The following is a 121,896-nucleotide window of genomic DNA, read 5'->3' as shown; positions in this document are numbered from 1 at the left end:
CTCCTCTAGGCTGTCCTAGAGCGCCGGGACCGACCCAAAAAGGCCTTCGCGGTCTGCGCATGCGGACTCGGCGGCCGGCCGCGGCGGTTTGGAGCTCTCTGACAGCTCCACGGCCGGCGGACGCAGCCTCGTTTCGTGCTTCCACGTTATCCTATCAGCGACGGGGCGGGGCGGCGGCCTCCGCAGCCTATCAGCGCGAACCACGACCCCGGCGAGCCCAGTAGGAGAGCGGCCGGGAAGAAGGCGATTGGACGGCGGCGGCGCCCCGGGGAGTAGCGTCGCCCGGGCCCCGCCCACCGCTGCCTTCCTCCGCTGGCCGCCGGCCGCCCCTTAGGCCCGAGCGAGAGCGGACGGCGAGCGGGCGCAGCTGCCGCTTGAGCGCCGGCGGGGGCTGGTGGGCCCCGCACCCTTGCTCCTCCTTAGCGCCCGCGCCCTCGGACATGGTGGCCCCCGGCTCTGTGACCAGCCGGCTGGGCTCGGTGTTCCCCTTCCTGCTGGTCCTGGTGGACCTGCAGTACGAAGGTGAGTCCTGTGCTGCCCTGGCCGGAGCCGGGCCCCCGGCGCTTCCCCTCTTGAGCCCGGGCGCGAGCCTCGGGGCGGCCGGGCCGTGCAGTGGGAGCCGGGGACTCCGGGGCTCGGCTGGGCCTGAGCCCGCCCCTGGGCGGGGGCCGGCGCTGGGTTCCGGGTTTGTCCGGGGCAGAGGTGCCTGGAGGGTTTGGAGTCAGGAGCGGGAGCGAAGGGGTCCGGGGCAGCGGGGCCCCGGGCAGCGACTTCTGGGGCGTCCTGGGACGCGGAGATTTGGGCAGCCGTCGGGTCCTGGCCTCGCTCGGGACCTTCGCTTGGCGCCTTGGGGACCCTGTTGGTCAGTGGTGCTGGGAGGAGGCGGTAAAGGTGGCCAAAGGGGAGGCATCTTTCGCCCTGGAGTTCCGGGGGAGGCGGGGATGTCCGGCTGGGTGAGCCGGAGGGGACAGTTGCCTGTTAAAAGTGGGTGACCATCCTGTTACTCTACTCTGCGTCGTGTATGGAAGTTGTTAGGTTGGTGCGTTAAGGAGCCGGGGCTGGATCTCAAGCGCCGGAAAGGCCAGGCAATTAAGTTTGTGGTTTTACAACTCCCAGCACGGTGTCATTCAACTTAGAGCTGGCTTTCCTCTTCCGAGTTCTCTGAAAACAAGGTCCCCTTCAAAAAGTACGAACGCGTAAACTTCGCTCCAGACCTACAGATTGGAATGTTGGCTCCCCTAACAGGATAGCAGAAATAGAGGGCTGTCCCGTCTTAGATGTCAGCGGGAGGAGTGAGAATTAAAGCTGAAAATGCCAGTTGAACGAATGCTCCTAGCTTGGTTTCTGTGTGAAATATTCGAGGATAATGACACATCACATGCACTGATCTATTTTCATCCCTTCGAAAACGGTTAGTAGTCAAGGAGGTCAAATTAAACATTTTAATATGAGACTTGATGTTAGGTTTGGAGGGAGGCGCTGAGGTTGGGAATGGTTTCTTGTAAAATCCACTAAAAATTCTCAACTTTTTTTTAAAAAAAGTAATCCTGTCCAATTTTTAGTTCTCATTCATGGCAGTGGTTTTTTTTTGTTTTTGTTTTTTTTTGGTTTTCCTGGGGACCATATTTTTTTTTGAACCAAAATCAGAACGTGTCGTGTGATAATGTTGGGACAAAGATGTTGACAGTGAGGCTGCCCCAGAAAGTCTAGGGAATTGGAATTTGAATGCCTGGACCACTTTAATACGGGTCATATATTCCAGTTCTCCTGCATTTTTTTAGTGCTACCTTCCCCCCAAGTGTAGCATTTGTGTCCGGTTACCATTAATGATTTCTTTCGACCACTTAAGAGAAAGTTGCCTATGAAAATACCAATTTTTTTTAAAGTTACAAAGGTGCACATTTTTGTATGGTTTGCTTTCCCCACTAACATTTGGACTACCTTTTTTATAATTGCTGTTCTGTTTATGATTCTGGAGGACTTTAACCCTTCACTTCTCTCCTGTGGTATTTTTCATGAGAAAAACCTCATTAGAAAGCTTTTCTGTAGAGGAGACATTTTTCTGTATAGGGAAGAAAGGTGGTAGGAAGAAAGGAAGATCTTAAATTTAGTGAAGGTGTGCTATGTGCCAGGCACCTTTCTGTAAGCTGTCTTGTTCATGGAGGTATCTGATATTATTCCTGCTTTACAGATGAGGGAACTGAGGCTTCAAGGGTTTAACTTGTTTAAGGTCACATAGCTGTTAACTTTAAGGGCCATAAGCTGAACTCAAGTTATTTGACTCTAAAGTTCATCTTGTGTGCAGGCTGGAGACAGAAGTGGTTGACACCATCCTGTGGGCCCAAGAATTTGTAAGTGGTAGCAGCTGAGAAAAATCAGCCTTTTTTAATTTTTTTGCCACCAGCAGTAATGAAGAGGAAGGTGGTTTCCTGGCATGTTTAACACAGTGGTTCTCAAATTTGAGTGTGCATCAAAATTTCACCTGCAGGGCTTTTTAAAACCGAGTGCTGGGCCCCACTCCCAGAGTTTCTGATTCAGTAGATCTGGGTGGGACATGAAATTTTGCATTTCTAAAAAGAAACCGCTAGTGAGAATCACTGATGCAATAAGTTACATAGAGGAATGAAATTACATGTTTGTTACGTACTAGACACTCCGTTTGGTGATGAGGATATGACGATAAGAAAGAACCTCTGACTTGCATTAGCAGACTGTTAGCTCCTGTTTTCCCAAATAACTTCTATGTCTGAGTTCAGTAACCTCACAGTCCTCCAGGAGGCATTCAGGTCCGCATGATTTCACTACTCAGCCTGAGGCTTGGAGAGAGAAGAAAGAATGGAGAATGGGAGTGAGAAGAATAAATGTGACACAAAGAGTTGCATAGGATGGAGAGTGTCGCCAGTAATTAGTTAGCCTATTTTTTTCTAATTTAAAAATGTTTGTCTAATTTAGGAACACAGCCTGGGAACCAAACCTTCTTTTATATCTTTTTCTTCGTTAACATGCTGGCTGGACCCAGTTTTTCTTTATTTCACTGACCTGACCTGACTAAATCATATATTTGACCATAGGGAAAAGAATAGTTGAAAATCCTTAAGTATAAAAGATAGTGATAATTTTTTTTTTTTTTGGAGGAAGATTGGCCCTGACCTAACATCCATGCCCATCTTCCTCCACTTTATATGTGGGACACCTACCACAGCATGGCTTGCCAAGCAGTATGAGGTTTGCGCCCGGGATCCCAACTGGGGAACCCCAGACCACCAGCGCAGAACGTGCGAACCTAAGCGCTATGCCACCAGGCTGGCCCCAGTGATACTTTTTATATGAACCTAACCTACTAAAAGTATGTTTTGTCTCCTGTAGGATTTTCTTGACATTATTTAAATATAGAAAGAATAAATAAAGTAGGGAAAATGAGTGACTTTCAGTAATTTATATAAACTAAATATTCTAGCAGATGGTCAGATACCTTCTGGAATTATTTTAAATTATTTTTAATGAGGTCATAGTTGGCAGTAGTGTCAAAGTTCCAATTCACTTGACTAGTTGGCGTTTGCTGAGTGGGTGCCTGGAAATGCAGTAGTTTCATTCTATGGGACAGGGGGAGTTTTCTGAGATGGGATGCCCTGTAGTAAGTAGGCTCTGTTTTCCCATATGAAGTGAATTAATTGTGGTTAAGTTTAATTTCTTTTTGCCATAGTTTTCCTTTGATTATTGAGCAGTTAATCTTTGTTTATATGGAAATATCATGGGAACCCAGTCACCTGCTCTTTAGAACTGAAACATTTCAACTATAGATTTGTTTTTCTTTCAAGATCTTTAGAAAGCTGCTTTCAAAAAAAAAATCTGATGAGTTTGTGTCATGTGGAGTTCTGGAATATGGGGAAGACTCATTTAATCATTCAGCAGAGGCTTATGCTGTAGTGCTCTTGGGTAAGGTATGCATGGTATAGAACTCACGGTTTTTTCGTTGAGTTTACAGACCACTTGAGGGTATAAGTCATGCTTTGTGAATCATCCATGTCCTCTTCCCTCCTTTCTCAGTTTAGATTTGGTGGTCCATTTTGTAGTCATTCCATTGCAAACACTCTTTAGTCTCCTTGTTCCTGTATTCTTTTGTTTTATTCACTTGGCAAAATTTGACAGTGATTAAATCCAACTTGGCCAACGTGTTTGTTGTACCTCAGAGGTGAACATGGATGGAGAAAAATGGAGATAACCTTGCCAACTGGTCTCGTTTTAAACATATAACCTCAATTTCAAATGCACACTCAATACTGCCAATGTTCCTATAATTCCCTAGTATGTCTGTTCTTGAAAATCAGTATTTTAGATCTTTTCCTCTTTCCTAAATCTCCAATTTAAACCCCCTCTCCTCTCCTCCTTTACCTTATTCCTTTAGATCTTGTCTTTATTGAGAAAATGAAAGCTATCAGCAGTTTCTTCTTTCTACCAGTAAATTCACTAGCCTACCTATATCTGTACCCACTCTACTACTTTTCTTATATTAAAATGGATAAAGCATCTCTATTCCTGGAAAAATCCAATTCCTATACTTATGCCCTGGATTCCGTTTTCTCGCATCTTCTGAAAATATTGCTCCTGCAGTTATCATTTCTTTCATGTGTCATCACTTTCTTCCTCTGCTGGATCATTGACATCAGCACTTCAATGTGCTCTAGTGTTTCCATCTTAAACTGTGCTTTGATGTTATATGTCTCTTCAGCGACTGAACTGTATCTTTGCTTCTCTGGACAGCAGAATTTTAAAGAATTGTTGGCAGTCTCTATTTCCTTATCTTCTGTTCTCTCCTCAACACATGACTCCACTAATACTGCGAAGCTTTGCTTATCTGACTCCTATTTACTTATACCTCTTTTCATCTTAATTTTCCCCTCGCTGGGCTCCTACCACATCAACTTTTGCTTCAGATGCCAAGCTCATTTCTGACTAAGGGTCTTTATTCTTGGTGTTCTCACAGTCTGGAAAGGTCTTCTCTGAGACCTTTCAGAGAGGCCTGCCCTGATACAGTGTAAAAAGCACTCTCTCCTTTAGTTAATACTCTCCCTTTACCTTCTCTGTCAGAATTATCTCCCTTATTTTTATTGTCTATCTGTTCCCTCTAGAATATAAGCTTTATGGAAAGAGCTCTTATCTCTGTACCTAAAACATGTTGACATGAAGTAGATGTGCAGTAAATATTTTTTAAATGGATGAATGAAGTTGATTATTTGGTTTGTTTTTTGCAAGGACTTTCCTAAACTATCCAGGTTGAAACTGCTTGAGCAAGGAATCCTATATCAACATTTATGCCTTCACAGTTAATTGAAGCAAAGACAGTTAATTAATATCCGTTGAAATTGAGCAAACATAGTTATAGAATAGATTTTATTTTCCTAGTTCATTCAGGAAGATTTTAGTGCAGACATTGTTCAGATGTCCTTGTTCAGATGTACTTAACTGCTTGGGCTTTTCTTCCTTTCAGTTTGGATGTGTAGACTAAACCACTTTTTAGGTCAGCGCGATTGGAGAGAGATGCTTAGGGTTTCCAGCTCAGTGTATTTTTATTGAAACCATTTTGTGATTGGTCCTCAATTGACTATGGAATTGCTAAGATAATGAAATTCCAGCTGTCTTTCTGCAGCCTGATTCTACTGTTTTCTGTGTTTCTGCCGTGAGACTTCTTTCAGACTCTGCCCCATCCTGCTTGGATGTTGGATTCAGGTCGGATATTTTATAGACAGTACTTTGTCTTTTTTCCCTCCTGCTCCTTTGTAGAATGATCTTAGGGTTTTCTTTCTCCCTCACATTCTAAGTGCTCCAACCTGCATAACCACCCCGGGCTTGCTACTGGCTCTGTCATCTGGCCTTGGCTTGAACCTTAGTATCTTTGACCACTAGTTCTTGCCTTTTTCAGGCTTGTTTTTCCAGTCTTGATTTTTACTCTCACCACATCATACTTTGAAACCCTCAACTTTAAGTTTCTTAAAATTCTTTATTTTTTGCTTTCCAAAATATGACAGATTCTAATACTAACTATAATGAAAGACTTAACTTCCTCACCTTTTTTCTTGCCCTTCCTGAATATTTTGCTGACCTATGATTATGCTTGTCTAAGGAGAGACCTATTGTTTAATGCTGATTAGGAAATGGCGTGATGTTTACTCAGAAAATAGGAGAACCTCTTGGTGTCACTGCCTCCCAGGATGTGGCAAAGGAATAAAAATTATCCATAGCTCAAAATAGAGTTGAGATATTGCAAAAACAGCCACAATTTACAAATAATTTTTTTTAAATATTATTGTCATTATGAATCTTTGGTAGTATCAGTTTGATTTGATAGTTGTTATTATGTATGTCAGATTCTGTTATTCTCTTGAATTACAATATGTTTAAGTAAGAAGGAAAATAGTTACACTCATTCAATAAATACTGAGTGCTCACTTTGTACAAGGTACTGAACTGGGTGATATAAAGAAGAAAAGAGAGTTTCTCCTGTCAAACTTGCTTCTGATCTAGGTTAGGGAGCCCGGAGGTGTGAGAGGCAGGTAAACTCTAAGGTCAATATATTGAGACCGTGGTTTTGCAAAGTGAAGTTGTGTACTTGAGAGTGTGGGGATGCCAGGTATAGGAGGAGCACAGAAGGGGCTTTTTGCCACCCTCTCACTGAAGTAGTTAGGGAAAGTTTCACAAAGGAGCCAGCATTTGAGGGCAGCATCCTGATGGAGGAGTAGAATTTTCCAGGTGAGCAAGTGGAGATGGCCTTTTCATGGAACAGCAAGTGCAAAGGGATGCAGCATAAGAACATAGTTATGTTCAGGGAAGTCCAATGAGTTGATTAGGTTATAGGAGTATGAAGTAAGAGGTGGAGGAGTGAGGGATGATGAGACTGGACACACACTGTGGGACCTGATCATGAAGGATCTTGTTTGCCTTTATATCTGGAGGGATTCGGATTGAATCTAGCCAGCCATATGAAAATACTACAGAATTTTTATTAGGAGTGCATTTTGGAAGAATTGCTCTGGGAGCAGCATGGGGCTGGATTTGGAGGAAGGTAAGGGAAGATTCCAGGTAGGAGGCACACTGTCTCTTGCCGGGAGAAAAGGGGCTGTGCAACCAACCCTTCCTTACATTGTGGTGTGTTCTGTTGCGGAAATGTGACCAAGGTGCGCCAAAGAAAATTTTCAAAGAGGAGATGGTATTACATAATAGAGATCTAAGTTTTATTCAGAAGGGACTGAGAGATGCTGGATACCTTTTTTAATCCTAGAAGGCAAGAGAAATTTAGTTTGAAGAGTAACTCAACCTTTGGGATGACAGTATGACTTAACTTTTTTGGGGGGGGAGGGGAAGTACCAAATTAGTTTATTTGAAGGAATGCTACAAATGAAAGAACTTAAATGGATGTCTTGGTACAACTTAGAGAAAAGGTAAAGGTAGTCCCATCATGCATGCCCTGCCTTGGTGACCAGGGAACTCAGCTCTGTGGCTATGGGAAGCTAGCCTAAGGCTTAGCTCTTGTCACTGTCTTCCCAGTGTATGATTGTCAAAGAGTTACTCTCCCGTGCCAGTTCCTGGGGCCCCCATCTTGTGCAAACTGGTTATGTGATCACCCAGTTCTTTGATGGATTTCACCTGCTTGTTCAGGTAATGCATCTCAGTGAAGTCACGCAAGTGGGAGTTGTTTTTGTCAGTGACCAGTTGTACCGTAGTGACTGATTCATGCATTTTCCCAAGTGTAACACACACTTCATAGCATTCAGCTGGCTTTCCTGATCATCACACATCATGTTTAACTGGCTCTCCCAGGCATCAGTTTGGTTTCTTGACAACCTGAAGAATTCGGGATTCGGCCACCTCCTTCTACAGCTTCTTCATCAATTTCTCAGGATACTGGTGAAGAAAATATTTGGGAAAATTCTTCACAGCCGCACCATCAGGGTCAAATTAGTAAGACATGCACAGGTAGACATAGGAGACGTAGAGCTCCAAGTTAGTCTGGGAGTTGATGGTGGCCTCCAAGCCCTGGGGGTAGTTCTGGCACACCTGCTAGTGGGACGCACTAATTGTGGCAGGTTGTTGAGAAGGGGCCATTGGAGGGTGCTGTGAGGAGGTGGCGGAGGGAGGGCCGGTCAGGTGAAGGACAAGGGCAGAGTTCTGTCCAAGCACTGTGGAGCAGGAAACCTCGAGGACTCTCAGTGAAGAATGTCTGGCCTGACATAGCAGTTCAAAGAACTTTGCAAATGCATTCTTCCCTTCCGCTGGACTTCAGGTTCAACCTGTGAGGTTGGAAACAATTGTGGCTAAAATGTTACATTAAATGATGGGTTGAGTGAGTGGAACATCCAAGAATTAGTAACTGTGGAAAGCTTAGCTTGGCTTATGTGGGGAAAAGGATGGTGTGCTGTGCTGAAAAGAAAGCTGGGCTGTGGAATTGCATCTTGTTTTGACAGTTACTGTGAGTCTTCAGGCAGGATGGATAACTTCTTTGAGCCTCAGTTTCCTGAGTTATAAAAGTATGAAAGATGTTTACTTTCTAGGGTTGTTGTGAAAATGAAGTGAAATAAAGACAGTGAAAGTATCCAGCACATAGTAGGTTCTTAATTCTTCTGTGTAACATCTTTCTTGTTAAACATTTTCATGGTTAGATGAGGAAAGCACTTTGACTAATGGTTTATCTTCTGCCTGAATTTCTTCCCTCCTCAGGCACTCTGGAATCCTCTATTCAGTACATTGGTCTGATCTCCCCTTTGAGAAAATGTAATAGGGAAATGTTTGAAATCTTCATGCTATTTTGAAGACTCTCCCCCACTCCCCACATTTTGAGAGCACACAGATATCCATCAACATGCTCCTATAATTAACTGTGTTTACTGGGATAGGCTGGGTTGTTCCATAGCCCAGTCACAGCACTTCCACCATTCCTATTTGATCCCACATTCATTCTCTAGTCTAATTTTACAACAGTTTCTGTACACATTTCTCTCTCCAAGAGTGATGCGCAATATTTTACACTAGGAACTGTAAATGTTTATGGATGTATAGTTTATATAAGAAATTATCCTTAAAAAATCAAAATGAATTTAACTCTTTAACTGTTTTAATTTCCCCATCTCTAATCCCTGAAGAGGATTTAATATAAAACTTTATTATGGAAAATTTCACACATTTACAAAAGTGGAGATTGTACTCATCTCTCAGGTTTAACAGTTACCAACTAATGACTGATCTTATTTCATCCATACCCGTGGATTACTTTGAAACATATCACACATGCCATCATTTCATTCATAAATATTTTAGTAACGTATCACACATGCCATCATTTCATTCTTAAATATTTTAGTATCTATAAAACATAAGGACTGTTTTAAATTTTAGATTCTGTATCACCTATATTCCCTGCAATATCTGATATTATGATGCTGTACCTTTAAACTATAGTTTAACAAAAAGATTTGAGGCAAGTTTATTTTTCTTTTCTTTCCTGACTTAATTGGCTACTTCACAGTAAAATATGATATGTCTATAGTGTTTACAATTATTCTTTAAGAGTTTTCAATTGCAAGTGATTATTTAATCGGCAACATCTTTAACAAAATACATTCCTCACTCTAGTTTGTTAAATTTTTATCTAAGTAGTACATGAATACATTCTTACTGGAAAAAGTTTAACAATACAGAAATACATATTATATCTTCTTTTTAAAGCATACATGAAATTGTAATATACCTACTGTAATGCAGCTCCCTATCCTTAGTTCTTTCCACCACAGTTCTTTCCATTCTTGCCTTCCTCCAGTCTGTTTTCCACACTGCAGCCAAAGTGATCTTTTTAAAATGTAAATCAGATAGTCAGTTCCTTGCTAAAACCCATTCTAATGACCTCCCTTTGCACTTAGAATAAAATCTAAGTTTCTTACCATGATCTGCGAGGCCCAATGTGATCTGTCTTGCCTACATCCTTTATCCATCTTAACATGCTGGAGCCACCTTTTGATTCCTTGAAGTTGAACGTGGTCATACCCAAGCCCTGTGCACTTTTGTGGTCATATTTTGGCATGCTGGAGGCTTCTTGTTATTCAGGATGCCCTCTCTCCCCTTCATGTTTTAACTCAAAGACTAATTTTGTTTCCTTAATTCTCTTATTTGGTGTTAGTTTTTTAAGGATTGATTTTATGATCTTTGCATTTCAGAATTGCTCATTGCCAGTCTTTGAATGCTGATTGTGGGAGAAAGCTGATAGCCTGACTGGAGGCTGGGAAATCCCCAGCGTCCCTTCCTTTTCCTTGTATCAGACTTTGGAGCACACAGAGAACTGCAGCCACCTCACAGCACACTTCCCCTGGGAGGGTGTTTGGATGTGATTTTGCCCATCAATCCAGTCCAGCCCTTTTTATTGTTTGAGAATTTATCTAAAAATTTTTTTTTCTTTTTTGTGAGAAAGATTGACCCTGACCTAACACCTGTGTCCAATCTTCCTCTTTCTGCTTGAGGAAGATTGTCACTGAGCTAACATCTGTGCCAATCTTCCTCCACTTTGTATGTGGGATGCCACCACAGTGTGACCCGATGACTGGTGTCTGGGTCCGCACCTGGCATCTGAACCTGCCAACCAAGGGCTGCTGAAGCAGAGAGCATGAACCTAACCACTATGCCACTGGGCTGGCCCCTAAAATTTCTGTTTTTTTGATGGCCCTCTTCTTAAAACACTTTTTTCCCCCCAGCAAGGTTATGCGTTTATCTCTTTAAATAGCTTCTATCATTTCTAAGATTTGACCACGTTGGCAGGTAGGCCCATGTGCTTAGTTGGCTGTCTTGATGTAGTAGTCTCTGTGGTTTACTTTCTTCAAAACATTATTTTTTGATGTAAGAGGTAATTTTTATCAGCCAGTTTTCTCTTCACTGAAGGGATTTAAATTTTTAAAAAACTTGATTTTGGAAAATCTTAAAAACATACCAAAGTAGAGAGAATAATATCATATTCCACTGTGTACTGTCACTCAGCTTCAAAAATGATCAACACTTGCCAATCTTGTTTCATCTATACTTGCATCCTCTGCTGCAAGATTATTTTGAATTCACTCGAGTGCTTCCTATTATATATTCTGTGAATGCTTCAGTATGTGGCAGAGACTCCAGTGGAATACTAGGAGGCAGCCTGGCTCTCTCCAGTCAGTGATGAGAACCCTTCTGGCTAGGGCGTTCTCATAAATGGCTGAAGCCCCATAGGGGATCCTCACTGCCTCACTTACTCATCTCTGTTATGGCCACAGTTTCATACATAATATATATTCAGTAACATTTGTTAAATGAAACAAATTAGCTTCCATAATCTTCATTACAAAAAGCAGGGTATATTTTTGGATATGGTATGTCATTGCATGGAACTACAGGTGACCCTCACTATGTGAATATAATCAGTTTCCAAATCTCTATTGTATAATGAGTTTTCACAGAGCAGGAGCCTATGTCCTCATTTTAAAGGGGAAAAAATAAAGTGCTTTCCTAGCCCACTGAAAACCCCAAACTAAGTTCTCCAAATGTTACCCACACACTCTTGAATAGGCTAGACATCTTCACATTGTTGTCTAAAACAAACAGGGCTCTGCAGGACCCTAAGTTTTTGAAACGATCAAGTTAGAGTTTCGTCCTTCCCTCGCTCCTTTTTCTCCCTTCCTTCCTAGTATAGAGGGTTCCAAAAGACAGACAAGGTAATGAGACACTACACAGAAACTGCAGACTAGGAATATGAAAAGCTGAAAAAGCTACTTTGTTTAATAGGGCAAATAGCAAGATAAAGTGAATTTCATTCAGCTTTTTGCTATAGTAGATGAAATAAGGAATTCAGTTGCTTTTGATGCCTGAAATGGCAGGCAACTGCTTCAATCGTTGCTCTGGGTATCCTCCTGGACTCCTGCTTTTTCTTCACTTAACCCCCACATCCAGTCAACATAAGCTGTGTGCAGTCTTTCTCCTTATATTTCTCTAAGCAGCCTATTTTTTTCTGTTTCCACTCCTCCTCCTCCACAGTTAAGTCACCATCATGTCATCTGGATTATTGTAACAGATACCTTATTGGTTTCTTCTCCTTCTGGCTGTTTACTAGAATCACCTAGCAGTAAAAGTGACCCACTTCAGAATAATTAAATCGTGATGGAGAGGAGAGCCAGCTAAAATACTGGACTTTAATTTCTCTGAAAGTCTCATTAATTCTCTGATTTCTTGGGATTTAAATATGATGCTCTTTGTGTTTAGAATGTTGGTTTCCCTCTTCAGCCTTTTCACATACGTGGTATCCTTTCCATTTTTCCTGAGACCTCAGGAATCCCCCTCCCTCCAGTGCTGACCACTAGAACTTTCTTTGATGATGAGAAATGTTCTGTACCATCCATGCTGTTCCATACAGTAGCCACTAGCTATCTAGCAGTTAAACTGCCTATAGTGACTAAGAAATTGAATTTTAAATTTTATTTAAACAATAGGTGTTAGGTGCCTTAACTTGTGCCCTTAAAGCACTGTGTGTATTCCTCCCATCATAACACTTATTATATTGTATATTTTACCAACTGTTCCAAAATGTTTATTATTAAAATTTTGAAAAGCTGAAACATCTTTTTAGTGTACACTCTGATACCCATCACCTAGATTTTACCATTAATGTAATTACTGTACTTGATTTTAACATATATCCATCTGGGCATTTCTCTATCCATTAATTCTTTTTTTAAAATGCATTTGAAAATAATATCAGTATACATGCCCCTAAATACTTTAACATGCATATCATCAGTAGCTTTTTTTGGATGTACATTTATATACAATAAAATGTCCATATTTTAAGTATATATTTGCTGAGTTTTGGTAACTACATATAATTGTGTAACCCACACCTCTGTCAAGATTAGAACATTATTAGCATCCCAGAAAGTTCCTTCCTGCTGCTTCGCAGTCCTTTCTCCCACCCTTCCAAGTGATGACTGTTCTGATTTCTTTTTCCTGCAATGTCCCTTTAACACCCTGAAAAGCTTAACATCACATTCACTGTAAAAGAGAAATGCCTTGGCTGCTTAGCTTCCATATGTACCCTTCTACGCACATTTGAACTCCAGTACAGCAAAACAACTCTGTTTTTTATCTAAGAAGATACAGCTATTCTTCTTATAAATAGTGAAGAAATTTTCATCTGTACACCAATTGAGAAGACACAGTTCCCGCAGTCATTGTGTCCCTTACTGGCTGTATTAATTACTGCTCTTATTCCATCACTGTCCCACTCAGTATTCAGTTATATAAAGACTAAATCATTAATTCCAACAACTTGTGTATAAAATAAAAATGGGAATTAGAGAAAATATGATTAGTATAGTTGTTTTTCATTATTCATGGTAGTTATGTTCCATAATGTCATTGTGAACACTGAATTAGCAAATATTGAACTATTGCTCCTAGGAGGAAATACAGGGTTAAGATCCTGCAAGTCCTCAGGTCACTATATTTTTGTTAACAGATCAAAACATAACCTTGTTTTATGTATGTTTCTGTTTAAAAATATCTCACTTAATATATCGTTGATTTATTAACATTGAACTCATGGCCAACAGCAGTATCGTTCATGCTTGAATGAAGCTTATCTAACACATATATTTTCTCTGAAAGGCACATCACAGCCTGTTATCCTTAGGAACACGAGACAGCACTATACTCAGGAGCCATTGTAAACAGTGAAATCACCAACAAAAAGCACAAAAATGTGAAAAACGTGACACTAAGTATACTGTGGAAGGACACTTGTTTATAATGTGAGAGCACAAACAAGAAGGCAGAGCATCACATTGTTTGACTTCAGCTGGGACTGTGCACTTTGAGTGACTCAAGTGTTTTGCCATTCTGCACTTGCACATGTCTGCAAATAACTGCCAACGCGCTCTGAGAATTAATTCGAGGATTACAAATGAATTGTAGGGGGTTACAAATGAATTTTAGTGAGTGGGCAAGTTCACAAATACAGAATCTGTGAATTGTGAGGATTGACTATATGTACAAATAAACCCATGTATAATAAACAAAGAGAAACTATGCAAAGCTACTGCAGTCCTTGTGTCTATAATTGATCATGAGGTTGTAGTTGATATATATGGCTTCCTTTTTCAGTTACCTGATCCATACTTCTCCTGACCTCAGCTAGAACCTCAGCTGCTCGCACTTCTTTACCTAATGGCGTGACCCAAACTTTCATTCTTGAAGGGTCTAGTGCTTAATTGTTCTGTTTTTTGGTTGATGTAGTTTTTCATTAAGCTTTAGTATTGGGCATGGAGTTACTAAGACCCTAGAGAATCCTCTAGGTTCCAGATGTAGCCCTCTTTGCCACCATTGTATTAGCAGCAACCCTTGGTTCTCCTTACTAATTGAGATCAGTTTCTCCAGCCAGTAGATTAACCTTTTTTGTTTTTTTTGGCCCTTTGGTTTCAGTGGCATAAGGAGTATAAAAGGGTGAGGTGGCAGTCTCACCTTTAAAATCACTGGAACCATTGTTGTGTCCTCTTATAGAAGCATTTCCCCTTTGGGGCCTAAGATCTCCGAACAGTCAGAGCTCAAGTTGCCAAGACTGGAAGCAAACATTTTGTAAGTGGGTTATTAGGTGTAATAATGAGAGGAACCACTCCCACTTCTACTTCTTGATTCCTGGACCCATGTATTCTGGCTGTTGGGGAGATAGCACCATATCATAGTCTGTCGTAACCTGCAGCCTGTAAAATAATTTTTCAGGTTTTTGTCTCCCAGCTGATGCTGCCATTCCACTTTTCAAATGGGCCTGCTGCTTCTGGGTGATGGAGTATGTGGTAAGACCAGTTAATTCCATGAGCATGAGCACATTGCTATACTTCCTTTGCTGTAAAATGAGTTTCTTGATTAGATACAAAGCTGTATGGGATGCCATGATGGTGAATAATGCATCCTGTGAATCTGTCAATGGTAGTGCTTGCAGAAGCGTTACAGGCAAATCCATATCCTAAATATGTGAAGATGATCCATTATGGACAAGAACAAGTATAATTAGTCTGCCACCAGGTAGCTGGCTGGTACCCCCCCACCCGCCTGCACTCCATGGTGCCATATTGGGAACTTAAGGTTGGTCTCTGGTGTTGGCAGATTAGGCACTCAACAGTAGCTTCAGTCAGATCAGCTTTGGTAAGAAGTAGTTTGTGTTTTTGAGCCCATTCATAGTTTCCACTTTGTTCATGGGTCCTTTGCACAAACACTGACGTAGTGGTGAAGGAAGTTGACTGACATCCACAGAACATCATTTTATCCACCTGATGATTAAGAGTCTCCTCAGTAGCAGATGCCTTTGACAGTTGATGTGCCCACCTAGTTTGTGATGGTTAAGTGCTGCTACTTAGTCTTCTGCTACGCCAGGATCCCATCATCTCCATTGAAACCAGAAAGCCCATCTCAGTGGTGACATCCCCTATAGTCATACCTGTCCTGCAAAGGGAAGTGACCACAGAGCTTTGAAAAGGTTGCGGGTAGTCCCTCACTAATATATTCCTCAACACCTTAGTAAAGGAGGAGTGTCTCCTGGGCCCTCTCATGGAACATAGGTGGGAGGTTGGTGTGTAGGTCACACAGGAGAAGTTCAACAACATTCCTCTCTCTCTAAGCCTTTGGATAAGCCTTCTTATCAAGCTAGGGAAACTCTGGATTCTCAGCCTTCTTAAATATAGGCCATTTTTGAGTCCAAGTTTCAGTCAGCCAATCAAGTAAGTTGTTAGAGCCACTTCCAGCTGCATGAGCTAATATGTTAAATCTGGGATCTCTAGTATAGGAGTTGGCAAATCTTTCCTAAAGGGTCAGATAGTAAATATTTTAGGTTTTGTGGGCAATTTGGTTTTTGTCAGAGCTACTTAACTTTGCTATTGTAGCGTGAAAGCAGCCATGGACAATATGTAGTGAATGGGCATGGTAGTGTTCTAGTAAAATTGCATTTATAAAAACAGTTTGCTAACCTCTGCTCTGGTAAGTGGGCACATATCAATGAATTAGACCAGATTTAGTGTTCTAGTCCACTCTCCTTGGTCTAATGCCTTTAAAATCCGTTCCCACACACATCCCTAGTTTATCAGCAAAGTCTTGCAATTTTTTGGTCTGCAAGCTATTTTTTGGGCTCATAGTCTCTACCTGTCTAGTGACAACAGGAATGGTTAGGGTGGCTCAGAAGGACTTAGAGGTTCAAAGTTGGTCAGTTTCATCTGGGTCCAGCCAGTTCTTCATTCTAAGTTTTAGGATCCCATTCTTTACTAATTCATACCCTAAATTTCATGGAAGAAACTTGGTGAGACTATGAATTCAACTATTGTTTTAATTCCACAACTCTCAAAATTAAATTTTGTGTGTGTGTTTTTTTCCAGCTAAATCAGCTTTGTGGCCACGAAAAAAAAGAGGTTGTTTTAGGGCTACCAAGGAAACTCTCAGACTGTGGCTTGAGCTGAGAAACCTGAGCTTGTTATTTTCTCTCTGTAAGTGCACTAGTGTGCTCAGAAGAATTCACTGCACATCACAGTCCTTATTTTTATCATTACTGCCCTTACAGTCGAGTGCAGCACCCACTTGGGTTTCCAAGGCATGTGCTTCGGTTAGCCCTTCATTACTGTCACCCACAAGTTGTATCTTGATTATTGTGATTCCAGTACCTGCCATGGGTTACTAACATCTTATTTCTCATTGACAAGGAGCTCAGCACTGCACTTAGTCTCAAGGGCATGACCAAACCAACCCTCAAATCCTGTCTTTGTGGATCTGTCTCCTGGGACCACTCCCAATACCAATTGTGGATAAGTCAGGGTCCATTCAGGAGACAGAAACTACCCAGTAATTTAAAAAGGGGAAGTTTAATATAAAGAATTGTTAGGATAAGAGAGTAACTAGGAAGATGTAAAGAAAACTCTAAAGGATATTCTAAGGCTGAGAGACATTCCCCAAGGAAGGGCCAACTTGGAGGGGAGACGGCCTCCTCAATGCTAGAGTTAAGACCTCACTGGAGAAGGTATAGTTGCAGCCCAAGTTTGCTGGTAGAGAAGTTTGCTGAGTTGTCAGGGCCAGAGCTGTTCACGGTACCTGGGCAGCAGGAAACAGCCCTCTTAGGTGTTGGTGAGCCCAGGCTGAATGGCCTGTGTGCGAGGGGAGTTTGGGTGCTGTTGTGAGTGTGAAGCCTGGAGTGCATGGTGTCTTCTTTGGGAGATGGTGTCTGACAAGGCTGCCAGGTGGCTGAGGGACTAGATCCCTGGGTCTATGGCTGGGGCAGGGCACCACTGGATGTCCTGCTCAAACATGCCATGCAACAGAAGCTGCATGGCAGACCAGGCAGCAGGAGCCAGAAAAAAGTAAAGGCAGCAGCGGGAACCAGAAGGTGTCCTTCTTGCAGTGCCCCTTCAGTACCCTTTCCTGACAGAGTGTAACATTGTGCTCAGCGTAAGGAAGAAACGCTTAGAAACTCCAGTCCATTTTTACAACCAAGTACTGAAGAATGAATTCAGGGCAGAGAGGCAACCTGCTGATAATTGACCTGGTCAGTCAGATCATGTTATTCTACTCACAACTCCTCAGTAGTTCCCCATTTTACCCAGAGTAAAACCAAAGCTGTACATTGTCAGGACCTCGTCTTACACTGCTGTCCCCTTTGTTGACTTTGTGGTAGCCATCCTGGCCTCTCTGCTGTTTCTGGAGCAGAGCTGGCATTCTCTTGACTTAGGGCCCTCCCACTAGCTGGTCCTTCTTCCTGGAAAGCTCTTTTCCTAGATGTCTGCATGGTGGGTTCCTCACTTCCTTCTGGTAAGTCTTTGCTCTATGTCAACTTCTCGGTGAGGCCCGCCTTTGACCACCTTAGGTAGTACTGAAATCCCTGGCACTCATGACCCTTCTCACATGGCTCTATTTTTTCCATAGTACTTTACCTAAAATACCGTGTAATTTATTTCTTATGTCTGTCTTCTCCCACCATAATGTCAGGTGCCATGAGGGCAGAGCCTTTTGTCTATTTTGCTCACTTATCCCAAATACCTGGAACAGTGCTAGGTGCATTGTAGCTGCTCAGTAAGTACTTGAATGTTACATGGATGCTTTAATATTCATTAAAGTGAGATTCTAGTTTAACAAAGCAATTCTAATTTTGTTGTTCAACATATTTTTACTACTACTGTGTTGTGCAATTTCCTTTATATTTTGTAGACTGGTTACATTCTTTTTTTTTTGAGGAAGATTAGCTCTGAGCTAACATCTGCTGCCAATCCTCTTTTTGCTGAGGAAGACTGGCCCTGAGCTAACATCCGTGCCCATCTTCCTCTACTTTATATGTGGGACGCCTACCATAGCATGGCTTGCCAAGCGGTGCCATGTCCACACCTGAGATCCGAACTGGCCAACCCCAGGCCACCAAAGCGGAACGTGCACACTTAACCGCTATGCCACCTGGCTGGCCCCTGGTTACATTCTTTTGACTGATTAGGTCCATACAGGTATATTTTTGAGCTGCTTATATTCTGTAAAATGAAGCACTATTTATGCTTTTTTGTTGTGTTCTCTCGGTCACTTTTCAGCTTCTGTGACTTTTCTCATCTGAGTAGATGACTGAGGCAGATAACTATATTCTTAACATGTTTTCCTTTAGAATTAAATCTTGGTTCATGGAAAGTTACCTTATTTTTTTTTGTTTTCAGGTGCTGAATGTGGAGTCAATGCAGATGTTGAGAAACATCTTGAATTGGGCAAGAAATTACTTGCAGCTGGGCAGCTAGCTGATGCTTTATCTCAGTTTCATGCTGCAGTAGGTTTGTATCTTGGAACCAAAACAGTCAATGGCCATCTTAGTGAATTCTAATTAATAGCTCTTTTTTTGGATAACATTTAAAATAAACACCATTTAATGTTTAAAGAAAACATTTAAAAATATTTACAGGATTCTGGGTGAACTAGATTAATAAAATAAATGTGTGACACTTGAATGCATGCGTATCTAACGTGAGAGGATTTTCCAAGTAACTGAGACTCACTACTGTAAGAACCAAGAATAATTCAAGAGAATTTTAACAGGAAACTTTTCTCAATGTGTTATATGGTTTTCTGCCTTCAACAGATTTCGCTGACTACAGTTTAATTTTCTTGATGACTTGAGACAATCAGTATAGTAATTACTTTACTTTGAGGCCCTTGGGGAATCCTGCAGTTCATTGCCTCCTCAGGGCTGGTCAAACTCCCACCACTCCTTAGGCTCTTACTTTTTACTGCTTGCTTGTGTCTGTCTGTGACATCAGTCATCTTTGCAGCTTTTAGTCTATTGGGACTGTGAGACGCGAGATGACCAGAAAAAATAGGTTCTACGTGAGGGCTTAAAGGGTTTTCTTATGAGTCACTACACACACTTTTGTGATGGGACTTTTTGACGTTGACATTCCTGAGTCCTTTTTATTTACTTATACATTCCCACCTTTATTTGGGATGGTTAAGAGTGACAAGTCAACCTGAGATTAATGAAGTGGAGTATTTTTCATAAGATACAATTCTGCTCACCAGAAGAATTATTCTATTGTTGTAATTTATGTATAACTAAAATGTAGTTAGGTTTTGGCTTGGCAACATTTTCCTTCAAAATAGGAATATTTGTGACGATTAGGTGGGAATAATATGTATAATAATTTATTTGAAAATAGGATTCAATCCATACATGTAAGGTATATAGAAATAAATATAATTACCATGTCTGAAAATTAAGACTTTTCTAGAAACAGATTTGATATGTTAATAGGGTTTTCTTAACTATGTGGAGTTTCTATTAGGAAGTTTTTTACATTTCAATGATTAGCTCACCTTGGGAAGTGGCAGTTAATTGGGACAAGAATTTGTACAAGTTACTTTTCACTAGAAACTATATGTTATATGACCATGTCATTACTAAGTCCATACTTTTTCTGGTGATTCAAACGTCCTTAGTGCTGCCGTATGGTTATTAAAACTTTCAGTTGTCTTAGATAAAACATATCTTAAAAAATATATTGGGGGCTGGCCTCGTGGCGTAGTGGTTAAGTTTGCACACTCCACTTCAGTGGCCTGGGGTTTGCAGGTTCTGATCCTGGATGCGGACCTAGCACTGCTCGTCCAACCATGCTGTGGCAGCATCCCACAAAAATAATAGAGGAAGATTGCCACAGATGTTAGCTCAGTGACAATCTTCCTCAGGCAAAAAGAGGAAAATTTGCAATAGATGTTAGCTCAGAGCCAATCTTCCTCCTCACCAAAAAAAAAAAAAAAAAAAGAAAAAACAAATTGATTCTTTTCTACTACCACAAGAATATTTTCAGAAACGTATGCCTTCTACCTGTTTTATATTTTATTATTTGCTGTCTTTAATTTCACATTTAAGAGAAACATTAAGGACTATGGCATATTGTTAAAGTGGTTTAAAATGACTGCCTATTTTTCTTTAGCTTCACTGCCTTACTGGAAATCTTGAGATGGCTCTTCCCCAAAATAGCCAATAAAATATTATTGTCTTCACAGACAGATGTAAATTAGTAAAGCTAAAACATAGTAGTTTGTGAAATTCAGTAAAGGGAGAAAGTGAAACACTTCTAGTGCATTCAGAATTCAGATAGCAATGTTCATAATTTGGTGAATAGCAGTGATTCTCAAATGGTGCACATATGGTAATTTCTGAGGAAGACCTATGTAGTTTGAGACATTGATCATTTTAGTGTATCTAAAATACAGATTATTCATAAGTAACTGTAGAAAATAAAGTTGAGATGGTATATGATGAGAATATGTAGTACGCAGCGATTGGGGTGCTGTGCTGTCACGGCCTATTGAATCTCTGACGAGACGTGTTGCACAGAAAGGAACTGTAGATCCTCTGTTTCAGCTGTCTCCTTTACCACATCAGATTTTTAGTATGGCCATGATTACTGCTTCAGGAAACCCGGTGAGTTAGTGAGAGCCTCTCACTGACAGCGAGTTAGTCCAGGTCTCCTGACTTCTAGACTAACCAGTTATGCACTTACTGCTGAAGGTCATGGAGCTGTACTCCTGTAAAATGTTCACTAACTTTTGTGGTCATATATCATCCATATTTTAATACATTGCTTTAAACTGACTGTATAAAAAGTTCATTAAGTGTTTATTTATTCATTAAAATGTTTATGCTTCTCAACTTGTAAATTTTATAATGTACTTTATTTCTTTAACTTCTCCTGTGTTAGGAATTGATGTTAAAGTTTGTAACAGAATTTGGCTAGAAGCATTGTGAGTATCAATGAATGCTACAGGTGACATTATTTATGGTTGTGGCATATTTTCTTCCATTTTTTTTTATTGAGTTAATGATAGGTTACAATCTTGTGAAATTTCAGTTGTACATTAATGTTTGTCATTCGTGTTGTAGGTGCACCACTTCACCCTTTGTGCCCACCCCCCACCTCACCTTTCCCCTGGTAGCCACTAATCTGTTCTCTTTGTCTACATTTTCAAATTCCTCATATGAGTGGAGTCATACAGAGATTGTCCTTCTCTAACTGGCTTATTTCACTTAACATAATTCCCCCAAGGTCCATCCATGTTGTTGAAATGGGACGATTTTGTTCTGTTTTACAGCTGAGTAGTATTCCATTGTATATATATATATATATATATATATATATATATATATATATATATACCACATCTTCTTTATCCAATCATCTGTTGATGGGCACTTAGGTTGCTTCCATGTCTTGGCTATTGTAAATAATGCTGCAGTAAACATTGAGGTGCATAGGACTTTTGGAATTGCTGACTTCAAGCTCTTTGGATAGATACCCAGTAGTGGAATAGCTTGGTCGTATGGTAGTTCTATTTTTAATTTTTTGAGGAATCTCCATACTGTTTTCCATAGTGGCTGCACCAGTTTGCATTCCCACCAGCAGTGTATGAGGGTTCCTTTTTCTCCACAACCTCTCCAACATTTGTTACTATTAGTTTTAGATATTTTTGTCATTCTAATGGGTGTAAGATGATATCTTAGTGTAGTTTTGATTTGCATTTCCCTGATGATCAGCGATGATGAACATCTTTTCATGTGCCTATTGGCCATCCGTATATCTTCTTTGGAGAAATGTCTGTTCATGTCTCCAGCCCATTTTTTGATCGAGTTGTTTGATTTTTTGTTGTTGAGTTGTGTGAGTTCTTTGTATATTATGGATATTAAGCCTAAGTCAGATATATGACTTGCAAATATTTTTTCCCAGTTAGTGGGTTGTTTTCTTGTTTCAATCCTGTTTTCATTTGCCTTGAAGAAGCTCTTTAGTGAGATGAAGTCCCATTTGTTTATTCTTCTGTTGTTTCCCTTGTCTGAGAAGACATCGTGTCCGAAAAGATCCTTTTAATACTGATGTCAAAGAGTATACTGCCTACGTTTTCTTCCAGAAGCCTTATGGTTTCAGGTCTCGCCTTTAGGTCTTTAATCCATTTTGAGTTTATTTTGGTGAATGGTGAGAAAGAATGGTCAATTTTCATTCTTTTACATATGGCTTTCCAGTTTTCCCAGCACCATTTGCTGAAAAGACTTTCTTTTCTCCATTGTATGCCCTCAGCTCCTTTGTCAAAGATAAGCTGTCCATAGATGTGTGGTTTTATTTCTGGGCTTTCAATTCTGTTCCATTGATCTGTGCACCTGTTTTTGTACCAGTACCATGCTGTTTTGATTACTGTAGCTTTGTAGTATGTTTTGAAGTCAGGGATTGTGATGCCTCCCATTTTGTTCTTTTTTCTCAGGATTGCTTTAGCAATTTGGGGTCTTTTGTTGCCCCATATGAATTTTAGGATTCTGTGTGCTAATTCTGTAAAGAATGTCATTGGGATTCTGATTGGGATAGCACTGAACCTGTAGATTGCTTTAGGTAGAATGGACATTTTAACTATGTTTATTCTTCCAATCCATGTACATGGAATGTCTTTCCATCTCCTTATGTTGTCATCCAATTCTCTCAGAAAGGCCTTGTAATTTTCATTGTATAGGTATTTCACTTCCTTAGTTAAATTCACGCTGAGCTGTTTTATTCTTTTTGTAGCGATTGTGAATGGTATTGTGTTCTTGAGTTCTTTTTCTGTGAGCTCGTTATTAGAATATAGAAATGCTACTGATTTTTTTTTTTTTAAAGATCTTATTTTTTCCTTTTTCTCCCCCAAGCCCCCCGGTACATAGTTGTGTATTCTTCGTTGTGGGTTCTTCTAGCTGTGGCATGTGGGACGCCGCCTCAGCGTGGTCTGATGAGCAGTGCCATGTCTGCGCCCAGGATTCGAACTAACGAAACACTGGGCCACCTGCTGCGGAGTGCGCGAACTTAACCACTCGGACACGGGGCCAGCCCCAGAAATGCTACTGATTTATGCACATTGATTTTATACCCTGCAACTTTGCTGTAGTTGTTGATTACTTCTGAGAGTTTTCCAATGGATTCTTTAGGGTTTTCTATATATAAGATCATGTCGTTTGCAAACAGCGAGAATTTCACTTCTTCCCTCCCTATTTGGATTCCTTTTATTCCTTTTTCTTGCCTGATTGCTCTGGCCAGGACCTCCAGTACTATGTTAAATAAGAGTGGTGATAGAGGGCATCCTTGTCTCGTTCCTGTTTTCAGGGGGATGGCGTTCAGTTTTTGCCCATTGAGTATGATGTTGGCTGTGGGTTTGTCATATATGACCTTTATTATGTTGAGGTAGTTCCCTTCTATGCCCATTTTGTTCAGAGTTTTTATCATAAATGGCTGTTGGGTCTTGTCAAATGCTTTCTCTGCATCTATTGAGATGATCATGTGGTTTTTATTCCTCAGTTTGTTGATGTGGTGTATCATGTTGATTGGTGTGCGGCTGTTGAACCATCCCTGTGTCCCTGGTATGAATCCCACCTGATCATGATGTCTGATCCTTTTGATGAATTGCTGAATTATGGTTGCCAAAATTTTGTTTAGAATTTTTGCATCTATGTTCATCAGTGATATTGGCCTGTAGTTCTCTTTTTTCGTGGTGTCCTTGTCAGGCTTTGGTATCAGCATGATGTTGGACTTGTAGAATGTGTTAGGAAGTGTTCCATCCTCCATAATTTTTTGGAATAGCTTGAAAAGGATAGATATTAAATCCTCTCTGAAAGTTTGGTAGAATTCCCCAGGAAACCCATCTGGTCCTGGGGTTTCATTCTTTAGGATGTTTTTGATTGCTGTTTCAATCTCTTTGCTTGTGATTGGTCTGTTCAAATGGTCTGCTTCTTCTTGAGTGAGCTTTGGGAGATTGTAGGAGTCCAAGAATTTATCCATTTCCTCTAGGTTATCCATTTTGTTGGCATATAATTTTTTGTAGTATTCTCTTATAATCCGTTGTACTTCTGTGTAGTCTGTTGTTATTTCTCCTCTTTCATTTCTGATTTTGTTTATTTGAGCTTTCTCCCTTTTTTTCTTTGTAAGTCAGGCTAGGGGTTTGTCAATTTTACTTATCTTCTCAAAGAACCAGCTCTTTGTTTCAATGATCCTTTCTACTGCCTTTTTAGTTTCAATAGCATTTATTTCTGCTCTGATTTTTATTATTTCTCTCCTGCTGACTTAGGGCTTTGTTTGTTCTTCTTTCTCTAATTCAGTTAGGTGTAGTTTAAGATTGCTTATTTGGGATTTTTCTTGTTTGTTAAGATGTGTCTGTATTGCGATGAATTTTCCTCTTAGTGCAGCTTTTGCTGTATCCCATATGAGTTGGTATGGCATATTATCATTTTCATTTGTTTCCAGGTATTTTTTGATTTCTTCTTTAATTTCTTCAATGATCCATTGCTTGTTCAGTAGCGTATTGTTTAGTCTCCACATCCTTGTCCCTTTCTCAGCTTTTTGCTTGTAATTAATTTCTAGCCTTATAGCATTATGATTGGAGAAGATGCTTGTTATTATTTCAATTTTTTTAAATTTGTAGAGTCTTGCCTTGTTTCCCAACACATGGTCTATCCTTGAGAATGTTCCATGCGCACTGGAGAAGAATGTGTATTCTGCTGTTTTTGGATGAAGTGTTCTATATATGTCTATTAAGTCAAATTGTTTTAGATTTTTGTTTAGCTCCACTATTTCCTTGTTGATTTTCTGTCTGGATGATCTGTCCATTGATGTGAGTGGGGTGTTGAGGTCCCCTAATATTATTGTGTTGTTTTTAACATCTTTCTTTAGGTCTGTTAATAGTTGCTTTATGAACTTTGGTGCTCCTATGTTGGGTGCATAGATATTTATAAGCATTATTTCTTCTTGATGAAGTGTCCCTTTGATCATTATATATTGTCCCTCTGTGTCTCTCTTTACCTGCCTTATTTTGAAATCCGTTTTGTCTGATATAAGTATTGCAACACCTGCTTTCTTTTGCTTGATATTAACTTGAAGTATTGTCTTCAACCCCTTAACTCTGAGCCTGTGTTTGTCCTTGGGGTTGAGGTGTGTTTCCTGGAGGCAACAAATTGTTGGATCTTGTTCTTTAATCCGTTTTGCCACTCTGTGTCTTTTTATTGGAGAGTTCAATCCGTTTACATTGAGGGTGATTATTGATGCATGTGGGCTTAATACTGTTGTTCTGTCGCTCGTTATCTGGTTTTCCTGCGTTACCTTTAGCCTACCCATTGACTTCTGCAATTTCTTATGCTGGGTTTCTTAGATTTTTCCTTATTCATGTTTTGTGGCTCTGTTCTGTTTTTTAGTTCAGTGGCTACCCTGAAGTTTGTATTTAGAATCTCATGTATAATATAGTCTATTCTCTGGTGGTCTCTTACTTACTTGGCCTAGGCTGATTTAGTCCCTTTGCTCTTCCCTTTGTAAATTATTATTTTCATCTCTTATTCCAACTCGTGTTATGAGTTTGTAGTTTGAGTGATAAGATCGTCTTTGCTTTGGTGGTTTCCTTACCTTTATCCTAATGCTATAGTTGAATATTTGCTATCCTATTCTGGTTCTATCTATCTGTCTCCCTACTCTGTGGTTTGTGACCCCTTTCTCCCTTTTTTTTATTTTTTCAGGTATGAAAGCCTTCTTGAGGATTTCTTGTAGTGGAGGACTTTTGGTTACAAATTCCCTTAACTTTTGTTTTTCTGGAAAAGATTTAATTTCTCCTTCATATCTGAAGGATATTTTTGCCAGATAGAGTATTCTTGGCTGAAGATTTTAATATCTTTTAAAGCTTTGAATATGTCACTCCATTCTCTCCTAGCTTGTAAGGTTTCTGTAGAGAAATCCGCTGAAAGTCTGATAGGAGTTCCTTTGTAGGTTATTTTCTTCTGTCTTGCTGCCCTGAGTATTCTTTCTTTGTCTTTCATTTTTGCCATTTTTACTACTATATGCCTTGCAGTAGGTCTTTTTACATTGAGAAATCTATGAGATCTGAAAGCTTCCTCCACACACATTTCTCCCTCAATCCCTAGATTTGGGAAGTTCTCTTGTATAATTTCATTAAGCACACTTTCTGCTCCATTTTCCTTTTCCACGCTCTCTGGTATTCCGATAATTCTTAAATTCGTTCTCCTCATTGAATCCGCTATTTCTCTGATATTTTCCTCATTCTTTCTAAGCCTTAGTTCTCTTTCTTCCTCTGTCTGGAGCTATTCAGCCTATCTTCGATTATGCTAATTTGCTCCTCTGTGGTGTCTACATGGGCATTCAGAGAATCCGTATTCTGTTTTATCTGGTCCACTGTATTTCTCATCTCTAGTATTTCTAATTGATTCTTTATAATTTCAATTTCTTTTGTGAAGTAACTCCAGATCTCATTGAGTTGTTTCTCTATGTTTCCCTCTACCTCATTGAGTTTTTTGATGATAGCTACTCTGAACTCATTTTCACTTGGTTTACCTATTTCCAAGTCCTCAGGACTTAATTTTGCGTTTTTATTGTTTTCCTTCTGGTCTGGAGCTTTTATAAATTGCTGAATGGTAGAGGAGCCCTTTTTGTGCATGATGGTAGTATTCGTTTGCAGTTACAGCCTGTCACCACTAGATGGGGGTTGAGAGCCGCATATCCTGAGCCCTCCATGTTCAGCCAAGATGGCGGCGCCCAGCGCAGGTTGCGGGAGGAGGGGCACTTTCTCTCGCATTCTGATCTGGATTTCGATCAGCTCTCATTCTCTGGTCTCCCCGGGGCCTGGCTTGATGGAGTCCCCACACATGGAAGCTTTCCCCCATCAGTGGGTTTCCACTGCACCAGCCCGCGGAGTCCTGGATGGTCCCCTGGTCACGTGGCCTCTCCCCTGCTCCTTCCCTCACTGTCGGCAGCGATCCCAGTCTCTAGGGGAGGGAGTGAAGTTCTCTCTTACCCCATTCCAGCTCCTCCGAGGCGAGCTGCAGCCTCTCCGTCCTGTTGTTTTGCTCTGTAGCTCTCTGATGGTCTCGGCATTAGGGGTTATTGGTTGAAAATCAGTTTTTCCATTTCTTTGGTTGTATTTTGGAGGGGAGAGAGTCCTGGGTCAGCTCACCCTGCCATTTTGCTCCACCCCCTCTCTTTTCTTCCATTTTTATTTTTGAAAAAGTACTTGATATAGTTTCAAAATTACTCAAGCACAGTATGTTTTATGATTACCTTTTTACACAGTGTAAGGTTTATGTATTTAAACTCAATAGCAGCAAAAATAATTATTTTTATGTTGTAGTGTAGATCTATCAGTGATATGGTTTGAAATTTTTTTCTTTCTGGCATGTAAATATTTTTTGGCAGGAGTTTTAAGACTTGGAACTGATTGGAAAATATTATAGATCTATTGGAAACAGTGTGATTTAAGGAAGAGTGTTGGCACTTTCCAAATAGTCTTCTGAAATAGTTGCATCTTTTTCAGTGTTATGAAATAGTCAGACACTGTTTTGTTTAGAGATTTGTCATCAGAGAAAACTGCAGTGCACGTGTGAAGATGCCCCACCTCTCATTCCTGCAGCATGGTCTTATGGGGATAATGAGCCCTAGGGGGTATCTGGCATAAATGTATGTCTAAAGTGGTGGATTAAATGGTGGACTTGTCTGAAATGATTGGTTTCTCCATTTGCTTGGTAAGAAAACCAGTATCACACTTACATAGTTTTGCTAAATTGAAAAGTAAAATCCATGTCTACATTTATTTGTTGTTAAAACATATTGGGTGCTTTCTCATCACATTTGAACCTCACTTGTGAAATGAGGATGGACATTACTATCCACATGTAGACAGAAGGAAACAAAGAGGTCTCCAGTGGCTTTCCAAAGGTCACATTCCAGTTCAGGAGATTGTGAACTTCTTAAAGATGGGTGCTATCTTATTATTATTGTTATTATTATTATTTTAACCTTTGGTAGGTGCTCAGTAAAAGTTTGAATGAATGAAGGGGTAGGCTTGGATTAGCTGGGAGCAAGAATAAAAATTTTTTTTGTATTTAGGCAGGGATTGGTGGTCTTTCTGCTTCCCACCTCCACTGTTTACAGCATCATTTGTAGTTAACTTTCTGATGTATTTTCTCCGGACAGTGGTTGTATTTTCTTTATTAGGGCTAATTTTCTTATATTTGAATTGTTTGATAGTTTTAGGATTAGACCGTAAGTCCGTCTCCCATGTTCAAATTTCTAATAAACTAGTATAACAATTTGAATGACTTGTTTTCACATGAATCTAGTATTTCTCTATGTAGGCTTGCAGGCAATTTAAATAATGAACTGTATTGTATATTGAATGCCAGCCCTAGTGGTCTAGTGGTTAAGATTCAGTGCTCTCACTGCTGTGGCCCAGGTTAGTTTCTCACTCAGGGAACCACACCACCTGTCTGTGAGTTGTCTGTACTATGGTGACTGTGTGTTGCTGTGATGCTGAAAGGTATGCCACCAGGATTTCAAATACCAGGGGGGTCACCCATGGTGGACAGGTTTCAGGAGAGCTTCCAGACAAAGGCAGACTAGGAAGAAGGACCGGGTCACCCACTTCCAAAAAATTTCCTATGAAAACCTTATGAATAGCAGTGGAGCATTGTCTGATACAGTGCCAGAAGGTGAGAGGATGGCACAAAAAGCCAGGGCAGGGTTCCACTCTGCTGTACACAGGGTTGCTAGGAGTCAGAGTCTACTGCACTAACAACAATTGTATATTTAATGGATAACAGGAAAAGTGATTATTTTCAAGGTCAGTAAATCTTGTATTTTGAGAAACTAAGCATGAATTTCTTAAACCAGTCTTTGTTCAGTTGCTACTTCATGCACAATGATATAGGAATGGGTGCTAGTTCTAGGAACTGTTGGTATTTTAAGATGAAGAGCCCTGGAAGGCTATTTTGATTTGCCATTTTGGGTGACCCTATACCGCTAAGCAAGTAAGCAAATTGATTCTTGATTCATATGTTGACCACTGTCATCTGATTTCTTAATTTTTAAAGGTTGATTGTTATAAATTGGGGTCTTAATCCCATTTCATATCTTAAAAATACCTGAAAACTGGATAGTAAAATAAGTGAAAGTGAACACCTCAAATATTTTATATAGACTTTTTTTATATGTTTGTAATCACATTCTTAATACAAAAGCTAAGTCATACATAATCCTCTTCGGAAGTTTTTCTGCGTGAACTGAAATGGTCAGGTTTTTTTCCAAGTAGAATTCCAATGCAATGTTTACTGAAGGTACTTTCTTGATAAAATACCCAAAGCTGGCACTAAACAGTCTTCTTTTCTTGAAAGAACTTCATACAGAGTTCAAAATAAACATCATCTGTTTTTGAAAATGCCATTGCTAATCATGTGGGAGAATGATCTGAATATCCTGGTGAGGCATGTCTGTTTAAGAGCCATATCTTGCTGACTTTGTTGGGTCCCTTGCTTGTCCCAGGCAGGTCTCAGTGTTGGCATTGGCCTGAAGTGTCCTTTGCAGTTATCAGGAGTTTGTTTTAATTTCCTTTTGCTTGGGTACCTGTGGACCAGGTGCTATGGAGACACAAAAAGGAATTCACTCATGGAATTTATTTTCTCTAGACTGAGGCATGTGTATAAATAATTGATATCAGGAGGTATTGATAAGTGTTAGGTGCAGTAAGAGATATGTATTATAGAATGTTTTGGAAATTGAGGTAATGGAAGGTTTATTTTCACATGTAATCAAATAAGTCACTTGTGGTGTAAACTCCAGACCTTAAATCATATTGTTTTCAGTATTTCTTATTCTCTGCTTAGTGTAATTAAATTTGGAGAACTTAAGGTTTGTTTTTTTTTTAAATGAATATAAAAGTAACTCACGTTCATTGTGAAACATTTTGGAATACATGGACAGTATAAAGAAGAAAGTCCAATCTCTCTGCCCAGATGACTGTTGTTGATGTGTAGCGAATTTCCTTCTGCTTTTAGGGACAGTCACTTAAGTTTTAGTAATCCTTAGGTAGCCAGTCATTCTTACAGCCAGTTTTGCTGACCAGACCTATATATTTTTAATTTATTGCACATTCTAAATCAAATATAAACTAAACCCAAAAATATTCTATATCAAGTATGCTCTAAATATAGTTACTCTGTTTCTTAGTCCTTCTTCAAGCCAATTACAATATTTTGCAGGAAAAACCCTATATACAGGCCACTGACTTTGCTCTTCTTTCCTCACTTTCCAAGGGAAATTGGTCAGGAAAGAAATTTCAGTGATGCTTAGCTGGGATCATATATGGATTTTGTTTTTGTTTTAGATTTAAGAAAAAATGTTTTTTTAATTGTTAAAATGCCCAATTTTCTTATTTTTTCAAAATAGTCCTTTTTTTCTGACTGCCTCATTCTTTTACTTTTTTATTGTAGTAAAATATACGTAACAAAATTTATCATTTTTAAGTTTATAGTTCAGTGGCATTAAGTGCGTTCACATTGTTGTGCAGCCGTCCTTACCATCCACCTCCAGAACTTTTTCATCATGCCAGACTGAAACTCTGTACCCATTAAACAGTTGTTTCCCATTTCTGATGCCCCTCCCTTCTCACCCCTGGCAAGCACCATTCTAATTTCTGTCTCTGTAAATTTCATTATTCTAGCTACCTCATAGGAATGGAATCACACGATATTTGTCTTTTTGTGTCTGGCTTATTTCACTTAGGATAATGTCTTCAGGGTTCATCCATGTTGTAGCATGTATCATAATTTCATTCCTTGTTAAGGCTGAATATTATTCCATTCTATGTATACACCACATTTTGTTTATCCATTCATCCATCGATGGACATTTGGGTTGTTTCCACCTTTGGGCTATTGTGAGTAGTGCTGCTATGAACATGGGTGTACAAATATCTGCTTGAACTCTGCTTTCAATTCTTTTAGGTATATACCCAGAAGTGGAATTGGTGGTTCATATGGTAATTCTATGTTTAATTTTTGAGGAATCACCATACTGTTTTCCACAGCAGCTGCACCGTTTTACATTCCCTATGACAGTTCACAAGGGTTCCTGTGTCTCCACATCCTCACCAATACTTATTTCCCCCTGCCTCCCTCCCTCCTTCCCCTTTTCCCTCCCTCCCTTTCTTCCTTTTTCTTTCTTCCTCCCTCCCTCCCTCCCTTCCATCCTAAGGGATATGAAGTGCTGTCTTACTGTGGTTTTGATCTGCATTCCTCTAATGATTAGTGATGTTGAGCATCTGTTCACGTGCTTATTGGCCATTTGTATGTCCTCTTTCATCGATAGTTTTATAGCGTATTTGCTCCTCCTGCCCCACCTTCCTCCAGCAGTACTTCAGGTAGTTTTCAGTGCCATTAACAAGTGCTCAAAACTATCATTTTAAATGATTATATACTATCCTGCCATATAGATTTTCATATTGTAATGTTTTTAAATGATGAGACCTTTAGGGGTAGAACTTTTAGGGAGTTTAGTTGTAAATCTTAAAATGATGACATCTGTGTACATATATATTTATTTTTTTAAGATATGTGGTTGGATTTGGTCAAGATCATTTTTAAGATTCTTGATACACACATGTTTTTTCAAAATTGCTTTCTAGAGGGATTAACTGACGGTACAAGATTTGCTTGTAATTGAATTCACTCTTCTCACTTTGTAGGTGCTGAGCAGAGTGGAATTAGTTCAAAAAGCTAACTCATCCATCTGCTTTCCTTCTTTCAAATGTTAACTTCTCTAGTCTCACTCTCATTTTCATTTTCCTCCTTTGTCCTATGGTTTGTGACTTTATTTCTTCACTGCCATTTTAGTTGGAGTTTGTGAGGGAGCAGAGATTGCACATTCAATATATTAGTTTAATTGGAAGTCTATAATTTCCTAAAATTCTGTGAATAAGTGCGTAGTCCATGTTCACAATCAGTGTTTCACTTAAGAAAATTTCAGCAAAGACTGAATTGCATACTTATATAAGTTATGAGTTGAATATAGTTAATATTCTAGACTGGAGGTTCGCAAACTTTTTCTCTGAAGGACCAGATAATAATTTATGCTTTTTGGCCAGTCTCTGTTGCATATTTTTCTATTTTTTTGACATCTCTTTAAGAATGTAAAAAATATTCTGAACTTGAAGTCTGTGTGTTAGATTTGGTTCAAAGTCTACAGTTTGCCGACCCCTATTCTGGAATTATTTGCAGTGATCTTGCTAGGCAACATGACCCATTATTAAGGAAGAAATTCTTTTCTTAATGCTTTTCTTAATAGAATTGCAAACTCTGATAATGTTCAGGTGATTTGGTGTTTAGAGTAAATTACTGAGAGCTAATATTTATTTTAATTTTCAGATGGTGACCCTGATAACTATATTGCTTACTATCGGAGAGCTACCGTCTTTCTAGCTATGGGCAAATCAAAAGCAGCACTTCCTGATTTAACTAAAGTGATTGAATTGAAGATGGATTTCACTGCAGTAAGTTCATCTAAACTTTTTTTAAAGGGGAGTTTCAGGGAACTTAGAAGAGGTAATTTGTTTCTTGAGGTGAGGACTGGCGTGCTAGGCATAGCTAGAAGATATAGAAAGCCACTGTGATGTAGTGGACTGGGCAACAGGAGAAATTGAAAGTCCCTGGAATCAAAGGTCTGTGTGAAACAGGAACAGTAGATGCAGTAGGTGATTTTTAGAAGCTTGGCAGTGATGTTAGCTTTGTGGTTTAGAAAGACATCTGTGTGGATTGATGGAGTGTAGGGCAAGATGTGAGGGTGAGAAAGTTGATTAAGAGACTGTTGAGTTAAGAGGCTATCTGGTGACTGGTGACAGTTTCAATTACCAGTCAGCTGTAGTAGGAAGAATAAAGAAGACAGGATAACTCAATAAAGCCAGTGGTTTGTGGTGAGGGTACAAAATGCTGAATTAGACAGAGTCCTCCCCTGAACCAACACCCAAACTTCAGAGGGAGAGGAGTTTACAGTCTAATGAGATATCCTGATGATTGGCAGGTCACTGTAATGGCTTAAAATAATAGGACCAATGAGATGGTTTCAAAATTAATTTGGTAACTTATTTATTGTTTATAGTCTGCCATATTCCAAAAAGGATTTGAGATAACTGATGAGATATGAGTGAATGTTTAGTTTGAAATATTACTATTATTTTTTTTATTTTTTGAGGAAGATTGGCCCTGAGCTAACATCCATGCCCAACTTCCTCTACTTTATATGTGGGACGCCTACCATGGCATGGCTTGATAAGCTGTGTGTAGGTCCACACCTGGGATCTGAACCTGCGAACCCTGGGCTGCCGAAACAGAATGTGCAAACTTAACCACTGTGCCTTTTGGCTGGCCCCAGAAATATTACTATTGTTTTTAGATAGAATTCCCAAGTATCAAATTTTTCTTTAATCTATTACTTTACCAAACTAAGCACAACCTTTCACAAAGGTTACGTGGCTCCTTTTTCTTGTATTATAGTAGCTATTAGCTAGTTGAAGTGACTTTACTCTTTCTTTCTAACAGAGGATTAGGGAAATTATATGTACCATAAAAGTAATATATAAGTTTTAGTGGACTATTGATGTGATTTCTGTCTTATGGTAGATGTTTGTCATCAGAGAGTTGATAGTCTTGGAAGAGATGGGATTATGCACATTAGAAGAAGGAGAATATCGGAGATGATGGGGAGAAAATGATGCATGTTAAAAGGGAAGAGCATTATTATTCTGGTTATGGTGGAGTAAATATTTGCATTGAGAGTTAATAAAAAAAAAAACCACAACTATTTCCAGAGCTTGGATTGGTAAAGTCCCAAATTACACACTTTTACAGTAATGACAAAAAAGTTATTATGATGGCAAAAGTATATTTTTTTAAATTGAGATATAATTCACATACCATCAAATTTACTTTTTTGTTACAAATTATACACTGAAGTATATCAGGTGTACACTGAAGTGTACAATTCACTGGTTTTTAGTATATTCACAAGGTTGTGCAAGCATCATTGCTATCTAGTTCCAGAACATTTTTATCACCCCCAAAAGAAACCCTGTACTCATTAACAGTCACTCCCCATTTCTGTCTAGCCCTTGACAACCACTTATCTGTTTCTATGGATTTGCCTATTTGGGATATTTCTTATAAATGAGATCATACAACATATCCCCTTGTGTATCTGGCTTCTTTCACTTAGCATAATGTTTTCAAGGTTTATCCATGTTGTAGCATGCATCAGAATTTCATTTCTTTTTATGGCTGAATAATGTTCTATGTATGGGTATATCACATTTGTTTATTTATTAGTTGATGGAAATTTTTTTTTATGACATTTTGACTATTGCTGTGAACATTCATGAACAAGTTTTTGTGTCGACACATTTTCAATTTTTTGGGTATAGCAACAGTCTTTTTAAGAAAGCATGTTTTAACAAAAATTAAAAACATTCATTGGTTCCAGGAATTATTCTCAGAGTGCCCAGTCAAATGGGCATTGGAAAAATAAATATTTCATTAATACTTCATTAGCTTATTTACTTTTATTCTTTGTGTGTAAAGAAAATTGAAAATGCATAGTTCTCAGGACATCTGTTTTTTTTTCTAGGCAAGGTTACAGAGAGGTCACTTACTACTCAAACAAGGAAAACTCGATGAAGCAGAAGACGATTTTAAAAAAGTGGTATGTTAAGTTCAATTTGTATTTGGCTCTATGAAGATGTTATTTTGAGTGAACATATTGGACTTATGTTTTATAATAAGACATTTAATAATAATTTTATAGCTAAAAGGGAGAATTGTTTGATTTGTATTTATGAGAATCACAGATCCCAGGGCCAGTCCTGTAGCTGAGTGGTTAAGTTCGTGTGCTCCGCTGCGGCGGCCCAGGGTTTCACCAGTTCAGATCCTGGGCGCAGACATGGCACCACTCGTCAGGCCACATTGAGGCGGCGTCCCGTATGCCACAACTAGAAGGACCTACAACTAGGATATACAACTATGTACCGGGGGGATTTAGGGAGATAAAGCAGGAAAAAAAAAGATTGGCAACAGTTCTTAGCTCAGGTGCTGATCTTTAAAAAAAAAAAAACACTCACAGATCTTGTATTAATATTTAGTGACTGCATCAAAGAATCGCTGTAACAGAGGGAAGGTAAAGTGTATGGAATAGATACATAATCCTAACTCAGTTCATGTAGCTCATGTGTTCTGCTTTCTTCTCCGTGAGAATCTAGAGATGTCAGCTGAGCTATTCTAAAAGTCCTGTAAGTGACTTGGGAAATGCTTTATTTGATTTGAAAGGAATAATGAAACAGATTCTTAAAAGGAAATGTTGCTGTTGCCCATATGGCTACTTTACAAAGTAAAAAATGTTTTGGATTTGTTGGAAAGATGTTATAGATTACATGTAATTGAAGGGGGTATGTCCTAAAAAATGGTTTGGAGAGAGACAGCTAGCTAATGTCTTTATGCCCTCATTGGGCTTGTTTTAAGACCTGCATTTTTGTTCTACATGGATTTGTTTCTGGAAGAAAATATTTGCAACCACATATGTGATAAAGTATCTAGAATACATAAAGAACTCCCAAAACACAATAGTAAAAAAGCAAACATCCAATAGAATATGGGCAGAAGACATCAACAGACATTTCACTGAAAAGGCTTTACAGATGGCAAATATGCACATGAAAAGATCATTAGCCATTAAGGAAATCTAAATTACAACAACAAGGAGCTATCACTACACATCTCTCAAAATGGCTAAAATAAAAAAGTCACAATACGATGTAGACAAACATAAAATGGCCCATTCACTCTGGAAAGCAATTTGGTAGTTTCTTTTTTTTTCACTGAGGTAGATTTGCCCTTAGCTAACACCCATTGCCAATGCCAATCTTCCTCTTTTTGTACGTGAGCCTCCGCCACAGCATGGCCCCTGACAGAGGAGTGGTGTAGGTCCAGACCCGAGAACCAAACCAGGCCACCAAAGCAGAGCACACTGAACTTAACCAATAGTCCACTGGGGCAATATGATAGAATAATATTCATTAACAAGAATTGTTTATGTATAGTGTTGATTTATAGACCTAGACATACAAAATAAAGTCAATTAAAAGACAATATAAAAATTGTGTGTAAAAGTTGTTTACAACTAGAGAAAACTTTTACGTGTGCTAAAATTAGTCTAAGTGGCAGTTATTTAAAGTTTATAGCTGTTTTCCCTTTTGCAAGGTTGTATACAACAAGTTTTGAAGAAAAAAGAAAAGCTTTGGAACAGAGACAGGAAGCTTGGCTTTTAGAACTGACTTTGTACTTCAGCCATGATTTACATAGCACTCCGGATGTGCGGGGCATGTTGCTAAGTGATTTCCAGGGATTATTTCACTTAATCATTGTTCAGATGTGAGGCAGAAAGGGAAGAGGGAGGGGTGAGGCTTAAAAGATGTCAGCAATAAAATGGAATCTGACTTATATAAGGGAAAGAGGAATTTAGCATGACTTCTAGGATTTGGCTTAAATAATAAAGAAGAGCCATTTATTGAAGACGATTGGGGGGGTGCGGTGGTAGTGGCAGTGGGTTGGAGATAGGAAATGGAATTCTGTTGACCTTGTTATTGAGATGCCATTTAGAATGTCCCATGGGATAGATGTCAAATAGGCAGTTGCAGTCTGATGTCAGTGTATGCATAAGAGGGAATGGTGAAGAATGTAGGCTCTGGAAATGACTTTGAGCCATAGTTGCCTGTTGTATAAAATGGAGATCATCTGAAATGTCCTTTAGGATTTTAGGATTTGCTTAGAATAGTGCCTGGAGCATAGAAAGCTCTCAATAAATAAAGCTCTCAAATAAATTGATCATCACCATCATCCAAAGCATGGGCTTTGGAGATAGAGACCTTAGTTTGAACTTAAGCAAGACTTCTGGCAAGTTATATAATCATTCAATTTCTTTATCTGTAAATTGAAGACAGTAAAACTGTCTCATGGGTAATAGTATTAAGTGAAAAAAAAATAGGTATGCAAAGTAGGCTTTAACTGTTCTTTCTGCTCTTCAGCAGTTTTCACTTTAGTTGGAAGAAATAAGCCCTAAATATGTAAAAAATAACAGTGCAGAGGCATTTGTAAGAAGTGACATATGAGCTGTCTAAATAACAAGATAGCTCATTAAGATTGAGAATGACATATGACCAGAAGTTGGGAGACCCACCTCACTTTGTCTCCTGATTAACTGTGTGTTGTTGAGCAGATTACTTACCATTTGTGAGACTCAGTATTTTCTTTTATAAAGTGAGAGTTGATTGGGCAAGATGATTTCTTAGCTTACTTCCATTGTTAAGAGTTTCTTAAGTGATTTAAACATGTAGAGAAAGGCGATTACTACCATAATATAGAACAATTAGGGAAGCTTGGAGGAGAGGAGACTTGAGAAATGGGTTGGTTTGATTAAAACTGCTTGATGGAACAAGAGAGTCTTTTGGAATCTTAGAGAGATTTTTTTGTGTGTGTTACAATTAGGAGAAATTAGCTATATTCTCACATTTCCCTGCTTCATTTCTGGTAGGTTTTATTTATGAATTTAACAAATATTTGAGTTCATCCTCTGCCAGGTTCAATGAACATTCTTGTCTGTTTTGTTTTCCTTGCTCACACTGAATCTCTTCAGGGCAGCAGTTCTCAGGATTGGTCTCTGGATCCCACTTACTGTTAAATATTGAGGACTCTAAGGAGCTTTTGTTTATCAATGTTTATGGTATTAGAAATTAATTTTAGAAATTAAATATTAATTTAAAAGTAGTAATAAACCCACTATGTGTAAATATAAATAGCTTTGTTTTTGCATGAAAAACAACTATATTTTCAAAAACAAAAAATTTGGTAATGAGTGGTATTATTTTACATTTTTGCAAATCTCTTTGATATCTGACTTACTTGAAGACAACTGGATTCCCAGATCTGATTTATATATTGGTCGAAGCATTATTGGAGGAAATGTGTCTCACACATATAAGCGGTTGGAAAAGGAAGACTATTTTAATAGTCTTTTTAGATAATTGTGGATATTCTTTGGTGTTACACAAAGACTGCACTAGTGGTTATAGGTTAGTTGCAGTGTGGGCTCTGAAATCTTATCAGTGAACTTTTAGTACTTTGTTATAATGAAACCCATTGGTTTATCTTGCACTTTGAATGGATTCTTTATATTTTATACATATATGCTTTTGTCCCCACAGACCCCTGAAAGAATATTAAGGACTCCCAGGGGTCCCTGGATCAGACTCTGAGAATCACTGCTGTAGGGTATATACCTGAGAGGATAATTGCTACTTTGAAAGTTATGGGCATTTTTAATCTGGCTGAACAGTTTGGCACTGTCCCTTTAAGTGGTTATCCAAATTTATGTTCCCACCAGCAGCATAGGAGAGTTCCACGTGTTCCACATCTTCAACAACACTTGATATGAACAGTGTAACTTTTGCTAACCTGGTTGATGTAAGAAATGCAACTACATACATCTATGGTGTATGTTTCTGTTAGATTCTATTCTCTAACTATTTCTTCTCTGTCAATCCACCCTTCTTTTCCCTCCCCCAATTCATTTAGATTTTTCTTCCTTATTCTGTTCTTTCTACACTATTACACATACTATGTCTTTTTCTCTTAGTCATTACCTCAGGAATTTCAACGTGCATGCTTAATAACATTTGAAGGTAATCAATATCTTTAGCTTCCTCCAGAATAATACAGGGACCTTAGAATGCGTTGACTCAATCACCCTCCTCCTGACTTGGATACTATTGTTTTTCAAAAATGGGTCTTTCTAGTAACCAAAAGAGCATGGTACTGGCACAAAAACAGACACACAGATCAATGGAACAGAATCTAGAGCCCAGAAATAAACTCACACATCTGTGGACAGCTAATTTTCAACAAGGGAGCCAAGAACATACAATGGAGGAAGAGTCTCTTCAATAAATGGTGTTGGGAAAACTGGACAGCCACATGCAAAAGAATGAAAGTAGACCATTATCTTAGAGCATACACAAAAATTAACTCAAAATGGATGAAAGACTTGAATGTAAGACCTGAAACCATGAATCTTCTAGAAAACATAGGCAATATGCTCTTTGACATTGTCTTAGCAGCAGTTTTTCAAATACCATGTCTGACCAGGCAAGGGAAACAATAGAAAAAATTTAAAAATGGGACTACATCAAACTAAAAAGCTTCTGCACAGCAAAGGAAATCATCAACAAAATGAAAAGACAACCTAACAATTGGGAGAAGATATTTGCAAACCATATATCAGGTAAAGGGTTAATAGCCAAAATATACAAAGAACTCATGCATCTCAACAACAAAAAAACCAACAACCCAACTAAAAAGTGGGCGAAAGATCTGAAAAGTGATTTCTCCAAAGAAGATATACAGACGGCCAACAGATGCGTGAAAAGATGTTCAACATCATTAACTATCAGAGAAATGCAAATCAAAACTACAATGAGATATCACCTCACTCCTGTCAGAATGGCTATAATTAACAAGACAGGAAACAATAAGTGTTGGAGAGGATGCGGGGAGAAGGGAACCCTCATACACTGCTGGTGGGAGTGCAAACTGGTGCAGCCACTATGGAAAACAGTATGGAGTTTCCTCAGAAAATTAAGAATAGATCAACCATATGATCCAGCTATTCCACTGCTGGGTATTTATCCAAAGAACTTGAAAACACAAAGGCATAAAGATAGTTGCACCCCTATGTTCATTGCAGCATTATACACAATAGCCAAGACTTGGAAGCAACCTAGGTGCTCATCAAGGGGTGAATGGATAAAGAAGATGTGGTATATTTAAACAATGGAATACTACCCAGCCATAAGAAACAATGAAATCCAGCCATTTGTGACAACATGGAAGGACTTTGAGGGTATTATGCTAAGTGAAATAAGTTAGAGGGAGAAAGTCAAATACCATATGATCTCACTCATAAGCAGAAGATAGAAACAACGACAAACAAACACATAGCAATAGACATTGGATTAGTGGTTACCAGAGTGGGTGGGGAGAGGGAAGAGGGCGAAAGGGGTGATGAGGCACACGTGTGTGGTGATGGATTGTAATTAGTCTTTGGGTGGTGAACATGATGTAATCTACACAGAATTTGAAATACATTACAGTGTAGACCTGAAATCCATATAATGTTATAATCCAATGTTACTGCAATAAAAAGAAAATTTGGTCTTTCTTCTTTTTGCTGTTCAATTTAGTATTATTTTTTGTATGGTTCCCTTGTTAGATTGCAGAAGGAATTTATGAAGGCAAATTCTAGAAGTCACTGGAGAATGTTACCATATACCTCAAATATTACATATTTTTTGTTATTAAATAATATCAAATGAAAAATTTAAATTTGTGCTTCTCCCAAAACCATATTTAAATATAATAGGATTAGAAAGATTAATTTCTTGAGACAAGCAATTCAGTGAATGTATTTTATTCCAAAGTCTAATTTTATTTTGACCTAAGAGGAGTCAAACCGAGGTTTTATTATTCCAGGACCTTAATTGCTGTAACTTTAACAGAGGGTATCCAGTTTAAGTTGGCTAATATGTAATGCAATGGGAAATAAATTGAACATCTTTTTAAACTGTGTATTACATCTTTTACATTCTGTCCTCGTCTTGAATTTATTTATTATAGAGATGTCACAAAAGGAGGTTGGAATTTTTATTAGCCTTTTTTGGAGTACTTGCTGTATGTTACATAAAGTCTGTTTTTAATTTCTCAGTGACTGCTACTCAAGGTGTAGGTATTAATATCCTCCTTTTGTTGGTGAAGAAAATGCAGATAACATGTAGACAGTAATAAAGTTAGGATTTGGGCTTGGTTTTTTTTTTTTTTTCCTATTTAGACTTTATTTTAAAACATTAATACAAAATCTATGTGGAAATATTCACAACCTGGCCATTGAGAAATGGTAAAACTACTGTATTAGTTATCTGTTGCTGCATAACAAATTACTCAAAGTTAGCAGCTTAAAGCCACACACATTCGTGATCTCAGTTCATGGGGTCAGGAATCTGGGCAGGCTTAGCAAGGTCCTTTGCTCCTGGGTCTCTCACAGGCTATAGTCAAAGTGTCAGATAGGGCTGCAATATTATCTGAAGGCTCAGTTGGTGAAGGAACTGCTTCCAAACTCACTTGGTTGTTGGCAGGCTTTAGTTTCTCTTGAGCTGTCAACACTGAGGGCTCTGTTTTTTTCTGAGCTTTTAATCAGAGGCTTCCCTTGTTTTTTCTTAAGTGGGCCTCTCCAAAAAATACCTCACAGCATGGCAGCTTGCTTCATCAGAGTGAGCAATGAGAAGGCAAGAGAGAGAGAGAGAGAGTACTAGCAAGATGGAAGTCACAGTGTTTTGTACCTAATTAAGGAAGTGACATCCTATCACCTTTGTCATTCTGTTTGTTAAAAGGAGTTACCAGCTATCTTAGACTCTGGGGGAGGGGATCACACAAAGGCATGAATTCCAGGTGAGGATCACCTGGGGCCATCTTAGAAGTCTGCCCACCTTAACTACCAACCCACTGTTTTCATTTGAGGTCCCTGAAATAGGGGTGTATTTAGATTAGGTTAGAGGGCAGTTCACCTCTTTCAACAAGCCCCTATCCCATAGCTATTATGAGTTTTTATCCAGAAGCTCAGTGACCATTTAAATAGTCAGAAGAAATAAATAAAATATTGTCGTAGGGAGACATTTGGCAGAAAGGGTCAGAAATACAGAACACTAAAGAAGAGAAGGAGATCAGGAAAAATGAAAAAAGGAGGGAGGGAAATATCAGCAGGAATCTCTGCATGTAAATATCCTGGAACATGGGAAGGCAATTGGGAGGAGGCGGCAACCTTGTGGTAAGAGTGAAAGTCTTCATCTCACTTCATCTTCTTTAAAACTCTCCAGGGTTGTACATAAATCCTTAGTTTGTTTCTCAAACTCTTTTCTTAGCTCCTTGAAAGAATCTCCTCCCTCTCCTTATCCTTCCCCCTCCTCCCACCACTCCCTCCTCGCCCCAAAAAGGCCCAGATGACCTGAGCTCATTCCCTCTTTCCCATTCCTGTTGCTGGAGTACTGAGTGAGGCTGAGCCCTCCATCCTCAACCTTGAGATTTAGTGCTTTCTCCTCATTTCCAACAAGAGAAATTTTGTGGAAGATACTAAAGTTTGGGAGAGGAAAGAGGAAAAACACAAATTCCGTCCAGAAGAGGTAGTCTCTAATGCATTCTAATACATCCTATCCAAAAGGGAGCAGTACATATAGGGAACAAGTTGTCAGTAAACTTCTACTTTTACTCAAAGTGGCAGGGCACATACATTTATACTTTTCCAGTGTGGTCTATCAGAAGTATTCAGGACCACCCTGAGGATGATGAAACAGACACAGGCAAACATGCCAAGGCCCTAAAGCAGTTCCTTTCAACTTGGATAATTCAGTCATGCAGGGAAAATCCTCCCCCTAGACCGAGCTGAGGTTACCAATTCCTAGTTACCTATGAATACCTGGAGTCCTGTCCAGTCCTTCAAAAGCTAAGGGTTAAACAGACAAAATAGAATACCTGAAGTTCCTGAAAACCAAATGGTGAAATACAGAGCCTCTACCAAGAAATAATATTCTTAAGGTTTCTTAACCTTAAGTTAAGGTTTGGAGTGTTCTCTCCTACCAGGTGGCTAGTGGGGGTGTTTTTAAAAAATGAATCGACTAAAAGGGGAAGCAGTATGATCAGTCAATTGAAGGAGAGACATTTCTAGAAATAACCTACCATTGTCTGCACCTCACCCCAAATTGGAACTCATCAACTACAATTCTCATTGTAGTAAGAATATTAGATTTCAGAAATTGTTACATATAAATAGTAATCTTTAAAAAGTTCCCCCCAAATTTAGTAGCTTTTTAATGTAGGCACTCAGTTTTTCTGAGCTTAAGCTTAAGATTTTCCATCTGGAAGAAGAGATTGTTAAGAGCCGCTGTGCATGAGGCTGGACTGGGAGCAGGGATGAGCTGGGAGCAGACAAGGGGGGATTTTATTGGGGTGACAGAAATGGTCTAAAACTGGTGATCACTGTAGACTTGGTAAATTTATTAAACATCATGGAATTGTATACTCAAAATGAGTGAATTTTGTGGTATATAAATTATACCTTGATAAAATTGTTAAAAAAAAGAGACAACTTGTAAACCTCTTAAAACCATGTCCTAAGCCTTTTAATAAGGTATTAATTACTCTTATTTTTTCATGTAAATTCTTCCTTTCTTATTAACCTTAACCCCTCTGGTACCAAATCTTTTTCTATCATATAATCTCTAAAAAAACCCTGCTCTCTCCTTCAGTTTCCCTATGTTTTTGATAAAATTATTTTATACTTAAAAATAAGTACTTAGGAAATATAACTAGAAGGCAAAATATATAAAACTCAAGTAATTCTGCAGAGCTCTATGTAAGAAAGTGAGAGAGGTGCTTTCCTGTCTTCGTTCTTCTCTACCCTCTCGCTTTCCTAAATATAACTCAGGTCTTTTGACTGTAGCTCCACTGCTCGCTCTTATGCACCGTATTGGTGGAAATAAAGAGCCTTTGCCGCTGCCTCCCACGGTGATTAGCACCAGGGAGCAAGTCTGTGGACAGCCAGCGTCTCTGTCCTTTTCCCCCACTGAACTGAAGTATTTGCAATGGTCAGATTGTTGTGTATATTATGGGTATTAGATTTAAGAGATTAAAAATGCTGTTTAATTTCTTATTATTGTTATAGCTCAAATCAAATCCGAGTGAAAATGAAGAAAAGGAAGCCCAGGCTCAACTTATAAAATCTGATGAAATGCAGCGTTTGCGTTCACAAGCACTTGATGCTTTTGAAAGCTCGGATTATACTGCTGCTATAACCTTCCTTGATAAGATTTTAGAGGTAAGTTTGTTAGATATTGCGGCTAACAAGCCTAACACTGCTTCTTACTATAAGGCATGTTTATACACTTCGACCTGTTATATACCACAAAAACCTAGATGGGATAAAATCAGATTGGCCCTTGTGCTTTCAGCCCTTCATTGAGAGATGGTGTCTATGTACGTAGAACACAATTTGGAACTGAAGTTTTCAGTAAATGTAGTGAATGTGCTGTGGAGTGGGAGTTACCTATTTTTAGACGTTGCTTGCTTTGCTACTTTTGTTTGATTTTGCAGTTTTTTAGGGGAAGAAAACTCTAGAGGTTAGATAATGAGGTAATAGATGAAAGACTTGGTTGAAGGTAAGGAAAAATAATGTTTGGGAGGAAAGAGGAGTGTTTAGAGGGAGAAGCTCCTAGGGAAGAAGGCAGATGAAGTTTATAGGATCCAGAGAGCTCTAGATAGGGGAAACCAAAGTCTAGAGTTTCCTTGCCTCTGAAGGACTTAACAACAAATGGTTTCAGAAGGAAGTCTACTAAAATATTGAAATGGAAGCCGGCATAATTCATATTTATCATTTTCACAGTGCTTTGATGTACAGTTTCATTTCATCTTGGCAGGAAACTTGTGATGTATGTAGAATGGGCACCACTTTGATAATTTTATAGAGGAGATCATGTGATATAGTCCAGTGGAATTCACGTGTTTTTTTTGTTAATGCTTTATTAAGGAAGTATAAGTATAAGGTTATAATTTTTACCTTCTAGTAGTTAGAGAATTTGTTTTGACCTAGCTTATTGCCTATGATATTTAGTTTATGTACAGTGTTGATTTTGATATCCTAACATAAGTGAAAAGTTGACATGACTTCAGAACAGCTCTAAGAAGTATGTAAAAATACTACTACAGGTCTTATTGGTGAGCTTTTGGGTTTATATTTTGAAGAATACTAGTGTGTTTACTACACATTGTCAACTTTGATAAAATAGAAAAGGTGAAACCTCCACCTTCTCACATTGTTTTTCTCTTTATTTTCGTGATGTGAGGATTTAACTTGAAGAAGGTGACATTTTATAAGAGAATTTCATTGGTTATTAGTAGAATAAAAATATTTTGTGAATTTAGAGACTAGATTTTAGTTTTTGAGATTAGAAATGAGAATTGTTTAGGTACACAAATCTGATTAGTAAATATTCTCTTCAAAATTAAATATGCTTCACCGGGAACCGTCTTCTAAAGTAAATGCTATCTTTTCTTATTTTCAGAGTTTTAGAATTATATAATTGAAGGGGGTAGGAAAAAGGCCTTGTTAGTATGTATATCCCTTACCACGTTAGAATTTATTTAAGGTATCCTTGGAGAAATTATTTTGTCACATCTAAATTGTATCAGACTTTTTAACACTATTCACAATATAGAAGTCATCACATTAATTGAGGATGTTTTATGTTGATAAATATGTAGTAAAATATGTGGGATGCAAGTATGAATGTGCGTAATTTACTGTTTCTTTCTTAAAGTCTAGTTCTTTTGTTTCTCAAGGTTTGTGTTTGGGATGCAGAACTACGGGAGCTTCGAGCTGAATGTTTTATAAAAGAAGGGGAGCCTAGGAAAGCGATAAGTGACTTAAAAGCTGCATCAAAATTGAAGAATGATAACACTGAGGCTTTTTATAAAATCAGCACACTGTATTATCAACTAGGAGACCATGAACTGTCCCTCAGGTCAGTTCTAGTGACATACACATCTCATCATCTTTTTATTGTTAGCAGTAAGATAATCTCATTTTCTTTTTAATTTTAAATTAATAAAATTATGGTTAAGGCTGTTTTTATACTTCATATATTTTGTATCTCTAAATAATTCTGTTTCCACATAATTTATTTTCATGAAGTATGCTTATTAAAATAAATAGGAGGGCTATTATATTTGTAGAAGAAAAATGGAGTGTTCAATGTATAACTCTCTTTAAGTCATTTGAATTTGAATTAATAAGTATGTGCATAGTACAATGCCATATATAAAAGTGTATGGTAAATTATTGTCAGTATGTTTTGTTTGTTACAAACAAAAAACACCTTTCATGTGATTTCTGTAGTTAGTATGGAAAAACCATTTATTAATTATTTTGACTTGGAGTATTTTCCTCTTTTTAATACATGAGCAGTGAAGTTCGTGAATGTCTTAAACTTGACCAGGATCATAAAAGGTGTTTTGCACACTATAAACAAGTAAAGAAACTTAATAAGCTGATTGAGTCAGCTGAAGAGCTCATCAGAGATGGCAGGTAAGAGTATGCTTGTCTAGAATATGCTTGCTTTCGCTTGTGTGTTTTGTGGACGCAAAAGAAAAATTGAACTGCTTTCTCTTTTAGTCCTTAGCCGTTGAAGGTGGAGTATCTTAGATGGTACGGGGTCTTAGCAAAACTACCACAATTGTACATTTTTTGAATAAGGCAGGTATAAATGATGCTAACTGCATAGTGTGCAGCAGATTTATTTATATTTCACCAAATATTCATTGAGTTTCTCCTGTATCAGGCACTGCTATGTACTAGGGCTGCAGACATAAATATGACTATAGTTTTCGGTCTTAAGAAGCTTATAGTTTAGTGTAGGAGACAGGCATGTAAATTGATTATTAAAAGATAATGTTTTATCTAGAGTGATAGAGATGCATACAGATTTTCTCGCAGTATAGGATTCTGGGTTAACAGTTCGTTATGGCATCTGAAAAATATCATGCCACTTCTATCTGGCCTCTTTGGTTTCTGATGAGAAATCTGTTGTTATTCTAATTATTTTTTACCCCTTAAGATATTTTCCTCTGACTGCTTTCAAGATCTTTTCCTTGTCTTTTGATCTTAAAAGTTTGATTATGTTGTATCTTGCCATGGATTTCTTTGCGTTTATCATATTTGGAGTTCACTTAGCTTCTAGAATATGTAGGTTTATGTCTCTTGTCAAATTTGGGAAGTTTCCGGCCATTATTTCTTGGAGTACTTTTTCAGCCCTGCCTCTCTCAGCTTTCCTTGTTAGACTCTGGTTAACATAAATGTTAGCTCTTTTGTTATAGCCCCACAGCTCCCTGAGGCTCTGTTCGTTTTTTTTTCAACTTTATTTCTCATTGTTGTTTGGATTTGGTAATTTCTGTTGTTCCAATTCACTGATTTTTTTCTCTGTCCCCTGTGTTCTGCTGTTGAGCACATTCAGTGAGCTTTTTATTTCACTTTTTATATTTTTCAGTTTTTATCTTGTGTTTCTTCACTGAGACTTTCTCTTTCTTTGCCGAGGCATTCGAGTTCTTCATTGGCTTTAAGCATGTTTGTCATTGCTGCTTTTTGCATGGCTGCTTTAAAATCTCTGTCAGATAATTCTTTTTTTTTTTTTTTTTTTTGAGGAAGACTAGTCTTGGGCTAACTGCTGCTGATCCTCCTCTTTTTGCTGAGAAAGACTGGCCCTGAGCTAACATCTGTGCCCATCTTCCTCTACTTTATATGTGGGATGCCTACCACAGCATGGCTTACCAAGTGGTGCCATGTCCACATCTGGGATCCGAACTGGCAAACCCGGGCCACTGAAGCAGAACATGGGCGCTTAACAGCTGCGCCACCGGACCGGCCCCTCTGTCAGATAATTCTAACGTATCTGTCTTCTTGGTGTTGGAATTTATTGTCTTTTCTCATTGTTTGAGATCTTCCTAATTCTTGGTATGATGAGTGGTTTTTATTTGAAACCTGGACATTTTCATTTTATAAAACTCTGGTTTTTATTTAAATCTTCTCTTTTGCTGGGTTTTCTAACACTGTTTCCAGCAAAGCAAGGGCGGGCACCATCCTGTTGCTGCCAGGTGGAGGTAGAAATTTCTCACTTGGCCTTCCTTGCTACTCGAGGGGTGGGGCTTCTTACTATGCTTGGTGCAGGTGGGATTTGGGGGACTCATTTCTGGCTGTGGATGGAAGACCTGGCTCGCTACTTGGCCTTCTCTGCCACTAACCCTGGCAGGCGTGTGGGCACGCCTCGTTACAGCCCCACCAGAGAAGAAGTCTAGGTTCTCCACTCGACTGCTGGCTTTGGTGGAGTGGAGCCATAATTTTCTCTGTGGCGTTTGGCTAGAGTAGAGCTGTTATTGTCAGAAAGCTTTCTGTCTTTCTAGCCCACTCTTTCTAGGCCTTTTATCTTAGGAGAGCAGGCTCTTGCTCGTTTTTTGTCTGCACCCATTGGCATTTCTGGGTTGCTGGCTTCTTTAGCTCCACGTCTGAGGTATCTGATGCAAAAAGAAACCCAGGGAACTTACCACACCAAGTTTTTCCTCAGGCCCCTGGGTCTCTAGCTGATCTTCCTTCTTCTCTCCCCTTTTCTGAGTCTTTTATTTTAACAAATATATGATGTCGAGGGTATTTAGACAGATATCTGGCTGGAGGAATTGGGGAAAGTACTATTTCACCTTCCCCAAAGCTAGGTTTTTTTTTTTTAGTGAAGTGCAGTATTTTCTAATTGAACCTTTTATTTCAAGCTAATTATAGTTTCACATATAGTTGTAAGAAATAAAGCAAGGTCTTGCATACTCTGTGCAGTTTCCTACAATTGGACCATCTTGGAAAACTATAGGACAATATTTCCACCAGGATTTTGACATTGATAGCCAGCTTTTGTTTGAAGTGTTGTATTTAAACCTGTGTTTGAACGCGTCAGTGGTTGAATGTGAAGACTGCAGCACTTAAGGAATGATGTGCCCAATGGCATGGAAATCATCTTCTAGGTCGCCGTTACTGAGCAAAGTAACAGTGGATAACACGGCTACGGCTTTTCACCAGTTTAAAGCAAAATACTGACACAGCTTTATTATTCTTAGAAAGCTGGTAAAGTTGGGAATTTAAGCAGTTTCCTTCTGCAAGGAACCATGTTGTACTTAGTTGTGAATATTGACATTCATTATATAAAATAATAACTCCATTATTTCATCAAAGTGTGTAGTGGCAAGAAGTAAAACCTGATCTGTTTTGCTAAAAGTGCTCTGTGTAAGTCAGACTTTAATAAGGTGTTTTACTCAGTTTTAAAATTATGAGTGTTTTTCTGTAAGGAAATTCATCATTTGGTTTGATTGATACTCACAGGTATGCTTTGATTTATCCATATACATTTTCTTGGTCATGTGTTTTATCTCCTAACTCTTAACTGCAGAGACTACTTTCCTTGGTACTCTAGATAATAAGGTAAAAGCAGTGTCTGAAGGCATGTGCTTATTCAGGTGAATTGATTAAGCAACATAGAGTGAAGAGTAGAGGGTCCTCTCCTTACCTCTGGAGGTAGAATTTCATTGTTACTTATCATGATTTGCTCATTTAATAGATACACAGAGGCGACCAGCAAATATGAATCTGTCATGAAAACAGAGCCAAGTGTTTCTGAATACACAATTCGTTCAAAAGAAAGAATTTGCCACTGCTTTTCTAAGGTAATAGTTGACTTGTTCCCAGAAATGTAAAAACTTAACATATGGAATAACAACAATAAATCCTTTTCTCACATTTACTTTTAGGATGAGAAGCCTGTTGAAGCTATTCGAGTGTGTTCTGAAGTTTTACAGATGGAACCTGACAACGTGAATGCTCTGAAAGATCGAGCAGAGGCCTATTTAATAGAAGAAATGTATGATGAAGGTAAATCTTTGAGGACTTTGATGTGCAACATCTAAAAGTTGAAGTGTATGAAATTAGCACATGTTTAACATACTTTTGTGTTGAACAAGTTTACCAGAGTACCTGGAAATGTTGGCAGTTTTAGAAAAATGGCAGAGAACCTGAAAATTACTCTTCCTTAGTGAAACTTGAAAGGTTTTCCGTATGAAGAAAGAGTTGTGCTGTTGAAACTAGTTCAGAGAATATAAAAATAAAAATTTTAACTTTCTTTGTTGTAGACAAGTTAGAAAAGATAAATAACAAAATAGAAAATTTAAATTGTAGATCTCATATCATTTAGAGATAATCACTATTCATTTTGGATTTATATCTTTCAGACTTTTGTCTATGCATATATACATATATTTTATTCTATATATGTATATATATTCTCTGCCTGTGGATGGTATACATATTATACGTATGTGTACATATATATGTCATACATGCCTAACTATAAAAGGATCACCTGTGACCTCTGAGCTGTTCAGTGGTTAGCATAGCTGCCCACCCTGCTTTGTTCAAGTTGACGTATCAGAGTTTTCTGCTAGATGTTGTAAGGACCTTGAATAAAGGCAGTACCCTATTTTTGGAAGATAACTAAGGCATATACCGTAATAGCCAGTTTTTGAAAAATAGAATCCTTTCATATATATTGTTTTGTGACAAAATGCAATGAACATTTAAATGAGATGGTTTTTAAAAGAAGTGAGCCTTATAGTCCTTATTGCAAAGTTTTTGTTTCTAATCAGGTAAAACATTTTAAATTGAAAACACTAAGAGTATTTTTCTGGTGAAACTTGGTTTGTGGTACTCTTTTTTTTTTTCAGTTAAGTGCTGATATTTATTTAATAAAAAAGTATGCAGCTATTAAAATAATGTTAAATTTTAATGCCATGCAAAAGTAATCCTATTGATAAGTGGTAATTGTGGATAAAATTTTAAATGCAGCGAGGATGCATCTGCAACAATGATAAAACCTATACTAAGAAGGATGTAACTATACTTATAATTAAGAAGGGTTTGTGGTACCTGTTTTCAAGGCAAACTGATCAATCACTTTTTCCCCGAGTTGAAAAGGATGTTGCTCCTAAGCAGTTTCCTGGGAGTGATGACAATTCTGGTTGCTACTGTTTGTGGGACATTTTTATAGTATAGTCCTCAAGGTCTGATTGAGGCTTGAAATGTATGCAATCAAAATGATAAATTTTAATATTCATAAGAATGCTTCAATAAGGCAGGTAATATCCATAGAAGAAGCCTTTAGCATATTTGTTCTTTTCACTTCTGAGCTCTGTATCTACTCAGTGAGGGGGCTGCACTCTAGGATTTTGCATTCTGGTTAGGTTTTGAAACTCTTCAGCAATGGTACTTTGTCATCTGTATGTAAACCCTCAGCTCTAACTGAAATTAGAGACACTGCACAAGAATATGAAAAGCTTAGCTGTTAGAAAAGTGTTAAATCTTGTAGGCTACTAAATATAATTTGAAAGATGCCTTTGTAACTTGAATGTTAACCTGATTTATTTTTAGGGAAACTTGACAGCTTAATTCTTAAAGAAAAAGATGTCTACTACTAATTTAATAGAATAGATCTGTCTTTGAAGCCTGTTTTTTCCTTTAAAATTTTATTTTATTTTTTATTGGAGTGTAATTGACATACAGTATTCTATTAGTTTCAGGTGTGCGTCTTAGTGATTCGGTATTTATAAACATTACAAAATGATCAGCACAATAAGTCTAGTTACCATCTGTCACCATACAAAGTTATTATAATATTATTGACTATATTCCCTGTGCTATACATTACATCCGCATGACCTATTTATTTTATAACTGGAGGTTTGTACCTCTTAACCCCTTCACCTATTTTGCCCACCCTCCACCCCCGCCTCTCTCTGGTAACCACCAGTTTGTTTCCTGTATCTCTGAGGGTTTTTTTGTTTTGTTTATTTGTTTTGTTTTTTAGATTCCACATATAAGTGAGATCATATGGTATTTGTCTTTCTCTGTCTGACTTATTTCACTCAGCATAATACCTTCTAGGTCTGTCATCTGTGTTATCACAAATGACAAGATTTCATTCTTTTTTTCATTCTTTTTTGTGTGTGTATGTTTGTTCTTTATCCCTTTATCTATTGATGGACACTCAGGTTGGCTGTTGTGAATAATGGTGAAGTGAACATAGGGGTGCATATATCTCTTTGAATTAGTGTTTTCATTTTTTTTGGATAAATACTCAGAAGTGGAATAGTTAGATCATATGGTACTTCTATTTTTAATTTTTTGAGGAACCGCCATACTGTCCATAGTGGCTGCACTAATTTACATTCCCACCAACAGTATACAAGGGTTCCCTTTTCTCCACACCCTCACCAACATTTATTTTTTGTCTTTTTGATAATAGCCATTCTGATAGGTGGAGGCAAAAATATACAGTGGGGGAAGACAGTCTCTTCAATAAGTGGTGTTGGGAAAACTGGACAGTCACATGCCAAAGAATGAAACTGAACTACTATCTTATACCATATACAAAAATAAATTTAAAATGGATAAAAGACTTAAATGTAAGACCTGAAACCATAAAACTCTTAGAAGAAAACATAGGTAGTCAGCTCTTTGACATTGGTCTTAGCAATATTTGTTTGGACCAATCTCCTCAGGCAAGGACAAGAAAAGCAAAAATAACAAATGGGATTACATCCCATTACATCAAACCAAAATACTTTTGCACAGTGAAGGAAACCATCAACAAAATGAAAAGGTAACATACTGAATGGGAGAAGATATTAAATTGTACATCTGATAAGGGATTAATAGCCAAAATATTTGAAGAACTTATACAAGTTAATATAAAAGGAAACAACCAACCTGATTAAAAAGTGGGCAGAGGACTTGAATAGACATTTTTTCAAAGAAGACATATAGGTGGCCAATAGGCACATGAACAGATGCTCAGCATCACTAATCATCAGGGAAATGCAAATCAAAACCACAATGAAATAAAAATTTCTTTTAAATAGGAGTTTATTCTTTGTCTCTTGGGGGGGGTTTAGATTATGCACTAGGGAATCTTTCTGATTTATGGTTTTACAAGAGTAAAATGGTCATTTGAGTCATAAGTATGGAAATTAAGCATGGAGAGAGAGAGAATAGGTTGCTAGGTCTCTAAATTTGGGGGAGTAGGGAGAAAAGCCTGTATAGTTGGAACTTAAAGGTATTATTTGACTTGTTTGGATTTGAATCAGAGGTTTACCAAATGATGTCAATGAATAATAATCTTCCTTAACTAGGTTAAATAAAAATATGTTGAAGTCCTAAGTTAAAATATGAAGGCTTTCCATATTCTGTTCGCTGGTATTACCTATTTTTAAATCAGCAATTTAAAATGAGGGTAGGTATATAATGAATGAAGAAAGAATAGGGTTAGGGTAGTGAGTAATAGAACATGGAAATTTATTAATTTTGAGCTTGTGATAGAGTTATCAGGAAAGATATTAGGGGATTTCACTCACTAGAACATGAGTGTACAGATACTTCTTCAAGACCCTCCTTTCAGGTTTTCTGGGTATATACCCAGAGGTGAAATTGCTGGATGATATGTACTTTTTAATCTTTTGAGGAACTGCCATACTGCTTTCCATAGTGGTTGCACCGTTTGCATTCCCACCAGCCTGTATCTGTGGTGTCTACTCCAGTGCTTTGAATACAGTTGGTGATATTTCTCAACTGTTGATAGAGAAATTATAGTACAAAATTAAATTTTATAATCTGCTAGGAAATGGAATTCTCTTTGTCTTTTACTGTTAGTACTGTTATCTCTTTTCCACTATAAAAATTTCAACAAAACACATGTATAGAGCACATTGATGTATCAGATTCAGTTAGAGTGCAGGCCACGTTATGTCCCTGTGCAGAATTAAACATAGTTTGTCTCCTCTCTTTTTAAATCAGCCTAAAATATATTGGTTAGGCTTACCCTCAGAGTCCAGTGTTAGAGTGTGCTCTCCTTTAGGAAGTTTAACTTTAAATTGTTCTGCTCTCTTTTGTGTCAGAAATAGCTCACAGTTCTCTTACACTTCTGTGCTAATAATGGGCCTGTATTATAAGGGTTTTTGAATAAAACTTTCCCTTTGTTGTCTAAGGTTGAATATATATAAAACATAGTAGTAGAAAACTTTTAATTTTCATTGTCTATTATTCTGACAGTCTCATAGCAGATAAATATTCTCCTCAACATTTTATTAGGAGAAATTTCAAATATAGGGAGAAGTTTAAAGAATTTTACAGTGAACACTCATGTCTTCACCATCTAGATTCTAAAATTAACGTTTTTATTATGTTTTATCACATTTACTATCTCTCTATCCTTCCGTCAGTTCATCTTTCTTAGATGAATTAAAAAAAGTTGTAGACTTTGGTTTACTTTTCCCCAGATACTTCAACTTACAGGTCATTAACTAGAATTTGTTTACTGTCTTCCTTTTTTTTTCTTTTTTTGGGGGGAGGTGATTTTAGGCATAATGAAATGCACAAATCTTAGGGATACCTGCCCCGTGTTCTGATACCCGTACAGCCTTTTAACGAGAAAAGTTATTCATGACACTTGTTAAAGACCTTAAGGAAGACTTTATTCCAGGGGGGACTGTCACGATAGGTACAGGGACACTGCAGTGGGGTCTTGGAGTGAGAGAGAGAGAGAGAGAGACTGGGCTCAACTCTGACTCCAACAAGGACAGGTGGGGATTTATAACCAGGATGCAGGGTGGGGGTCAGTGGATGGAAAATTACTAAGAGGCAACATCAGGGAAAAGGCGGATTCTTGCTAGGTGGACTCAATTGAATTCTTGCTGAAGGCAGGCCAGGGTAGGGGATGAGGAGTTCAATCAGATATAAGATTCAAAGTTGGTCAGGTACCAAGGGTGGGAGATTTTAGCTAAACTGACTGAGCAGGATTCTTGCTTAAACTGGATTCTACAGGGACAGAGAGGGAAGCCCAAGGTTGTGCCTTAGTCAGAAAGAGGACTCACTTGGAGGAGGCTGACTAAAGTTTTGGTCAAAAGAGACGGTCTTTGTCAAACTCCAACTACTATCAAGATAGGGAATGTTATGTTACCCTTTTGTCCCTTACCAGTCAGTCCCCATCCTACCCCCAGCAGGCAGCCATTGTTCTGATTTTCTCCATCGTAGATTAGTTTGACCAGTTCTGCATCTTCATATCTGCAGAACCATATGTGTGTCCTCTTTTGTATCAGGCTTCCTTCATTCAGCATGTTTTTGAGATTTATTTATTTTGTTACATACATTGGTAGTTCATTCCTTTTTACTCCTGAAGAGGAGAAATTGGCAAACTTTTCTATAAAGGGCCGGAGGGTAAAAATTATAGGCTCTGTGTGCCATGCAGTCTCTGTTGCTACTGCTCAGCTCTGCCACTGCAGTGCAAGAGCGGCCACGGACAACACGCAAACACACAGATATGACTGTGCTCCCATGAAACTTGATTTTAAAACAGATAGTGGGCTGGAAGCACTTTTATTTTTCTACTATAAAAGAAGGGAGAGCATTCATTATTTCACCATTAATCTTATCCTTGAAGAGTGTTCTGTTTTATGTCTATACCACGCTTTGTTTATCCATGCTCATATTAAATGGATACCTGGACGGATTTTAGTTAGCATGAAAAAAGTTGCCATGAACATTATTCTGCAAGGCTTTTTTTAGACATATGTTTTCATTTATCTTGTGTAAATGTCTAGGAGTGGAATTGCTAAGACATAGGGTAAGGTGTATGCTTAGTTTTAAAAGAAACTGCTAGATACTTTTCTAAAAAGTAATTTACATTTTACACTCCCACAAATAAAGTATGAGTTCCAGTTGCTGTGCATCCTTGCGAATGTGTAGTGTTGTCAGTTTTTAACATTTTATACCTTTTGGTGTGTGTTAGTGGTGTCTCATTGTGGCTCTAATATGTGTTTCTTTGATGACTATGGTTGTTGAATACTTTTTCATGTGCTGCTTGTATATTCAAATATCTTCCGTTGTGAAGTGTTCACATCTTTACCCATTTGATAAAACTTTTCTTTTTGTTATTGAGTTGTAGAAGTTATGTATATATTTGTGTTTTTCTCCTTTGTTTTGTTATTGTGATAAATTACATTGATATTTCTAAAGCTAAATCAACCTCGAATTATTGAAATAAACCATTCTTGGACATGATGTATGATCCTTTTTAGATATTGCTGGATTTGGTTTGTTAATGTTTTAAGAAGTGTGCATCTATGTTCATGAGGGATATTGCTCTGTAACTTCTTTTTTGTAATATGGTTGTCAGATTTTAGTGTTAAGGTTGTGCTGGACTCTGAGAAATTGTTCCCTTTTCTTTTATTTTCTGGAAGAGTTAAGGTTGGTGTTATTTCTTCTTTAAAGTATGAGAGAATTCACTAGTGAAACCGTCTTGGTCCTGGAGTTTTCTTAGTAGGAAGGTTTTTGCTGACAAATTAAGTTGTCTTTAATCAATATAGGGCTATTCCTATTTTCTGTTTCCTGCCGTGTTAGTTTTTCTAAGTTGTGTCTTTCAAGGAATTTGTTCCTCTACATTGCTGAATTTGTTGGTATAAAGTTTCTAATATTATCTTATTATTCTTTTAACGTCTGTAATTTCTGAAGTGATGATTCCTCATTCATATAGTGATAATTTGTATTTTTTTTTTTTCCTGTTGGTCAGTGCAGTTAGAGTTTGGTCATATTTGTTGGTCTTTTGAAGGAAACAACTTATGGATTTGTTAATGTTTTCTATGATTTTTCTTTATTATTTCATTGATTTCTTCTCTTTATTTCCTTCCTTTGACTGACTTTGGGTTTACTTAGTGCTTTCCCAGCTTCTTAAGGTTGAACTATCATTGATTTTAGGCCTTTTTTTTTTTAACATAAGCATTTCAAGCTGAACTTCTCACATTATTTCATTTTATCTTTGGTTTGAAATGTATTTTAATTTACCTTCTGATTTCTTTGATGCATGGATTGTTTAGATGTGTTTTAATTTTCAAATATTTGGTGGTTTCATAGGTACCTTATTATTGATTTCTAATTTAATTCCTTTGTGCTCAGAGAACACACTCTGTATAATTTCCTTCCTTTTAAATTTATTTAGATTTGTTTCCTTTTAAATTTATGTAGACTTGTTTTGTAGTGCAGCATGGGATCTATCTTGCTGAATGTTCTTTGTGCACTTGAAAATAATGTATATTTTGCAATTGTTGGGTGTAATGTTTTTGTTAGTTTCCCATCAGTTGCTGAGAGGGGAGAGTTATTAAGATTGTGGAAATTGCAAACTTTCCTCTTTCCCTTTAATATTGTTTGTTTTTCCTTCATGCATTTGAAGCTGCGCTATTAGTAGCCTACACGTGTATGACTGTTAAATTCTATGGGTGAACTCCTCCTCCTCCTATCAATTCCAGAAGGGAGTACTGCAGTATTCTCAGAAAATGCAGAGGAAAAGTGACTTTCAACTCAGACTTTTATATATAGAAAACTATCAATTATGGTAGTTTTTTGGTAATTATCTGGAAGGTTTCCTTTTTCAGTGTTGTGGAATCTCCATGGAAAGCTTGCTGCTTTATTGGGAGGTGACTTTTTGACAACTTTCTCCATGAAAATTGTTCTGTTTAGGTTTTCTGTCTCTTTTGGGCTCAGTTTGAGTTACTCTCTTGAGTTTTCAAGTTTATTTGTACAGAGTTTAGCAAAGAAGTCTCATTATTTTAATTTCTTCTGTCATTATGGTTATTTCTTATTTCTTATTTTTTGTATTTGAGCTTGCTTCCTTTTCTTGATTGGAAGTATTTATTGATTTTTGCCAAGAAATAAGCTCAACTTGTTCTATTCTTTTTCTATTTCATTAATTTCTGTTTTTGTCTTACAAGTCACCTTGTTTTTCTAACTTTGAATCACATGATTGATTAATTCATTTTTCTCCTTTAATTTTTATTGAACCATTATGGCTATGAATTGCCCTCTCAGGACTGCTTGAGCTATGTCCTATAGGTTCTGAAACATAGTGTTTTCATTATTATTTTCTAGATCATTTGCAATTTTTATTTTTATATTCCTTCTTTGTCTTAAGAGTTGGAAAGTTTAAAAATTTCTAGGTGGGAAAGGCATTTTATTTTTTGATTTATTATTAATTTCTAGTGTTATAACATTGTGATCAAAGAATGTTTTTACTTCTTCCATTTTTTGGAATTTATAAGAGTTTTCTTTTTGACCTGAAATAGCTGACTTCATGAGTCACAGGGACTTGAAAGTAGGTGTACTCTCTTGTTTCTGGGATAGAATTTGGCATATCAGTTAGATCTACCTTATATTGTGGTCTTCCTTTTCTTGCCTTCTTTTTGTCTACAGAGGTAAAAGTTTCCCTCCACTAGCGTGTTTGTCTCTCCTAATATCTCTTATAATTTCTGCTTTATAAATGTTGCTGTTCTTTCACTTGATGCACAGATATTCATTGTATCTTCATTATTTCTAGCTTTTAACATTATGTCCCCCCTTTTTTTTCTGTTTAATGTTTTAGACCTAAATTCTAGTGATCTGATGTTGAGGTTGTCAACTGTATTTGAATTTGCCTGGGGAAACTTTGACCACACTTTTATCGTTAGCTCTTTGGAATCACTTTGTTTCAGGTGTGTCTCTCGCATAGAGTTGGGTTTTGCTTTGTGATCCAATATGAAATTCTTGTAAATGGTTGAGTTAAGCACATTTACACTTATTGGTAAGATGGATATGTTTGGTCTGAGTTCTGTCATTGTTTTGCTGAGAATTTTTGTTATTTGGCCTGTATTATTTTGTGTACTGTTTTGATATTGAAGGTTTGCATTTTTCTTCTTGGTTGTTTCTACAGTTTTATTAACTTAGCCCTCTTTCTTTGGGCAATATCTATTAGTTTCCTATAGTGAGGAACAATATTAGTGTGTTTCTTCTGCTTCTTCCCTTTTCCTCTATCATTTAATAGCTGTTAATGAAATTCTCTTTAGTATTTACCTTTGACTTATCAGTGGGTGATGTTTTCTGATTGTTTCAGCTGTAAATGGTAGGAATTAATGAACTTTCTCATCTTCTCTCCCCATTCTTCTCCTATATTTTTGTTATCTGTATCCCTTCTGTATTGTCAGGGCATACATTTTACTCTATCATAGTAATTCCCTGGTTTATTTTAGTCTCAGTTCTACATTAAATATCTTCAGTATGTGCCATCCCTCCTTTGGCTGTGGTTTCTCTAGCCTTCTCTTGGCGAGTTGATCCTATTGTAGTAGTTTCCTTGAGGGGCTCCTGAGAAATTTTTTTTTCTGATTTCTTCTATGTTTAAAGCTGTTTGTACCTTTTACACTTAAAAGATGGCTTGGCTAGATAATAAAATCCTCTGCTCACACTTTTCCTGTATATCTTGTAGTTATTGTTCCATTCTCTTCTGCCACTGAATATTGCTATGGAAAATCTGGGGCCAGGCTTTTTGTTTTTGGTCTGGCTGCCCAGAGAGCCCTTATCTTTCAAGTGTGTTAATTATACTAGGATATATGTTAATGTTTACCATTCTCATCCAGTTTGCCTTGGCCCCTAGTATGCCCTTTCAATATATAGATTCACCTTTTATTTCAGGAAAATTTTCTTAAATTTAATCTGAATTGTTTTGTTCTGTTCTATGGGTTTGGTTTTCTGCTTCAAAGATCCAGTTATGTAGAGGTTGTGTTCGCTTTGCTTGTCATCTGTAGCTGTAATTTTTTTGAACTATTTTCCATTTCATTTTGTTAGGTCCTTAATTTTTCCCATATGCTTTTCCCTTGTGCTCCTTCTCATTTCTTCTTCAGTTCTATGATAGTTTTGATTTGTTCTTATTTTTCTTGAGTTCTGACTCTTCGCATTTTTATCTCTTCCTTGTCTGTCTCTTGGCTGAGTTCATTCTGCTTTGTGATTACTCTTAATAGAGGTGATTGGCTTAAGTTTTAAAAATTGATGCCATAATGTTTGCTCAGAATTTTCATGTATTCTTTGGCTGTACTGTTCTGATGCATGTTCATCAGGTAAGTTTTGGTTCTCTTTTCCTTTTTTAATTTAAAAATTAAATATCTTTGAATTGATGCTGTGCTATTTTTTAAAAAAATTCGTTACTCATCATAAAATGACTGGCATTACCCTGCCCGAGCTCTTTGTGGGAAAGTCCCTTGGGGGAGGGTGTGTATAAGGGGGCGCTTGGGACAGGGCAGCCTTCTGTACTTAACACTTGCAATACTCTCTGCTTCCCTGTTTCCACAGACACTCTGCTTCCTGCTAAAATGGCCTTTCTGTATAGCCCTGCCCTCTCTGCTTCTCTGAACCCAGCCGTGTCCAGGAGGTCGTCTGCTGCCAGCCCTGCTGCCCCTCTGCCCACTTCCTTTGCTACACCAAAGGGGTATATCTTTTGCACTTCAGGGTGAGCCCCTCACCTTCAGAGCACGCAGTTGCTCGTGTTTCCTGAGACGTGCTGCCCAGGGCTATTGCTACCCTCACTTACCATATTCTCCCCTTCTTCCCGCCTTCTCCCCAGTAAGGCCTCTGCTTTAGCTCCACTATGTCTGCTCTAGATTTCAGGGTTCTTCTAATATGCAAAGGATACAGGTTGTCACTCACTTCAGGGTGAGCCCATACTCACAGAAAGCATATTTTGCTGGCATCTTCTGTGATCTTTTGCCATTGGGCTTTCTCATTTGTTTCCCTCTCTCATCGTGGAATCATGGCTGATGTTACATAATTTTAGCAGCCCTTCCACAGATTCCTTGAATTGTTTTGCTGAAAATGAAACCTCGCCCTCCATTTTCGTTGTTTGTTTTGTATGATACTCAGGAGGAGAAAGCTGGTGTTCCAGGGGGCGTATTTATAGTGGAGGTCTAGTGTACTCTTTAAAAGGATCTCTAAAGTCCCTGTATTGAGAGCAGACTTTTAGGGGAATAAGGGTGGAAGTTGGGAGCAGCTGTTATGAAGCTATTATAGCTTTCAGGTGCATTAATGATGGACTGCGTCACAGTGGTAGCTGTGGGAATGGTGAGAAGTGGTTAAATTCTGGATGGATTTTGAAGGGAAGCCATTTGGGATTTGCTTATGGATGACCAAGAGCAGGGAGTCATTTGCAGCTGTGCATATCTGTCTTTCAAATGCTTCTCTGTATTACGGAGCTCACAGCTGGCTTTAAGTGGATAGGACCTATTCACAGGAAGACTTCCCCTGTGGCACTTCCCATCTTGCCCAGTTATCAAAATGAGCAGGACTTTACTCCTTTTGTGTCTCAGGTGGAGTCCTTTGCTGTATTTAAATTCTGGTGGGTGGAACTGATTTCCTTTTGTTGCAGGTCTGTTGTAAAAGCCTTGAGTGCTCTTGAGCTCAGGTCTGCTTCTCTTCCTGGTCCGAGCAGCCACATCAGGGGCCCTCCACATGCCCATCTTCCATCCTGCTCAGAGGTGGTTCTTGGGCCCTGCTTGGGGTTAATGTGCTGTAGCCAGTTGCTCCACATACTGGGAAGCCTGCCCAGCCATTCCTTAGTCATCTCACGAACTATCCTGATGATTGCCTTAAAGCATGTTCTCTGCTTGCTCAACTGAGGATCCTTGGCCAAAAAGAAGTCTTCCAAATCTGCTAAGGCCTCTTTCAGTGTGTACTTGGATTGTGGTTCTCTCTACTTAGGTTTATTCATTATTATTATCCCATTTGCTTTCTTACAGAAATTTATCAAAATTTTTGGTCTGCTGTTGTTTCAGTGCTGCCATGGTTACATTATTTTTGTCATTTCAATAGGACAGTGTGGCAGAGGGCAGACGAACTCCTGTGCTTCCTGTCTGCCATCTTGATCTGATTGTTCGTGTTACTCCTTAAGAATTCAAGGAGGGGAATACGGAAGAAAAAGGATTTGGGAAGGATAAGATCTTTTAGATTCAGAGGTTAGAAAATGAATTGGCTAACATGTAATATACTATTCATTCAGGGCCTTAGTATTTCTGGCTTATTACACTTTTCCTGGCTGCTCAGTTATGGTATAGTATAATTGAGTGTCACTTACTTTTTTTGAAGAGTCCCCCTCAGAAAGCAGAATCTGAGAAAATAGAATTAAAAATGATCTATCTAGTTTATGTCCATGGAAAGTCTTACGTCATCCATATTTAGTTTCTAATTAGTGACCTACCTGTAATCATGTGATTTTAGGAAACCTATAATTTTATATTTTTCCTATATTGGGAAAAATGTGTCTAAGTTTTAATAAAAGATAGGATATAGAAGACTGCTTTAGGGAAGATACTCTGAATATTTAAGAATGAAAAGATATTTTAAATGTTGAGTTTACATAAGTAGCCAAATTAAGTATATTGAAACATTTTCCGCTTGTATTAAATTCCTTCAAAGTATATGTCCTTACTAGGTTGTGACGTCAAGTGCTATGGGGATTAACTGCAAAGGTAAACCTCACTACTGTTTATAATGGTTTTCTGTTTGTATACTAAATTGGAAAGGTATTTTGTGATGTCACTGTGGTTGGGTGACAGTAATATTTAATGTTTCATATTAATATTTAATTAATGCATTGAGGCAGGAATTAAGATAAAAGCTTGAAGTGCCCCCTGCCCACAGGCCAAAGGTAGCACTGGTTCATTTTTCTGTGTAGTGCAGGCTAACTAAATTTGTCAATCTTATTCTACTATCTTTCTCATTTTAATCTGCCAAGGTGCCTTCCTAAACCCCTTCCAGGATTAGCTGTTGCTAAGATGAATGCTCAGGCATGTTATCCAGAGAGATGTCCTTTCCCACAGTGAAATGCATTTCCATACAAACTAGAATTTGAACCCAGCAATCCACTATTTTGAGTTGTCTGTCCAGGGAGAACACTGAGAAAAATTTGTGTTGGGGTGCCTCAAGACCACCCCCAGATTTGGTGATTCAGGGGGAGGACACATGGGACTCAGCTTATAGTTGTACTTAGGGCTAAGACTTGTTCTAGTGAATGGATACAAAACAAGACCAGTAAAGGGAAAAGGTGCAGGGGGAAAATCTGGAGAAACCAGGTGGAAGATTCCAAGAGTCTCTGTCTGTGATATCATCCAGGACAAACTTAATTCCTCAACACACGTGAAGTTTTGGCTACTAGGGAAGCTTGTTAGAGACCCAGTGCCCAGGGTTTTTACTGGGGCCTGGTTAGGCAGACACCTTCCACCTAGCTCATACTGAAATTCCAGACTCCTGGAAGGAAAGAAGATTCTTAGCGTAAAACCACATTGTTTGTACAGATTCGGCACGGTGAGCCATTCTTATCAGGGAAGGTGGGAACACTCCTGAAATCCAATCTTCCAGACACCAGCAAGGGGCCAACCTTGCAAGCAGGCCTTTCTACGGATAACAGGCTCAGGCCGGTTGTTTTGCCTCTTTTCTGCATGACATTTGATATCCAGAGGCCTTTTATTTTCTAAATATTCAAAATAATCTAAAATAAAAGATGTAATGTAGATGCTCATCAGACTTCCCATACCAGGCCTCTGTGTGTTTTCTGTTTTCGTTGACACTTTAAAAAGATTAGGTTTGTGACAGTTTGTGTTGAAACCTGTGGGTGATTTAGTCATTCTGACGGCTGGTGGTTCCTCTTGCTCCCTTTCTAAGCCTCTAATTCTTCTGAACTGTGGACTTGTAGCTGACCATGCAGATTTCTTTGCCACTGTCTTATTTTCCTCTGTAACACTCACCTTAATCTTAGCGATGGAAGATTGCTTTGTAATAAAATGCTAGTATTAAAATATCTCAAAGGTGTGGGAAGGTGGGCAAGTAAACAAAGAGCGGTGAATTTTATTGAATGGGAATAATAAGCTACCTACATTCAGCCTTAATTATGCCTTTTAGAAGTTTGTGAACAAAATTATTAAGGTTATATCACTTCTTAGGCTCTTAGCAGTAACGGCAAAAGAGTGAAGGGGCTGGGGATGATGACTTTAGTATCAAATGTGCAGGATAGTAAAAGTCAAATTATAATTCCTCTTAACCGTATTTTCTTAAACATATTTTGACAGCTATTCAGGATTACGAAACTGCTCAGGAACACAATGAAAACGATCAGCAGATTCGGGAAGGTCTAGAGAAAGCACAAAGACTATTGAAACAGTCACAGAAACGAGATTATTATAAAATCTTGGGAGTAAAAAGGTGAATTATTCAAAATTTGCATGGTTATTTTTAACCAACTCTGTTTTAAAGCTAATCATTGCTTTTTTCCTCTCTGATTTATTTCCTTTCCTTCTGTAATTTCAGTCATAGATTAAACCCTAACGATCTTTAATATCATAAAGCTATTTTGAGTATGTTACAGATAAATTTCTTTGATAGAGACTAGTAATACAGCAATGGGGAATTAGTAATTGGTGACAAAGATATGACACCGTAGCACGAATAGGTGCTAGGCCTCGATTTTTAAAGACGTTAGGTAAAGTGGTGAGCTTTTTTTTCGGTGGGGATAGAAGGGAGAGAGAGAATGAAGAAAAGAAAACTTCTTTAGGCCTCAAAATAAAGTGGCACTTTTGGAATTATCTTGCAGGCACTGGGAGGTACCTAATTTACTCAACATGTGCTTTTTATATAAGACCTAACTTCCCTGAACAAGGGAACCATCGGTCTTTCAATCAAAAGTCTGAAACTTTGTTCTCATTCTGTAGCTAATCCAGAAGCAAAATAGAAGGTGGGGTTCCAAGAGGCAAAGTATCTTTTTTAATGCTAAAAATTAAATCATGGTAGCTTGGAAATTTAGAAAGTTTAAAAATGAGTCTATGTGACTTTTTTTAAGGGAAAATTGTAAAAATCAGGAGTGCTTTAATTTGTACCCAGTAAGATTCTAATCTTAGTGAACACGTATCTCGGAAGCCTGACCAGCTTTAATGATCCTCCAGAACAGTACGTCAGATGTTCAGTCTGTGACGCCACTGGCACTGTGAGGAAGACCAGGTTGCTAGTTTGCCAGTGGGATCTTAACTGTCTCTTTTAGTTTTTTGTGGCAGTGTGATGGACACTTCTTAACTAATGATAATTAATTTTACCACCCCTCAGAAATGCCAAAAAGCAAGAAATCATTAAAGCATACCGAAAATTAGCGCTGCAGTGGCACCCAGATAACTTCCAGAACGAAGAAGAAAAGAAAAAAGCAGAGAAAAAGTTCATTGACATAGCAGCTGCCAAAGAAGTCCTCTCTGATCCAGGTATGCTCTGCCTTTAACGCTTGTGTTCTCTGGAGAGAGTGGGACAGGCGACTGGCGACGTACTCGCTCTGTTCCTGTGCCCACCTAAGAGGCAGTGTGAGCAGTAGGGGTGGAGGCGCGGTGGGCGGGCTCAGGACTGACAGGCACAGCAGTGGAGTGGCCTCCTGGACTGTGCAATAGGGGACCCCCCTCCCCTCAGGTCTGAGGAGCCTTAGCTCTGTTCAGATTTAATGGCGAAGCCCTAGGGAGCTCACCAGGCGCTTCAGGGGTTGATGAGGTTGTGCCTTCACTGTCGGGGTTAGGATGGTGCCATGGCTGTTTGATCAGAAGAGCGTGACTTTTGGAGGTCTCTTTCTCTGCAATTATTCACTTTCTCCAGAGAAGAATTTCATTGAATACCCACTTTCAACTCTGAACCTCACCCCCTTCTGCTGTGACTGGGGTTTCTCGAGTGTTTCTCCTGAGACCAAACCTCTGATCTGGGTGGGAATGGGAGAGCTTTGTTTTGAGTACTGGGCACACTGCTGCCTCTCCCTTAGTCAATACTGGGTCTTAATTTGCTGGTTTCTTTTTTAGAAATGAGGAAGAAGTTTGATGATGGAGAAGATCCCTTGGATGCAGAGACTCAGCAAGGAGGCGGCGGCAACCCTTTCCACAGAAGCTGGAACTCGTGGCAAGGGTTCAACCCCTTCAGCTCAGGTGGACCTTTTAGGTTTAAATTCCACTTCAATTAAACCAGCTGTTTTTCTGCTCTTCTTTTTTTTTTTTTAACGATTAAAAACAACGAAACCTTGTTCTGGGATCCTAATGAAAAAAAATTTCAAATCTTTCAGTTTGCCCATGACCAAAGAGTTGTTTTGATAGGAAAAATCTGTTCTTATCCATTTTAGACTGGAGGGTGTTGGGTTTGCGAGGGCAGGGAGGTGAGGATGTGCTGTGTCTGGCAAAGCGGCCGCGTCTATGCTGGAGTGTCTGCAACAGTGGTCTGAGGCCGGCTCACCTGTGCAAGCGCTCATGGAGGAAGTCGTCTTTTCCTCACAGCCTTGCATAGTGTCGGTTCCTACACATGGCAGAAGTTGCTGTAACTTCTTGAGAACAGGTTGTGTTTCAGAATTCTTAAAGAGAATATTGACATTTAGAGCTGTTTATTCTTAGGGACAACTTTGCTTACATTTTGGTCAGTCCAGTCACTTGCAATGATCTGTTAAATTTGAGCCTCCTTTAATCCACATGTATTGCCATCTCTACTAGCTCGAACATGGCTGTCACTGAAGGAGGGGCTGGGCCCATCTTCTAGAAAACCTGCCACCAACTGGTGGTCGATGTGGCCAAGTTTAGACTTTGGATTGATGTTAAGCATATATTTTATGTTTTTTTGTTCAGTACCTGCAAGACAATACTGAAAACTACTGAAACAGAATTAACTGTAAAAGCCTATGGCCCTTTTGTTTAATATGAAACACAACAAATTAACTGAAAAATAATATGTAAAATACGTTCAGATAATATAGCAGGGGTACTATTTAGCATAATATTGCTGAAGTGCAGAATGAAATACTTTAACAACTGAAGTTGTGAGCTAAACAATTTCCTGTAACAGGATTTGCTTAGCAACGTAAAGTTGCTCAGTCAACATAAAGAAACAGAATGCCATGTTTCCCACTTTTAATAAATACAGTGGGCACTTCTCTTCCATCCTGGCTGACCCTCTTGGAGTGTAGTGACTCCCACTGGGCCGTCTGAAGTGGGCCTTTGACAGCAGACCTGCCCCTCCACCAGACCTTGATGCCTCTGCGTGTTCCTCCTGCCTAGAAGAAAGCCCAGGTGTGGATCCGGTCAGCGCAGGCTGCATTCCCCTCAGGAGGGCAGCTCCTCTTGGGGCACCTTCTCACCTTGGAAGAATTGAACCCTTCAGTCCTTGTATACTGGATCATTTTTTCCCTAAGAAATAAGTGTTAATCAAGAACATTAAATATTTATGGAACTAATGATGCTGCATTTAAAATCTAAGAGAATTAATTTAGATAAGAATTACCTTTATTCTGGAAAGGCTTTTGTTTTTTCCCTCAGAGCATTTTGAAGCATTTTAAGCAGGGTCTAATAATATATTGTTTTTATGAAATCAAGTATTTTCATTTAGTTGTGGGAGGCATCCTGATCACTAATGTCCACAACAGCCAAGCACAAATCGTTTTCTTCTACAGTCATCCTGAAACGTATGTGGAAAAAATTTTTTTAAACTGAGAGACAAAAATCACATAGTTGAATAAAACACAAGTGCTTTTTGCATTTATTTAGGAGTCTATTTCTTACCAATAAACTTAACTGCATTTTGAAAACTAGTGAACAGCTTGTAGATTTCATTTTGTTTTAATGTCTCAAAATTCAAACCAGTGTGAAAATTTCCAAGGCAAATGCATTTTGGTTTATTCTTTAATCTCAGTAATCTTACTACTTCATTAGTTATATCAGCAATATTTTTTTCCAGTCTGGTTCTTTCGTATGTGATGTCACTGTGACCTCTGAAATCTAGCAATGGCCTCTACCTACTTTCAAAAGAAAAATTTTCACACAGAACCAGAACAAAGGAAATATCAAATCAGTTGCCCTTCCATTCAGAGAAGACGAAAAGTTGCCAACAACAAGGAGCCAGAGGGAGTCAGGCTGGCTGAGGGCGGGGCCCGAGGGACGTGTGTCCCCGCGCCTGTTACCCTCACTGCCTGCCAGCCTGCTGCCCAGAGGGTTGGTTGCATTTTTTTCCCCACTTGTAATGACCTTAATTAATTGTATTTCTTAAGTCTTGCTGTGGTTTTAGTTTAGTCACTGTAACTGAAATGTGCAGAGTTACTTGCTTGTTTTCAGCGGAGAGAGAGGAGAAGCTATGGTGCCACCTGCCAAAGCCACTGAGACAAATTCATTCTCTGGAATCTGTTGTTTTGCTGATTAATGAAGAAGATAACGACCTTTAAGTTCCAGCCTTGAGAGGTGTAGCAGTCTTCTGGTACCCACCTCAGTGGACAATCAATTCATGCTTTCTTTGACAGTGACTGAGAAGAACTCTGGGCGTATGAAGGGAAAGTCTTCCTCCTGCCAGCTTGATGGAGGAGAGCGTTATGCAATGAAGAGCGTCTGCCTGAAAAAGCATTTGACTTGTTTTTGGGCTACTTCCACTTACCACTCTCCAGTTTCTGTTTTTGGGGACTGCAGTTGCCCGGTAACCTTTGCGGCTCTTTCTGGAAAAGTAAAATCAGAGGGGTACCTAGCCTTAGCTGTATTATGTTCCCTTCCTAAACTCCTCCCTTTGCTGGTGAGCTCCAGAAGGGCAGCGTCGCTGGTCTGTACACTGTGGACACTGCTCACAGCAGTGAGTTTTATACACATCAGCCTATACACGTGAAAAAGTTCTAAAAACACAATAAATTAATTTATTGCCCACTTCTGAAAGGTTATGCTTTCTTACCATGAATAAGTGAAAACTTGAAAACAACTTCTATAGTTTACTAATGTGAACTTGATGTAACATAATGCTAATTTTAAAATATCTCTTTAGTCAGTATTAAAAGTTTATTTTAAATATCAATATGAAAACAGAACTTTTTGGGACTCTGATAACGGAATGTAAAAGCCCAGAAGTTTTTTTTTGCTGAGGAAGATTAGTCCTGAGCTAACATCTGTGCCAGTCTTCCTCCAGTTTGTATGTGGGATGCTGCCACAGCATGGCTGATGAGTGGTGTAGGTCTGTGCCTGGGATCCGAACCCGCAAACCTGGGCCACTGAAGCAGAGCACTCAACCACTACACCACAGCGCCAGCCCCACCCACAGTTTTTTTAAAGAGAAAAATACTACTGATAACCATGTAGGAAAAAAAAAGCTAACAGAATCACAATTTGAAATTGGCACCATTTTCTATTCATGGTAGAAAAGGAAAGATTCCACCTTTAAAGGCATGAAATTGGTCAGAAGTTGTGACATTTATCATGAAAAAAATGCCTAAGATGCTTATGTTAAAAATGGCTCCTCAGTCAGGTCTGTGGTAGAGCCGACTGTCTTAAAGGTATAGGGCACTGGTGATGGGCCTTGCAGAAAGTTTTCACTGAGTACCACATCCATGGTAAAACCTAGAGAAATTCATGCAACTTTGTTGAATGTAATTGACTTTTCCATATTTATAAAGGAAGAAGGCAAATGTTAATTTGTCAACAAACAGTATCCTTATTCTAAGATCATTCCCTTTTTGTTAGCAGCAGAGTTTATTCTGTAATTGAAAATGACGTTAATAGGTGGGGATAATTTTTTTTTATGGATGATCTCATTTGTTGAATGATTTAAGAGTACAATTAGCCACTGCGTGGCTCTGTGTATGTATAGTACCAGGTCTTGTTGCACTCGTCTTAGTTGAACCTCTCACCTGCAGTGGAAAGCAGAGGTGGAGGAGGTAAAAATTGGAGACGTTTGATGTTAAAATATTACTCCTACCTTAAGGCTATAGTTGGTTTTTAATGAGACAAAACTAAGGAAGTTAATCCATCTCAATTTAGTGTTTTAAGTAAAAACTCAAAATTAATTGAAATGGCTCTTAGACATGTCTACAAATATGGGTACTATTTTTATGCCCGTGTATTTTCACATTTAATAAAAATATTTATGGTCAAATCAGTACCTTTTTGCTTTCGATTCATTTTTAGTCACTTGCAGAAGTCTATATCCAACTTCACACATAATCAGTGACTGGGGAGACAAGGGCTCCTTTATGAGCTCAAGCCAGAGCACAAAAAGCAGAAATGGCTAAAATCTCAACCCCAAAAGTCCTAGGACAGCAAGGCCTTAAAGTAGACAGTTCTTCAATTTCAATACTACTAAAATCTAATATTTAAACTGGCTTTTTGGGGAGCCTTTCCCATTTATTCCATCATTTCTGTTAGGTCCTAAGCGGAGGAGGGAACGCTGCTGCCTATATCTCATTCATTCTTCTCAATTACATATTCTGCATATGCTAAAATTGAAGGACAGCTAAGAATACTTACACAGAACTTTCCAAGAAACTGCAAAGTTTCCAAATGGTTAATAATCAGTTCATGATATTTTGCAATACATGAGCAATCAGCCTTAGTTTAAAGACAGTGGAAATGTCTGCACAGGCTGCCAGAGCAGGGGAGGATGCGAAGATCCAGATTCTCCTCCGAGACCCCCAGGGGTCAGGACTTGGCAAGCACTAATTCCCTCTCCCTCCCAGCTCCTTCCCCAATTGTGTCTGATGACGTATAAAAAACAAATCCAGTCATTTTAATCTTAGGGCGTACAGGTCACACCCCAGGGACCCTAAACTCTGCAAACCTTTATCTGCTAAATAAATCCTCCTTGAGAACAGATAGTCAACACAAGCTTAACATGCAAATTTATCTGTCACTGCCTTACACTAGGATTCAGTTACTAACAAGGAGGTGTCCAGGTGACAACTGTGAGGCTGCAGAGCCTTGTTTTGAATACATTTCCAACCTTCATTCACTAAGGGGTCAGTCTGCCAGAAGTCCCTTTTGATTTAGATAATCCCAGGGACTGAGCAGCCGGATTTCAAAGGGCCTCTGGGAAAGTTAGTTTCAAGGTCTTTCTGAGGAAATTGCTGAAAAGCAGGAAGGAGAAACCACTGCTTGCAACTTTTCTTAATGGATTTAAATTGTTCTAAGTCTTTTTGGTATTTCCATATTTCCTTGTTATTACAGGAGATTTCTACAGTTATATGCTTGAGCACAGTTTATCATTTGTATGTAACTAGGTAAAGGATTTTCTTCCTTAGACTGGTTTCCCTAAATGGATGTGATTTTTCTCTCTGGTGTGAAAGATGCTTTGAAGATAGCAAAGGATAACTCTTCTAACAATTACCATTTCACTGTATTGGGTTTTTCTTAGGATTTTATGAATACTCCTTCATATAGTCCACCTGTTAGGATGTTCTCTTTCCTGCAATGTTTATGCCTTTGTTACCTCAAGTTACTAAAACCTCATGAAGGTGGAAAGACTTCCTTCTACAATTGTACAAGCTTAGTGCAAACAAAATCACCTCTCTCCTACTGGATGCACTCTGCTAGGTCAACATGCAGGGAGGGGCCTGTGGAATGTGACCTTTGACCAAGGAAGTTTCTTAGGGATGCTGTGCAATGAAGAAAAAGGGCATCATCAAATCCCAAATAAGGCTATTTGTCCTTATCCAAGAGCTTTTACCCAATAAAGTAGTGATGTTATGAATAAATATAACTATTAGGAACAATGTAGGCATAAAGATATTCACTGAGCCATTGTGGATTAACATTGATGGACGTTAAAGCCCATCAAATCACCAAAGGGTCAAATCACCAAAGCTCCTCACATGGTTTACAAACTCACCTGCACGACCGTGGGCAGCCCGGCTCCAACCTCATTGCCTCCTCCTCGTCCTCAAATGAACAAAACTACCTCCATGCTGTTCTTTCTTTGCTTGCCTAGCGTGGACTCCAACTTGAGGTTTTATCCTCAATGTCACTTCTTTAGGCCTTTCCGGACAGTTCTCTTCATAGCATTTTCATTGGGATATTTAATGCCATTTATACTGGTTTAGTAACTTCAAAAGGACAGCCTGGCCCATAGTAGGTACTTAAATATTTGTTGGATTTGTTCAGGTTGCAGAGACCTATATTATTGGCCTTATTCAAGGGCATCGTTTTCTGGTGAAAGGAGACGTGAGTACACAGAGGACAAGGCTCCGGAGCAGTGGCGGGTTCACAGCGCGTGCTGGGACAGCATCGGAGTAAGATGCTCTTAGACCAGACACCCCACTGTATGAGTAGTGACAGTTACTTCAAAACTCATCTTACTCAGCAAGGCTGTGCCATAATTATTCCTTCTCTACCTTTCCGCCAAATTTTGAATTAAACATAAGTTTGATCTGGAGCCTTTGTCATTCAAACGTTTTGGTTTTGGAGCAGTCTTTTAAAATGAGTACTTTTTCTTCCCTCAATCCTAATCAAAACCTTTAATTTTAAAGTGAAATCATCTCAGGTGGGATACAAACCTCATGTAGTTGGGCAGGTCCATATGACTGAAGTAAACTTCTTAAATTCAAGTAATTAGGAACTGTAGGGGACAAGATTATTTTCCAAATCTGAAGTCTTTAAACAAAGATGTTAACAGTAAGTTCTTAATCAAGAGGCTTCACTCCAGAATTTCTCAGAAAACAGAAGTTTGTATTTGATAAGCTGGGCTAATCAGCCTGAGAATGGGGAGGAGCTGCCATTCACTGCACCGCGTCTAGACTGGCTGTTCGGGTGGCTGTAGGAGGGGCTTGCACACAAACCATGCGTGCTTAAGTCACAAAGTGGCCTGTCAGTTGAACTTTGATCATCAAAGACCCGGACCTTTGTGCCTCCCCTCCCTTACTTTGCCACAGAAGGCAAGACTTTAACAAACTGACCGGTTCTGTGGAAGTGAGTGGCCCCCCTAAGTCTACCAAGTTAAGTAACAGAAGCCGGCAAGACAGTTAACTCAGACTTCATGGTACTGAGCCTGGATCCATGTGCACCTTTCATTTAACCTCTGGACCCAGGGATCTGAGACACATGTTGGAGTCTTTCATGAATGACCGGTCTTGTTTTGTTCTAGTGGGAAGTTAAATGTCACTAACTTCTTTGCTGCTATATCTCCGAGAAGACAACTCTTAGCCATGCTTTAGTCACTGAAGGATATTCTGACTTGACGTATACCTCCTGCCTCTAAAACTATTCTGCGAGGTCCCTGGAGCCTCTTTTGGGCAGTGGCAGCTTTCCATCTGGTTGTTTCTCAGGTGCTGGAGTTGGGACCTGGCACGTTGAAGCAACCATTTCTTTGGGTAGGCTCGCACTCCGGTCAAACTACATTTTTCCTATTAAAGAAAAGCCTGATTTTATCTGTAGCTCTAGGCTGACATGACCCGTGGTGCTTCCTGGAAGTAGTCTACTCTCTCAAGGAGCAACACTGTTCTCTGGATCTGAGGATAACTGGGGCCAAAGGATGGGCACTTCCAAAGTCTGGCCTTTTGTATCTCGGCATCCGAGGGCTATGAAGACTTTGGGTTGTCTTCAATCTCATTTATGGCTTTCTTTATATCTAAAACTTACATGTCTTTACATGGTTAAAGCTTAGAATCTCCTAATTTTCAAAAAACTCTATCTTGTGACCCATTCCTCTAAGAAGGGGGAACAAGAAGTAAATTATAACTTCTCACAGATAGAAAATATGGGGTTTTTTCCTCCTAGGATTTGATTTTTGTTAAAATTTGATAAATGGCCTGCACTTGAAAACCAGAATTCAGGATCGAGAATGTCTGTAAAAGTCCTCAGGCTACACTCCAGGCTCTCCAGCTCCATGGGGCTGGTGCTTTCTCTGCAAGCGCTGCCACGCACTCCAGCAGACCTGCAGTTCAGTTCCCACAATGTGTCCCCGAGGAGGGGAGGTTTTTGTACGGCACAGCAGTTTATATGCACTGGACCTAAGAATTTTAAAATGAGTCATTTTATAAAAGCATCCCCTTGTAGAGAAATATCTTATTTATAAAATCAGGATTTTCAGATATAAGGTAGCACTCATCTGGAAATGGGACGTGTAAATTTAACTGTTAAAAATCACAAGACACAAACCAGGAGGTGGGTCGTCAAGACTGTGTTTACATTATTCTGCAATTTTAGCTTATACTCTATGAAATATGGAATCCAGCATACTGGAGATGGTAGTCAACAGGAAGCATGGGAATCAGTTGCCTTTGCCTAACCAATCCTTCTTCCCACCAGATTCTTAGAGAAGTGAAAACAGAGGCTGACAATAAAGGAAAGCAAAGTGCCACCTTACAGTCACTTGGGGCTTCTGCCCAAAACACCACCCAGACCTCGGTGAGCTTGGTTGGAGCATCTGGCCTAGGCTAGAAGGTTACAGAGTCTCTTCCCTCATCACACCCAGATGTTAGGCCTGACTTCAAAGAGGAGGGAGTTGGAGAGCACCGTGGAGTTGGCCACCCCAGGCCCAGTTCCCACTGCAGCCTTTGACGGCATCCCTCAGCATCCTTGGCGCCTGCAGGAATAAGCTAGTTCCATCAGGGCAGGCACACCTGAAGCACTCCATTTTATCACAGACAAACACGGACAAGTAACAAAGGGTGATCAGGAGAGGGACAGGTCTTGTGATCTCTTATTAGGGATGGATGGAGCTGCTGGGAGCAGAGTAGTTGCTTTAAAACACTCTACAGGCTGTGCTGTCAAAAAGAGCAGGATTAGACTTGCTGGGAAGACATCAAAGGAGCAAGAGTAGAGACTGCAGGTGGACAACTTCTGGCTCACTGCGGACCTCTGTACGGAGCTGTCCAAAGATGGACCAGCCTGTCTCTTGAGGTGGACAGTTTCCCATCACCCTGGAGGTTTCTGAGATGGCCTGAGGCTCCATGTGAAGGCCCTATGAGGGGGGCTGGCACACTGGCTGGGGGCTAAACTCTACTGGATGTTCCCCAAACCTCACTTATCAACACAATCATCTGGAGAGATTGTTAAACAATCGTGATTTCCCATGCTCACCTCAGCCTATTGAATCAGCTTCCTCAGGGGATGGGGTCCAAATGACATTGAGGTTTCCTCCAATCCCAAGATCTTATGATTCTAGAACAGTTGGACAGTTTTTGAATATTTACTATTCCTATTTATCTATTATTAACACACAACAGGAAAACAAATTATTTACATTCTTAACTTAGTTTCTAAGTAAAAGTAGCCAGTTTTTTTAAAAAGAATACATACCCCATAATCCCACAAATATCATTTTATAAAAATAAAAATTAGAAACATTGAAAAAATACAAATACAGTATAGGCTTAAAATATCATACATTTAAGATAAATAAAATAAATGACTACAGTGAGACACTACTTCCATTTAAAAACAATGGTTAAGGTATAAATGGGCTTACTTTGTTTTATTATTCAGAGATAAACATGAGTCCTTTTTCTTTCTCAGAAGAAAAGACACAAAATAGGTTTCTCTAGCTTTAAACGAATTTTGTGAATGAGGAAATATGGACACATATAGAGCTGGAAAACACAAAGATGCAGATGGTCTGATAATCCCCACGAGGACCAGCTAGTCAGATACATTCTTCTATCTGGATAGCTGGCAAAATATCACTTTCACTGGTGAAAATCCAGTGTTTTAAGCAATAAGGAAAAAGGAACAATCCAGTTTTAAATGCTCAATGGTCATTTCTTATATAACTTCAACTTATTCAATACGTTAAGTTCACGTATTTTTAAATAATTTTTTAAATTGAAGAATATGTCACTGATCATTAATGAAACTTCCAGAAGTCTTAGCAGCAGTTCCACACTTCCCCAGCAGGTGGCAGATTTCTCGTCATACTTTCTTCTTTCTCATATAAGCCAGTGCTAGAGTTCATCGTGCGTCAAAACTGTAATACAAAAGTTTATTTAGTTCTCAAAATTTTAAATATAAAATTAGCTTAAATCTCACTGAGGTATGGGATATAGAGAAAGCACAGGTGCTGAGGATCCTTTTGTTAGTTTAGAACCTATTTGCTTCATCATGTGACATGAGAAGAGCTCTTTGTACATTATGGTTTCTATTAAATTACATCATAACTACTTACCTTTTTACCCACCTAAAAGTGGGCTACCATGAGTCTATGGGACAAGGGCCATACCTTACTTATACTTTGTTCTCTCTAGGACCTAGCACCCTGCCTGGCAATGGAAGCCTTGAAAAACACTAATACATTATTCACCATGCACAAAGTATCCTATCATTAATGTAATGAACCTACAAAGAGCAGAAGGTCCGCTTCTAAGATGGGAGGACAGAGCATTCAAACAGAGACATAAGTACTATACAAATGCGAGAATCAATACCAATGAAGACTCAGAGAACAAAACGGTTTCTTCTCCTCCCGCCTCATTGAGCTGTCACATACTAGCTGATGTAAGAACACTGAGAATTCAAAATGATATTTTCAGGCAGAAATTAATTAAAATACAATTTAAGTGTATCTTTTTCCACAATTCAAGATGGCAGACTGTGATTCCATTAAATTCCACTTGAAAGATAATAAATATAAAAAGGAATAACAACAATGAGAATGGGGGAAGTGGTTATGAGCCACTATTGGAGCAAAGTTATCAAAGAATTTCTAAAAGAGGAAAACAGAATATACAGCTAAATATACAAATACACAGCTGAGAGGATGAGTTGATTTTCCTGACAGAGCAGCCTGGGAGGGCCTTCTAGTAGAAAACACTGGCAGGGAGAGAGTCAGACGATGAAAACCTGTGCCTCTCAGCTCCCCACTCTCACTCTTCCTTCTGCATCCCAGAAGGAACTGACAGCCTGGTGTTTATTCCAAGATAAAAAGTAGAAGACAATTTTTGAAAAAAAACTGAACAATTTATTCAGAGAGATTTTTGTATGGGTGTCAATGTTCTTGTGTAAAGTGCATTCCTTTCAGCCTTTGGCCTGCAGGGTGTGTGGGATAGGCTTTGATCTGTCCCATGCCCATAGATCTAGAAAAAGCCTGCCAGTTCTACACCATGTCTGTGTACCCAGAGCTACCAATTAACCCTCCCATTCAGGGAAGGACCTATTGCAGAAAAGAGATACATTTACACCATGGCAGAGGAAACCCATGCCAGGTATCTATATTGATCAATCTAATCTTTCATTCTTAATATGGTCAAGATCTCTGGGCATTTGAGGAAGACCAATAGCAAAAGAAAAAACAACTAAGATGAACACACAAAACAACTCACCTAATGGAAACAAAGATAACCAAGAGAACCAAAGAGATACTTATAATAATTCTAATTACTATTTTCTGAATAGTATCTGAGATATCTGAAAAGTCAATGAAGCTATAAAAAAAGAACAAACAAATTAACAGGAAGCAAGCAGGAAAAAGAAAGATCTGTTGGGAATTAAGATGTGATTGATTCTCTTAAAAAAAGATCAATAGAAGGTTTGAAGGTAAAGCAAAAAATTTTCCCAGAACACAGTGGGAAGATTAGGAAATATAAAATATATACATAACCATAGGAATACAAAGAATCATAAGATTATACACTTCTATGATCAATGATTCTAGTACTATGAAAAATTACACATCAACAAATTGGACAATCTAGAGGAAATGGATAAATTCATAGAAAACAACCTACCAAGACTGAATTATGAAGAAATAGAAAATCTGAACAGACCAATTACTAGGAAGAGGACTGAGCCAATAATCAAAAACCTCCCAACAAGCAAAAGTCCAGGACCAGATGGCTTCACTGGTGAATTCTACCAAACATTTACAGAAGAATTAATACCAATCCTTCTTAAACTCTTCCCAAAAACAGATGAGGAGGGAAGATGTCCAAACTCATTTTACAAGGCCCGCATTACCCTGTACCAAAACCAGACAAGGACACTACAGGAAAATAAAATTACAGGTCAATATCCCTGATAAACATAGATGAAAAAAATCCTTAACAAAATATTAGCAAACCAATTCCAGAATACTTTAAAAGGATCATACACCACGATCAAGTGGGATTTATTCCAGGGATGCAAGGATGGTTCAACATCCACAAATCAATCACTGTGATACACCACATTAACAAAATGAAGGATAAAAATCATATGATTATCTCAATAGATGCAGAAAAAGCATTTGACAAAATTCAGCACCCATTTATGACAAAACTCTTCAACAAAGTGGGTATAGAGGGAATGTACCTCAACATAATAAAGGCCATATATGACAAGCCCACAGCTAACATCATACTTGGTGAAAAGGTGAAAACTTTTCCTCTCAGATCAGAGACAAGGATGCTGACTCACCATTTTTATTCAACATAGTATTGAAAGTCCCAGTGAGAGCAATTAGGCAAGAAAAAGAAATAAAAGGCAATCAAGTCAGAAAGGAAGAAATAAAACTGTTTGCAAGTGACATGATATTATATATAGAAAACCCTAAAGACTCCACCAAAAAACTGTTAGAACTAATAAATTAAGTTGCAGGATACAAAAATCAATATACAAAAATATGTTGCATTTCTATACATTAATAACAAACTATCAGAAAGAGAAATTGAGAAAACAATCCCACTTACAATTGCATAAAAAAATAATAAAATAGGAATAAATTTAACCAAGGAGGTGAAAGATCTGTACACTGAAAATTACAGAACACTGATGAAAGAAATTGAAGATACAAATAAATGGAAAGATATTCCATGGTCACGGATTAGAAGAATTAATATTGTTAAGATGTCCATACTACCCAAAGCAATCTACAGATTCAATGTAATCCCAATCAAAACTCCAATGGCATCTTTCACAGAAATAGAACAAACAATCCTAAAATTTTTATGGAACCACAAAACACTCTGAATAGCCAAAGCAAGCTTGAGAAAGAGGAACAACACTGGAGTCATCACACTCCCTGATTTCAAACTACGTTACAAAGCTATAATAATCAAAATAGTAGGATATTAGCATAAAACAGACCCATAGATCAATGTAACAGAATAGGGACCCAGAAATAAAGTCACACATATATGGTCAATTAATTTAAAACACAGGAGCCAAGACTATACAACGGGGAAAAGAGAGTCTTTCCAATAAATAGTGTTGGGAAAACTGGACAGCACCATGCAAAAGAATGAAATTAGACCATTATCTCACACCATATACAAAAATCAACTCAAAATGGATTAAAGACGAACTAAGACCCCAAACTATAAAACTCATAGAAGAAAATATACGTGGTGAGCTTCTTGACATTGGTCTTGGTGATAATTTTTTGGATTTGACACCAAAAGCAAAAATAAACAAGTAGAAGTACATCAAACTAAAAACTTTTTGCAAAGCAAAGGAAACCATCAACAAAATGAAAAGGTTACCTATGGAACGGGAGAAAATATGTGCAAATCATATATCTGATATGGGGTTAATATCCAAAATATATAAAGAACTCATACAACTCAACAGCAAAAAAAACAAACAACCCTATTAAAAAATGGGCAGAGGACCTGAATAGACATTTTTTCCACAGACGACATACAGATAGCCAACAGGTACACAAAAAGGTGCTCAACATCATTAATCATCAGGGAAATGTAAATCAAAACCACAATGAGCTATCACCTCACATCTGTTAGAATGGCTAGTATCAAAAAGACATGAAATAAATATTGGCAAGCATGCAGAGAAAAGGGAACGCTTGTGCATTGTTGGTGGGAATGTAAATTGGTGCAGCCACACTGGAAGACAGTACTGAGGTCCCTCAAAAAATCAAAAATAGAACTACCATACTACCATATGATCCAGCAATTCCACTTCTAGGTATTTATCGGAAGGAAACAAAACACTAACTCAAAAAGATATATGCATGTTCATGGTTACTTCAGCATGATTGACAATAGCCAAGACATGTAAGCAATCTAAGTGGCCATCAACGCAGGAGTGGATAAAGAAAATGTGGCGCATATATACAATGGGACACTATTCAGCCATAAAAAAGAAAGAAATCTTGCCATTTGCAACAAAATGGATGAACCTTGAGGGCATTAAGCTTAGTGAAATAAGTCAGACAGAGAAAGACAAATACCATATGATCTCACTTATATGTGGGTTCTAAAAAACAAAAAACTGAGCTCACAGATACAAAGAACAGACTGGTGGTTGCTAGAGGTGGGGGTGGGGGATGGGCAAAATGGATGAAGGGGTCAAAGGTACAAATTTCCAGTTATAAAATAAGTAAGTCATGGGGATGTAATGCAGAGTACTACGACTATACAGTCATGTGTCACTTAATGATGGGGATATGTTCTAAGAAATGCATCACTGGGCGATTTCATCATTGTGCAAACATCATAGATTATAATTACTTAAATCTAGATGGTATGTCCTATTACACACCAAGGCTCTGTGGTATTAATCCTATGGGACCACTGTCATATTTGCAGTCCATTACTGACCGAAATGTTGTTACATGGCACATGACTGTAGTTAATAACACCCTATTGTATATTTGAAAGTTGCTAAGAGAGAACTTAAAAGTTCTCAACACAAGAAAAAAATACAATTTTATAACTATGTGTGATGATGAATGTTAATTAGACTTATTGTGGTGATCATTTTGCAATATAGACAAATATAGAATCATCATATTGTATACCTAAAACTAATATGTCAATTATATCTCAATTAAAAAAAGAAAAATAACAATAGGTCATGACCAAGTAAAGTTTATTTTAGGAATACGAGAATGCTTCAATATTAGGAATAACAATTCCATATTATGAAAAATATTAATGTACTTTACCATATTAATAAATCCAAGCAAAAAAATCATATCGTCACCTCTATTTCTGTTGAAGAGGCAGCTGATAAAATGCAACCTATTCTTGATAAAAACAGTGATTAAAACAGGAATCAATGGCTATTTCCTCAACATGATAAAACACATTTTTTAGTCCAAAGCTACTATCTTACTTAATGGGGAAACACAGAAGGTTGGCCAGGCAACCTAGGAAAAAGAAAGGACACCCTCCTCCCTGTAAACAAAACCCAGAAAACATCTGGGGCTAGATAAGCTGATTCTAACGCTTGTATGGAAAAAGAACCAAAAAGGACACCCAGGAAAAGAACAACAAAGAGGGCAATGAGGGGGCGATGAGCTCTACTTGACATTAAAACATGCTGTCGATCTTCCAGAATTAAAGCAGTATGTGATGGGCACAGGCACAGAGAACAGAGGCACAGAACAAAAAGTGCCAAATGAGACATAAATAATATGGGAGTTCAGTATAGGATAAAGATGCAATATAAATCTGTGGAACAATGATTATTAATTTTTTTCCAGTGTTGGAAATGTTGGACAACAATCCTCTTGGAAAAAAAGGGCAAAGGGCAAGAACAAATAATTGAAAAACAGAAGAAATACAAATGACCCTTAAATATATGACAAGATTCTCAACTTTTATCCTGTTATGGCGGGAATTATGTCCCCACAAAACGCATATGTTGGAATCCTGACCTCCAGTACTTCGGAATGTGACCTTAGGTGGAGACAGGGTCTTTACAGAGGTACTCAAGTTAAAATGAGGGTAGGAGGGTACACCCTAATCCACATGAGCAGTGTCCTTATAGGATGAGGAACAAGGACACAGACGTGTGCAGAGGGGGGATGATGTGTAGAGACTTCGGAAGAAGACAGCCGTTTACAAATCAAGGAGAGAGGCCTGGAACCGATCCTTCCCTCCCAGCCTGCAGAAGGAACCAACCCTGACAACAGTTTCATCTTGGAGTTCCAGCGTCCAGAACTGTGAGGCAAACAATTTTTTTTCTTTAAGTAACCTAATTTGTGGTACTGTGTTACAGCAATCCCAGCAAACAAGAAGAGAATTATTTCTCTTATCATACACCTGCAATTTTTCTTTAATTAAGATGGGGTCATATTATAAATATTATTCTAAAACCTATCTTTTAACTTAAAAATATACTGTCAGCACAAATACACCTATCTCAATTCTCTTGAAAGGTTACACTACATTTCATTGTATGTATCCATGTTTATGTAATCACTTCTCTGTTGATGGATAGATTTCTATTTCATTATTAAGAACAGGCTATAATAAACACAGTATATACCACACTTTAATTTTTTAAATGTAAATCGCTTGAAGGAAATTGCTAGGTCACAGGGTGTATATATTTTAAGTGTTATACATGGTGCAAAACTTCTGTAATTTATACAGCTACCGTATGTATGTGTACAGGAGAGTGCTCACTTGTCAACACCCTCACTAACGCTGGGTATTATTAATCCTTTAACTCCTTCCAATTTAAATGATAAGAGAAACATTTCATCTCAATGTTTTGTGCATTTAAAAATTTCTGTGAGGTAATTATGTAAATTTTCCTTTCCTTCCTTCTCACCCTCCTTCCTCTCTCTTCTTTAAAAGAGTAAAGAACAATCGAGAGAGACAGGCACTGATGAGGAAAGGAATTATGAGGGAATAAAGAAGTTTACACTAGATTTAAAAGAATATTCAACACATATTTGTTGAAGGTTTATGTAGGGTGATGAAATGCCAAGGTAACTACATGGCCCTGAGCTAACATCTATCCCAATGTTCCTCTTTTTGCTTGAGGAAGATTGGCCCTGAGCTAACATCTGTGCCAATCTTCCTCCATTTTGTATGTGGAATGCCACCACAGCATGGCTTGATGAGCAGTGCCAACTCAACACTACGCCACTGGGCTGGCCCCGTAACTACAGTTTTTTAAATCTAAGAAATGGGAACAAATCAAATCCAAGTGACCCTCCAGCCCATGACTAAGGCTACTAGAACCAAGACCAAATTTCCATAGAGAAACTTATATTATGTCTGAGATTAATTTGGGAGATAGGTGGTAGTATTTTCAGTTAGATACGTAGGCTTTTATTAAACTTTAGGGCTTGGATTTTCACATTTAGGAGAGTCAGTGTGATCTTAAAGACAAGTGGTTCTTTTTCTTTGATTTTCACCTCTCTCTTGTGTCGGGAGGCTAATGCTACACTACCCACCTATGTGGCGCTACAAATTAAAGCTATAACCGGGGCGGGGGGGGAATAGGTTCTCTATCCACGATTTAAATTTGTGAGCATAAAAATGAAGCTTTTAATCACATCCAGACTCTCCTAAAGAAATTATGGCCTAAACATTTGAAGACTTCACTAAGAAATGAGTTTGTAATCTATGCTAATTTCACTTAATGCAACAGTGCAGAATGATGACTCACTTGCATTTTTCTTCTTGTTCTCCAGGTGCTCTAACAGCTGTCGTATCTCAGCATCGTACTCCACCCATTCTGGGACAATCCTGGCAGCAGCTTTCAGTTTGGGTTCTTTTGTTTTGGGATTATTGCACTAAAAGTTTAAATAAAGTTTTGTTAATAAAAAACCGTGTTCCAGGAGATATAAAGGACCTACTTGAGGACACTGCTGTGTCACTGAGCAAACAAAATGCGTTTTATACAAAGCAGAGCCCTGAGTGCTAAGTACCTGAAATACTGGAATTAGTCTAACAGTGAAAGGGCCAAATGAAATGACAAGTCATAGCTTATGTAAGCAGTAAGTGTTTAATGCAAATATCTCAATCAGAAATTTAAGCAAAAATTGGTTAAAGACATTCTGATGGTTCAGAAGAAGTTTGTCAAACAACTCCATAAAATATTTTGACAGAAGATCTGTCAATTACATGACCATTCTGTAAAAGAACATAGCAGACTGTATTAATAAATATTTTCTTGCCTTTTCTTTGGACTAAAAATCTGTTTTTTTATACTTTATGCTTTCTACAGATAAAACCATTTGTCAGCCTTTAGAAATGTCTAGAGTTTCTTCAGAAGAAGCATTCATTCCCCTTCTGTTCTAATTAGCGATTGTGATGATATTAAAAATCAGTTAACTGGAACTCATTTGTCAAAATACTGATAGTCATGAAATTCAGAGCAGTCCAAAAATCTCCATGCCTTAAAAATACTTAACTCGTCTGCGTAATAAGCACAGTGGAAAAACAGTGGATGTGGATCTTCAGTCCTCACAGTTCCAACTCCACACTTACTGGCAGTAAGACCCGTCCGTACACATCACTTAACTTTGTGTGTGGATGGCGGAATCTTAGTTTCTTCATCTGCGAAGGAGGAAACTAAAACAAGATCCTCTCCAAAGGTTCCTCTAATATATAATCAATTTAAACTACTTAGCAGTTTCTTGGGAAATTAAATAAAGGTTAAATGGCAAAAAGTATAGGAGAAGGTTGAGAAGGATCTGATTCTGGGTGTATTCAAAGGTACAGCTGACAAGATCTGCTAATGAGCTGGCCGTGAGTTGTGAGAAAAGAGAGGCATCAAAGATGCCCAGAGTCCTTGGCTTGAGCAACATAAAAATGGAGATGTCATTGACTGAGACAGGAAAAACGATGAGAGGAACATAGACCACACAAAGGTACAGAGGTATCCCATTTGCTCTTTACAAAGCATTAACAGAGAGTGCATCTTGAAGGTCGCTTCTTCATGAGAGATGTGGCACATTTTCTTGTGGTTGCCACAACTTGCCTTCCCCTTAATGCCTTGTGGGGAAGCTGTTAGCTATGCGCCATGAGGCTGTTGTCTTAATCCTTTCCTCAGCAAGTATTTTCAGTTCATTCCATTGTGGATTCTATTTTCTACAGTACTACATTCCTGAAGCAAGCAAAAATCAGGATTTTCTTTGCAGAAATTACCTTTACAGGCAATGTGTTCTATAAAGTGAAGATAATGGAACTATATTCTCTCCTTTTAATTGTGTCAGAAACTATTAAAATAAAAACACTAAGCTTTTCTTAGTTTTTCATGCTACATTTTCTCTTGTTGTTACAATCTATATAGTAGTGCTTAAATGGGGGCGTCATGCCCCTCAGGGGAGCTTTGGCAAGGTCTGGAGACTTTTCTTTTAGTTGTCATGACTGGGGGTAGTGGGTGCTACTGCCATCTAGTGGTAGAGGCCAGGGATGCTGCTAAGCATCCTACAACACACAATCGGTTCCCTGCAACAAAGAATTATGCGGTCCCAAATGCCAATAACCACCAGGTTGAGAAACCTTGATTGAAATAGAGTTGAGATAACATTCATAAACACTCTCATTCTCACCTTCAATACCGTGAATCATGTTTTTTCCTCTTAGGCCATTTCCTTGGGATTTTTCTGTATTCCCTTAACTGTTTTCCCCAAGATAATGGCCAAAAGTAATATATTCTTTCATTTTTAAGTGTTTCTGTGAGAGAAATGGTTAGGCATTCCACCAAAATTTATGCCACTTGTCCTTTTTCTACGTAGACGATTGCTAGGAAGTAGCTACCCACCCAGGAAAGACGTTTCTCAGCTCCTCTGACATCTAGATTGTGACCACACAACCAATTCCTACAAAGGGGTCTTTAGGAGTCAGGATGCATTCCCCACACTCCTTTTTCCCTTCCCTCCAGATCAACCCTATCCAATGGAAATATGATGGAAATCACGTAATTTAAAATTTCCTAGTAGTCACATATAAAAATGTAAAAGGAACAGGTGAAATAAATTTTAATACTATATTTTATTTAACCCAACGTATCCAAAATGTTATCAGTCAATATGTAATCAATATAAAAATTAGTCATGAGATATTTTTATATTCTTTTTATTGTGCTTCAAAATCTTCAAAATCTGGTGTGTGTTTTACGCCTTAGAGCTCAATTCAGACTATCAACATTTTAAGTGTTCAATGGCCACACGTGGCAAGTGGCTGTCATACTAGACATACCAGCTCCAGATGGATACAGATGATGACAGCACCCTAGAGGATGAAGAAGCTGCAGATGGATGGAGACTGGTCCCTGAGTTATGACGTACAGGGAAGCTACTCACTGACAGGACACTCTCTTAGGTCCGTGCTTGGTTGAGTGCGAAACCATTGAAATTTGGGGGTTTGTGAGAGTAGCTCATGTTCACCTAAGTATTAAAGGTCCCAAGGAGACCTTATGTCACTAATGTGTGAGTCACAACCTGATATGTCACAAAACAACCTTAATAACATCTTATGAGTTATATTCAGTAATGTTCTTGACTGCTCTTTAGAAAATTCCCTTGCTTTCTTCTTAACAATGCCATCTTACTTGTTTCTGCTATATTCTATCAATTATGATTGCACACGAACATGTTGGCATGCTACTTCTTTCTATTCATTTCTACACATATCTGTAAAAATGTCCCTATATTTTACTGTCCTGTCCTGTTTTGTTCAAAACTGTAAGAATTTTAAAATTTTTAGCTTATTCTTCAGTGAAAATTTTGTATATAATTATTTTATACTAAAATTAGCACATAAAAACAATATGGTCTGAAAAAGAATGATAATATCTTCTAACTATTAAAGATAATATAGTTTTAGAATGTAAGTTCTAGACAGTTGGACAATAAATCAGTTTGAAACATTTCATGTCTAGGAGAGTTAACTGCGTAGCAGAGTCAAACTGCTTAAAATGAAAATCTAAGAAAAGTTTTCTCAGAAGTAAGGAAGTAAGAAAAATAGACATGTATAGGATAATTTAAGTAGACATAGAATTATTTTGGTTGTTGTCTTTATTTGGGAAAAATATTGGCAGGAGAACTAAACTGAAGATATATTAAGATGATAGCTAATCCATGAACATTTCAGCCAGCCCATGGCCTTTCTTTCAAAAGCCCTTGTGCAGAAAAGAGTTAACACAGCAGGCCTGAGACTGCTATTCTTAGAAAGGTCTGCTTGCAAGGCTGGTCCTTGCTGGGGTCTGGTAACTTGAGTTTCAGGAGTGTTCCCACCACTCCCTGATAAGAATGGATCACTGTGCCTAAACTGTGCAAACAACACGGTTTATGCTGAACACCTGCTTTCCTTCTGGATGCTGGGAATTTTGGTGCGTGCCAGGCAGAGAGGGTGCTTATGTGATCAGCCCCAGTAAGAACCCTGGGCTCTGGTTTCTAATAAGCTTCCCTGGTAGACAAGATTGCACATGTATCCTGGACTTTCTCATGGCTTAAGGAATGAAGCTTCTCCGGTGTAACTTCACGGGGGAGAACTCCTGGAAGCTTGCCCCTGGTTTCCTCCGGACTTCCACCCTGTGTGCCTTTTCCCTTTGCTGACTTTGCTTTGGATCCTTTGACTGGAATAAATCACAGCCATGAGCATGGCAATGGTCTGAGTCCTGTGAGTCCTCTTAGTGAATCATCAGACCTGGGGTGGTCTTGGGGGACCCCTGACACAGCCCTACGCTCACCATCCTAACCAAATATAATAATAAATAATAGACTAAGGAGCAGTGTACCATATGTGTGCCATTCCATTTGTAAAAGACAAAGGATTTCTATCTGAATATTTTCTTACCTGCTTATATACAAATGAAAACACAGACACTCACCAGATCAATTGTTTTGGCTCTTTGTTTGGACTCATCATCACACCAGGTTTCACACCACAGCCAGTCTTGAGGAAGAGACTTAATGGCAACTTGGTAAATCATATTATTGGGAAGATCCTACAGAAAACAATGATTTACACAAAGAGGTGTAGAAATTATAGTCGGAGTGAACAAAGTTGAAGATGTCATTTAGACTATAAACAGATCCCAGAAAACATATGCAAATCTGAGATAGCTCTATATTTTTAAGCTTTAAGTATTTAATTTGACCCAATCATCTTGTGTCATGAATGAACCCACGTACTGCAACTGAGCCCATACCTGCCCTGGACTTCACTCCTAGCATCAGGGATGGAGAGGGAAGCCCAGAAACCCACCACGCCACACTCCTCCAAATGGATAGCCTCACTACTTCTCTCTGCCTTGAAATACCAGGATTAATCCCTCAAACTGTGCCTTCTATTACTGTTTATGTTAGTCACCACCAAACTCTCCAGCTTCTGAGGCGACTTTTCATTTCCCTGTTAGGAAACAATGCTCCATGAATATCTTCACATTTCTGCAAGCTTAGGGCTTTCTAAGTAAAGATTGCTGGCACCGGCGTTAAAGGATGTTTAAGTGGCAAATGAGCCTAATAAGTTGAAAAGAGAGACCTCTGCAGAGATTTGGAGATGCCTTCCCCGGAGATATTTGTTTATAAGCCAGGGTTGTAGAGCCCTCCCCCTTCTCTCCCCAGAGAATATCTATTTGCATTCCAGAGCAAAGGGGATGCTCCTCTCTCCCAGAGGCCATGACGGGTATGTGTGTGAGTTGTCTCATCTGTTTCAAGATTCATAATTTTAGGGTTCATCTTATTAAACACCAAATTGAAAGTCCTAGCTAATGCAACAAGACAAGAAAAGGAAATAAAAGGTATACAGATTGGAAAGGAAGCAATAAAACTGTCTTTGTTCACAGATGACAGTATTGTTTATGCAGAAAATCCCAAAAATCAACAAAAAACCTCCTGGAACAAATAAGCAATTATAGCAAAGTTTTAGGAGACAAGGTTAATATAAAAAAGTCAATTGCTATGTACCAGCAATGAACAATTAGAATTTGAAATAAAAAACATAATACCCTTATATATTAGCAGCAACCCCCCCCGCCCCCCCAAAAAAACCAAACTAACAGAAAACTGAGGTATAAATCTAACAAAATATGTTCCTCCACATGAGGAAAACTACTAAATTCAGATGAAAGAAATCTAGGAAGATCTAAATAAATGGAGAGATATTCCATGTCCATGGATAGGAAGACTCAATATTGTTAAGACGTTAATTCTTCCCAACTTGATCTATAGATTCAACACAATCTCAATCAAATTCCCAGAAAATTATTTTGTGGATATCGACCAACCAATGCTAAAGTTTATATGGAAAGGTAAAAGACTCAGAGAATAGTAAACACAGTATTGAAGAACAAAGTCAGAGAATGAAACTACTGAACTTGACATCATACTATTAAAATCTACAGTAATTAATGTGGTATTGGCAAAAGAATATGCAACAATAGATCAATGGAATAGAATAGAGAACCCCAAATATGGCAATTATTTGTACTTTCTGCTCAATTTTTTTCTGTAAAAATCATTTTAGATCAGAACTGATCTAAAAAAATAAAGTTCATTAAAAAAACCAAAGCTTAATTTTTTCCAACACCCTTATTTTTGGAATCCATTCCTCAAATAACCTGGTCTGTCATCTTGTCTCAGCCACTTTCTCCCATGGTCCTGACCTAGCCAAGTCCTACATAATTTCAATTTCATGCTCTCACTCTCTGACCATCTCTTGATTTTCAGCTCACTCTATCAAATACTCAGATATCAATACCTTGTGACCCTCACTGGGACCTCCAATCAACTGATCCTTTTACTACTTCATTGTCCCTCACTCCCTGATGTCTTTGCTCCCATAGCTTAACTTTCATGGTTAATTATTATAGTTAATCTCTTGAATATACTCTCCATTGCCTTACTCTTCTCAGTTAGTTGTACTCGCTTGGGAAAATTATAGTCCTGGTTAAATCCAAACCTCTTTACTCACACTCTTGCAACTAGACACGGCTGGCAACACACACAGACACACACACAACCCATGCAGACTGCCTTCATTTAACTTCATGAACAGAGATCTTAAGGGGGACCTTAATGTTGTCAGACAATATATACATACATCTATTCTGTTCTAACCCTTTCTTAATTATTTCACTCATTCTCCTCTTATATTCTCCCTTACCCTCTGTGTAAACAATAATCTACTTTTTCTATGAGTTTCTCTAGTCTAGACTTATCATATAAATAAAATCATATAACACGAAGTGTTCTCTTACATCTGGCTTCTTTCACTTAGCATAATGTTTTCAAGATCCATCCTTGTTGTAACATGTTTTAGTACTTCATTCCTTTTAGTGGCTTAATAATATTCCATTTCATGGATATACCACATTTTGTTTAACCATTCATCAATTTATGGGCATTTGGGTTGTTTCCACTTTCCACTTCTTATGAATAATGCTGCTATAAACATTTCTGTACAAGTTCCTGTGTGGGCCTTCTCTTGGGTATATACCTAGGAGTGGAATTGCAGAGTCATTTGGTAACTCTATGTTTAATTGATTGAGGACCTGCCACACAGTTTTCCAAATTGGCTACACTATTTTACATTCCCATCAGCAGTGTATGATGGTTCCAATTTGTCCATATCCTTGCCAATGCTCTAGTGTCCATCGTTTTTATTATAGCCATCCTAGTAGGTATGAAGTAGTATCTTATTGTGGGTTTGATTTGCAGTTCCTAATGACCAATGACGCTGGAACATTTTTTCATGTGTTTATTGGCCATTTGTATATCATCTTTGGAAAATACCTATTTAAATCCTTTGACCATTTATTTTTTTGAGGAAGATTAGTCCTGAGCTAACATCTGCCACAAATCCTCCTCTTTTTGCTGAAGACAATTGGCCCTGAGCTAACATCTGTGCCCACCTTCCTCTACTTTATATATGGGATGCCTGCCACAGCTTGGTTTGATGAGCGACATGTAGGCCTGCACCTGGGAGCAGAACCGGTGAACCCTGGGCCACCGAAGTAGAACATGTGTACTTTACCACTATGCCACCAGGCTGGCCCCCTTTGACAATTTTTTAAACTGGTTGTCTTTTTGTTATTGAGTTGTAAGAGCTCTTTATATGTTCTTGATACTAGTCTCTTATCAGATATACGATGTGCAAATATTTTCTCCCATTCTGTGGGTTGTCTTTTCACTTTCTTGTATCTTTTAATGTACAAAAGTTTTTAATTTTGATCCAGCCCTATTTATCTATTTTCTTCTTTTGTTGTTTGTACTTTTGGTTTCATATCTAAGAAACCATTGCCTAATCCAAAGTCACAAAGATTTAGGCCAATATTTTCTAAGAGTTTTATAGTTTTAGCTCTTTACATTCAGGTCTTTTGATCTTTTTTGAGTTAATTTTTGTATATGGTGTGAGGCAGAGGTCCAACTTAATTTTTTACATGTGGATAGCCTGTTGTTCCAGCACCTTTGTGGAAAAAGCTATTTCTTCCCCATCCTGGCATGCTTGTGAAAGATCAAGTGACCACAGATGCATGGGCTTATTCCTGGACTCTCAATTCTATTCCTTGATCTATAGTCTAAACTTATGCCAGTCTACTCACCATACATATACATCTATGTACAAATGTATATATATTTTGGTGAGCAAGATCGTTGCTGAACTAACATCTGTGCCAGTCTTCCCCTGTTTTGTATGTGGGATGCCACCACAGCATGGTTTGATGAGTGGTGTGTAGGTCTGCGCCCAGGATCCGAACCCATGAACCGCAGGCCGCTGAAGCAGAGAGCGCGAACCTAACCACTATGACATTAGGCTGGCCCCTAACTGTACATATTTAAAGGGTACAGTGTGATTAAGTTTCGCATAGAAACATTCCTCTGACACCATGACCACAATCAAGATCACTGAATATATCCCAAAGTTCCCTCGTGCCCTTTTGCAATTCTGTCCTCCTGTCCTTCCCACATTCACCCTACCTAGTTCCTGGGCAAGAATGAAGTGCTTTTTGTCACTATGGTTAGTCTGCATTTTCTAGAATTTTATACAAATAGAATCATACAATATGTATACTTTTGGACTGGCTTTAGATCAGCATAATTATTTTTAGATTGAGCCATGTTGTTACATGTACGAATACTTCATTTCTTTTTACTGTTGAGTAGTAGCATTCTATGGATATATCATCATCTTGTTATCCAATCTCCTCTTGATAGACATTTGGGTTTGTGGTAGGCAGCTTCTGATATGGTTCCCAGCAATCCTTGCCTCCTGGGACCCCTTCTCTTGTGCAATTCTTTCTCCTGGAGTGGGGCTGGACCTAGTGACTTCCTTCTAACAAAGAGAAAATGGCAAAAGTAATAGGATATCAGTTCTGTGATTAGATTACAAAAGACTGTGACTTCTGTTTTGCTGGCATTCTCTCTCCTCTGACCCTTCTGGTACATTTGCCCTAATGGAGAAGGCCAGCTGGCAAGAAACTGATGATTTCCTGAGTCAACATCAAGCAAGGAAATAACATCTTCAGTGAAACAGTTCTTGAAGAAGTGAATCCTGCCCACAACCACATGAATGCCCTTGCCCAGTTAGGTCTTCAGATTAGGTGGCAGTCCCTGCGTCAACACAATGACCGCAGCCTTGTGCAAGACTGTGAAGCAGAACACCCAGCTAAGTCAGGCCCTGATTCCTGGTCCACAGAAACTGTGTGTTATTTAAGTTGCTATGTTTTGGGGTAAGTTGTTATGCAGCAATAGATAACTAAGACAAGGTTGTTTCTAGGTTTTGGCTTTTACAAATAAGGCTACTATGACTATTCACGCACAAGTCTTTGTGTAGACATATGGTTTCATTTCTCTTGGGTAAATGCCTCAAAGTGGAATGACTGGTCATATGGTAGGTGTAAATTTAAATTTATAAGAAATCATCAAACAGTTTCCCAAAATGGCTGTACCATTTTACATGTGCATCAGGAATGTACAGGAGTTCCAGCTGCTGCACGTCCTTATCAGCACTCGGCATGGCCAGTCTTTTTAATGTTAACCATTCTAATAGGTGTGCAGAATTACTGTTGTTTTAATTTTCATCTCCCCAACAACTCATGATCTGTATCATCATTTCATGGGCTTATTGCCACTTGATCATCATCCCTGATGAATGATCTGTTAAAATATGATTTAAAGAAAATCAGATTGTTTACTTTCTTATTAATGAGTTTTGAAAGTTCTTTATATATTTATCAATTTCCTTCTTTTGTGAATTGTGCTTTTAACAACATATCTAAAAAAACATCTCTGCGTAATCCAAGGCCACAGAGATTCCCCGTCTTCTTTTAAAAGGTTTATAGTTTTACATTTTAGCTTTAGATCTATATGTGTTTTGAGCTAATTTTTGTATCTGGTGTGTTATGAATTGGAGGTTTTGTTTTGCATGTAGATGTCTCACTGTCCCAGCACCACTTGTTGAAAAGGCCATCTTCTCTCCACTGCACTGCCGGTGCACCGTGTCAAAAGTCAACTGCCCATACTTGTGGCTCTAATTCTGATTCATGGACTGAATTGTCTATCTTTACACCAAACCACACTGTTTTGATTACAGTAGCTTCATATTAAGTCTTGGAATCACATAATCTAAGACCTCAAACTTTGTTCTTTTTCAAAGTTGTTTTTGCTATTTTAGGTCTACTGCATTTCTATATGAACTTCAGAATCAACTTTGTAAGTTTATACAAGAAAGTCTATAGGAAAAAAGCCTACATTTTTATTGGAATTCTATTAAATCTAAAGACCAATTTGGGGAGAAATCACATAAATACTCCGACTCATGAACAAGGTATCTCTTACTCATTTAGCTCTTTAGTCTCTCAGCAGTGTCGGACAGTTTCTAGTCTACACGTCTTACGTCTGATTGATCTAAGTCATTAATTTTAAAAATGCTATTAGAAACAGTATCTTTTTAATTCCAATTTCCAATAATTTGTTGCTAGTACACAGAAGTAGAATTGATTTTCATATACTGATCTTGTACCTTGCACCTTGTTAAACACATTTGTTAGTTCCTCGTAGCTTTTTAGTAGAATGTGTAGGGTTTTCTACATAGATGATCATATTGTCTGAAAAAAAGGACAGTTACTTATTCCTTGCCCATCTGGATGCCTTTTCTTTCTTTTTCTTGCCTTGCTGTACTGTCTAGTACATCTATTAAATGTTGAAATCGTGAGTGGCTATTCTTGCTTTGTTCCTGATCTTAGGGGGAAAGTATTCAGTCTTTCACCATTAAGTACGATGTTAGCCACAGGTTTTTCATAGATGTCCTTTATCAGGTTGAGGAAGTTCCCTCCCTGTCCTAGTTCACTGAGAGTTTTTATTAGGAATGGATATTGGAGTATATCAAATGCTCTTTTGCATCTATTTAGCAGTCATATGGTTTTTCTTTTTCAGTCTGTTAATACAGTGAATTACATTGATTGATATGTCAATACTGAATGAACCTTGCATTCCTGAGATAAAGTCCACTTAGGCACGATATAGGGTCTTTTTTATATATTGCTTGATTTGGTTTCCTGAAATTTTATTAAAGCTTTTTACATCTGTTCATGAGGAATGTTGATCTGTAGTTTTCCTTTCTTGTAACGTCTTCGTCTGGTCTTGATGTCAAGAGAATGCTGGCTTCATAAAATGAGTAGAGAAGTATTCCCTCCTCTTCAATTTTCTGGAAGAGTTTGTGTAGAATTGGTATTATTTCTTTGATGTTTGGTAGAATTCACTTTGAAGCTATCTGGGTCTGGAGATTTAAACTAAATTCCATTTCTTCAATTGATACAGGGCTATGCAGGTTACCTATTTCACTTTGAGTACATTTTGGTAGTTTGTATCTTTTATGTAATTTGTCCATTTCATAGAAATTGTTTAACTTACTACTATAAAGTTGTTTATAATAGTCCCTCATTATTCTTTCAATACCTGTAGATACTATGCTGTCATGTCTCTCACTTCTATATTAGTAATTTGCGTCTTTTATCTTTTTTCTGATCAGTCTGGCTAGAGGTCTATAAGTTTTGTTAATTTTCTCAAAGAAACAGTTTTGACTTTACAGGAAAATCTATGAAAATACACCATTTTCCTGATTTTTCATTTCACTGATTTCTACGCCCATCTTAATTATTCCCCCTTTTCCACTTACTTTGGTGTTATCTGGCTTTTTTTTCTAGTTTCTAGGTAGAAGCTGAGAATATTTATTTGAGACCTTTTTCTCTTCTAATAGAGGTACTTAGTGCTATGAATTTACCTCTGAGAACTGTTTTAACTGCTTCAGATGCTGCACCTTATCATGTACTTTGTATGTAACACAGAGATGTAACCTAAGACTAAAATATATATAAATTCATGTGAAATGGTGAATGGCTTGGCTGATTGGTCAGGATCCCAGAAAGAGGAAGATTAAGAACAAGAAATTCTGGGGTAGAGGCTTATAAATGAACCTCTGGGGTGGCAAAAATTGTCAAGATCTTTGCATATTGCAAGTTAAATATCCACCAGAAAGCATTCAACACAGAAGCAGCACTAAATGACCAACCAGACAGAATGATGCGGCCTTTTGACGTCAGCCAGCTTTGGTCGTTGGCCACTCCAACGGCACAATGAGTACATGAAGGGAGTAGTCATGATGGCAGAGATGGAGACTACATATGGGCCCAATAGCATGGGTTCCTACTTAACCAAGGCTGTTCTAGGTCTTACAGCTGTCAGCAGCAGAGACAAACACTGAGCTTCTGATGCAGCATTTACACTTTACAAAGACAAATCAACTGTTTTGTGGCAAGGTGACTACACCAGACTCTTTCTGCCCTGGAAGGGGCATAGATTCTTCTGAACTAAAATATACACATACTCTGTGTATGGGTTTGCCTTTCCTGCTCTCAGAGACTTAGCCAGCACCATTATCCAAGGGCTTCAGAGCTATCTACTGACATCGGATTCCATATAATATTGCACTAGACCAAGAGACCCACTTTACAGCAAAGAAACATAGCAGAGGGCACATGACCAAGAGATCCCATGTTCCCCTCACATACTGCACCACCTAGAAACTGCTGGCCTGACAGAGGCATGAAATGGTTTACTGAAGGCACACAGAGGTGCTACCTGGGAGACAATACCCTGCAAGGGTGAAGCGTCATCCTCCAGATGCGGCATTATATTCTAAATCACCAACCATTACATGGTGCTGTGTTACCATCTGGAAGAACTACATGGGTCCACGGGGGCAAAGCAGAAGCGGACCTGCTTATTATCATTCCCAGTGACCCTCTTGGGGAAGGTGTACTCCTTATACCCATAACTCTGGGAGGTTCTGAGTAGCAGGTTAGGTGAATCTAGAAATTACTGAGGTATGAAGAAAAAAAAGTGTTTGTTAGGAAAAACAAAAAGTAAAGCAGTAGCCAGGTGGGGCACAAGAGGATGGGAGTTAGTCTTAAAAGATTAGAGAGAGAGAGACATGTTAAACGATGGTGGAACCAAGTGAGAGAAAGACAGGGTAACTAAGTGAGATGGGGGAAGAAGAGGTTTAATGACGGGAAAGTGAGGATAAAATACTATTAGTTTTGAAAATGTTGAGCTTGAAGTGAAAAAGTTATATCTAAGTCAAGATATCCAATAGAGAATTGCACAGAGGGGAGAAAGAGGCTGAAAACATAAGATTCTGAAGTTTACAAGCAGGGAGTTGGAGCAGTCTACACCTATGTACTGAAAATTATTCCGTGGGCATTTTACTTACCTGATCTAGGTTTGAAAGGCTGTTTGGATCTTGACTGAGAGCCTGGTACTGGCCCCGGAGCCTGTCACCTGCTGCAATTCTCCTGAACTTCTTGAGATCCACTACATATAAGGCGCTGCAAAAAATGAATACTCCTTGATAGACTATGTCGTGCATGTATTCTACTTTCCCCCAGTGATTGTCCACAGTAATGGTATTAATTTTAAATATCCTTGAGTCTAATAATAATGAATCCTTTCATAAATTTGCTCCCAATGTCTAATGCTGTTTCCAAGGAGTTTGAAGTTGGATATAATACTGTTAGGACCCATATCCTCTTAGGGTCACCTCAGGTTTTCCCAAGATCTCATGAAACTCAAAGCCCTGCAAAACAATAACAGCTTGAAGACAGTATCTTTATTTTGTTATTCGCTCAACTCAGTTTAAACCTGCAGTAGTTAGGAGCATATCCTTGAGCCATCTTACTTGGGTTTAACTCTTGGCTCAGCTAAGTACTTAAGAGCATAAACGTGGGCAAGTTAGATAAATGCTGTATGCCTCAGTATCCACATCCATAAAATGGGGATAATAAGTGTATCTCAAAAGGTCATCACACAGATTTGATGAGTTAATACATATGTAAAGTCTTATAAGAGTGACTGGCACGTAATAAGCACTATATAATTGGTTGCCATTTTTGTATAATTTTTAAGAAAACTGAGCATAGGGATTCAATAAGTTATTTATTTACTAAAAGGTAAGAGTATGAATTTTCTTACCTGATATGATATTTCCTTCTTAAAAGATGTGATGCCCAGTATCCTGTTTTCCAGAAGCGATATCCATCCATTTCAGTGCGGCTATCACAGAACGGAGTATATCCATAAGGAGCTCCATCCAGATTGAAATCTCGAAGTTCTTTCAGGTCATGTCTCACGATCTAAATTAAAATAGTTTCTCTGATGAAAACTATAAAATAATATGAGCCCTTTTGTTGCAAATCTCAAATCATCATTACCTTATTATAGAAACAGAGAGAACTGCATTTTCCTCACAGTTCTTTTGTGCAGTATAAGTCTAAGTTTCTATTTTTTTCTCTTGTCCTTACAGATTAAAAGAAACCTAAAATTTATATACCTAGTCTACACGACAGTGGTCTTACTCATTAAGAAGAATAGTTTGTTACATCATTTTTAACCACGATAGTTTAAATAAAATGTATTTTGGGAAGGAATTAAATATCACGTAAGTGCATAGCTTTTAGTTTCTCAAGGTATGGATTAATAATTCAAAATTATTTTTATTATAAATCTCCATTATTGTATATTGGCAAATATTAGTTTGAAACATAAAGAAAAATCTCCTGATTATCCTCAATGGCTTTAATGAAATAATGTTAGTATGTTTCATTTTTAATAGACTCTAGTCTGCTGGAAAAATATTCCTGTAAATGTGGGGGAAGGTAGGAGAAATAAATTTTACGTTAGATGGCATATACAGAAATGCTTACTTCATCACCTACGCTTGCCTGTTTTCTTAGTTTTTAATTATAATAATTCATATTTATCCATTTGGAAAATAAAAAAATAAAGTTTATAATAGAAGTAAATTCTAATATAGGAGTTAAAAATATACTTTTTGTCCTAAATATAAACAATAACTTGTGCATTAATATTTACATATTACTGTTCTTAGAAATTCTGTGTATTTTTCAAATATTTTTTCCCATCAATGATTACAAAGGCATGAAAGGAGAGAAGGTGAAAAGTCATAATAATTTTTGGATAGATAAATTTTGAAAGCTGAGTACCATAATGATTTTTTTGGCCAAACTTGGGACATTTTCTTTTCCTCAAGTGGTAGAATGATGAGGACTTGGTTTTTGGCTAAGTGTCAAAGAATGCTGTTGAAGTGGAAAAAGAAGAGGAGAGTCATGTGTAACTGCTAACTTTTCCAGCAAGAAGATTGAGCTTATTTTAAACAAACATCAGCTCACATTCATAGGAACTCATATAACTACTTATATTATGACTAATGTAAGCATTTGTTTTACTTTTAATGACCAAAACTAAAAAAAAAAAAAAACTACTACTTCAGAGAGAAAACAGCCATGTCCTAAATAATAAATGGTACTTTTTGCAATACCTTTGATTTCTCCCTGGAATTCTGGTGGTATTTTTTTTTTTTTGCTGAGGAAGATTTGCCCTGAGCTAACATCCATTGCCAATCTTCCTCTTTTTGCTTGAGGAAGATTTGCCCTGAGTTAACATCTGTGTCAATATTCCTCTATTTTGTATGTGGGTTGCTGCTGCAGCATGGCCATCAATAAGTGGTGTAGGTCTGTGCCTGGGAACTGAACCTGAGTCTCCAAAGTGGAGTGCACTGAAATCAATCACTAGGCACAGGGCTGGCCCCTGACAGTTTTTTTTTTTAAGAGATACTTTGCTTATATATTATAAGTATGTCTTGTACATTTGCATAGAATGGCAACAAAGATAATAATAAACACCAGCAACATAAACTGAGTCCCTACACTCAGGTAGAAGTATAGAAGAAAGTTTAAGTACTAAAAACAACAGTTAATCTTATTACCTGGTCAGCATCAACAAAAATGATTTTGTCCACTGCTAGAGGAAAAAGGACATCAAGGAAAAGAATTTTGTAACCCCAAATAATCCTTTGCTTTTCAGTCTGCTGATGAAGCCAACGGGGCCACTTATATTGGACTAGTTCATACTGGAATCCATATTTCTCAGCCATGTGGGGAATTACCTCCTAAAAACAAACACATACACATAAATCAAAGAATATGTTCAAGAAGAGAAAGGAGTTTTTATTTTAGAGAAAAAATTAACACTTTAAAAGGTAGAGGTTACTATAAATTGTTACAAACTAATTGGTAAAATGTGTACTTCTACAACTTATACCTATTGGTGAGAAATATAAAAATTAAGAATATATAAAACTATATAACTTAATGACATTAAAAAACAGGTACACTAGATTAACTAGCAAGCTTATTAACTACAATAAATGTTCCCCTACTTTTACAACTAAAGTTTGACTTGAGAAAACCTGACTACAGAAGGAAAAGCCCTTGGATCTTGGAGCACCTATGCATCAAACAGTTTATGTATTTGCTGACACGTTGGTTAGTCAGAGAGACACAAAGATAAAAAGGGTGTACAAAAAACACAAAATGAGGGGCCAGCTCAGTGGCGTAGTGGTTAAGCTCATGCACTCTGCTTTAGCAGCCTGGGGTTTGCAGGTTCGGATCCCAGGTGCAAAGCTACACACTGCTCATCAAGCCATGCTGTGGCGGCATCCCACATACAAAACACAGGAAGACTGGCACAGATGTTAGCTCAGGGCCAATCTCCCTCACCAAAACCACCCCCACAAAAAACACAAAATGAGTTACAAACTGATAAATTAGATTCTATACATGAGTTTCATGTTAGATATTTATGACTATTTAATTCAAGGATTGAAAATACAAGGTAGTTATCGTGGTCTGAATATGTGATATTTGATTCAGTGTCTTATAGGCTTAGAGTATCTTATTCTGTTTAAACTAGAGTAGTTAATGAAATACACTGTTGGCAGGGACTGCAATTTTACACAGTATGGCCAGGAAAGGATTATTCCCTAAGTAGGTTTAATTCCACAAAGATTTGAAGGAAGAGAGGAGGTATGTTTTTGTTTTGTTTTGTTTTGAGGAAGATTAGCCCTGAGCTAACATCTGCTACCAACCCTCCTCTTCTTGCTGAGGAAGACTGGCCCTGAGCTAACATCCGTGCTCATCTTCCTTTACTTTATATGTGAGATGCCTACCACAGCATGGCTTGCCAAGCAGTGCCATGTCAGCACTGGGGATCCAAACTGGTGAACCCCGGGCCGCCAAAGCAGAACATGCGCACTTAACCGCTGCGCCACCTGGCCGGCTCCAGGAGGCATGTTTTTTAACACTGGAGGGAAGGGATCTAGGGTACCAGGAATTTCTGTTCTGTATACGGTTGCTGGTTACACAGGTGTTTTAAGTTTATACAAATGCACTGAAGCTGCACACTTATGATTTGTATATACCATACTTCACTGAAAAGTTTTTAAAAGACAAACGTTTTGAGAGAAAGAAATACATTACAAAAATAAGGGAACTACTATTTCAGATACGGTATTACTTTTGGCCATGTAGTGGGGCAAGACTTTTATTCAGACATAGCAGTATATTTCTAGTGAATAATGCCATTTCCTGCTAAGAGAATCTTTAAGATTTTATTATCTCGGTTTATGTAGAGTTAAATCCCCCTATTCAGTGTTTGCCTAGGAGGATAACATGTTAAAAAACTAGTTTGTTAAAACTAGTTTGTTACTAAATACAGACTAATTCTTGTCTGCATTTATGGGTTCTTTTTAGTTTTTTGTCCACTGCCAGACGAGCTCAGGAGGCGGCACTCTTGGTGGTGAGGGCAGAGGAGCTGTTACATAAGGGTTAAGCTCCTGGGCTTTGAGGTCAGAATGCTTGGGTTCAGATCTCAGCTATGTTCCCAATTAGCTGTTTGATCTCAGGCCTGTGCTATAAAGGACAAATCTTGCTCAAAGAAGGGTTGAGCCCTTTGCCCCAGGCTCCTGGGAGTAACCCCTATCCTCGGACTGTCCTGCCTGGTAAGACTGATTTTATTTACCTGGGGACCTTGGGTCACATCAGACAGCCTAGGCTAACAAGGTGACATATGGTGGGGACCTTGGGCTACAAGGTATCAGTTCATCCTCCAGGGGCCAGAGGCTCAGGTCAGCCACAGTGGCTGTCACATGGGTCTCCGCAGCTACCCTCCAATTAAAGCTCTGGATACTCAAGTTTGAGCGAGCTTCCTAGGTGTCAATACTCCATGTGTATGATCACACATTTCTGATAGGAGAAATAAGCTCTGTCTGCATGACTCCACTGGGAGAGGACAACTGGAAGCTCTGAGTCTGGTCTCCCTTGGACCTTGCTCTATGTGTCTCCTTGCTTTGCTGATTTTAATCTGCAGCCTTTTGCTGTAAGAAGCTATAACTGTGAGTATAATTGCTTTTCTGAGTTCTGTGAGTCCTTCTAGTGGGTTACTGCACCTAAGGGTGGTCTTGGATACCTCCCAACTGTGCAGGCCAGTTATGTAATTTCTGAGTCTTGGTTTTCTGGGAATAAGACTTTATGAAGAGCAACAGAATAATGTAGATAAAGTACTTAGCAATGCGCCTGACAATATTAAGGAGTAAAAGCATGCATGCCTATTTTTATTTCTTCTTTTACCACCGGTTTTGGTCTAGAAATAGAAGACTCCTTTAAACTGGCTGAATAAGATCCTAATTTTCATAGATCAGCCTAACTTGTAGTAAGAATAGGAAGAAACCAGGTACACTTTGCAGCAGGAGTGTGGGGCTGAGTAAAGGGTAATCCAACAGGCCATCTGAAAACTTCTCAACACAAAAAGCCTCAGACTTCCAAATATAGTGCCCTAACTGCCACAGCAATCTATGCGCTGCACAGAGATAAAACAGCCTATTGTTCTCGGTGCCATCAAACTATTTTCTATGGCAGTTTTCATCCTTTCTGCATACCACTCTCCTAGCCTATCTTTGTCAAAATATAACAGAATTCAAATCTTTTTATTGACAAACTGTACATATTTCTCATTGCCAAGTTTTATTTAATTATATTCATTATCATGAAAAACCACTAATCCTTTTGATTTTGAGTTTACTTAAAAATAAACCACCTCCTGTCCTTTTAAACAATTCTTTAAATGAAAACAGCAGAGAATTTTTCTTAAGCTAGATAAAAAATACTGAATACCAAAGTTTTAAAACTGACTAAAAATAATAATTTGAGTAAATATACATTTCAAAAGACTCATTCTGAAAAGAGAGATGTTATATGAACCTACAATGATATAAAGAATTTACTATTCAAATTTTAACCATTCTATAACAAAAAGGTTAATATACTTACTTTAAATGTTGGTGAGAGATAATTTTTCAGAAACCAGAATTTCACTGGTGTTTTGGTGTTACGTAAAACAGAAAGCATCATAATTCTGTATAAAAAAACATTAAACACAAACAACATTAATAGTAGTTCATCCTACTTTTCTTAAGACTTTTAAATATTTAAAGGCAATACTTAGAAGTTTTTCACTATGAATTATGGAGAAACAGATTGAAGTACTTTCAAATGTCATGGCTGCTCCTCAAGCATGTAACGTATCAGTATATATATACAGACACACACACACATACACCTGACAGACTAAATTGATTGCTTTTGTTTGTTTCAGCTGACAAAGAAAGCAGCTAGTCTGAAATAGTCCTGCTTAGCTGAACTACAGTCTAATCTCGGCTCTCTTATGGTGTAATTAATATCAGGTGTGCAAAACTTGAAGCCTGACAAGTTGACAGGTCACTTGTTTTGCTATCACAGCCCTCTCACTGGAGAAGATACAGACGTTCCATCTTAAAATATCAACACATTCAAACAGTTTTGAGGCATTCTTTAGGATCCTTCTATCTAAACAGTTAAAAAATAGCCCATTATAGTTTGTAAATATGATTTCTTCCACACAAACCCCCTCCTCCTTTTTATGAAACAGGTATTTCTTCACTGGAAAAGGAAAATTTACTACATATACTTTTTCTCACACATTATCTTGTTACAAAATATGTTCATTTTATAGCCTTCAAGAACACTGATATTCTGTATCAAACTCAAGAAATTTCACTGTATTTAAAAAACATATTTTCCCCATAATTGTAGGTAAAAAAAAAAAAGAAAGAAAAAAGCAAGGTGCAGAGCAGTATAATCTTTGTTACTATTTGGGTAAAAAGGAGTTAAATATATATACATAAATAAATATATATATATATATATTTGCTTGTCTACAGATATCTTTGGCAGGAAATGAAAGTAATAATATTAGTTTCCTGTGGGAAAGGGAACTGGGTATCAAGAAAACAGAGGTGGGAGATGTTTTCACTACACCTTATTCTTTTGAACTTCTGAAATTCTTTTTGAACCATGTAAATGTATTACTTTTCAAAACATTAGATCAAAAATATACCTACCTTAAAAAGCGTTCATATAAATGGCCAGAAGCAACTGAAAAAATGTTTAGAACGTCTGTTTCCTTTTTGTCTTTTTCTTTATGCAAGCTTCTTGTGAAACTTGGAATAAAAAAGTAGTGATTGACAGTTTCTTAATACACATCTGCAAACTTTATATAAATACTAAATTTGATTAGCAATAAAAATAGGAATGCCTTTCAAATTGAAGAATTATTACACTATAAACAAGTTCTTATCCTAACAATTGTGAATTATTAATATTAAAACATATGACAAATCACAAAGTTTTATGATTTTTAAAAAATTTATAACATAGAATGCAATTATATTGTCTCTGGGTTAATGAGGTACTATCTTTGAATCTCTGTGAGTTACACGAGTTGTTTTGAGAACAAAAAATGAGTTATGGCATGCCATGGCCACATCTAATGTACCGAAACTTTATTGAACAGGCCAATAACGAGGGGAGAAACAGAAGGCACAAGTGTGTAATATAGCACAGCAAGAATTTTCATACATGGTAAGAGGGTAGGTCCTTGAGCGCTGCCCATGTGGCTCCCCCAGAATAAAATGTCCTAAAGGCAGCTATAATTTAGAGCTGGAAACCTCTGCACCTTGGGTGCCCCTCCTTGAGGAACAAGGGGCATTAGGGAGCTATGCCCATTCACTGGTCTACGTCCCGATCACTTCATCTGGGACCAGCTGTTGTCTTCAACACTATTTAGACCCATACCAGCTTTTTTTTGATATGCCCTGTCTCCTATATAAAAGTAACTGAACCTTTTATTTGGGCTGTTCATAGTATATAATTTTTTCTTTTTCCAATTTAAAAATTTCATTTAATTAAAAATCTCATTTTTATATGCAATGGTACTTAGAGTGACTAAAATTTGGAAAACTAAACAGTTTATAATCATTGTGGAATATATTTTGCCAAATAGGAACTGTTATGACAGAATCATTTTTCAAATCTTTTCTTATTATAATCAGCAAATAAAAAGACACATACAATTGATTCAGTGGGGGGGGAATCACTCTAAGTCAGGATTAAAAGTAAGACAAAAGTGAAAGCAGTATAATATACACAATACTGGAGAAGTTACCATCCCCAAAACTTACCTTCTTTCTAACTCTTAGTGCTATTTTGGTTTTGGTGTCCTTTTTGTACATAGCAAGCGGCTATGCCGTAGTTTAACAGTTACCTTCATTCATTCTTGCTTCTGCCTTTTGATTTTAATGAAAGGTCATGGACAGACACTCTCTAACATGTCCAGATTCTGTTTCATCATCCCCTCTCAAACACAGCTACCTTCCAAATCATTTCAAAGTGAGTGAGCTTGGGCCTTTCTCTATCAGCAACTAGCTCGATACACATTCTGACACAGTAACATGATTCTTCTTATCAAACAAAGAGTCAACTATAGAAAAACAGGCCTAAACTGGGCGAAATCCAAAATGATGGGAGTGCTGATTGGTCTAACAAAATCTGCTTAGGCTGTTAAACTTATTTGGCCTAAAGTTTCTATTTCTTACCCCTGATAAAAATGATCAATGGTTCTTCAACATAATTCAAATTAAGTTCAAATCTCTAAAATAGACTTTCAAAGTTCTCTATGATGTGGAATACAGCAGGCAGCTTTTATTTTCGCCTAACATCCTTTACACTTCTAGTAACAATAACCTAGTATTTTGGCCAGCTTTGGGGGAGGGTGGGGATGGGGGTGGGGAGGTGTGACCATTCCTCCTCCAATTTCATTCTACGAGGTTTAGGTGGGACAGGCCATCTCGCTGGCTCCATAGGTAAGTATATGACCCAAGCTTGGTCAATCAGAATCACAGCGGTAAGTTCAGTTTGGGACACATGCTACAGCTGGACCACTAAGTCAACTTTAGAACTTCTGTTGGTACTATTTGGAAAGAAACAATCTCTTCCCACTGGAGATGGCAAACCTTCCCTCAGAAACGTTTATCTGAAAATGAAGGAGAGGTACAGATAACTGACCTAAGAGATAGAGAAAGTTTCTAGATCCCATCATCTGAATGCCCAAAGAGTCATCATGGACTCTTTAGATATGTGAGCCAATATATTCCTTTTTTGATTAACTAATATAGGTCCCAATCTAACTTATAGATCATTATAGTCAATGTCCCAGCTAACCTGGGCTACTTTCTGTTCCTTGAGGAACATACCCAATCTTTTTGACTTCACGTAACCAAGTACCTTCATTTTATCTTCAACTTTTGAAATACTGTCCATCGTTTAGAACACATCCTAGCCACACACTTCTCCAAGGAGTCTTTTCTGAGGTTCCTCCTAACTGGATATAGCCTTTTTCTCCCTTGGTTTTTAGAGCACTTTATTTTCAACTGTCTTACAGCTCCAGTTTCCTGTCTTGTATTATTAACATTTATTCATGTATCTCATCCTTCCTAGAGGAGAGGATCTATGCCTCACTTAAATGTTCACCTTCGGCAGGGCTTCCACATACTAGACTCCTGATAGATCTACAGTTATGTGTTAAAATATCGATTTGTAATTACCTTTTAATGGAATCCCACATTCCTTTTTTTTCATCTTTATCAGTAAGGACATTTTCCTTAATTTTGTCTGGCTTTTTTTGCACCTAGATAGCATGGTAAAGAAAAATTTTAGAATTCTGCAGCTTTACATAATATCCTGCATGGTTAGACAGTGAAACACATCAGGCAAGGTGACCCTTGTAAATTTAAGGTAGTTGCAGTAAATGAAGCCAGGGAAGATCTTAGTACAACAGTATGGAACAATCTGGTTCCAACTATCAGTTCAACTTCTTGTGTTTAGTTCTTTTGGTAGTTACCTCCATACTGCTAAATAATGTGTTCATACTTGTATTTACTGATTTATCAACTTTAGACGTTATCTACTAGTAAATCTGGATTCACAGAGTTTAGACATTATTTATTCTTTGTGATGACAGATGATTAGCTCACTTACACCACCATTTCCTTCCCCTTTTGGTCTGGAAATTTTGGTAGTAACATCTTTATCATTAGCTCTCCCACTGAGTATTTTCCTAACTTAAATAATATTTAAATCTCTATTTTTTATTCTAACAACTTCAACAGTTCCTCTTGCGTCCTCTGTTTATAAGACAAGCACACTAATATCTCTACCTTTTCCCTCCACCTCCCAACTTACATCAGCTAAACCCTTATTTTAGCACTATATACATATTTATATTTATTTCGGTAAATACATGTTTTACATTTTGCTATGTTTCTTCTACAACTTGAAAATCAGTAAAAAGTGCTTACTGTGACAACGTAAATACTCTTCACTAAAAAGTCTGAAGGCTACTACAATTGTATTTCCTCTGTACAGTTACAATGACGTGTCCACTGTGCCCCTCACAGAAGACTGGCTAGTTCAAATGGATTCTGCTGTCTTACTTTCCACCAATACGGAAGTGCTTTTTCTTGAAATTTTATTGTATTTATTTTTTCTTGTGGTGAGATATATTTCTTCCAGTATATTTCTGATGTTACTTAATTGTCTAGAGTTCCTGTTTTCTTGAAGACATTTTTCTTGGAGCTTAACAATTAACAGCCAGTTTCTTTCTAGGCCTTCTTTGTATGGGTTTTCAGATTAACTTCACCATTTCTTGAACTACCTATCTTCTTGTTTCTTGGTCTTCACCTTCATTGTGCTGGCAAACACCTTCAAGAAGGGGTGTGAAAAATAATTTTTCTAAATCTTGACACTTCAGAATATAACTTTTGCCTTCACATTTGGTTAAGAATTTGGCTAAAGAGTCCTAGGTTCAAAATAATTTTCCTCAAAACATTAAAGGGTTTGTTTCACTGTTAACATCCATTTTGAAAATGAAAAGTCTGATGCCAGCATTAGTGTCACTGTATTGCAGTGACCTGCCTATTCTCCTTGCAGTTATTAAGATCTTATGTGGGCCATTTTTCACTCATCCTAATCTGTGGATCCTTTTGACATGAACATTTTTCTCTCTCTTTATCTGTGGAATACTCCCCCTCTTCCATTTTCTCTGTTTCTTCCTCCTGGAATTCTGATTAGTGGGGTACCAAAGTTCATGAACTGATCGCCTGTTTTGCTTATCTTTTCTCCTCCCTTTTCTCTGTCTTTTTGTGTAATTCTGAGAGACAGATTGTGAAGAGAGAAAACAGCATTACTAAAAAACAACAGAAGGACCTAAGCAGTAAGGCTGTAGAATATTTGATTCAAACAGGGCATGATTACTACCCTTAAAGATTTGATGGGTGAAAGACAGACCTGCTCTATCCTACAGATCAACAGGTCAAATTAGAACCAATACATAAAGTGCAAAAATTCATCTCAAGAAAACTTAATTTTTCAATGGCCAAAATTGCTTAAAGATGGAACTGCTGTCACCCTCATCCCTGGCAGAAATAGTTTTTCTCTCCTGTTTGTAGCACAGGATAAAACTAGCTTGAATGCTGGTCCTAAAGGCTAGAGCTAATTTAGTACCTTCAGCAGCTGGTCTGGGTTTTGTGGGGTTTTTCATCTGGAATGACCAGAAGGAAACGTATTCAAGGAGAATGTAAGTTATTATTGAGAAAGGAACCCAAGGTCAATATAGGAGAGAAAGTACCAAAGATGAGTGTGAGCAACATGTACAACTGATCACAAGATAAAGAGCAGAGGTATTAGGAAGAGGTTATGATGTGGGATGCAAGGTATAACTTGGTGATACAGCTTAGGATCTAGGCAATACATAGGTGAGAGCTTTGGTAACCTATTGTTAGTGGATCTTAGAGATCCCAACCATAAGAGTATTTCCTAGTTATCTTTCGATATTAATTTCTCCTCTACTGCATAGTAGATAGAGAACATACTCTGTATTCATTCTTCTGAAATTTGTTGAAACTTGCTTTTCAACTGAATGTAAAGCTTATTTTATCAATATTTTCTGTGTGTTTGAAAGATTATTTGGTATTATTGGGTGTGGAGTTCTATGTGTCTGTTAGCTGATTTATAATCACACTGTTCAAGTCTTCTATACCTCGACTGATTTATTGGTCTGCTTGTTCTATTAAGTAGTGAGAGATGTGTGTTAAAAATATCCCAATATGGTAGACAATTGTCAATTTCTCTTTTTAACTCTATTTCTGCCTTATATATATATAAAAAATGATCTTCTTTTAGTAATGTTGTCTTAATGTCTAATATCTCTGATATTAGTATAGCTATACAAACTTTGTTTCTGTTAGTATTGGCCTACTATACTTTTTCCATGCTTGTGTTTTATTTCCATCCTCACCCTGAAGCTGTATTCTTATGCATTAGGTATGTTTTCTGCAAACCACATATAGTTGGGATTTTTTAAAAATCCAGCATAACAATCTTTGTCTTGTAAAGATTGGAACATTTAGTCCATTTACATTTAATGTAATTGGGTTAAATTCTAATTTACTGTTTTGTGCTTCCATGTCCCATATGGTCTACTGTATTTCTTCTCCTTTCTTAGTCTCTTTTTATTGATAAATTTACTTCATTCCATTTTTTCTCTTTACTATGACAATATGTCTTGTTTCTATACTTTCAGTTGATATCTTAGAAATTAAAAATTCATATTTGTGGGGGCTGGCGCCTTGGCCGAGTGGTTAAGTTCGTGCGCTCCATTGTAGGCGGCCCAGCGTTTCGTTGGTTTGAATCCTGGGCGCGGACTTGGCACTGCTCATCAAACCACGCTGAGGCAGCGTCCCACATGCCACAACTAGAAGGACCCACAACGAAGAATATACAATTATGTACCGGGGGGCTTTGGGGAGAAAAAGGAAAAAAATAAAATCTTTAAAAAAAAAATTCATATTTGCCCTAAAGTCTAAAGTAATCACTACCCTTGCCCTTGTCAATATAAGAACTTTATGTGTAATTGCAAACAACCGTATTTATCTTATCACTTAAATGCTATTGTTATATTTTTCAATTCTATATATTTTAAAAATTCTCATAAGACATTACTTTTGTTTTATATACTCACTGTTCATAGATTCATCCACATATTTACCCTTTTCTTTTCATTTCATTCTTTTTTCAAACTCAGACTTTCCATCTGAGATAATTTTTTTTCTGCCTTAAGTAAATCTTTTAGAATTTCCTTTAGTGTGAGTGTGCTGTGGCAAATTCAATTTTTTAATTTATCGGAAAATACCCTGTTTTATGTTTCCTCTTGAAACATATCTTTTTCAGGGTAAATTATTCTAGGTTGGCATTCCTTTTCTCACTTAGTGCTTTTAAATATCATTCCAGCATCTTCCAGCTTTCATTGTTACTGCTGAAAAACCAACTGTCCGACTAACTATAGCTCTTTGCAGGTATTTTTTTCTTTTTTCCTCTGTTTACTCCTAAGATTTCTCTTTGTCTTCGGTTTTCTGAACTTTTATCAGTAAGAGTCTAGGTGTGGATTTACTTTTAATTATCTTGCTTGGGAATCACTGGAATTCTTGAATATGCAAATTGATATTTTTCAGCAATTCATGAAAATTCTCAGCCACTGTTGCTTCAAATATTACCTGTACCTCGTTGTTTCTTTCAGCATCTTCTGAAACTCCATTTAAACTGATTTTATTTATTCAAAACCAGAAAGCACTTTACAAAGCTATCTATCTTACTATATTATCCTTATAACAGACATATAAGGGAGGTTCTACTGTTAAGTGCATTTGATAGATGAAACAAATAAGACAGAAAGGCGTTAAGTAATCTGTTGAAGGTCACATATCTAGTGAGTGGTGGAGCCAGGGTTAAATGCAATCCTTGCATCTTAGATTTTTTCACTGTATTCTCCCTGCCTTTTATGCTCTCTGCCATATTTTCCTCTTTTGTTTTTAACATCCCTGTTGCATTCGGGCTACTTTTTCTGGTCTATCCTCCGACTCACTAATTCCTCTCTTCAGGCATGTTAAAGTCATCCAGTGAATTCTTAATTTTGGTTATTGTATTGCTCAGTCTTAGAGGTTCTACTTTAAAAAAACATTGGATATGTGTTTTTTACAGTTTCCTGTTCCCTTCAATTGTCTTTAAGCTTGTCTTTTATTCCTTTAAACAATGTAAGCATAGTTTCTTCAGAGTCTGTGTCAATACTACTAATATATGTAGTGTTTGTGTATCTGCTTTCTGTTGTTTGTTGTTTCTGCCAGTTTTCTTTGTGTATGTGGATATAGTAATCTTATTCCAGAGATATATGGATGTTTTTGCCAGGTGCACGTGCAACCTTATCAATCTGGAACTATTTTAAGTGCAAAATTAAGGCTCAGGGTTCCCTAGACTACTTAAGGTGATAAAAATTTGGGCTAAAAGACAGTGTGGGATAATTTATTATGGTTCGCCCTTACCCTGAAGCTACAGCCAGCTTATTGTGGAGAAGGTCTTCTAACAGACTACCCACTTTATGTGGGTCCAGGGTTTAGTTTCTGTCCCCATCACCCTGCAAATTAAATCAAAATGATAATTCAAGTGGACCAGGACAGACAGATGTTCCCAGGGCAACGGTGGCTTTCTTGGGACAAGAGAAGCTTCTGTGCTTGCTTACTTCACTAGGTTCTTATTTTCCCTTTAATTTTCGTTTTGTATTTCCTTATTACCCTTATTGTTTATTATTGTGAGCTCCTCATTACTTTTAAGATTTTTAAAAAACATTTTACCTAACATTTTTACTAGTTTTAAGCAGGCAGGTTGGTCTGAAAGAACTAAATCTGCCATCACTAAAAATTCTTTTTCTCTATTTTTTTGGTTTCTGTGTTGTTTTTTGTAAAGAAAAGAAACATCACTTTTTCTTTTCAGGGCTAAATTTTCAACGTGTTCCTGATCTCATCTCTAGACAATCTGCAGTATTACCTGGCTACAGATAGAGTAGATACAGTAGACACATCATAACTTAAAAAAATAAAATTCCTTTTCTTCTATCGTTAAGCTGTTTTCTCTTCATGAACTTAATCCTCTTCTTCTTTTCATTGCCAGAGTTCCAATATGACATTTTAGGTAGTAAAATTAGTTGTAAAATAAAAATTAATTAAGGACAAAAATGATAATTCTTAATATTAAGAACAAAGCCTATAAAAAGCTTCTGCCTCACCCACTTGTACTTCCAGTATTTTGCTTTTGAAGCTGTTTAACACAACAATGACATCTCCTAGGTCTGGTTGAGAGTCAGTTCCTTCGTGCCTAAAAGTAGAAAAATATGTAAATGTCTATAAGCAATTTAAGAAAAGACATACAATTATGATGGTATAAATAGCAATAAACTCATTCTGCAGTAAACATAAGTATACTATCACTTGTGTATATATATCATACTTGCTGTTTTTATGGTCAAAAAGATATGCTGTAATACACTACCATTTTCAAAATTATCCAATCAATTTTAACTTAATACATATTAAAATTGTACAAAAGTAACTCATTAAATTCACTATTGCCTAACCACTCAGAAAGCCCAAATTATTGTTTATCTTTGCTGTTGCATACCAAGATTATCACAAAAGTGAAATCTTTCATATCTCTTTGATGTATTGCAATAATAATTAAAATACGGAACATTTTCTAGACGTCCAGATAAGTTGTCTATATATCATAAGCACAGGAATTCTACACTGTCCAACAAATTTTCAATATCCAATTTCAAATACCAAAATTTAAAGTGTATTGTTAAACTCTTAAGACTGAAAATTTATCTATCATGTCCATGTGGATCACTTGAATGTTTCTATTTTATACTATACATAAGGTATTTTATCGTCTAATTTTCAAAGTTCCCTAAGTCAAATACGACAGCTTTGATCAATAATTATTTTTTATACTACTCTCACTAGGTAGTAAGAAATGCCACTGCAAAAGACATTTACAATAAGATTGAATTTTGTCAAAGAGGGAAAGCAGACGTCAAATGAGTAGATGCTTTGAGTCCAGTCAGATTTATAACACCTGAATATTTTTCTAAAATGAAAATCTGGGGATTCTAGCACTCTGCTGCCTAACACATGCCCTGACTCCCTCTTACTTCCAATTCCCCAGCTGAGGTGGCTAAACCAAAGAAGAAGGCATAGACCCCCAATAATTATCATTAGAAAATAGAAAGGTTTCAACTTCTGTAGCAGAAATGTCAAATTTCTTAACTTTCAAGGGCTTCCAGTCCCAAACACTGCTCAAGGGCATCAGCAACTTCAGCCATCAAATCCATTGTCCACTGAGACCAAGGCAGAGCGGGTAGAGCCACACTGCAGCTAGACTCATACAACATCTAAAGCAGCCCCCTCTCTGATCCCAGCAGGTGTTAGAGGGAGTAGTGATGAAGACGTTCATTCTCTTTCAGGTACTATGTCAAGCACAGTATAGATGTTAGCTCATTTAATCCATATAACCGTCCTTGAGGAGGGTACAATTATTATCCTAGATCCAAACTGAGCCCATTCAGTCTGGCTCTTCACCACTGCACCAGTAGGCCTTTATAAGTAACAGCAACTTAAAAATCACTGGATATGCTAGGACAGTTGGCAGCTTAAAGGAGGAAAACAAGCTAAGCAGTCAGAAGACATGGACTACACTGGTAAGGAATTAATACAGGGAAAAAGGGGAGCATTCAAATAATTTATATTCCCATTGAGATTTGAGAAGATATCTCAGTAAAAGCCATTTACTTTAAAATGAAAAGATTCACTACGTTAGGAAGCAGTTTTTTTAAAAAAGACATTTTTCCTAGAATTCTAAATATCATTTAAATTTTTATAGAGGAAAAGTAAATCACACTGTCTCTCATTTCTTATCCAAGACACTTGATGGTAGAAGACAATGATGAAGGCTTGTTGCAAGAATTCTGAGGAAAATTATAATGCTACTGCTATTATCAATACTTATGAAAAGTAAGCAAAAAATTTTTCAGGCCTTTAGGAACAAGAGTACACCACTAACGTTTCTGAAAAAAAGTATTTGTAGAAATTTGGTGCGTATTACAATATGGCAGGCAACATCCATTCCACCTCTTAGCATATACTGCAGAAGTTAAAGAGCTAAAAACTCTTTTTTTTGTTCCTAGATTCTTTTGCAGCTATGGTTCTGGTTGATAATCAGATTCTGCTAAAGAGAGAGATAAATTTGCAAGTGATTTGGAATTTAGAAATGAGGTAGGGGTAACAGTGATGCTTGGATAGTTTCTTTTGGCAAGCAAAGTCATGGGGACACAGAGGCTTTTTTCTGATAATGGGAAAGGTACTGGCTCTTTCTGGTTGGTCAGTTCCTTGGCTTTGTTCTGTGAGCCATTCCTGGGGGCTAGCCCTCCTAGAGAGCTTGTTCCTCCAATCCTCACCACCACAGTCAAGAATCCATCTCCCTGTGTTAAATTCTTCGATATGAGAAGCCAGCCACTCAAACAAAAATGAATGTGAAAGATAAAAACACACATACAAAAACTATGATCAAAAGTGAATTTAGTCAAACTTACATTCAACTAATGGTAATGTGATGGTAAAGAACTAAAGAGAAGATTCTTTGGTAGGCGCAGTAAAAGGATGCTAGAACACTTAACTGAGGCATCACTAAGATAGCTTTCAGGGAAGAGACTGTGTGAGATGAAGCTGAAGAATGTCAGTGGAGAGAGATATTGCAAGGCTATGAGTCTCCACCACTACACCATCTGGGGCGAGGGGAGAAGAGTATTACCTTCTAATCCTAAACTCAGTAATGTAGATGCTTTAAAGGGAAAGCACTTTGCACTGTATCTTCTGAAGTTGGGAGACACGGAGGATCATGTCTGGCTCATATTTGGGAAAGTTAAAGTGGACCACAGACTGGGATACGATATTTGAGGACTGGCTTATTATTGCTTTAATCCAGGAGAGTACTAGTGCCATTGAGACTGGCCTGAACTCCTAGAGTTTTCCAGGCAAGTGATGCCTAAGTATTTCCCACGGATCAGATGTGGACCAGCAGGAGAGAGATTTGGTTTTGTTATTATCATGTAGCAGACACACCTCCTGCCAATATGGCAACCTGGAGATATGAGGAAACCTCAACAAAAACAGGCTGCAGACATAACACAGGATTCTCAGAGAATGAGGAAGTTGTCAGGCAAGCTGACTGGAGTAGAGATGCACCAACAGGGACCAGGGAATCAAAAGAGAGAGAGGTGCTACAATTGGAGCCTTCTGGGAGTCCATAGCAATGCTCCACCAAGAGTGAGCTTTAACCACTGCCAGGGCCAGAGACTGCAAGCCTGGCTTACAAAGGGGCCAGCTCAAGGAAGTGGGGAGAAAGTATGGAAAGCCTTGTTTGAAATCTCTCCTGCCTCCTTTCTAAAACATAAGAGAAGCAGTTTAGTCTCAAAGGTACCAAACTAAAATTATATACAATAGCAATTTGTCAATGTTTTTCTCAAGATTTCAAGTGAAAAGCCTAGCATATAATTTACCATATTGAAGGTGTATATGTGTGTGTGTGTATATAAGTATATATATATATATACAAAAGTATCCAATATTCTCCACAATTTAACTAGGAAAATCTGAGAAGAAGCATTTGCCTAATTTTAGTAGAACTACAAAGATTTTCTTTTATAGGAGATTAATTTTATTGACTATTTTTGTATTCAAGGTAAATGCCAGTCAACATTGAGTATGGGCAGATGATCCACAGTTAAAGATTACAAAAAGATGGAGAGACATAAAAAGTACACGTGAGGATTGTGCTTAATAAAAAAAAGGCAAATTTTAAAATATCAAATTACTTAGTCACGGTTTTCAAATCTGGACTTAGAACCTCATGTCAGTATTATTTTAGCTTAGCTTTTCAGCATACTTTAAGAATATCTTTCCTAAATATAAATTTAATGTCAATTAGAATTAAATCATAAATTGGGATAAACAGAATTTCCATTTTTGTCATATTTTATATTGACCTATTTTTCATTACTGATACTTCAATTTCAAACAAATTTTATTACAGAGTAGCATTATTTATGTTTTCTCCATTCTGGATATCTAGTGACATATTAATTACATTTGGAGTTAATTATGATTGACAGAAGTTTATGATTTTATTATTTATAAGTAATACAAACAAATTTGAAATTACTGCTATTACCAAAAGTTGTCTTATTGTGAATAAGAAAAATTAGCTTTCCATTACTAATGTTAGTGGTACTTAAAATATAATGATCATCAGGGGCTACTTTCTCCCTAAACCATTCATTTATAGACTATGTATGATAGCAAATAATGGTAAAGAAGATAAAATAAAACCTGATATATTAATGTATAGTTTTACATAATATATATTATACATATTATATATAAGACATATATTGCACACATATAATATACAGAATTGTAATTTGCAAAGAAGGAAGGAGTAAGTGGGGAGAAAGGGACATTTACTCAATATGTGAGACATAGCCCCTATGATGATTACCTCATTTAGTCCTCACCAAGATCCCACAAAGTAGATAGGATTATCCCCTCTTGTTATGAGGAAACAAAGACTCCAGGCGGTAAAGAAATGTATGCAAGGTCGATGAGATAGCTGGTGGCAGAGAGGGACTCAAATCATGGTTTATTTAATTCCAAAGGGGTTTCCCTTTGCAAAAAACACTGGAGAAACAGCAGTGGCACATTTAGGAACACTCAGCTCCAGGCAACACAGTTTGCACAAGATCAAAGAAGCTGAGGCAAAGCAGCATGAATCGTTCTTGAAACGATGGTTTTCATAAGAATAGTTAATAAAAGGTTAGTGTATTTGGCTTATTTTCTGTACCACCATAACACTCTTTTATAAGTACTTATAATGTATTAATAGTCACTCATTTTCTTAACTGCCTCTCCTACTGGAATGAGTTGTGGAAGGGCAGGAACTGTTTTGCTCACCTGTTTATCTCCCATATTTTCCTCTGCTTTCACCTGACCACCCACCTCCCATGCCCAAGCAATCAGTGATCTGATTTCTGTCACTATAGTTTGTATTACCTAGTGTTTTACAACTAACAAAAGGAATCATACAGTATGTACTTTCTCTCTTTTTTTTTTGCCTCACTTCTTTTACTAAGCATAATTATCCTGAGATTCATCTGTCTGAGATTCATTCATCGTCACTGTGTGCATCCACAGTTCATCCTTTCATAGTGCTGGATAGGATTCCATGGTATGGATACACCACATTTTGATCATTCCCTCACTTGTTAACATTTGGGTTGTTTCCAGGGCCCGACAATTACAAATAAAGCTTCTGTGAACATTAATGTACAAGTCTTTGTATGAACATATATTTTATCTTGGGTGAATACCTAGGAATGGAATGCCTGGATCATAAGGTAAGTGTGTATTTAAATACTACGGACCCGTCAAACTGTTCCAAAGTGGTTGTGCTATTCTATGTTCCCACCGGTAGTGTATGATAGTTCCTCTCACGTCACATCCTCACCAACACTTGGTGGTGTCAGTCTTTTTAATGTTAGATATTCTAAGAGATGTGTGGCAGAATCTCAATGTGATCGAAATGTGCATTTTCCTAATAACTAACAAAGTTGATCACCTTTTTTATGTACTTATTTGCCATCCATTTTTTCTTCTTAGGTGAAGTGTCTGTTCAAGTCTTTTGCAAATTTTTTATCAGGCTGTTTTCTCATTGTTGAGTTTTGATAGTTCTTCATATGCTCTACACATTTTACAAAGATTTTTCTCCCAGTCTGTAACTTGTCTTTTCGTTTTCTTTTATAGTCATTATATATTCTTTTAGTGTGAATAGTCACGTTTTGCAATAGAAATGACGTTTGTTTAATGAAATGCTTTCTCAGATCCTGCTCGATATGTCATAATATATGATGTATGTACTATATTAACTTTCTAAAATCTGAAAAATTCTAAACTCTGAAACACATATGGCCCTACAAATTTTAGAGGAGACATTTGCACCTCTAACCTCTCCTGGAATGTTCTGCCTGTGGTATGACTAGCAGTAAGTTCCTATAATTCTTCAAAACCGTCCTGAGGTACAATCTTATTTCTAACATCAACACACTTCCCCCATCCTCCTCCTCATCACAGAATTAAGCATTCCCAGCTTTGTCTGCAGTGATTATTAAGCATATTTGTTGAATGACACTATGTGCTTCAGCACCATATAAGGAAAAGGGGAAAAGGCAGTGGGGAAAAAAGTACAATAATCCCTACCCCATACCTTTGTTTAGCCCAGTGCTTGGTATAATGACAGGTGCTCAATAAATACTTATTGAAATAAATTAAAACTATAGATATTTATTAAGGGGTATCAAAAAAAGACTTTATGGGGCTGGCCCAGTGGCAGCTGGGGTTCATGGGTTCCCAGGCATGGCCCTACACACCGCTCATCAAGCCATGCTGTGGCAGTGTCCTACATCCAAAATAGAGGAAGAGTGGCACAGATGTCAGCTCAGTGACAATCTTCCTCACGCAAAAAGGGTAAGATTGGCAACAGATTTTATCAAAAAAGACTTTATCAAGGGTTGGCAAACTATGGCTCGCAAGCGAAACCAGGCTGGTGGCCTAGTTTTATATGGCCCCTGACTTAAAAATGGCTTTCACATTTTAAAATCATTGTTCAAAAAAAGAATATTGACAAAAATTATATCTGCCCTCAAACATTAACTATTTACTACTGGCTCCTTATAGAAAAAGTGTGATGATCCCTGGTTTATACTATTCTCACTGATGAGCAGGGAAGTTACTGTGAAAGAAACCATTTTTATTTATAAAAATGAAAAACTGAACATAACCCATGGACAATGGCTTTGTTATAAAAGATCTAATACATATTATATTGTCACTAAATTATATTATCACTAAAGGATAAATACATGAACTATGCTAATACATGCAAAAGTCTACAGAAAACAGTAAGTAAAGGAGATAAAGAACAAGATATATACTTTAGGCATATCTTTCATATTTTTGAAATAAAACAAGGATAGGAACAAACGTCACAGTTTTAAGGTAGGTTTTGGTTTATAGTGATGGTATTCGTGAACATTTTAGTTGTTTTGATGACCCTGATTATACCACACTAAAAACTTATTTACATATAAAAATTTAAAAGGGGTTTATATAACTCACCCAACTATTTGATAAATATCTCCAGATTTTCCTTCACGTAATTTCAGGATCCAAGCACCTGGGTTTGCTTTTAATTGAAAATATCCCTTTTAAGATGAGAAAAATATGATCATAGTTAAATGACTAAAAATATATCCAACTGTTCAAGAAAGATTATATATGAATCATCCAAGAAAGTGTTTACTAACTGTGGAATGAATTCTATAAATGATTTCCACAGAAGGAGGTTTTGCAATAACCAGTAAAAGCACATTCTGAGAGCATGCTTCCCTCATTTTTGTTTTATTTATCTTATTTAAGGATTCAATTTTGTTTCCTGGGAGCTGTTTAGCAATAGGAGGATAAAAATTATTTCACCTTATTATTAGGAAAACTTCGAGGATTTCACCAAAATATCTAATTAAATATCATCAATTAAGTACTTATAATACTTACAAGATTGGCCATCACTATTGTATCAACCACAACAGGTTTATTTTTTGTGCCGAGTGTAAACTGCAGACCCCGAGGAGGTTGATCTGTTATTACATCAAAGCAGTGTCCTTCAAGTAACAGATATTCTAGTTCATACTCTGCTGTAACAGTTCTCTCAATCTATGGAGAAAATATATCGTTTTTGGTATCAGTAAGTCTCATAATACAAATTTTGTAATAAATAAATGTGATTATTTTAATATTAGCCAAAGCATCTTGAGGGGCAACTTCAAGTCTTTCTTTTACATGAAGGAACAGTTGAATCAATTTCTTGAAGACCAACGTTCATGATGAGTATTTTTTCCCTTCCCATGACATCAGCTCTACTCCCATCTTGTGATATATGCACCAATTTCACAAGCAGGAAAGATGTGAGCATGAACGGATGCTCTGTGAGTTATAGTATTCAAAGATCTCTTCAAGTCAGATTTAGATGGGAAACTTCTCAAAGATCTGCTTCATTTGCTGTTGCCCTAGAACTCCCACTTCAGACCTGGCAAGACAGCCAACCTATCATCATCTATTGCCTTTCTTGTCATTTTTAAAAATTAATGTTTAATTGTTTTGCACTCTAACATATGCTCATTAAAGAAAATTTAGCAAACGTGAGAAAGTGGAAAAGAGAAAAAATAAGAATCACCTACAGACTAAACATTCATAAACACATCAAACTCACTGATTTCTATTTCTTGTCATAAATTTTTTTTTCCTAAGAAAGTGTAACCTACTTTTCATTTAATATAGTTTTCTAAGACATGTCCTTATCTCTATAAACACCCTTTTAAATGGCTGGACATTCCAACTGTTTCCAGATTTTCCTCTATTAAAAATGTTACAATAAATATTTTAGGGATAAACCTTTTTCTCTACTTCACATGAAAAATATAACCAATCATGAAAATAAATCAAATGGTAAGTGACTCTTATGTAGTTTGGCAATTTTGTTGAGCAGATAAGACAATGATGCTATCTATATTTACCTTTATTTCACTATAGGTTTTTGACACTATTGTTTAGTATATTTAGGATACAGAGGATTTGAAAATCTATAGTGTATAGGTTTGTTTCTTTTAGAGATTGGCACCTGAGCTAACATCTGTTGCCAATCTTCTTTTTTTTTTTGTTCTCTTCTTTTTCCCCAAAGCCCCCCAGTGCATAGTTGCATCTTCTAGTTGTAGGTCTTTCCGGCTGTGCTATGTGGGACGCCGCCCCAACATGGCTTGATGAGTGGTGCCATGTCCGCGCCCAGGATCCAAACTGGCAAAACCCTGGGCTGCTGAAGCAGAGCGTGTGGACTTAAGCACTCGGCCATGGGCGGCACCTACTGTATAGTTTAACTGTGATTACCACAGAAATAATTACAGTACTTATGTACAGCATTTTTTCTTGAGTCTAGTTCTCATAATTTTACTGTTTTTAAGAACAAGAAATAAGTAACTTCTTTGGAAACAGTATTCTTTTCAACCACTTTAGTTTGGTTCTGAATTGGTTGTTGAATTATTACAATTCCAGTGATGAACTTCACATACTTCCTTAGCCTGTGTCCACAGTCCTACAGCACTTTGGATGGAAAGATTTAGAGGGGACAGTCTCAGAATAGGAGAACACTAAAAGTTAGAAAGAAATCATAATATAGTTCAATCCCTTCATTTTACAGACAAGCAAACTGTACCCCAAAGTGATTATGAAGTAAAGCTTAACTATTTTTTATTATGAATTAGATTAGAATTATGAATTAGGTTAGAGTCCAGATACATTCAGTTTGTGCCTAATAATATCTTCATTTTATAATATATTAATGTGAAAATTTTTCTTGTCCCTATATATTTGTATAACAGACATCAATTCTGTTGACTTATTCAAACCACACCACCAAAAACAGCCAAGCTGTTTTTTAAAGAGTTCTTTCTAGTAAAAACTTTAACTTTTATAATAATTTCATAAAAGTGATTTAAGTTAAATTAATTCCTATTATTAAGGTTTCTTTTCAGCAAGAATATAAAAGCCAGTGATCCTTTTTGATGTTCACATCTCCTTTATATTTTATCTGTTCTAAATATTAACTGTTCATATGAGACATGAATTTAATACCTTTCAAATATAACTTCGGGTGCCCATAAATATTGCTAAATAGAAGTGTTTATTGTATCGTTCTGTGGCTGAATAGTTAAGAAGTTAGCTTCTTCCTTTAAAAAAATGTAAGTTTAATTATAAAGATGAAGATTTGGATTTATTAAGATTATCTATGGCAGTCAAAGAGGAATTCTTTGACAATTACATTGGTAATACATCAATTGGTAATACATCACATCAATAAAACTGATGTCTAAATTATTTATATTTCAGAGTGGCAAATAAATTTTTTCTGTGAATCCCTTTTAACATAGCCACATCCTATTTTCCTTTAGCTATCTTTTATTTACTCATTTCCTGTTTACTGGGCAGATGACCACTACTGTTTCAGGCATTGTGGTATCTCTCAGATACAAGCTGTGATCAAACAGAACTGCAGAGTCTTTGGATGCAGTTCCCACAAGCTGAGAACCACCCCTGAACTCAGGTAAAAGTGTCTCTCACTTTAAGCTTTCCTGTAACCCACCTTTGGCACCTTTAATTATGGCATTAATAGTGGTTGTGCAAAGAACAAACTCCTGGTAAAAGAGAATTTTTCTACATCCAGCTTTTTTCAGGTGTTTATGTAATGTTCAGGAGTTAGATGCAGCAAGGAATACTTTCACAAGCTAATGTGTAGTGACAAATCTCTCAATATTAGTCTGATTTTTGCCAGGGTGTGCTTTTTTCATTTACCTACAACTCCTCCTTTCTATTCTAGCAAGTGTCTTTACTTTGTTATTTCATATTCTTTTAGGATAGGTGTAGGTAAAATTCTAAGTATGTACAGCACAAGTGGAAGAGAAGAGCCTTAGAGGTGGGTAACCTTCACAGCTGCTAGAATTTATATTTCCTTCCGGTTATTCATATAATCTATGAAGACAGAAGAAATTATTTCTTTTTATTTTAGTCTTCTAAAATAAATAGAGCTAATGTCCATTTAAACAGCTTCTAAAAAGACATTGCTATATTTGCCACTCACAACAAAAAATGTTTAATCTT

The 121,896-nt window shown here is 37.7% G+C and overlaps 2 protein-coding genes across 6 annotated transcripts in view; one reads left to right on the top strand and one right to left on the bottom strand.

Moving 5' to 3' along the window:
• Window positions 1-300: 300 nt before the first annotated feature.
• Window positions 301-67,584, top strand: DNAJC3 (DnaJ heat shock protein family (Hsp40) member C3). Of its 2 annotated transcripts, none has more exons than XM_046664308.1 (12): window positions 301-522; window positions 18,723-18,833; window positions 32,753-32,877; window positions 35,004-35,078; window positions 44,190-44,342; window positions 45,863-46,044; window positions 46,488-46,607; window positions 49,672-49,777; window positions 49,862-49,982; window positions 64,067-64,199; window positions 65,094-65,242; window positions 65,819-67,584. In XM_046664308.1, exons 1-12 carry the CDS (start codon window positions 441-443, stop codon window positions 65,974-65,976), a joined length of 1,515 nt encoding a protein of 504 aa, XP_046520264.1. In that variant the 5' UTR covers window positions 301-440; the 3' UTR covers window positions 65,977-67,584. The 2 variants fall into 2 exon arrangements, with proteins under 2 accessions (XP_046520264.1, XP_046520265.1); XM_046664309.1 differs by lacking the exon at window positions 301-522 and adding an exon at window positions 14,774-14,849.
• Window positions 67,585-75,062: 7,478 nt separating this feature from the next.
• The window catches only part of UGGT2 (UDP-glucose glycoprotein glucosyltransferase 2), a 184,460-nt gene continuing 137,626 nt past the window's right edge, over window positions 75,063-121,896 (bottom strand). For 3 of the 4 annotated variants that reach the window (XM_046664577.1, XM_046664578.1, XM_046664580.1), the window contains 12 exons: window positions 118,744-118,902; window positions 118,309-118,394; window positions 111,316-111,400; window positions 105,745-105,827; window positions 103,204-103,302; window positions 102,095-102,179; window positions 98,695-98,877; window positions 96,882-97,042; window positions 96,124-96,238; window positions 87,242-87,358; window positions 83,069-83,195; window positions 75,063-75,695 (listed from right to left, as the gene is read on the bottom strand). In XM_046664577.1, coding sequence (XP_046520533.1) covers window positions 75,673-75,695; window positions 83,069-83,195; window positions 87,242-87,358; window positions 96,124-96,238; window positions 96,882-97,042; window positions 98,695-98,877; window positions 102,095-102,179; window positions 103,204-103,302; window positions 105,745-105,827; window positions 111,316-111,400; window positions 118,309-118,394; window positions 118,744-118,902 — 1,323 coding nt within the window. In that variant the 3' untranslated portion in view covers window positions 75,063-75,672. Of the gene's footprint in view, window positions 75,696-83,068; window positions 83,196-87,241; window positions 87,359-96,123; window positions 96,239-96,881; window positions 97,043-97,912; window positions 98,006-98,694; window positions 98,878-102,094; window positions 102,180-103,203; window positions 103,303-105,744; window positions 105,828-111,315; window positions 111,401-118,308; window positions 118,395-118,743; window positions 118,903-121,896 lie in introns of those variants that run through there. The other variant, XM_046664579.1, reaches the window with a different exon arrangement.

The sequence above is a fragment of the Equus quagga genome, chromosome 6, assembly GCF_021613505.1.
Source record: "Equus quagga isolate Etosha38 chromosome 6, UCLA_HA_Equagga_1.0, whole genome shotgun sequence".
Lineage (NCBI taxonomy): Eukaryota > Metazoa > Chordata > Mammalia > Perissodactyla > Equidae > Equus > Equus quagga.
This window is presented reverse-complemented; position numbering and strand designations above follow the sequence as displayed.

Excerpts from the sequence above, each read along its gene's own strand:
- DNAJC3 (XM_046664308.1), top strand. The coding sequence starts at position 441 with ATGGTGGCCCCCGGCTCTGTGACCAGCCGGCTGGGCTCGGTGTTCCCC. Across the intron at positions 523-18,722 it reads GGTGGACCTGCAGTACGAAG|GTGCTGAATGTGGAGTCAAT; the intron begins GTGAGTCCTGTG and ends TTTTGTTTTCAG. Across the intron at positions 64,200-65,093 it reads AAAATCTTGGGAGTAAAAAG|AAATGCCAAAAAGCAAGAAA; the intron begins GTGAATTATTCA and ends ACCACCCCTCAG.